We start from the raw sequence: 125,866 nt of genomic DNA on the forward strand, positions 1-125,866 counted from the left end.
TAAAACTATAATGAATTAAAATATTATAGTTATTATCCAGGAGATCCAATATCTGACTAACAGAAGTTCCAACATAAGAAGACAGAAACTAGCAAGGAGTAAATTATCAACTAACTAATATAAGAAAAATTTTTCAGAAATTAAGACAGGCTTTCCTAGATTCAATGAGCCCAACAATCACCAGCTCTCCCTACATCTCCAGAAAAAAGAATGGGTAGAGGGTGCTCACACCAAAGTGATTGAGTGAGTTTATCATGGAATTTTAATATCCTAGAGAATTAAAAAAAAAAAGACCTAAATGTTGAGAGCAGAAGAGAGAGGAAGAGTGAGAAAGGGGCGGGGAAAGTCACATATAAAGGATTTGGGATCAGAATGCCATTGAATTCCTCCATAACTAGAAGCGAAAAGACAGTAGAGTCATTAAAGCATTCCAGATCCTAAGTGGGGGATGATTTCCTACTTAGAATTCTATACCCAGCCAAACTACAAAGCAAATCATCAAACATACAAGGTATAGAAAAATTTGTCTCCTATGCTGCCTTTTTGCAACTTTCATTTTTGCTGAAAGATGTGTTTTGTCAACATTTGAGAGCAAAATGAGAAAGACAAAGACATGAGATCCAGAAAGCAGATCATATACAAGAATGAGGTAAAGAGAATTCCCTGGGTGAGAGTGAAACGAAGTCTCAGAATGACAGAGTGTGGTAGATCACTAGACCCATCGGGCCAGAGTGCAGGACAGAGAACTCCAGCAGGGATGCCTCCAAGTCAAAGAGAATGAAAGAATAGTTTGTTTGACTCATTTGACAATACAGAAAGGAGCTCTATGCTTCTGTTGGAAAGTTTGAGACTTCATTTTTAGACACATAGAAAATTAAACAAAGGGACTATAGATTCCAAAGTAAACTCAAGTCATGTAAAGAAGGACACTCACTACACTTTGAGAATATTAATAGAAATATTATTTATAGTCATTATAATATTAACACTGGATATTTAATTTAAAATAGAAAGGATGAAGGGAGCAGAAGTGTACGGGAATGTGAGTGGATGAAGTATAAGAGCGAAACCACACTCTTCAGTCAGTAGATAATGCCTATCTTAGAAATGAAACAATAGCACTATAAGCATATTATTTATAAATCTGGAGATAAATAACTGAGAAACAACTAAAGTAGTTGCTTTAGGGATGGAATAAGACTAAGAAGAGGATTTCTGTTTTTCATTATAAGCCTTCTAGTTCTATTAGACTTTTTATATTATATATATGTATTTCCTTAATGTGGGTCCTAATAAGTGTTTTGCATTTAGTAGGGGCTCAATGAACACTAGCTACTATTATCGAATTATAGATTTGATCTGGACAAATAGAAACATTGTGGCTTGCCTAAAGCTTCCTTCCCCTGAAACTGTCAGAAGCAGAACTAGGGCTTCTTCATTCAAAGCATTTTAAAAGGGCATCTGTGTCAGACCCAAGAATGAGGCAGTCCTGGTCCATGAGTGTCACTCTGTTCAGGGACTGGGAGGAAGAGCACGAGTGTACATAACTATTTCACAAAGCATACCCTGGCAAGTACCAGGTAACAAGCCTCCAAGAGTTATCAAGCCAGCCTCTAACCAGTATGTCCCTCTCACGTCCCATTCTCAATGCCAGAGCAGATCATAAATATTAAGGACTGTCTGCCGCAGATGCTAACTTTTAACATGTGGGCGTTTAGGCTCTCTGGAGGTAATATACGCAATTCATCACAGTTCCCTTTCCTTTCTTATTTTCAATTTCTAGAGAAAAGCCTGTATTCATATTTTTAAATTTACAATAGCAATCAACAGGCCCATCCGAGTAGCTTTGGTCACTGACTGCTTAGCTATATTTACTTCCTCCAGGTTTTTTATCAAGTTTGGCTCTCTTGAAGCATTACCAGCACGCCATCCTTCTGGTGCCTTGCTGGCTAAATGATGGTCAAACTGCTCCAAACAATCAGAGTTTGGTAAGAAGAGCCAGGGAGCCAATCTTCCGGCTTTTTTTTTTTTTTACTACCACGGGTGTCCTTAGCGGGGCTGCCAAGCTGAGCAAGTTCACGGAACTGCGGTACTGGAGGGCTGTAAAAGGGTCTTTCCTGAAAATAAAGTAACAAAAAATCAAGCTCAGCTGGATTCTGATTTAATAGTATCTGGCAAGTTAACTATATTATTTTTGAACACACAGACATAAATTTGATATGAATAATAAAACTGAAGTATAATACGGACAAAGGAAATATAAAATTCACCTAATCTTCAAAAGAAATTCTATACTTGAATAATTATGCTCTATTTATAAAACTAGAATAATTGAAAACAGGATTTTCAGTTGATTCATATAGCCTCTGAAATATTTATTATTGCAAGTCGAAAAGATCTGTCTGGGGTTTGTCACTGAAAATGTCTAAACTCGGTGTCCAGATGTTTATTTAAGTTGCTCCCACAGAGTTCTAATGTCAATACCAGGGGTTATCAGAGAGCATCGCTGTGTATCTTCCTTGACTAATATTCTCATTTCTTTTGCATCTTTGATGTTTTCTTTCATTAAAATTCCTGGCCCATATCCACAAAAATCTGCTGGGCTTGCATAAAAAATGAGTCTGCAGACCTGACATTTGATGATGCCCTGTGTGTTCACAAAGATAATATTTATCAGCAGCTATCACTTAGACATTACAACCAGCAGCATTGAGTCAATTTAAGAGAATAAAAAAGAATACAGAATCCAGATTTTAGAATGTCTTACTTGCAGATTCCAACTTCCTGCCTATTCTTTTCTCCTAATGTTATGTAAGGCAAAGTTAGAACCAGCAATGGGATTTTTCACCATAGTCCGTGTGCATTCTCTCCCCTCCCTCCCTCTCATGCACCCTGTCGTCTTTTGAAAACCTAAAGTAAAATGACTTTAAAATAAAGGAAACCAGACCCTCTGTCAAAATTCACTTCCTAAAGTTTCTGCAGAGTAAGACACCTGGGAGAACATTCTAAAGATAGATTGTATGATGTCCTTTTCCTTTGTGTGAAAGTGGCAAAAGACAACATGATTCCATGATTCTATTTTTCAGCTAACCAGATGGGGATTTTTTTCATCAGCTGCACAAAAGAAAACATGTACTAAAAGTTTCTCCTTTCTAAAACTAACTGAATTTTACCCAAATTGTTAAAGTACCTAAAACCCCCCAAAAAAGGGGGACATGAATAAATGAAATTTGCATGAATATTCAAAAGAGCCCAGTGCATCTGAAGGTTGGTCCAAGCTGTGATCAGACGGGGAGTTAAGACCAGCAAGGGGTCAACACTATTTATCCTCTGCTGTTCGCCATGTTCATTTAAAAGAATTAAATCTGTTTTGAACTCCAATATAAAGTGAAGAAAAAGTTTGCTACAGACGTGAAAAACCACTAATGATACTACACAGTATCTTCTGGAAACTGTGAACAGATTAATTGGAAGATGTAACCTACAGGAAAATCTCCACCTATGCTGTTTACTTGATTAAATCATAAAATTCACAGACTCATGTAATACAGTCAGAGAGGTTCCTAGCACAGAGTAGTCATTGAATAAATGTTTATCAGCTTTTCAATGAATATCTAGTCCAGCATTTCTACATTAATAGCTATCACATAAAACTGAATCTCCAGGCAAATACATTTGGGAAATACTGGGCTAAATAAAGTTAAGCAGGCTTTTTACTCCAGGACCTCTCAAACCTTTAAAAAGCTAAGGTGGTGCAGAATTATCATGGGAGAGTGGGTGAAAGGGGGCAGATATTATGCTGTATTTCCCAAACCCATCTGATCTCCAAATTCCATTTTTCTCAAGATTTCTGTTTTAAGGGACACATTTTGGAACACATTGACCAGGTTCTACTCCTTCATTTTAGATACTGGACAATTCAAATCTCAAGAAGTCAAGTGACTTGGCCAAGCACTCAATTTGTTAACAGCAAAGCAAGAATTCTGCCCCACCCCCTCAACCTGTCACCTCCCCTCCCACCCCCATCCCCACCACCCAATATATCTTGATTCCTAGCCTGATAGCCCAGGACTCTTCTCTTCAGAGAACTTTTGTTGCTCTCCTGCTAATAGATTTATTTGTACTTCAAGTCTAACCTAAAGGGAATACACTTTTAAACGCAACATTGGAGGTAATGCAGCATTACCTGGTGATGTGCCATGGTAATTCTAGCACTGTGTGGTCTCTATTGAGTATGGAAGATCAGTTACCTTTGTGGAGGTGAGCAGAGGCAAGTAGAATTCATGTTTCTATAGCACTCTTCCATTACACTTCCCCATTTTTAACTATTAGGGTTCCCCCCCTACACTGTTCATTTTAAGAGGTCAAGGAATTAGCTTTACAGTCTCTCACATGGCATGTTCATGTTGGCGAACATCCATGGAATGAATGAATGACCAAATGAACTAACCAACAAGCTGTGTCTTGCTTTTAAAGGATTTCTCAGCTCTTTGAAGGAAAGAATGACTAAACATCAACACCAGAAGATAGAAGACAAAATGATTTCTGTTTCCAAAGAAGATCCAGGCTGAGATAAAGGGGCTGGGCAGAGGAGCCCCAGCCGGCTAACCCCCCGGCCAACTCACAGGAGGGTATTTACTTTGGCGGTTTCCCAAAAAGAGTAACGAAAATAGAAACAATGTGGTCAGTTAGATAAAAGTTTGCAAATTGCTTCGTTTCTTATATTGTCCATACTTTTTACATCTAGAATTTAGTTGGGAGGGGAGACATAACTGGGATATGTATCTGAAGTTGACAGTAAGTAATTCCTTGGTAAATTACCTTGTTTGGAACAACTACTCTTGGAAGAAACGTTGAGTGCACGATTCAGATCGCGCCCTCCAGTGGTGAAAGCCCGCAGTGGCGCGTAGCCTATGGAAATTCCTGGATAGCCACTGTCCCTTCTTAGTCCCAGATTGTGCCAATATTAATTTTATTTCAGATTTTTGACTAGAAGAGGAAAGTTCTTTTAACATTAATAACTTGCACAGTGCCTCCATATATAAATTATTCTGGCAAGAAATGGCGTGGGTCAAATCTGAAGACCTCTTCTATCTGGGCTCTGGATGTGTCAAGCCAAAATTCTTGAAAAATAAAGGTGGTTAAAAGCAGTCAGGCCAGATGCAGTGGCTCAGGACCATCATCCCAGCACTTTGGGAGGCTGTGGTAGAAAGATCACTTGAGCCCAGGAGTTCAACACCAGCCTGCACAACAGAGCAACAACCTGTCTCTACCAAAAAAAAAAAAAAAAAAAAAAAAGCTGAGGCAGAAAGATTGCTTGAGCCCAGGACTTTCAGGATGCAGTGAGCTACGATCACACCATTGCACTCCAGTCTGGGCTGGGCCACAGAGCAGAAGACCCTGTCTCAAAAAAAAAAAAAAAGCATTTAAGAAATTTGTGCATCATCCCTACTAATCTCAATTAAGTGATCATTTTCTAAGGGTGAGCACATTTTTTTCCTTTCTTTTAAAGAATTAAGATAACATGAAGGGAAGAGAGACACACACACTCATGAACTCAACCCAGGTATGTGTTTCTGGGATCCAGAGAGGGGGCGGTTCCAAGAGAAGGAATGTGGCAGGACCTCCTGATGAAAAAACCCATCTGGGACTTGAGAAATCTGGATTCAATTCTTGGCTCCATCGCGAGCTCACCGCATAATTAAGGGGGCAGATCGGCTAATCTCTCTGTCCTTCACTTTGTCCTCTTTAAAATGATAGTATCTGGCCTCTCCCCTCTTCTTAGGAATGCCAAGTCAGCAGATGCTGGGACTGGAACGTGGGGCCGCAGAGGCCAATTAGCTGTAGGCTACAGGGAGCTGTGCCCAGCCCCTCCTGCCCCAGCCTGTCCCGCAAATTAATGTCTTTGGTCACACAGGGTCTGCCTGAGAGAGTGTGAATGAATTTCAGACAACTCACAGCTCTTCCCTTCAGATGATGAGGCAAAATAGCATTTCTTTTGTGCGGCACAAATTTTGTTTCATTGCATAAAATTACTATCGCCATCATGAAAAGAAGACATAATTAGGTACATGCAGAGAGGGGACCTATTACAGAAGAAGCATTTGCCCAAGAGTCAGGAAATCTGGGTTCTGTCCTGGTTGTGGCAGCTGGGTGACCTTGGACACATCCACTAATAATAAGTACTGTTTGCTGGGGGCTTACAATATGTTGGGCAACAGATGAATATGAACTCACATATTTGATGTGTCTGGCATGTATACAGTGAGTGCTCAGTAAATGTTCACTATTAGTATGATCATCTAATTTAATCTCCTAATAACCTTATGAGACAGGTCTTATTGTTATCCCCACTATGTAGATGGGAAAACTGAGGGTAAGGAAAGTGGCTGCTCTTATGTGCCACCCAGATCCCCTTCAGGACTAAAGAATCTAATCCCCCAGCTGCTGGGAGTGCTGCCAGAGAATGGCCCTCAGCTGTCAGTCCTCTTTGAGGATTGCTTCGGCTGAAGAAAGCTGGCTCACCGGAGGACACCCATCCTGCCGGCTGTCACTGCGCAGTCCACAGCCAGTGACAGATCATGCATGGTAGAAAAGCCTGGCTTCCTGTATTCATTTCGTTGGGCTGCCACAACAAATTACCACAAACTGGTTGATTTAAAACAATAGGCTGGGTGTGGTGGCTCACGACTGTAATCCCAGCACTTTGGGAGGCCGAGGTGGGTGGATCACAAGGTCAGGAGATCAAGACCATCCTGGCTAACACGGGGAAACGCCCTCTCTACTAAAAATACAAACAAAAAAAAAGAGCTGGGCATTGTGGCAGGCACCTGTAGTCCCAGTGATAGGTGACAATGTGCCAGCAGCCCTCGCTTGCTCTGGGCACCTTCTCGGCCTAGGCGTCCGCTCTGCCCATGCTTGAGGAGCCCTTCAGCCCACCACTGCACTGTGGGAGCCCCTCTCTGGGCTGGCCAAGGCCAGAGCCGACTCCCTCTGGCTCAGGGAGGAGTGGAGGGAGAGGCGCGGGCAGAAACCGGGGCTGCAGCTAGCTGCTCGAGGGCCAGGAGGCCAGCGCAAGTTCCGGGTGAGTGCAGGATCGGTGGGCCCAGCACTCTGAGCAGCCGGCTGATGCCGCTGGCTCCAGGTAGTGAGGGGCTTAGCACCCAGGCTGCAGAGGGTCCGCTGGGTTTCCCAGCACTGCAGGCCCGCCCGCGACGTGCTCAAATTCTCGCAGGACCTCGGGGCCTCCGCCACCTTCCCGTGGGGCAGGGCTGGGGACCTACAGTCCGTCATGCCCGAGCCCCCCTCCGGCCCACCATCAGGTCCCACGCGGCCTGAGCCTCCCGGAGGGGCACAGCCCGCTGCTCCGCTGGCACCTGGTCCCATCAACCACCCAAGGGCTGAGGAGTGTGGGGGCATGGGGTGGAACTGACGGGTACCTCTGCCCACAGGCCCTGCCCGAGATCCACTGGGCGAAGCCAGCTGGGTGGGGACTTGGAGAACTTTTCTGTCTAGCTGGAGGATTGTATATGCACCAATCAGCACTCTGTACCTAGCTAACCTGGTGGGGACTTGGAGAACTTTTATGTCTCGCTGAAGGATTGTAAATGCACCAGTCAGTGCTCTGTGTCTAGCTCAAGGTTTGTAAATGCACCAATCAGCACCCTGTCAAAATGGACCAATCAGCTCTCTGTGAAATGGACCAATCAACAGGATGTGGGTGGGGTCAGATAAGGCAATAAAAGCAGGCTGCCAGCCCCAGCAGTGTCGTTCCGCTCGGGTCCTCTTCCGTGATGTGGCTGGTGTGTTCTTTTGCTTTTTGCAATAAATCTTGTTCTTGCTGACTCCTTGGGTTCACACTACCTTCATGAACTGTAACACTCATTGCAAAGGTTTGCAGCTTCACTCCTGAAGCCAGCGAGATCAGGAACCCACCGGGAGGAATGAACAACTCCAGATGTAACCTCAGGCTGCTTTTAAGAGCTGTAACACTCATCTGAAAGTCTGCAGCTTCACTCCTGAAGCCAGTGAGACCACAAACCCACCAGAAGGAGGAAACTCTGAACACGTGTGAATATCAGAAGGAATAAACTCTGGACACACCATCTTTAAGAACTGTAACACTCACCTGGGTCCGCGGCTTCATTCTGGAAGTCAGTGAGACCACGAACGCACCAATTCCGGACACACCAGCTACGCGGGAGGCTGAGGCAGGAGAATGGTGTGAATCTGGGAGGCATGGCTTGCCGTGAGCCGAGATCACGCTGCTGCGCTCCAGCCTGGGCAGAGCAAGACTCAGTCTCACATAAATAAAACAGAAATGTGTTCCCTTGAAGTTGTGGTGACTAGAAGGCTGAAATCAAGGTGTCAGCAGGAACCCGGTTGGCTCCTTCCTGAGACTCTGACGGGAGGTCAGGTCCATGATTTTCTCCTAGGATTTGGCGGCTCCAGGCAATTCTTTGCGTTCTTTGGCGTGTATTACATACATCACTCCTATCTCTGCTCCTGTCCTTCCTGGGCTTCTCCCTTGCGTGTCTGAGTGTCCAATCTCTCCTTTCTCTTATGAGGACACCATTTATTGGATTTAGAGCTCACTCTTAAGTACAAGATAATGATCTTAACCTCCTTCATTTAATTATATTTGCAAACATCAGGTAAGGTCACATCCACAGGTACTGAGGGTTGGGACTAGGACGTACCTTTTTGGGGCCTATGTTCAGCCCACTACACCCCTGAGAGGGAAACAGAGCTGAAGGGCTTCCCAAGCTCCAGACCTCCCTGTGAAGTCGCCTGAGTCCTTTGTCGAGACCTCATCACAGCCCAGTGAGGCACCCCAGCTTCTCCCATGCCCAATTCTGCTGCTTTTGCTTCCCTTTCACAGGTGCTTCTTTCAGGAGCTCTGCCTGATAAGTGTCTTGCATACTAATATCCATCTCCTTGTCTGCCATCATCGCATACATTTCAAAATCCCCCTAAACTTCAATCTGTATACTTTTTGAACCCACATACTTTTTAAATTCTTCTGCATTCTAATTCAAGTCTGCATTATTCTGTAGGTACCTCTGGCCAGATATTACCAATTTCTCCATTTCCCAGATGTCCTGAATTTCCCTGCTTCCTTCCTTTGCAAATGCTGTGTCTACCCATCTCTCCATCATCCATCCATATCCTACCTCTGGTTCAAGACATGGTTCTGACCCCCTCTTTCATGGCGTCTTCCTGGCCCCATGCTTGCAAGTGACGCCTTTGGTGCTCTCTTTGTCCTGTGGTCCTGTCTACTTTGGATAAGGATGCTGTGTGCGTGTGGCAGCTCTAGGAAGTCTGTGAGGGCAGGATTTGAGTCCAGCATGAGTCTGCTGCACGTGAGGCCTGTCCTGTTCACCTGCCATGGTGCCTCCTAGGGCTGTGTTGCTTGTCCTTTTCTCTTCCTGCTCTGTGCTCTCCATGGGCACCTTTTTTAACGAGGAGTCTCAGCTGACTGCAACCTCTGCCTCCTGGGTTCAAGTGATTCTCCTGTCTCAGCATCGCAAGTAACTATGACTATAGGTGTGTGCCACCACACCCAGCTAATTTTGTGTATTTTTAGTAGAGATGGGGTTTCACCATGTTGGCCGGGCTGGTCTCAAACTCCTGACCTCAGGTGATCCACCCGCCTCGGCCTCCCAAAGTGCTGGGATTATAGGTGTGAGCCACTGTGCCCGGCCTCCCTGTGCATCTCATCGATGGGCTTCACCACCTTCTTTTATGAAGGAGCCTCATCCTTGGTCACCAGTCACCACCTTTCTCCCACAAGTCAGGCTTGCCTTGCTAGTGGCCCCCTAGACCTGCCTGCGAGATCTCCTGGAGGACCCCCACAGGTACACCAAAGCTGAGTGCCCACGTCATCCCCTCAGGCATATTCTTGTCCTATGAACTCCATTTCTTCCAAACTTAGGAACTCTAGCTTCCAGACTTAGGAACCGCAGTGTGACAGGACGACACTTATTACTAAAGGAATGTCCAGGTCTTCGTCTGTGAATGCTGTGGCTTCTGTGACATATGAATTGGGATCAGTCTTGAAGACCAAAGGGCAAAGCCGTGCCTCATCGAGGGGTTCTAGGTGGGCAACCTGACTCTTCTGTTCTCTCCCATAAAGCAGTGAATCCAAGTCGGGGGCAGGCGGGAAGATGTTAAGATGAAACCAGCCTCACGGGCTGGAAGCCGGAGGAGTAACAGTTGTTTATGTCAAGACTGTCTCATCCTTGCAACAAGCCTATGAAGGCGATACTATGATGATGATTCCCACCTTTCAGACAGGAGGTTTAGAGCAGTTAAGGAACTTGCTCAGCATCGCCCTGGGAGTAAGGGGTGGGTCTGAGCTGCTGGCACAGGCAGTTGCGCAAGTGCAGGGCTGGTGCTGCAGGTGAGGCAGTGGTGGCAGAAGGCACAGTCTAAGATCTGGAAAGGTGAGCTAGAGAGGGCTGTTTCTGTGCTTCTTGCCTTCTGTTTCCCCTGTTCTCCCTGATCATGAAGGAGAATATCTGTGAAAGTGCTGCTGTCAGGACCAAAGGAAGGGTCCACCCAGAGCCCAGTGTGAGGGCCTTGGTGACATGCACCAGGGTTCTTCCCCACCCCATCCTCGCCAGCCCTCTGTGAAAGCCAGGCACTAACTGCCTGGAATTCAAACAAACAGCACAACAGGAAAGGCTGCTCAGGAAATGAAAAAGGGTGCTTGACTTAGGCCCAGGCCTTAAGAGGGCATGACTTCGAGAAAGCCCCTGCCTCGTTGGCCCTGAATTTCCTTCTCTGGAGAATGCTGGGATAAAATACCTACCTCAGGGCAGGCATAAGAACCAAGAGAAACCACAGATGCAAAGTCATCCCCTTGACAACAAATTGCCAGGTACATGGGAGGGGGTTACTCCACATGGAAGCAAACAGGCCCTCAGGGACATGCAAATGTGGCCCTCCAAGCCTGCCCATCTTCCACTCCATCCGCTCATTGTCTCCTCTCATTTCATTCATTCACTCATTCATTCATTCATTCATTCAGTTATCAAAATGTTACTGAATGCTCACTATGTGTCTAGCACTATTCTAGCCTGGACATGTAGCAATAAACACATAAACATCCCTGCACTCATATTCTAAAGGGGGATCTTAGACAATAAACAAACAGAAAAACATGCAATTCTATGAAGACAAAGCAGTAGGGGGCTATGTTATATTCATTGTCATCCCTGATAAGGTGACATTTGAATCGATACTTGTAGGAAACCAGCCCCCCTGATATTTGGGGAGGGAATGTTCAAGGCAGCTGCATTTAAGAAATACATGTCATAAAACCATAGATCATGCCATACATAGTGATTCTTCTGATGAACGTGAGCAAGGTAAATTGAAAACCTTCTGGAAAGGACTCACCATTCTAGATGCCTTTAAGAATATTCATGATTCATGGGAAGAGGTCAGAATATCAACATTAACAGAAGTTTGGAAGGAGCTGTGCCAGCTGTGCACAAGCCCTTAGGCGGGAACACTCTTACCACGTTCTGGCAGTAGCAAGGAGGCCCATGTGGCTGGAGCCAAGTGATACTGTCAGAGGTGCTGGAAGCAGGGGCATGTGGAGTCTTGTAAGTTACCATAATGACTTTAGCTTTGATTCTGAGTCAGATGGGAGTCAGTGAAGGGCTCAGGGCAGAAAAATGACCTGATCTGACTTCTGGCTTTACAACACATGCTGGCTGCTGTGATGAGACCTCACTGTCATGTGGACAAGGGCTGGAACAGGGAGACCAGATCAGAAGCCCCTGCAATTGGTCCAGGCAACAGAGCATGGTAGTTCATTTGAACATCAAATTCCATTTTTCTCAGGATTTCTGTTTTAAGATACATATTTTGGGAGATACTGACTAGGTCCAATCATTTGTTTTAGAAAGTGAAACACTCAAATCCCAAGAAGTGAAGTGACTTGGCTAATACTAAAGCAAGAACTCTGCCACCATCTTCACCACCACCACCACTGCCACCACCACCCCATTCTATCCCCTGGTTCCTAATCCAAGAGCTTCCAACTCTCCTCAGAGCACTTTTGTTGCAGTTGAGTTCAGAGACAAGGTCTGAACTAGAGATAAAAGTTTGGGAGTCATTAAATATAAATGGTATTTAAAACCAAGAGGCCAGATGAGGTCACCCAAGGAGTGAGCATGGTAGAGAAGGACGAGAATCCTGAGGATTTCAATGTTTAGTGATTGTGAAGATGAGAAGGAATCTGCAAAGGAGACTAAGAGGAAGTGGCCATTGAGTACAGGCATGTCTTGGAGATAACATGGATTCAATTCCCGATATAAAGCAAATATCACAATAAGGCAAGTCACACAATTTGTTTCCCAGTGCATATAAAAGTTATCTTTACACTACACTGTAGTCTATTAACTCTGTAATAGCATTATGTCTAAAAATGTATATACCTTAATTTTTAAATACTTTATTGCTAAAAAGAACTAGCAATTATAATTTAGCCTTCAGTGAATTACAGTCTTTTTGCTGGTGGAGGGTCTTGCCTCAATGTTGATGGCTGCTGACTCATCAGGGTTATGATCGCTGAAGGGTGGGGTGACTGTGACAACTTCTTAAAACAACACAACAATGAAGATCACTACATCAATTGACTCTTCCTTTCACCAAAGATTTCCCTGTAGCATGTGACATTGTTTGACAGTATTTTACCCACAGAACTTCTTTCCAAATTGGGATCAATCTTCTAAAACCCTGCCACCTCTTAATCAACTAAGTTTATGAAATATTCTAAATCCTGCTGGGCATGGTGGCTCATACCTGTAAACCCAATACTATGAGAGGCCAAGGCCGGTGGATCACTTGAGTCCAGGAGTTCAAGACCAGACTGGGCAACATGGCAAAACCCCATCTCTACTAAATACAAGAAAATTAGCCAGGCATGGTGATGTGCACCTGTAATCCAAGCTACTCAGGGGATGCTGAGGTGGGAGGATTGCTTGAGCCTGGGAGGTCAAGGCTTCAGTGAGCTATGATCCTGTCACTGCACTCCAGCCTGTGTGACAGAGCGAGACCCCCCCCCTAAAAAAAATTTCTAAATCCTTTGTTGTCATTTCAACAATATTCACAGCATATGCACCAGGAGTAGATTCTATCTCAAAAAATCACTTTCTCTGTTCTGCCACAGCAAGCAACTCTTCATCATTTCAAGTTCTGAAATAATAGCAAATGAAAACAATTGCTTCATGAGATAGCAGCAATTCAGTACCATCTTCAGGCTCCACTTCTAACTCTAGAACTAGAATTACTTCTAATAGAATTAGTTCTTGCAATTTCCATCACATCTGCAGTTTATTCCTCCACTAAAGTCTTGAACCCCTCAAAGTCATGCATGAGAGTTGGAATCAACTTCTTCCAAACTCCCATTAATGTTGATTTTTGACCTCTTCCCATGAATCACGAATATTTTTAATGGCATCTACAATGGTGAGTCCTTTCCAGAAGATTTTCTATTTACTTTGCCTAAATTCATCAGAGGAATTACTACATGTGGCACTATCTATATAGCCTTATGACATGTATTTCTTAAATTGTAAGACTTGAAAGCAGAAATTACACCTTGATCCATGAGCTGCTGAATGAATGTTGTGTTAGCAGGCATGAAAACATTAATCTCTTTATACATCTCCATCAGAGCTCTTGAGTGACTAGGTGCATTGTCACTGAGCAGTAATAGTTTGAAAACAATCTTTTATTCTGAGTAGTGGGTCTTAACAGTATGATTAAAATATTCAGTAAACTATGTTGTAAACAGGTGTTCTAGCATCTAGGCTTTCTTTTTCCATTTATAGAACACAGGCAAAGTACAATTAGCATAATCCTTCAGAACCCTAGGATTTTCAGAATGGTAAATGAGCAATGGTTTCAACTTAAAGTCACCCTGCATTAACTCCTAGGGGGAACAAAGTCAGCCTGTCCTTTAAAGCTTGGAAGCCAGGCATTGACTTCACCTCTCTTGCTGTGGAAGTCCTAGATGGCATCTTCTTCCAATAGAAGGCTGTTTTGTCTACACTGAAAATCTGTTTAGTGTAGCCACCTTCATCAAAGACCTTAGCTAGATCTTGTGGATAACTAGCTACATCTTCTACACTGGCACTTGCTGCTTCACCTTGCACTTTTATATTAATGGAGATGGCTTCTTTCCTTAAACCTCATGAAGCAACCTCTCCTAGCTTCAAACTTTTCTTCTGCAGCTTCCTCACCTCTCTCAGCTTTCACAGAGTTGAAAAGAATTAGGGCCTTGCTCTGGATTAGGCTTTGGTTTAAGGAAATACTGTGGCTAGTTTGATCTTCTATCCAGACCACTAAAATTTTCTCCATATTAGCGGTAAGACTGTTTCACTTTCTTATCATTTATGTGTACACTGGAGTAGCACTTTTAATTTCCCATCAAGAAGTTTTCCTTTGCATTCACACTTTGGCTAACAGTTTTTTGCAAGGGGCCTAGTTTGGGCCTATCTAGCTTTCAACATGTCTTCCTCATTAAACTTAATCATTTCTTTTTTTTCCTTTTTTCTGAGATGGAGTCTCACTCTGTCATCCAGGCTGGAATGCAGTGATGGGATCTCGGCTCACGGCAACCTTTGCCTCCCAGGTTCAAGTGATTCTCCTGCCTCAGCCTCTCAAGTACCTGGGATTACAGGCACCCGACCACACCTGGCTAATTTTTGTATTTTTAGTACAGACGGGGTTTCACCATGTTGGCCAAGCCGGTCTCAAACTCCTGACCTCAGGTGATCTGCCCACCTCAGCCTCCCAAAGTGCTGGGATTATAGGTATGAGCCACCGTGCCTGGCCAGCTTAATCACTTCTAGCTTTTGATTTAAAGTGAGAGATGTGCAACTCTTCCCCTCACCTGAACACTTAAGAGGCCATTGTAGGGTTATTAATTGACCTAAATTCAGTATTGTTGTGTCTCAGGGAATAGGAAGACCAATGGAGAGGGAGAGAGTTGGGGGAATGGCCACTGAGCAGGGCAGTCAGAACATACACAAGTATTTATTTCTCAATTAAATTCACCATCTGATAGGGGAATGGTTCATGGCACCTCAAAACAATTACAAAGGTAACATCAAAGATCATGGAGAGACATAATAATAATGAAAACATTTGAAATATTGCAAGAATTACCAAAATGTGACAGTGTGACACAATACATGAAGTGAGCACATATTGTTGGAAGAACTGGTGCCAATATACTTGATTGACCAACCAGGGTTGCCACAAACCTTCAACTGGTTAAAAAAAAAAAAAAAATGCCTTATCTGAGAAGCATAATCAAGGGAAATAAAAATAAAATGAAGTATGCCTGTACCTCCCAGAAGTGGTTTTCCAGAAACCAGAAAAAAATAAAATAAAATAAAATGTTTCATGAAAGAGGGAGAGATCACCTATGTCAAAAACTGCTGAGGGATCAAGAAAAAGGACTGGAAATTGATTATTGAACTTAGCAGCATGAAGGTCACTGGTGACCTTGACAAAAGCTTTTTCAGGAGAATGTTTGGAGTAAATACTTAAAATTTAAGTGGATTTGAGAGAAAATGGGAAGGGAGGAGTTGACAGTGTGATAGACAACTCTTCCAAATTATGCTTTCTTGCTACCCTTTGGCTGTTCAGGGCACCTCCAGGCTGCTTCCTATTCCTTGTCCTTCTCCTCTTTCATTTTCCGTTTTCCCTCTTCTCTCCCACCATCCTCCACCCCCCAAAAAACTTGCCTGTTCCATTACCATTGCTTTAAGCCCTATCTTCCTTCATGAAAAAAATCATCTAATAAACTGATATTCACCGAGATATTGATAAGAGTTGATTGATGCCAATTAGTCAGCTATACTGTTCAGACCCCAAGACCCTTGTTACCCTTGGATGCTGATAAAAGACTAAGAGGTCTCAGAAGGACGGGTGAGAAGTTTCTGTAGGCTGACGGAAGTGGAACTACTGAAGACGGAAAGGAAGAGGTGTGAAAATGGGCACATTCGAAATAGACCAAGTCAGGAGTGAAAAGGGAAAAGGGGGTCATGCTTATAAATAATGGGCAGCACATTACCCTGGTTCAAGAAAATTATAGTACCGGACCCAGCTGCAATAGTTATGACTATCTTTAAAAACATCCATAATTTTAAAATTAGAAACTAGATTGCTGGCACTGCACTTTTTCAGTAATTTTATTAAAATGTGTTAATTATGAGATGACTCCATATTAATCAAAGAGCATTGGCCTAGGAAAGAAAAAAATTGGCCGTGTCAGAACCAGCTGCCCAACCATAGCAAGTCTCCATGCTTCTCTGTGCCTCGGTTTCTTCATTTATAGGGTTTGGAACAAATAACTAAGCTTCCTTCCTTCCCTAAAAACTGAAGATGTTAATTCAATATAAGATTTGTTTTCTGTTGCCAGTTACGGTGTTTCTAATGGTGCTTTATTTTTACCCCACTAAGAGTAACTAAAGGGGAGAAAAAATCTTCTTTATTGAAAATCTAAATAATTGACAGAAGATATGCTTTCATTTTTACAACACAATCACTAGAAAAGCTATTTAATTCAATACAAATATATGTGGTACTGATTAGGAAAACTGATATATTTACTAGCAATATTTTTGGACAAAATTTATAAGCACTGAGCTGAGTCTCCCTCTTTTAAGGAGTATTTCTGTATGCTCTAAATAAGGACTTGATTTACAACTCTCATTCTTTTGCCTTAATAATGTGAAATTTTTCCATATGAAGTTGGATCTCTCCTTAGCTCAATGTCCTAATTTCCCCTTGTCAAAATAGCTTTTTTAGGGAGTCCCTATTGTTCTCAGTTAATTTTAACACTAAATTAAAAGTTTCATATGGTGGTGATTTTAAAACATTTTACTTCATATGGCCAAAGGTACCTCCTAAACTACTTCAATCATAATTGTTACCATCGTTACAATAAGGTTTTCATATAGAATCTCTTTTAAACCTCAAAATGCTCTATAAAGACCACACTTTGAAATTTTGTTCTCTTAAAACATACCCCATACATTAGATAAGGGGTCACTGACCTCATCTTACAGACTTAATAGTCAAGAGAGTACATAACTTCCCACTGGATTCAAAGGAAATAGTGGTATTTAAATCCTAAATCTAATAATCTAATGCTATTCCAGTGGCTTACCCTCTTTTTTAAATTTTTTTGCCTTTTTTAAATTCCAAGTTTTCTAAAACCATCTGGGAAGTAATAGATCATATTTAATTGCTCAGGCTTTTATGCTGTACTTTCAGAATCGCGTCTGATTTGTGGTCTGGCTCTGGTTCAGTATTATCCAACACTAGGTTTATTTCATCAGCCCAGTATCAAAGCTTCCTCACTTTAGCCAGAAATTAAAATAATAGCTTTAAGAAACTCCTCCACCCCATCCCCCTTTAGCAAGCAGCTAGCCAATAATGTGATTTGCCATATTTTTTAAATGACTACATGCTCCCCATAAAAGCTAGATATATAATCCTTTTATTTATTTGGCACAGGCATTCCCAACTTTTTTTGCGCAAAGACAGAATTATTTTTGTCCTAACAACTTTACTTTTAGTGTTACAAACTGTGTCATTAAGCCTGGGAAGGCTAAACTGCCAGATAGACCTGGTCCTCTGAGTAAAGCCTATGACACTTTACTTTTCCTTGTATCTCTTCTCCTGAAAAGTTGTATGTAGCTGACCATCAAGGAAGGAGGAGTGAAGATTCCAGCCGTGACTGAAATGATCACACAGCCGTAAGATGATTAAAAACAAAACATTGCAAATAAAAAAAATCAGAAGAAAAAAGCTCTCTTGTAAAATGTCATGGAGACCTGACAAACACCCCAGAGTAATTTGAGCTCTTGTCGGGAGTTAGCACGTGTTAAAGCCTGAACGCAGCCTTGATTTGTGGTATTCACCTGCAAGGCCATGCAGTCAAGGGCCTAAAATCTTGAGTGCTGGGTTCTTTTCTTGGCTGGCTCTAAGTGACCTTGAGCAAATCACCTCAACCTCCCAGTTATAGGAAACTGAGATAATCCCACAAACTACCTTCCGCATTAGCTCACAGCCTGGCTCCACAGAAAATGCGATGTGGATTACAGACAGGTCCTGTGAAAATGAAGAATTGTCACTCCTATAGATGACTATTATATAATGAGATTAATCCTCATAATGTCTTCCACGACTCAGGTTAAGCCCCAAGCTTTAGCGCTTCCTTCCTTCTTTGCTAGACATAGTCGCTTGAAAATTGAAGGCAAGAGTTCACAACTACTGCATTCATTCCATTTTCCCAGTTTAAACCTAAATGTGACTTTTTTAAAAATTCTCTCTTCCGCTTTTCCTCAGTCAAAACTACACAATACATCAGGTATTCACATAAAACAGCATTTTGAATTTTCTATTCAACTCAAAGAAACTAAAAATAGTCATCAGCATAGAGAGTAAGTGTACTTTACTTTAATCAAGGGCAAAGGTCCAAATCCCCTATCTCCTAAATTTCAATATATAAATTGTTAGAAAAGTTAATGACAGAATATCAAACGTATTTTTGAAAATGAACGAGAAAGAATTTGCACTACCAAGGATTTTGTGTGTATGGAACATGACAAGCTGATTCTAAAATTTGTATGAAAAGGCAAAGGGCTAAAAATTCCCAAGGCACTTTGAAGAATAAGATGGTGGGTCTTGTTCCAGCCTTATCATTAAGCTATCATAAACAAGGCAATGGAATATTAGCACAAATGGGTTAATGGAACTGAAGAGCGAATCCAGAAGGTAACACAGACATATACAGATGCTTGATCTATGGCAGGAGAGCAAGGAGGAGCAGCTGGGAATGACCGTGTTTGCACTCCGTGCTAGCACCAGGGCTGTCCAGAAGGACCCCCCCCTCACACAGTCATGAATATCTTCCAGGTGGAATCAAAGACCTAACGTGAAAGGCAACATTATAAACCATCTTTTAACTATAAAGATTTTTAAAGATAAAAGATTATCTTCATGACTTCAGGACAGGACAAGTCCTTAAAACAAGCCACAAAAGGCACTAAACATAAAAGATAGATTTGCCATTAAAATTAAGAATTTATCAGTCATCAAGAAGAGAATAAGGGCTGGAATGTGGTGGATCACGCCTATAATCCCAGCACTTCAGGAGACTGAGGTGGATCACTTGAGCTCAGGAGTTTAAGACCAGCCTGAGCAATATAGTGAGACCCCATCTCTGGGGAAAAAAAAAAAAAAAAAAGAGAGAGAATGAAAAATAATCCCCCAAAAGGAGAAGACATTTCCAACAAATATAGCCAACCAAATACCAAATTTGATTGAATACCAAGGATTAGTATCCAGAATATATCCTACAAATCAATGAGAAAAGAAAACAGCTGACACAACACAATGGAAAAACAAAAAACTCGAATGGAGGCCAGTGTGGTGGCTCCTGCCTGTAACGTCAGCTACCCAGGAGGCTGAGGCAGAAGTATCCCTTGAGCCCAGGAGTTAGAGGTTACAGTCAGCTGAGATCATGCCACTGCACCCCAACCCAGCCTGGGCAACAGAACAACTCTCTCTTAAAAAAAAAAAAAAAAAGACTTGAATGGGCACTTTTCAAAAGAAGAAATCCAGTGCCCAATAAACGTAAGAAATGCTCATATACCATTTCTAATCAGGGAAAGGTAAAATAAAACCACAATGAGGTCGGGGGTGGTGGCACACACCTGTAATCTCAGCACTTTGGGAGGCGGAGGCAGGCAGATCATGAGGTTAGGAGATCAAGACCATCCTGGCTAACACAGTGAAACCCCGTCTCTACTAAAAATACAAAAAATTAGCTGGGCGTGGTGGCATGCGCCTATAGTCCCAGCTACTCGGGAGGCTGAAGCAGGAGAATCATTTGAACCCAGGAGGCGGAGGTTGCAGTGAGCCAAGATCACACCACTGAACTCCAGCCTGGGTGACAGAGCGAGACTCCATCTCAAAAGAGAGAAACACACACACACAATGAACGCCTACTATATAAACATCATATTGGCTAAAATTAAAATCCGGCAACACCAAGTGTTGATGAACAAGCACTCATACATCATGGAAGCAGAGGAGGGAATATAAAATTTTAAAGGTATGCATACCTTATAACTGAGCAATTCCACTCCTAGGTACACATTCGATGGAAACATGTTTATGTGCACAAAGATGCTCATTGAAGCATTACTTATAATAGACAAAAACTGAAATCTCAAAGTACTCATCAAAGTGGAATAGTGGTACTAATGAAATGGCACATTACACAGCAAATGAATGAAACACACCATGTGACATGAATCTTACATGCAATGTTGAAAGACACCAAACACAACATATAATATTATTCTATTTTTATGTAAGTCAAAAGTGAGCAAAACGTAAACCATATTGTTACACACATAACTGGTAAAATAATTCTTAAAAGGACAAAGGGAGAATTTAAGTCAGGATAGTTACCTCTGGGGGAAAGAGTGAGTGTCAAGAGGGGACAAAAGGAGATTTTGGAGTGCTGGCAGGACCTCCTCTGCATCTGGTTTGTGATTACACAGCTGTTGCTTTACCCATTAAACTCTGTTTTAAGTACTTATTTCTAGGTTATATTTCACAAAATTTAAAAGAACAAGGGAGAACCTGTACTTCCAAATATTAACACCAATTAAAGCGATAATTATTGACAGTGTGGAAAAAACCCAGAAGACCCAGAAATTGGCCTAAGATACAAAAGACATAATTTAATATTCTATAAAAATAGCATTACGAATCAGAGGGGAAATGGTGGTTTCAGATACTGAACCAATTGGTAAACTCTTTGAAATAAAATCAAATCCCTACCTTATATAACATACCCAAATACATTTGAGATGGATGAAAAATTTCCTTTTCACCCCAAACTTGTACTGATTTAGTTAATGTATATAAACAAAATTTAAATTCCTTTTAAAGACAGGTGTAGAAGTGAAATAAGAAAATACTAGAAGAAGATAAGGACATTTATCCATTCTTGGATTACAACAATAGTTTCAAGCACATATACAAAGGTAGACTCCTAAAGAAAACAACTTCTACACTAAAATATCACAAACTATGTTAAATGACAAGGCTAAAAAAAAGTTACAATATATGACAAAGGACACACATTCTTAAGAACTTATAAGCCAAGAAAAGAGCAAATTCACCAGGTAACAGAAAAAGTATGAATGAGCAATTCTCAAAAGAATGAATACAGAATAGCCCATGAACGTGAAAAAAAACACAACCTTCACTAAGTAATAAAAAAAAAATACCAATTTTAAATGTAGCCCTTTTCTGTAATTATTCAATTTCCAAAGATTTTAAGTAGTAATTTTCAATTCTGAGCGTTGGATATATTGCTAATGGGAATGTAAATGAACATGATCTCTGCAGTGAGTGATATATAAAGATTCTCGAAAACACATTCACCTAACAATTTCATTTCTAGAGCGGTCTCTTCTGGAAATAAGTCATTTTGTATAGATGTGATTATTTTAAGATGTTAATCACATCACTATTTACAGATTACATTATAATAAATAATCAAATTGCTGAATAGGAAATCAGTCTTAAAGTTATGGTATACCCATGAAATAAAATATCCTACAGCTATCTAAAAAGCAAGATACTTAATATGGGAAAATGTTGACAATACATAGAGCAGACCACAAAGCAATGTACATTATGATTGCATTTTTGAGAAAATAAATGTATAACTATGAATAGAAAAATAAGTAAAACCACAACATCAAAATGTTAACAGAGGTTATCTCCCTAGGTGGCAGGATTACAGGGAACTGTGTGTCCAGGCACATGAACTCTTCCATATCATCCAGCTTTCCACAAATAACATCAAATTTTATGCTGCAAAATCATTTACTATTAGCTTTAAGAACTAAAACTAATGAGACTCTTAGGTCAGTATACTTTTCACATTTGCTTGAGGTGGGTGAGGACTGAAAGCAATAACTACACCTGGAAGCAAATGTGAACAGTCTTTTTCAAAAGTAAAAGTATTTAATTAAGTCCCAGTAAAACATCACCATTAGCATTTGAAGTTGTTCTAATTAATATTTTATTCTTCAACACTTTTAAAGACTCCAATATATTAGACAAAGAATTTTTTGATAATGTAAGTTAATTTCTCTGGAGACAACCATATAATCCTCTAAAATGACATGAACATTTATATATGAGACTGAAGTTTCTGCAGTCTATATCTGCCTCTTTGGGGGAAAAAAAGTAAAGTACTGACAATTGTAACAACAATAACAAAAAAAATGCTTTCCTTACCAAACATTAATGTTCTGTACATGAACCTATCATCTGTGACAGCAAGGAACTCAAGCCAGGTGATGCACAAGCCTTCACCTAGCTCAGTTAGCCTGGACTTTTCCTGTACCAGATTTGCCTGAAGTAACATGAGGTTATTTAAAAAGACCTCCACCTAGGTTGCAGTGAGCCAAGATAGTGCCCCATTGCACTCCAGCCTGGGCGACAGAGCAAGACTCTTTAAAAAAAAAAAAAAAAAAAAAAAAACCAAACCAAACAAACAAACAAAAAAAAAAACTTCCACCTTCCAGCATCTACTCAAAAGGGAATTCCTTCCTAATCAGAAGAGAGAGAACATTCTTCCTAAGGGAAGACAGTAAAAGGAGAAGAGCATTTGTTAAGCATTCTCCATGCATGTCTTCCTAAGTATTTCACATCCAATGTCTCAATAACCCCATGCAAACATGCATACAATTCTTTAGACTGCTCCCTTCATTACCCAAAAGAGAAGGGAACTATGTCTTCCTAATTGATTTTGGGTGCCTGGAACTAAGTATTTCACTGAAAGACATGTAATAAATGCTATTTGATAGTTAAGAATAAGGAAAAAAGCGAAGTTCTCTCTTTTCATTTGGCTTAAAGAAAAAAAGTATGTTCTACTATATACTAAAATATCAGACCAATACACAATATATTGCAAAATTTTAATACCATGTGGTTAAACACAATATTCAAAAATTAAACTTTTCAAGCACATGAAAGTCATCTGAAAGACAAACTGGGATTTTTTTTAATAACTACCTTTGTGTAACTTTATAAAATTACTTCCCTCAACAATATCTGACACTGATCTTGATACTAGTTAGAAAGTCTGATGTAAGATGATGACACCTCAACGTCAGTGATTTAGGAGATTATCTTCAGAATTCATCAGAGGACCAATCGTCATCTTCATCCCTTACTTCTCGGTATCTCCCTGAAGACTCCCCTTCTGGATTATAACTCCGCATTTTAATATTCAGTCTTTCAGCTAATTTTTGCGCTGCGAGCTTTGCTTGCATCTCCTTTAAAACAAAGAGCAAAGCAAAAAGTTACACGTTCACATCTCTTCAATTTTTCAATGGGAAGTTATCTAGAATCAGCGATATGAGGGGTACTGACACCTCACCGAGTGCTCCCTTGGGCAATACAAGCCTGTTGGCTGTGCCCTATCAGACACAACTGGGTAATGCTTCTGACAGCCACCAGCCTGCTACAGTTGAAGTTACTGACCTCCATTAATATACAACATTGCGTTGAAATACATTCCTCTATATAAGAAACTGAGTAATCAGCTTAGCACAACAACAGTTATAAATGCAGATGCATTAAATATGTGGGCACATGTACATGTATACACGCTCACATAACAATGTGACCTATCAAATGTCAAAAATGACTAATATTGTCTAGATTTCTACAACTGACAGAACCTTCTTCCCTAATAAAAATCATGACTTCTAGACTTGGGAATTACATTTCAATGGCAAAATGAAAATTAAGAAATTAATACTAAAAAACTGACTATTCCTCTCCAAATAAAGTCCTACAGCAACTAGTATCTAATAAAAAGTCCAAGTAAATTTCAGACACTGGCAAAGTACTTAAAAACTGCTAAGGACTTCACCACCAACTCATGGTAGGTGGCAATGTCATTCCTAATTCCGTTCTTCCCTTTTCTCATGCTTTCTTGAGTTTCTTGATGTCTTCCTCTTCAAGCCATGAATATGGGTAAGTAAAAGTGGGAGCTATTACCTCTGCCAAGAAAACCAATTTAAAGATAAAGGGTTTAATTCAACCTAAAAATATCTTAGGATGGGCATTTAAGAGCCCAGAGACAATAAACACTTCCTCAATGCTACGGTCATAACTAGGCAGTAATTTTAATGCACTGAGAGAAAGAAATATGGGTTTTTTGAAAAAAAGCACCTTGAAAATGCCAATCCATGCCAAGGCTTTTATGAAAAGCCAAGGCAGATTAACAGCCTGTTTTGCTGGGGTTTTTTTGAGACAGGGTCTCACTCTGTCACCCAGACTGTACAGAGTGCAGTGGTGCAATTGCAGCTCACTGCAGCCTCGACCTCCTGGGCTCAAGCAATCCTCCCACCTCAGTCTCACGGGTAGCTGGGACCACAGTTGCGTGCCACAATGCCCGGCTAATTTTTTCGTAAAGATGGAGTCTAGCTATGTTGCCCAGGCTGGTCTCGAACTCCTGAACAGCCTGGTGTGATACTGGCTGGTACACTAGTACCTGACTAAAATCTAGCTAAGCAACACCTAGGAAGTGAGACAGGATACTGTTCTCCTGGAGGCTAAAATTGTTACTAAATACTTCTAAACTTTTCTATTCCCCTGTGGTGCTTCACACTTATTTTCTCCCATCCCATTACTCTGTATACAAACTCTCAACATACAAGTTTAAAGTTCAATGCAAAACACATGGAAACAAAGTGCTATGCAAAATTGATTAAGTTGCCAAAAGCAGATTTTTTCTCTTCACATAGGCCTGCGGATTATGCTCTGAAACAGTGTCTCACTGTCTGCTGGCTATACAACATTATCCTCCCACTCCTTCTATGCCCTCCCCTGTACTGCAGGAGATGGAAGCCTGGGAACTACATTTTCCTCATTCTCTAACAAGGGGTCTGGGTTACAGTCCACCACTCAGAAGCTGTCACATGGGTTTTACAAGGTGAAAGGGAGAGATGCGATGCTACTACTATCCTAACAGGAACAGGCAGGTACATGAGCTTCAAGACATGAAATTCTACAATAGTCTCCCCACATTTCCTGGCAAATCACCACTTTCATGTTGAAGGTAGCTGTGATCATCTCTAGCCATTTCCTGCAGTTCTAGCAACTTTATGACTCTGAAAACTAATGGCATAGGTCTCTGAAAACTAGTGGCATAGGTCTGAGCTCATGGAAGCACCTAATCCCCTCTATTCCATTCCTTCCTCCTTGAACCTGGAGTAAATTCTGGCTTATGTAAGAGGCACCAAACAAACAGACAAGAAAAAAAATAATACTCTAAATACCTCATAATTCTGTTTCTGTTGTTTCTGAAGTGCCAAAGATTCTTCTATGGAGAGCAGCTGCGTGGGCATATGGTGAAGCGGTAGAAGCCGAGCTGCTGTGATGTCATCAAGATGCTGCTTATCCCTGCGCCGCCGCTCTTCTGAGGAAATAGGAGACCCACTCTTCTGACAATGACTAGACGAATCATTTTGTCGAAAAGGTAACCTGATGAAAGGAAAACTTGTGCTATATAATCAGACTATTTTATTTGTACACATTTAAAACATTCACACAAATGACCTTTACCTCAGCAATTAACTCTCCTCCAAAGGTAATAGTAAGCAGTTTACCAGTATTTATTGCTCTAACAAACAGGGGTGTGTTTGTGTGCACACAGGCTCTTGCCTTTTCCTTCCTTATTCAAACCTTATATTTCATCTGGAGCTTTTTTTTTTTTTTTTTTTCATGTATTCATTCAAAGAACATTTGCAAAAGGGCTTATTGCCCAGTAGAAAGAAAGAAACATGTAAAGTTTCAGTGCAATATAATACCAGAGGTACTATGGCAGATATCTCAACAAGATACACTGGAACATTAGGAAATGGCCAGTTCTAGTGGGAGACAGGGAGGCTGTAAGCAAAGCTTCTAAAAAGCTTTGAACAGTCTTGGAATAACTGCTTACCATTTAAATAAGGAGAGAAGTGCATCCCAGCAAGGGGAGTGAGAGAAAGTACAGAAGGTAGAGAGACTCAGCTTTTCTGGCTCAGAAAAGACAGCCAGAAAGAAGGCTGGGAAGTAGGCTGGGCCCAGACTGCAATGAAGAGTTCTCCGTAACAAATTCAGATTTCCATCTTACAAATTTCACTCTGGCAGCATTGGAGACTGACTGGTAGTTAAGACTAGAGGTAGAAGAGGCCACAATTATAGCCCGAGAGAGATGACAGTCTTCACTTTGACAGAAGATGAAGAACAATTATAGAGATGAAGATCAAAGAAATAAGTAGGTCTTCATGGCTAGCAGATACAGAGATGAGAGAAATGGAAGATACCTTAGGGGAAGAAAACAAAGAACGTAGTGGTCCTATTAGGAAATATGGAAATTACCTTGGAAAGAAACAGAGGTTCCACTTTGTACGTGATTAAGCTGAGGTGCCTAGGAACACCCAAGTGGTCAAGTTTCATGGTTAATTGGCTATGCAAACCTAAAGTTCTGGGACGATCTGGGATAGAGGTGGACAGGGGTCAGCCTCCAGCATCCAGGTGATACATGAAACCAGAAGAGTATGCAGAAGGAAGAGCAGAAAGGACCCAAGGACACTAAATGACCCCACCTTCCAACCTCCAAGCCACTTCTCACATGGAACCCTCTAAATCCTTGTCTATGGCATAAGGACTCCTCAAAGCCCTGTCTTTCCTGTTCTCCTCTAACTATACAGAAGGCTCCCTGTCTCTTCAACTTCCTGAATTCTTGGTAGCCCTCATCACTATTCCCTTACCTCTCTCCCACTCCCAGCTAAATGACCGTAATACAGAACTGGGATTAATGTATTCTTTGTTGTATTTATTGACTAGATGATGGTTCTAGTTTCCTAAAATGTCATCCTGGCAGTGAAGAAAGACACCTCACTGTACACAAGAGATGACTTGATCACATTAATGCAGTATAATCCTGATTTTCTATACAGCAGAAATAAAATGTTTTGCGGTTAAAATGAATGCTGGGGTAGAGTTAAAGTCTAACAAAAAAGAAGCATGTGTTAGGCACTTTTCACTAGAGATTTTCTGTTTTTCAAAGAAAGGTAGTAGTAATTTAACTTTGCATTTGATGTTACATACTTGTAAATACAGTATAGGAAGGTACCTTTTGAGTTGAATGTTACATTTGCTGCAAGTAAATAGCAATTATTTTCAAAAAGGCTTTACTTTTCCTGAAATTTCAGAAACAAATTTATGGCAAGGAACTGATAAGGAGAGTTTTTGCCTATCCTGCCTCAATCTATTTTCAGTTTTTCAAACTCTCCTCAGCTTCCTTCCCCCTGAAACTGTTATTATGTAGCTTAACTCTTTTCCAAGGGTGTAAACCTTGCGTCCTCATCTAGCTCTGAAACTCCTTGAAGAACATGGTGTTGTATTACATTATACATGTATACATTACAGCCATGTTTTTAAACTTGAGGTATAACATCAAAAAGGCAAAGAAGTTTAAGAATCTTGACTTCACTGTGTCCCCACAACACCTGCTGCTTGCTTACATTTAGTGAGCATACAAATAATTTTTGCTGGAAAGCCGATCAGCTCCTGCAATTGCTTTACCCTTAGTTCACAGACTAATCAAAGAGAGTACACTTTGATAGTACACTAATCAGAGCTGTACACTAAAAAATAGTTCTGAAAAAAAGACGTCATAATAAATTCTCTCCAACTCTGTGTTTATTATGAAATATTGGCTAAGCATCCTGAAATTTAATATTCCCCCAAGTGCTATTCAAGACCCTGTCAATTACTCGGTTTCAAAACTAAATATTTTTCAACATGAACCTTCCACTCCAGCCAGGCTGGTCTCAGTGTTTCCACAATATGTTCTTTCCTAACTACAAGTAGTTCTCATACAAAGCCCATGGAACTTAGAGCATTCTCCTTATTTATGAGAAAAGGTCTTATTATAAGTTGCCCAAGCTGGTCTACAACTCCTGGACTCAAGCTGTCTTCCCACCTCAGCCTCCTGAGTAGCCTAGGACTACAGGCAAGCACCACGACACCCAGTTTCTCTTAACTTTTTGAGTTTAACAAATATCATGTTCCTGTTATAGGCCTGTTTCCGATGGTACTTACACATTGGTTTTAAATTTATGCAGCTGGGGCACTGGATTTTTGGCTCGCATTTCTAGCACTTCCATGTAATGAGGCTTCTTCTGAGTCCCACTAGAAAGGTCTGTCAAGTTCTTAGTACTTGCGTTTTCTTCTGACTGTTGTTCACCTTGGTCTGCAATGGTGATCCTCTGTAACCTGTCAATAAACAGGTTGTCAAAGCTGCTGGAAGTATCTTCTGCTTGACTTGAAACATGATGCTGCGGGTGATGCTGACTAGCTTCAGATGAAGACGGTACCCTGTCTCTGTTGCTGGAAGCTGGGCCCTTAATCACTGTGTACTCAACCTCTGGAGTCTCCCCATCACCTTCATGAGTAGGATGTCCAAGTCCCTGGTTTTGTGAGGTTGTTTTAGATGACTTGATATTATCTACAGAGGAACACCCAGGAACTAGTGATGAAGTATCAAGTATCGGGTCAGAATTCTGGGCCTTATCTGTACCCACATCAACTTCTGCAATTCCTTTTTGCCTTAGCTTACAGTCTAAACTAACAGGGTGAAACAGTTCACTTTTTCTTCTAACTTCTTCATGTTCTGCAACAGCAGCTTTCAGTTTGGCAACAGAGTCAAAGATCTTTTTACCTTTGTCGGGCAATTTGCAAATGAATTTTCTGTCAAATGGAAAAGAATACATATACATTACAGCCATGTTTTTAACTTGACATATAACATTAAAAAGGCAAAGCATTATCTTCAAAGAAAGAAAAGCTGATTTTTAAGTCAAATATCTGATTTCTAACTGCCCCAAAACAGGAATAAAAGAAATAAAACGGTCATTATCCAAACAGCACAAAAAAACAAGGGAATGCTGGAATAGGGAATATATGCCTCATTTGTCTCAGCAAATTAGAATTTCGGCAAAAGTATTTTAAGCATGTAATAATCACATAAGACATTCCAAGAACCAGCAGTCATTAAAGTGCAATCCCCACAATTTGGGGATGGGGTGGAGTGTGGGGATGGGCCTATTATTTTAAAACTACTTTCATAATAATACTAAGATGTTATTTCCCTCTCATTTTCTCACATGGGTACGGCGGAGTTTTCCAGTGGCTACATGACATATGATGACATCATTGTTCTAGAATAGAATGTGTGCTTGTGTATGCTTATGTTTTAAAGACTTCAGCTGTATTTCTCATTAGTAAATAAACTTCACTAGACAGAACACATAAAATAGCTCTTTGGGATGTCAAAAAATCTTAAAGTATAAAGGAGTCCTGAGACCAAAAAGTTAATTCACTGCTACAGATTAAAAACCTATTCTCACAAGGTAAAAACACCTGCCTTGATCCCAATCAATTATTTATTTGTCCCTTTTGCTAGATGACAGAGTTCCTTTTTTGATTCTCTTTTCTTTAATTATACAATAAATGGAGAGAAAAATCTTAGGTCCTTTGTTCTTTTTGACACTACATTCATTCCCACTATTTCAACTATTAACAACACTCTACAGCTGAAATTCCTATGTTTTCTATATTTTTCCAGAGTTCTCTCTTTCTTGAGCCTAATGACAACTTCTCCAGCTTTTAAGTGTTTGGTTTTCAATTAGTCAAATGTCTGTCCCGCTCTCCCCTCAACTCTGAACACCCTACGTAAAATCAACCACGGATCTATTCCTCTCCCTGAATATTCCTATTTTTGCTAGTGGTCTTCCATACAAATTGGAAAACTCAGCCATCTCTGTCAACTACATTTAAATGACTCTATGCTTAAAAGTTCTCCCAATCCCTTCCTAGTTCACTTTCTTACAACTGTCTCGTGGGGAGCCTCTCTGAAAATAGCCATCTACTGTCTCCCGCTTTTTATTCCTTCAAACCATCTTTTGCAACAAGCTGCTAAACAAAGCTGCCTAAAAAACAAAATCACTTTTATCACGTGGCTCCCTTGCTAAAATCCGTTAAATCAACCAGCTGAATGAGGGTGGAACTTTCCCGGCCTAATAAACCCCTCTTCATATCCCACTCTTCCCATTTCCTACGGTTCCTGTAAGCGTAGAATCCAGAGACGAAGCTGACAATTTGTTATGGGTTAGGGGTGCGGGCGACAAAAGGGTTTAGAATGAAGACTCTTGCTTCATGGAACTAACACAGTCCCCGGGTAAATAAAACCAACGAGGGGCTACTAACTGCCTGCAACAATAAGTAGCCGTTCAGTCCGAGCCATCCTCGCAGGCATACGTGCCTGGCCAGGAAGAGGCACGGCTCTGCGACAGCAAGCCCTCCGTCCACTCGCCCGTAGGACTGAGGCGAATGTGACTGAGGCAAGGTCACCTTCCAGGGAAGGAAACAGAGTGGGGGAGGGGAGGGGAGCGCCCAGGGAGCTCGAGCTGAAGGAGCCTGGCGGAGACTCCGCGGGACCCCAGCTTACTCGTTGCGCAAAAGTCTCTCCTGGCGCTTCAACATTTCCCGCAGCTCCACCAAACTCCGCTGCCCCAACTCCTCGGGAGCTTGGGGCTCGAAGCCGCGGGGCAGCGAGGACATTCTGCACAGGCTGAGGCTGGCGCGGCGGCGGGCACTCGGCTTCCTCGGCAGGCCCCGCTGCTAGCGCCGGATCCGCGGACTGCGGTGACTCCGGGGCTCGAGCGGGAGTCGCCATTTTCCCGGAAGAACGGGGTCTTCCTCGAGCCGAATCGAGCTTTATTGAAATGCCGGAAACAAACACGGACCGGGAGAAGGGGGCGTCCGGAGGAGCGCTAAAGGGCGGAAATTACGTCGGAGGACGCCGGCGCTTCGGCTTGGCGCCCTTTCCCCTCGTGTGAGCATTCGTCCGGTTGTCAGCTGTTCATAGGTTTATACAAAAAGTATTTGGCGCCAGCGTGACCTCACCAAGCACTATGTGTTAGTCAACAAATAGCCACGTCCTTCGTTATAGTTGGGGTTTACAGAGTTGGCGCGGGGGACGGAGGGACGGAGAATCAAATAATATAATAGTGACGTTGGGGTGGGCACCTGGGAAGGTATCTCTGAGAAGTGAAATACAAGTCGAAACCTGAAAGATGAGTTGGCCGTTAATAAGGTAGAGGAGAGTGCGGGACAGGATTTGGGAGACTCCGGCCTCTGTGTGGTGCCTCCTAGCTCAGCTTAGGGACGTCCTGAAATGTTAAAGTTGGAAGGTTCCTTAGAATCAGTGATTCTTTTCGGGGCTCATTGCATTTGGAGCAGGACTTCATTTGTGGCACTGCCTCAGGCATTGTTAAGACATTTGGTCTTTCTGGCTTCTGCCTTTTAGGTGCCATGGCACTCCCAAGTAATTGCAAAAATTCAAAATGTCTCCCCCAACATACATTTCCGAAGGCCCACAAGAGGTGATGAGGGAGTGGGAGCAGCTGTACAAACTGGTTGAGGACCTTTTATAATTTTCTACTTTGCCTGTAGAAAAACAGAGGCATGAAAACTGAAATAAATATTCCCAGGGCACAAAACCAGAAAGTGACAGCACCAGATTTCAAACCCAAAAGCCCAGCCGCTTTTCCAACACACCAATTTGAAAATTCCCTTCTTCACTTTAGGCCTATCTCCAAACGTGCAAAATTGTTGAAAAGACTTTTTTTTTTATTTTTTCCCCCAGCTGTTGAGCAGAAGGCAGTTTAGTAAGTATTGGACACAGCTTTTAGTTTCTTGTTATAGTTCACCTACCAGAGATGCATCCCAGTGGAAAGAGTAGGAAGACATGCAGTCACAGCACATATCACTTGGTAGGTTTGAACACCCCCATAACCTCCAAAACCACTGCCCTCCCCCAATTTTTTTATATAGGAAATTGAAGTTGTCTCAATCCTATGTAAGATGCTATGTTAACACAAGCAGCTCCGTCCCAAAGAGACAGAAGATCTAGGTAAACTCCAAAGCTATTCCAGGGAGCACAATTGCAACCATTTCTTTATCCCCCCAATCTAGTCCATTCAGATCAGATTCATTAATATATCAAAATAGGTTTTCTCTGTATAAGACTTGCTTTCAAGGACGTTAATAACCTGCTCCAGCATTGGCTGAATGAGAAATAGGTAAGCTCCTCGAGTCAGGTGGTTGTCTGTGGTGTCGACAAAAAAAAAAAAAAAAAAAAGACTCCATAAAATATTGAAGAGATGTATTCTGTGCCAAATATGAGTGACCATGGCCCGTCACACAGCCCTCAGGAGATGCCGAGAACACATGCCCAAGGCGGTCGGTGCACAGCTTGGTTTTATACATTTTAGGGAGACATGAGACATCAATCAAATGCATTTAAGATAAACATTGGCTTAATCCAGAAGGGCGAGACAACTCAAAGCAGAGCGGGTGTAGGGGAAGATGGGCTTCCAAGTTATAGGTAGATTTAAATTGTTTTCTGATTGGCAATTGATTTAAAGGAACATCTAGGTTACCTTAAGAAGTGGTGGAGACCGAAGTTTTATCATGTAGATGAAGCCTCCAGTTAGCAGGCTTCAGAGAAAGTAAGTTGTAAGTGTTTCTTATCAGACTTAAGGTATATGTTGATATTAAATGCTGTGCAGCTTTTCCTGGATTCTAAAAGAAAGAAGGGCATAATGAGGCATGTCTGACCTCCCCTTCCCATCATGGCCTAAGCCAGTCTTTTAGGTTAAATTTGGAGGACCCTGGACTAGAGGAGGAAGTTCATTCAGACGGTTGAGGGGGGGCCTTCAGATTTTATTTTTGGTTTACAGTGGTAAGCGCCCCACAAGCCTCCCTCGCCCCACCTCTGGACCCCAGCTGGAGGCCTTTATTTCCCCCACAGTAGTGAACTCCCCAGGTGCTGATTGTGGGCCACAGGTGTCCCCAAGGCAAGGATGCCTTTCTTTCAGGCCTCAGAATTTTGCCCCCTTCTGTTACCCTTTTTTGGAAGGCCGTCTCTCCTCCCCTTGCCAATTATAAGTCTTGGCTCAAGTCTCACCTCCTCCCTGAACTTTCCTAGGTTATTCCAAACTAAATTTCTCTTTCTTTTGAGCACAACTATAGGGCTTAAAGTTGGAACCTCACTGCATGAAGCATATTATACTTCTCTAATTGTGTTATGTATCAAGATTTCTTTTTCCTTTCCTAACAAAATTATAAAGTCCTTTCTGTGAGGGAGCTATAATTGTACATTTTCTTTCTCCCCTCAGAAACATAGCAGGTACTAATTGACACAATCTCCTTCTCTCATATTTTTTTCTCTACCTTTCCCTCATATTCCTCTTTATCTTAATGAAATGTTTCTTATATACAAATCTTAGACTTTTTACATAATTAATCATAATTACTGTGTAGATATTTTCAGTGCTTTGGGATAGAATCTTTTATATAGTATGGCTTAGGGCTTCAAGATATCATAATACAAATCTGAATTCCTACCAGCATCCAAGCACAAACTGTCTAATTTTGTCAGTAACCAAGAGGCATGGCAAGTGGAAAACATCACTCTACAACAGAAGCAGGTTACTTGCAGGCTATTCACACTTCAGAATGAAAATAGGCAAAGTATTCTTTTATAATTTATCAAACAAACAAAAAATAAGTGTCTAGGACACAAATTTTCACAGCAGTGTCTAGAGAAAAAGATATAAATAACAATGGAGAAATGAAGACTAAAGAGAGAAACAACGAATGCTACAGGTTATACCTGTTTGCAGCTGAACCAAACACTTGAAAGGAAATGGAGCCCACAAACCACAGACAGCTGATCTCTGCTAAAGAATTCCAGTTGCCTGTCAAAGAGCCCATCTGTTATAAAAATGAATCTGGGCAAGTGTTTTGGGGTTTTGTTTGTGTTTTTCAGTGCTCATTTAAAAAAAAAAACTGAATCACTTTTCCAGTGGTACTTGGATTAGTCTCCTGAATGTTGCTCTCAGAGTAAACTAATGAATTTGGCTGCATTTGAAAGGAAAGAAAATTCAAAACAGAATTAAAGGAAATTTTCATTAGTCACACGAGGTGCTGCCAAGATGACCTATAGACATCCCATTACCACGAAGCTACGCAAGGACATTGTTTGAACAAAAACAAGACCTAGGAAGGATTTCCACTTGTCCTTACCTAGTTGAAGATAAAAACTGATAAATCAATTGTAAAATTGATAAACATAAACCTTTAGAATTTACAGGCTGTTCTCCTCTGTTTTCTTGCATTGATTGTCATTGTTGGGGCATGAATGACCACAAAACTGGCCATGATATAGTTGGAGTTGACCAGAATGGCAGCAACAATATTTCCCATCCTAAATATTCTTCTTACTATGTGAGTTTAACACTCCTATCAAGAAATGGGGTTGGTCTTCTCTATCCTTGAATCTGGGCATGCTTATAACTAGAGCAAAAGTGATTTTTCTAGTCTAGATGACAAAAGGTGATGCAACTTCTACCTAGCTTTCTTAAAGTGCTTACTCTTGGAACTCAGTAAGCAAGCCATGAAGAAGCCTGCATTTGTGTAGATATTTTGGCTGTCATCCTAAGCTGAAGGTTCGGCCAACAGGTAGCATCAACCACCAGACATGTAAGTGAGCAAAACTTTGGATAATTTCAGCCCCATCTGTCCAGTTACTTCCAGCCTTCAAGACTTCCAAATTGAAGCCATAGACATTGTGGAGCAGAGACATCTTCACTATGCCCTTTCCAAATTTGGGGTGGTTTATTAAACAGCAGTAGCAACAGGAACTTTATCCAAGGTTAATCCCTTCAGCTATACTATGGATCCCATCTGTTCTTGCTTCTTTGGAGATCTCATTCATTTGTTCAGTAAGTAAATATTTATTAAGCATCTATCATAAGCGAAATACTATTCTAGGATTTGGTGCTGTAACGATGAATAAGGCAAAGAAATTTCCTGTTACATTGAAACTTTTATTCTATCAGCACTACGAGCCACATAGAGAACTAGTACAGAGTGATGTGATAAGGAGTGACTGGTAGACTACTCTGACTGGGTGACTGAGGTTGGGTTTTCTGAGGAGGTCACTTTTAAGCTGGGACTTGAATGACAGATGATCAACTGTGGGAAAATCTGATGGAAAAACATCCCAAGTAGAGAAGGAAGAGAAAATACTAAGACTGTAAAAGGAGAAGGAGCTCAGTATGTTCAAATAACAAAAAAAGGCAATGTGGAAGACTGGGGCTAAATCCAGCAGGGCTTTGTAGACCAGGATATGGAGTTTGGATTTTACCCTAAAAGAAATGGGAAGCCATACGTGGTAGACAGCCTCTAGGATGGCCCCCAGTGTCCCACTCCAATGTAATCCTCTCCCATGGAATGTTGACTGGACTTAACTGATTCACTTCTAAAAAATATGGTAGAAGTGATGGGTACCACTTCCCAGATTAGGGAATAAAAGATTTGAACAGACAATTTACCAGAGAAGATATGTAAGTGAAAAATAAGCACGTGAAAGAGGACCAGTGTTATTAGCCATTAGGAAAATGCAAATTTAAAATACATGGAGATGCTAGGCATGGTGGTTCATGCCTGTAATCCCAGCTACTCAGGAGGCTGAGGTGGGAGGATTGCTTCAGTCCAGAAGTTCAAGACCAGCCTGGGCAACATAGCAAGACTCCATATCCAAGAAAAAAAGAAATAATAAAATCACAATGAGATATTAGTACATGCCTACCAGAAAGACTGAAAAGGATGTAGTAAAGACTGTAAAGGATGTAGAGCAATTGGAACTTTGATACACTGCTAATGGGAATGCAAAATAGTACAACCACTTTGGAAACCAGTTTGGCAGTTTCTTAAAATATACCATTTGACCCAGCCATTCTTCTGCTAGGTTTTTACCTAAGAGAAACAGGTAAGTGAAACCATATATTAATACAAAGGCTTGCACGTAAGTGTCATTACAGCTTTATTTGTAATAGCCCAAAACTAGACACAATTCATTAGTAGGTAAGTGGATAAACATGTTGTAGTTTGTCCATATAATCGAATACTCTGGTACGTGCAACAACTCTGATGAATCTCAATTATACTGAGAAAGAGGCCAGGAAAAAAGTATGACTCCATTTATATATGGAGTCATACTTATATATGTAAGTAATATATAATATATATATATTATATACTTATATATGTAAGTAATTATAAGTAAGTAAGTCATACTTATATATGTATATATACATACTTATATATGGAGTCATACTCATACTGTATGACTCCATTTATATAAAATTGGAAAGTATACGAACTCATCTAAAGCAGATCAGTGATTATCTGATGTCGCAGGGTGGCAGGGAGAGGCTGGCAGGAAGGAAGACAAAGGGGCATGAGGAAACATTTGGGAGTGACAGGGATGCTCAGTACCTTAATTGTGGTGATGGTTATATGGGTGTATTCATCTGCTAAGTCAAAATTACTTATTCTAGAGGTAAAAAGAGAAAATTAAAAAAAAAAATCTTATTGCACGGTATACATTAAATATGTCAGGTGTATAGCATGTCAGTTATACTCCAATAAAGCAGTTAAAAGCTCCCCCAGCTTCCACCTGCCTTCTTTTTTCAGAGATACGCTTCCTAAAAGAATTGTCCACATTCTCTGACTCCATTTCTTCACCATCTTGCAAGCACCATGGATCCCTTCATTGCTGTCAGATTCAAGGAATGTGTCTTAGTCTTTCCCCTTCTCACAGCCTCTGACCCTGTTGAGCACTTTCTCCTTCTTAAAACTCTCTCTTACCATCAATTCCAAGGTACCAATCTCTCCAGGCTTTTAAGCACAGAAGTCTTTTGGGGTTTTGCTCTGGGACTAGAATTAGAGTCAGGGTAGAGGCCTTACCACCTGAATGTCTCAAAGTTTTCTCAGTCTCAACCTGTCCAAAACTGAATTTGCATTTCCCTCCTTCAACCCACTCTTCCTCTCTTAAATTCTGACTTACTTTTTTTCTCTTTTGAGACGAGTCTTGCTCTGTTGCACAGGCTGGAGTGCAGTGGTGTGATGTCGGCACACTGCAACCTCAGCCTTCTCGGCTCAAACAATCCTCCCACCTCAGCCTCCCTCCCAAGTAGCTGGGACTACAGGTGTGTGCCACCACACCTATCTAAATTTTTTTTTAATTTTTTTGTAAAGACAGGGTTTTGCCATGTTGCTGATGCTAGTCTTGAACTCTTGGGTTCAAGAGATCTGCCCGCCTTGGCCTCCCAAAGTGCTGAGATTGCAGGAATGAGCCACCATGGCCGGCCTTTTTTTCTTTAAGAAATTTAATTTTGCTTCCTTCACTTGGATTACTAATGTGGGAGACATTAGTGTCAATGTAGCAAAGACTGAAAGTGTTCAATTTCACACTTGTTGGGCCTCTCAGCGTGAGAGATGGCCCGACCCCCACATGTGGATTGCTGGAGAATGAGGGGGTGGGGGTGTCATGGGGCAATGCAGAAGCATGTCCAGCCTCTATGCCTAGACTTGGCCACAGTGACAGTGGGCCTAGTGGCGGGTATGCAGGCAGTGAAGTGATGATTAGTGGGGAGTTACTACCAAAAGGGAATTTAAAGGAGAGGATAGCCAGAGATTTGGACCAGATGAGGTCACTGGGAATAAAGATCACCAACAAGGGAGCATCATTCTTTTAGAAAAATGGAGACTTCATTGATGACCAGACTTTAGGGTTAGAGAGCTGACTGAGGAGGGGGGGAAGCTAGCTTTTGCTTTGCCCCTACTGTGTGCCTGGCCTTTTGATTACATTTTATTAATTTTATATAATTTTTGCAACAAATAGACCAATGGAACAGAATAGAGAACACCAAAATGGACCCATGCATATGTGGAAACTTGATTCAAGATTTAAGATTAGTGACGAACGAGTGAATTCTCATAAATGGTGCTAGAGAGATTGGTTGTATATATGGGAAAAAGTATTAATATTAATAGTTTCCTTCTTCCAATAGACATGAGGATTAATTCCAGAGGAATTAACAAACTACTATTGAAAACTGAAAAATAATGTTTACAGAAAAGCATTTTAATGATCACAAGTTTAGGAAGGATTTCTTTTTTTTTTTTTTTTTTTTTTTTTTGAGACGGAGTCTCGCTCTGTCACCCAGGCTGGAGTGCAGTGGCCGGATCTCAGCTCACTGCAAGCTCCGCCTCCCGGGTTCACGCCATTCTCCTGCCTCAGCCTCCCGAGTAGCTGGGACTACAGGCGCCTGCGACCTCGCCCGGCTAAGTTTTTGTATTTTTAGTAGAGACGAGGTTTCACTGTGTTAGCCAGGATGGTCTCGATCTCCTGACCTCGTGATCCGCCCGTCTCGGCCTCCCAAAGTGCTGGGATTACAGGCTTGAGCCACCGCGCCCGGCCAGGAAGGATTTCTTAAGACACATTTTACAAACTTTACAGGAAATAATTTGTAAATTAACTATATTAAGGCAAAAACTTTTGTAGTACAGAAGGGTAAAGGCTATTATACATATAAACAGCAAGCTGGCATCCAGAATACAAAAACTCATACTTTACAAAAACAATTCTTATACATCAATAAGCAAAACAAGTCAGCAGAAAAAAAAAGGAAAAATACAAATAGTTCACAGAAGAGGAAACTGGAAAAACTGGAAAACATGCTTTAAAAAAGGATCCTCAACTTCAGGGAAATGCAAAGTAAAAAAAATATTTAAAATTCCAAACTCTTTCTGATTGGAGAAGTAGGAGTGCATGTGTTACAGAGACTAAACTGGCAGAAACACTTAGGAAAGATATGCAGTCACATCTAGTAAACTGGAAGGCATGCCTACTCTGCAATCCAACACACAGCCTTTATGTACTAGCCTTCCTAAGGAAACTGTGTATGTACAAAAGAAGAGGTGTGTCAGAACATTCAATGCCACATTATTTATAGTGGTAGCAAAAATTGAAAACTACATCAATTAAAATGAAGGAACTAAATCTATAGATACCAACAAGGTTTAATCTCCAAAACCTAAGGTTAAGTGAAAAAAGCAAATTGCAGAACAATACCATTTGTTTTAAGATGAGTAACATGCAAATGAATACTGTATATTTCTTTTCTTTGTCAGATTTATTGATATAGTTTACATGTAGTAAAACCCCCCTTTTTAGTGTACAACTCTGCATTTTGACAAATGCATACAGTTCTGCGACGACCACCATAATCATGATATAGAACAGTTCTATCATCCCCCCAAAATGTAGTCAGCCTCTCCATTGAACCCCTACCCCTGGCAACTACTGGTTTGTCTTCTGTCCTAGAGTTTTGCCTTTTCCAGAATGTCATGTAAGTAGAACCATACAGTAGCCTTTTGAATCTGGCTTCTTTCACTTAGCATAATGGTTTTGAGATTCATCTATTGCCACTGCAGGTATCTGTAACCTGATCCTTTTTATTGCTAAGTAGTATTGTATTCTATGGGTGTAGTATTCCATTGTATAAGTTTGTTTATACATTTAACAATTGAAGGGTATTTTAGTTGCTTTAAGTTATTGCTGATTATAAATCAAGTCACTATAAACCTTGTGTATAGGTTTTTGCATGAACATAAGCTTCCATTTTACTTGGGAGTGGCATAACTAGGTCATTGGTAAATGAATATTTCTAAGAATCTACCAAATTGTTTACAAAGTGTCTGTACCATTTTGCACTCCACCAGCAATGTCTCAGGGTTCCAGTTGCTCAACATCTTCATTGACACTTCGTTTTTTTGTTCTTTCCTTTTTTTTTTTTTTTTTTTTTTTTTGAGGTGTAGCCTTGCTCTGTCACCCAGTCTAGAGTGCAGTGGCATGATCCTGGCTCACTGCAACCTCCGCCTCCCGGATTTAAGCGATTCTCCTGCCTCAGCCTTCCGAGTAGCTAGGACTACAGGCACGCACCACCACCCCTGGCTAATTTTTTTGTATTTTTAGTAGAGACAGGGTTTTGCCATGTTGGTCAGGCTGGTCTTGAACTCCTGGCCTCAAGGGATCTCCCCACCTCAGCCTCCCAAAGTCCTGGGATTACAGGTGTGAGCCACTGCGCCCAGCCTGTTTTTGGTTTTGTTATGTTTTGTTTAATTTTAGCCACCAGCCTTCTTGCTCAAGTGCTCAGGCTGGGCTATTTAAGAAAGATTACAGAACTTGCACCAAACATTTTTTATGGTATCAATCATGTTTGTAAAGGAATGTGGAGAACGTTTTCTCCGTGAACAAGTGATATGATCCATGAGAGTTGAGGGGAGTTGGCTGGAAGAGAAGAGAGAGGAACCAAGGGTCATAAATAAGTATGAAGCAAATTCTATTTTCTTTCATGGTTTATCTTGGAATCATGCATTTGAGAATGGAACACACTGATTTTTTTCTCTTTTTTGAGACAGGGTCTCCCTGTCACTCACCCAGGCTGAAGTGTAGTGGCACAATCATAGCTCACTGCAGTCTCAAACTCCTAGGCTCAAAGGTCACTCCTGCTTCAACCTCCCAAGTAGCTGGGACTACTGGTGCACACAACCATACCCAGCTGATTTGTATGTATGTGTGTGTAGAAAGATGGGGTCTGGCTATATTGCCCAGGGCTTGTCTGGAACTCCTGGGCTCATGTGATCCTCCCATCTTGGCCTCCCAAAGTTCTGAGATTACAGATGTAAGCCTCCATGCCCAGTCACATTCTGAATTTTTAAACAAACCAAAACAATGGTCATAGCTCATGAAAAATTACTTAGGAATGGTACACAGAGGACTTTATTGAACAATAATGACTGACATCTGTGTGTCATTTTACAAAACCATCCCTTCCAGCCAGTCCCCCAGACTGCTTTCTCACACTTTACAGGGGAGGAGACAAGAGCTAGGACCTCCTGACTTGTTTGCCTAGGGGCTACATTCACCACACTACCCCATGTATCCCTCAGTGCAGAGCTTCACAGAGAAATGACGGGAGCCTGGTTGGTGAGGGATGAGGAACCAAGGGAAGGAACAAGGAATTGGAATTGGGTATGAGAAAAACAGTGAAAAAAGGAAAGAGAAAGGAACTGGTAAAGACGGAGATGAAAAAGTGGAAGGGGCAATAAAAGGAATCACATTTCTCTGCAAAGAAATCAGAAATATAAAGCTCTAAACATAAGTCCTTAGGAATTCACAGATACATTTTTTGTTTCCCTTCCAGCTCTAAAATTCTATACTTCTACAAAATGCCACATTTCCCCTCTTTATATTTCACTGTGATCCCATGGCAACAAAAGATTTTCCTCCACTACCCAAGGGTTTAGGCTGTAAAGTGCCTGCACTCCACACTAAAAGTAAATTCTTGCATTAGTTACCCAAGTTGTTTGAAATGACGAACCAAATTTTCAGCTCATATCTCCCTTTTTATCAGCAAATAGTAATTTAAAGCCATTTGCCTGGGCTATGGTTCCCGGGTGACAGACTACGGCCTATTAAAATTAATCCTGACAGAAGATCCTTGCTGCTTTCTCCAACCCCATTTAGGCCATTGGTTTATGAACAGGATGAACAGACGGCCCATCCCAGAGGGCTTGAGGGAGGAAGCATGTTAAAATGGCTGCCTGCATCTTTGTTTGCTCAGCTGCCTGGAAAAACTAGGACTAAGGGAAATGGGATTAATCAAGGGGGCAGTTGCCCATGGGGAAAAAAAAAAAATACAAAGACTGTGGTGAGAAAATCTCAGCCAAGTAAGGTTCAAGTTGGAGGAAAAGAACCCTTTTCTCTTAATACTGTCACATGGCTAAAATGTTGTTTAGTGACAAATCTTCCATTTCAGGTCACCACTGTGTTTTATGATCTTGGTAGTGTGGGAAGACATAATTTTTAAAATTATTAAAAGTTTGGTACTCTGAAATTTCATGTAAGTTTACTTTTTAATAAGCAAATGTAATGAAGATTGCTGGTTAGATATGTGACCAACTGAATTGTGATTGAATAATAAAACTTGGTAAGATTTTTTAGTATGAAAAAACTCACAAACTGTGAAACCAAAATCCTTGAAGGAGCACATAATCTTTGACACAGACTATATAGACATTGTAGCTAAGCCCCCTCCTCTCAGTTTAAGACATAAAATCTTAAACAAGATTAAAAATACCTTCCCCTCTCTTTGACTTATTTTCCTTCCCTTTCACACATCGAGTGAAATTCCACCAATAAGAAGATTATATGGTGAACAAATATCTTCCTTTGAGAAGACAAATGATCTATTAGTAATTTACATGTGAGTATTAATTAGTTCTAAAAGGCTTCCTCATAACAGCCTAGTTAAGGTGGTGGCCTACACTCAAAGAGTGAAATTTGTTTAGAAGGGAAAGGGAGAAAATGGAGAGAATTTTGAGTAATGTGAGAAGAAGAACACACCAGAGAGACTATTACATCAGTGAGTTTAGGATAATAGGAAGACTCCAGAGTACTCATCTCCAGAATTTGGAGAGTATGTAGGGCAGGAAAGTAGGAGGATATCAAAGCTAAACTTTGCTTAGAATTGGTTCATATTCTATGCTGGAGGGCAGAGTGTCCTACACTTAAATGGGCCTCACTGAAGATTTTTCATAAAACATCCAGTATATCATATAAGTCTGGCTATAAAAATTATTTAACTCATAAAATATCAGATAAACTATGTTTATACTTCCTTTGTGATTGAGGAAAAATAGTCTGCACATATATTTATGAGAAAACAAAAAAGGAGTGAGGGAGGTAATTTGCAAAGTCACTACAGGATGAGATTTCATAAGATCCTTTCAGGTTTCAACCTGAAAGGAGGTAGTTGTCTTTTTAGTGGATGGAAAGAACCAGTTTCTGCTACAGTGTGAGCATACCATGGCTCTCACTCTTTGAAGTCTGAGGTACATCAGAGGCTATGAGATAAATAAACCAGTGATCAGCAGCAGGCTAGAGTTAGAGAAAACCAGCTAACCCCTCTCCTCTCACTAGACCTGGCCAGAGTCAATGTCTGGTCACCTTTCATTTCCATCTTACCTGAGAAAGAACACAGCTCTGAAAATCATCAGCAGCAGGGAGCTGGAGAGGAGTAAGGGATGTCCATGAAATACATAGAAGAATTATTCAGGAAAAAAAAATCCTCAGCAATTTTCTTCCTGAAAATTGGGAGGAGAGAATAGTCAATCATAGTGTATAGGGCAATAAAGGTAATCCAGATGAGAGAATGAAGGTGGTGGTAGGAAAATTTGTCAACCCTCAACAATGTTTTTATGGGTCAGGGTTTGTGGATCACTAACTTTGTGGCAAGTTAGTTAACTCTTCTGAACCTCAGCTTCCTCCTGCTTAAAACGAGAGTATTGAACCAAAGTCCAAGATACCTCTCAACACTTAAAAGTATATGATTCTAGTATGATGAATGTTATAATACATTCTCTGGCAACATCTGCATCTATTTAAGCTCATAAATGTTGAGAAGAAATATTTGGTATGCAGTCAAACCAGGAAGCAAGTAGCTCCCTTTAAATAAATGCTCACCCAACACTGCTGGAGCTCCAGGCTTATCAGCCTTTGCTGGACTCCCATAGTTGTGCATGTCTTGCAGCCCTGGATAATGTTTCCCATCACCTAGAATTCTTGGACTTCATTTAATTTTTATATCTAATGGATGACAGCTCTGAGTAACTTAAAATTGTTTATAAGGTTAAAAAAGTGAAGTTGTCAAAATAGTAGAAGACAAGCAAACTGTTATGAATGATGTGGAAGGGCATCACCTCAAGCAGACTGAAGAAAGTTAGTATGAAGGAATAAATATCCTCTTCATAATATACAGCAAGAAAAACATTAGATAATGTAAGTCAGGGGTGGCAAATTGTCGGTCTTTGGCCACATTCAAACTACAGATGGGTGTGTTTGGCAGCACAGTGTTTTTCAGACTTAGGAATTTGAGTGACTTTAGGATAGGCATGTTCTTATAGCCCAGGGAAGTATCCTCCCCTGCTCCCATCAGTTACTGGCCCCGTTATCCTACCCTTCTCACCTGCAGGCAAACTTCTTGGGTACCAGGGCGTTTGAATTTGGGCACGAGAGGCAAGTGTAAATAAAACACTTAACCTGACTCTTTTATTTTCTGAGGCTACAATTAATACCATGGAAACTTCCTAGATTACTGGTAGAAGATATATACTTGTTACAGGAAAGTGTTCTTTACCTCTGAATCTCAAAGTTTTTATAAGGCCTTCTGTGTTTTAAGAATCCTCGCAAAAAATAAGAACTTTTACATTTAAAGCAATTTTAAAAAGAATCCTCAAAAATGGTTCTCAGATAATTCACGGAATTAATGTTCCTCCAGATTATAAACTTCATCAAGATTACAACTTTTTTTTTAGAATCAAGTGTAAAAATTGAATTTTATTTTTATTTCTACCTTAGTACACCCTTCAATGAGGACTCAGTCCTTTTGGAGGAAATAATTCCTTTGTTTTATAGTCAGATGAATAGGTACTGTAGTCAAAGGATATAATCCTGTCATTGGGAACAATTCCTAAAGAATTGTTTGCAACCATCTCAAACAACATATAGGCATAGTTTTCGAAGCTTGATTAAACACTCTTACCTATTTTTAAAAAGCCATTTTAAAAAGATCAAATAAAATTATGAATCTTCATGATTATCATAGAAAAATTAGCATCTTTACAACTACATTTTATGCTCTAAATTTCATATTGGGGATTTTGTAACCAAAAAAAGGATCAACTTAAGACAGCCCTATTTGCCCTTCCCTTTAACACCCCAAAAATGTTTACATAAATTTGTGGGCACCACAAAGATATTTTATTTTAAGGTTGGGCTACAAAGTGATCAGTTAAATTTTTTTTTTTTTTTTCAGTCTGAGTGTGTTTTGTTTAGGAGGTAGCAAGTTAAGAGGAAAGGGGAGAATTAAAATATTTGCAAGATGTCATTAATCTCCAGCGAGAGCCTAGAGTTGTTTTTTTTCCCCCCACTTCATTTCAGAACTAATCCAGCTTTCTGTTATTTGGCTCAGAAAAGTCTTAAATCTGTAACAAGAGAGTAACTTCCTGTTCTCAAGAGTATGGCTGCCAAAGAAAACATTTACAAGAAAAGTCCCAGGGCCAAAAAATTGCCTACTAATTATTTCTCAACCCCCCTCCTACCCCTAAATCAGGAAGGTGAATCCTGTAAACGCTCTGTGTTAAAACTTGAAAAATTAAGAGAAAACCATCAAGAACTGTTTGCCATTTATTTATAATTGATTGCATTCAGATTATATCAAGTTTATGGCCCTTGGGCATAAATGAATGTTTCTTATGATATTTTGTTCGGAATCCCACAAAGCTTATACTATACCTTTTCTAAAATACGCTATGGAGGTTTTTCCCAGTACCTTTCCAGCTAAGGAAGAGCAGAGCAGTCACTGACATCCAGGAACCAGTCTAGTGCTCCCAACTTGGGCTGCAGTGTTGCTAGGAGCTGGCCTGACACAGCAAGGGCTTGATGTTATCCTTGGTGACCTGTTTATTCAATGCAGTCCCAAGGAAAATCCCAATAGCCCTTTTGTAGAACTTGACAGACTGTAAAATTCGTATAGAAATGCAAAGGACCTAGAATAGCCCAATCAACTTAGAAAAACATAATTAGAGAGCCTATGCTACCTGACTTTATGGCCAATGATAAAGCTATAGCAAACAAGACAGCATAGTATTAGTGTCAAGATAAGCAACTAGATCAATGTACCAGTATAGAGAGTATAGAAATAGATTTATGCATATATGACCAGTGGAAAATGGGTAGTCTTTTCAATAAATAGTGCTAAAACAATTAGATATCCTCATGCAAAAACAAAAAACAACTGTATTTTTCACACCATGTATTAGTTTTCTAATCCTGCCTAATGAATTACCCCAAGGTTTAGCAGCACTTGCCTTCTGGTCTCTTTGCTTCTGTTCTCTCTTTTTTAGAAACTCATCTTTAGTCTCCCTTTTAGGCCTTTCCTTCCCTGACGAAGTAAAATAAATTATTCTTAAATTCACATCTAAAGAAAAGGAGATACAGTTTATTTAACCGCCTGTTTATCCAGTGGCATTTACCCCCTCCTATTTGTCTTCTGCACAATCCCATTCACTAGCATTCATTAAGTCTCTATGTCCAATAAGAAGAAATCTTTGGGTTTGCAAATATTCTTGGTGCCAATACTGGTTTCCCAATAATTATTAGTAATAGTAGCAGGAGTCAATTATTGGCATGTCTCTGATGCACTGCTAGGAAATTTGTCAACGCTATTCCGTGATCTGTGCAGCAAGCCTGGGTGGGCGATGCAGTTCCATTTAATTCATTACAAATCTGCATCCTGGGCACAGAGCCTCAAAGTGCTGCAGTGACCTGACCAAGGAGGTATTGTGATTTAATGGCAGACCTGGGACTGACTCCAGGCCTCCCACCTGTGTTCTGAAATCAGACAGGTCTGGGTGGTTTCAGACAATTTTCACATATTTTTGAGTTTCAATTTCCTTATCCATGAAATGGTGGTAATAACATCTTCCAGGCAGGACTGTTATAAAGACTCAGTGTATGTGTGCTGCATCCAGCTCAGTAACTCCTGGTATCCTTTACTTCCCCCAAGCCGAGGCTTTTTTCTGGAATACTCCTCATTTGTAGATTTCTTCATGCTTATCAAGATTCACAATGGGTTCCCTCCAAATGACTAGTGTACCCTTTATGGGACACTGTCCCTGAGGAGTTTATGTCACTGGAGAGATAATAAATGGACACGAAGACTAGTTATGAGATGTAAGAATAAAGAAGGGGCTGAAAATAAGTTCCTCTGTGGTTCAGACATGGGAACTATCAGGAGGGCCTGGACTCGCTGGAAAAGATTTTGGAGAGAGCAAGGGTCTCGAGGCGCATGTCTTTGTCTTCCAAGCACCTGGCATGTGCTGGGTGAACTGAACTGGCCCTCTCAGTTTGGCTGTCAACAAGAGCACCATGGCCCAATGGGGCCTCAGCCAGGACCCATTCCTGTCACCCCCACTTCTTGCCCTGGTGACCACCCTAGAATTCCTGGAGCAGGCAGATGGCATTCACTGGGGAGAAGGTGGGTGCTCAGAGTGGACACATGGACCAGCTCAGGGTTCAGCCTTGGTTGGTGCACCCTCCAACCACTTCGCAGATGTTGATCTTCTGTCCCAGGCTATCCCTGAAATAGGGGGCATGCCCCACTCAGAGTCAAACCACATCTTAGGCATGTGGCCTGAGTGACAGACTCTTGATGCTGGCTCACTAAGCAGCAGGACTTCTCTGATTCCTGGATCCTGAGGGACACTTGCTCCTTCTGAGTTCATCCTGTTTCCTATGGGCTGCCCAGGCACTTTCTGGGCCTTAGGGAACCTCCAGGCCCACAGCTCACACCTGCATGTCCCTGAGTTCTGATATCCACAGGCAATATGCTGAAGGAAATTTGTTCACCACCTGTTTTGGGGGCAGGTCTCCCTAAAGAAAGCAATGTTATACACTCTGTTTCTCATTCCTCATGTTGGCAAAAGGGTCAGGAAGTCACATTCTCAGCCTGTTAGTGAGAATTTCAATGGATTCAAATTTCCATAGGCCATATCAGGCCATACGCACCAAAAGACTTAAAATGTGCATACCTTTTGACCAGACAATTCCTCTAGGAATTGATCTGGAGAAAATAATCAGGCAAGTGTGCAAAAACGTGTGCACAAGATGGTTCATCAGAGGACTGCTGAAGAAAAGTAAAGACAACATCCAAAATTCCAACACTAAGGGATGGGTCAAATAAATTATGGCACATCAAAAAATGGAATCCAATTACCTATAAGAAGCAATGGTGTAGATTATATATATAGTATATATATGCTTTTTGCTTACTTTATGTATATGTGTATATTTCTATATATAATACATATATATACTTTTTGCTTACTTTATATGTATGTATATATAAAGTAAGCAAACTTACTATATATAAAGTATATATATATAAAGTAAGAAAACTTACTATATATATAAACTATATAAAGTGTGTGTGTGTATATATATATTTTTATATATCAAGTAAGCAAAAAGTAACTACAAAAGTATGTAATGATAATAGGTAGCATCTATTAAGTGCTTATTATGTGCCAAGCACTATTCTAAGAACCATGCAGGCATTAACTCATTTACTCTTCACACCAACCCCATTAGGAAAGAACTCTCCCAGTTCCAATTTTACATCCCTCAGACAGGTTTGTGACTTACCCATGTGCACACCAGTGATTCAGCTCAGGTAGTTGACTCGAGTGTTCCCATGTTCTTAAAAATCACACGATTCTGCTTCTCAGTATAGGGTCCTATTTGTTTTAAAAACAAAGTAAGTGGGGTGTGTGTGTGTCTGTTTTAAAAGTCTGGAAGGACTGGAATGAAAATATTAAGTGGAAGCATTATTATAGGATGTTGTTTTTATTTTTTTAAAACCTTTACATACACTGCTGCTTTCCATTTCAGTGAGATAAATTTACTATGAAATGTTAGAGTTCATTCTCCCAATTTTACATAATACCCTGCTCATGAAGAGGTTGATGAATGTCAGTCCTTTAGATGGAAGGTTGAGGGGCACTAGAGTTAATGTTGACAAAGGATCTGGAAGGATTATCTCTTAGTTTCAGTTTCAGTCTGTACAATTTAGGAAATCTCTATAATAGTCTTCTTGAGTAGTTCAAATCATGTTTAGAATTTTCCATATGTTGAAGATATATTTTAAAATACAAAGGCCCAAGCTGTAGAATGGTCCGTGGAATTGTCGGCATCACACTACCTGACTTCAAACTATACTACAAGGCTACAGTAACCAAAACAGCATGGTACTGGTACCAAAACAGATATATAGACCAATGGAACAGAACAGAGCCCTTAGAAATAATACCACATATCTACAGCCATCTGATCTTTGACAAACCTGACAAAAACAAGAAATGGGGAAAGGATTCCCTATTTAATAAATGGTGCTGGGAAAATTGGTAGCCATAAGTAGAAAGCTGAAACTGGATCCTTTCCTTACTCCTTATACAAAAATTAATTCAAGATGGATTAGAGACTTAAATGTTAGACCTAAAACCATAAAAACCCTAGAAGAAAACCTAGGTAATACCATTCAGGACATAGGCATGGGCAAGGACTTCATGTCTAAAACACCAAAAGCAATGGCAACAAAAGCCAAAATTGACAAATGGGATCTCATTAAACTAAAGAGCTTCTCCACAGCAAAAGAAACTACCATCAGAGTAAATAGGCAACCTACAGAATGGGAGAAAATTTTTGCAATCTACTCATCTGACAAAGGGCTAATATCCAGAACCTATAAAGAACTCAATCCAATTTACAAGAAAAAAACAAACAATCCCATCAAAAAGTGGGCAAAGGATATGAACAGACACTTCTCAAAAGAAGGCATTCATACAGCCAACAGACACATGAAAAAATGCTCATCATCACTCACCATCAGAGAAATGCAAATCAAAACCACAATGAGATACCATCTCACACCAATTAGAATGGCAATCATTAAAAAATCAGGAAACAACAGGTGCTGGAAAGGATGTGGAGAAATAGGAACACTTTTACACTGTTGGTGGGACTGTAAACTAGTTCGACCATTGTGGAAAACAGTGTGGAGATTCCTCAAGGATCTAGAACTGGAAATACCATTTGACCCAGTCATCCCATTACTGGGTATATACCCAAAGGATTATAAGTCATGCTGCTATAAAGACACATGCACATGTATGTTTATTGCGGCACTATTCACAATAGCAAAGACTTGAAATCAACCCAAATGTCCATCCCTGACAGACTGGATTAAGAAAATGTGGCACATATACACCATGGAATACTATGCAGCTATAAAAAAGGATGAGTTCGTGTCCTTTATAGGAACATGGATGCAGCTGGAAACCATCATTCTCAGCAAACTATCTCAAGAACAGAAAGCCAAATATCGCATATTCTCACTCATAGGTGGGAATTGAACAATGAGATCACTTGGACACAGGAAGGGGAACATCACACACCGGGTCCTATTGTGGGGAGGGGGTAGTGGGGAGGGATAGCATTAGGTGATATACCTAATGTAAATGACGAGTTAATGGGTACAGCACACCAACATGGCACGTGTATACATATGTAACAAACCTGCACATTGTGCACATGTACCCTAGAACTTAAAGTATAATAATAAAAAATAAATAAATAAATAAAATTACGTTTTTCTTTTCCTTGCTTGTTGTAAGAGAGAGAGAAAGAAGTGAATGTGGAAGTGTTGGCAGAGTAGTTTTCATTTCTACCTTGGTCTCATTAAAATTGACATTTTTAAGTCACTGCATTTCACTTAGAAACTGCTTCCAGACCAGTTTCTCCAGGGGGATGGGCTTCCAGGACCCTCTGCCTCTCTCTGAGTCCAGCTTCCATATCTCCTGTCCTAAGGACAGCTTTTTCCCTAAGTGCTCCTCTTTGGTGGCTGCCATAGAGCATGGTTTTTTGCTGCTAGAATAGCTCCAGTGGTGAGACTCAACCAGCAGTCAGCAGTGCTCTAAAACCTCCAGAATGACAGCAATCACTGCCTACGTGCCTGGCAGTGCCCAGTCCCTATGTGGGAATGACCTCATGTGGCACTCACATCAGCCTATCAAGTAGGTGTGATGATCCCAGGTTTTTAAAGGATGAAACTAATATTCAGAGAGCTTTGATGACTCGCCCAAGGTCCCACAGACATTGTTTAAATACAAATTTGGCTCCCAAATGCACATTTTCCTCTTAGCATGGTTCTGACTCACAGTGATTTATCTAACTGAGTTGCTTTGCTTTCTTACTTTTTTATTTCTTTGGTTTTTTGGAAGTGGAGACAGTAAGGGGTGAGAGATTTGAGGAAAGGTTTAAAAGTAAAATCCATTTGTGTACTTTGTGATCATTAATGTATCTTGCTTTTTCCACATGGTGTATTAACTAAATTTCAGGAATTAAAAAGACAGAGAGGCCCCATGACACACAGACAATCTTATGGCTTACAGATGCTTCTGTGGATTGTACTGTCTGGAAGATCATGTGATCTGACTTTGACACTCATTCCAGAGCCTGATCTGCTCTCTGCCCCTTCTACATGGTCATGGATGAAACACAGAGACAACATTAGTAGAAAATATATGGTATTTATTAAACATATGTGACATAGGTTATAATATCAAAGTACAGCATGCATGAACAGATTATTCATTCGTTTAACAAAAACACCAATTGATACTGAAAACGTTTAATGATTAAATTTCCATGACATATAAAATTCTCTTTAAGTTAAAGTGAGAAAGAAAAAAAAATCACAAGTTGAATAAATACAGTGATTTCAGCTGGTCCAATGAAAGCATAAGGCACAAATTAAACCAAGGGACTAGCGCATCGGCATGAAGCTCGTCTGGCCCACACAAGTCTCTAACTGCGGCTCCCATGACCCTGCACAGATGCTTGGGACCAAGAGGAAAGAGCACCTGCAGCCTGGGAACCCTCCCTTCCAGGTTCAAGTTTGGCTGGGTGCCCATGCTCCTTGTGGACAGGCCTCTCTGTACCAGAGAAACGCTGCCTCTAATACTTTTATGGGTAATCAAGACCTTCATGCTCTATCAAACGATCCTGGCATGAATAACATGAAACTTCAAATTAATGTCCTTTTCCCTCCCAACCAAAGTCTAGCAAATAAAATACATTGTGAGGGAATCCTCCTGATAGGATTTCAGTATCTACAAAGAAAACAAATGATGGCACAGTACAGCAGGGTATGCCGGGTGGGTGTCTGAAACGTGACCTTGTATATCCCTCTCTTACCTGCCCACTCCACCTTCACTTTCCTTCCTGTCTTAGAAGTGGATCAGAGCCTCAGCGATTTCCATTTCGGCTTACACTGTGTATAGGGGAAACAAGAGTCACCCTTCCCAAAGGATTTCAAGCCACAGGGTTCCAGAGCCTTTGTCCACTTATAAAAAGTATGCGCCTCTGAGTGCCTAAGTCAGAGTTTTCTTCATGGTTAACTCCAGGACTCTTGTGTATGGGGTGTAGTTCCTAGAAGGCATCACGATTTCACGAGTCCTGCCTGTTTGACTGAGAAATGAGAAAAGGCAGGTCAGGAAAATGAAACAAACCCCCCTATGTGCTTCACATGTTAAGACAACTCTAGAAAATGGTGTTTACGCACATAAAAATAAAAAGACGATAATGCAGCTTAATATTTCATTTAAATATTACAAAGGGGCCCTGCAATGGACTTAATGTTTATGTTTTCCCAAATTCATATGTTGAAATCCTAACCCCTAAGGTGATGTATTAGGAGATGGGGTCTTTGGAAGGTGATTAGGTCATGAGGGTGGAGCCCTCATGAATGGGATTAGTGGCCTTATAAGAGAGGTCCCAGGACCAGCGTCATGACTCACACCTGTAATCCCAGCACTTTGGAAGGCTGAGGCAGGCAGATCACCTGAAGTTGGGAGTTCGTGACCAGCCTGACCAACATGGAGAAACCCCGTCTCTACTAAAAATACAAAATTAGCCAGGCGTGGTGGCGCATGCCTGTATCCCAGCTACTCAGGAGGTTGAGCAGGAGAATCGCTTGAACCCAGGAGGCAGAGGTTGTGATGAGCCGAGTTCATGCCATTGCACTCCAGCCTGGGCAACAAAAGCGAAACTCCGTCTCAAAAAAAAAAAAAAAAGAGGCCCCAGAAATATTCATCATCCCTTCTGCTATGTGAGGACATAGCAAGAAGACACTATCCATGAACCAGAAAGCAAGCCCTCGCCAGAAACTGGATCTGCTGGCACCTTGGTCTTAGATATCCCAGCCTTCAGAACTGTGAGAAATACATTTCTATTGCTTATAAGCTAACTAGTTTCTGGTACTTTCTTATGGCAGCCTGAACAGACTATGACAGGTTAAAAATAAAAAAGTTATTTTTAGCAACCTGTAAAGGTTGTACTAGGCATCCATGGTTCAGAAAAATATGAAACATGCATTCAAGGGACTTGTCACCTGGTGGGAAAGATATAACATAAAAAATTTTCATGTACTGTGTTAGCAACTATAACAGAGATGTAACAGCTGTGCTGGGCATTCTTCTTTTGCCATCCAACCCTACTCTCCCCCTTCTCCACCCTACTCTGTGGCCTGGAAAGGTGAGCATCAAGGGGTTCCCTTGCCCTTCAAATTCAGTTCCTGTTGGCCTACTGCAAGGTGGTAGCAGGGGATCAGGGAATGAGAGGACAAAGAGGTCAGGACATTTGTCCCTTCCCAGCCAGGCTGCAGGTTGGTAGTTGGCAGCATCCCTCTACCAGGGTCCCTAGCTATAGCTCCCCAACTTGTTCTCGTCCCCTGGCTTTCTCCCCTGCCTCCCCAGGCAAAGGCAAAAGACAGTGCCTTCCACTGTCACTAGCTCCAGAGCTTGCCACTGTCCCTTGTTTATTTCCCTTAATGTTGCCCAAACATCCACAACAGTCCCTTCATTTAACTCTCAAGCCTCCCTTCCCGCCATGACCTGAACAAAATAAGCATGAAGACATGATGGGAAAATTGAGGGCAGAACAATTTAGAACCACCAGGAAATTCACATCTGGAAATTCACACAGAGAAGGTGAATCTTGAAGGATGCCTAGCATTCACCAAGTGGGCAAAGCAGGGATGGTAACTCCAGGAAGAAGGGGCAGTATGTGCAAGGCAGAGGTGGGTGAGCACACAGTTTGCGGATGCGGAACTGCAAACCATGTGCTCCTTTGGAACGACTGGAACAAAGAGTTCACAATGCAGGAGAGTGGCAGAAGATGAGGCCTGCTGGAGAAGGGTCCCATGTCCCTGGCTAAGTAGTTCAGAAGGGGACAGGGAACTACAGCAGGTTTTTAAGGAGGGCCATGGTCTGCTCATATTTTTATTCTAGCGAGATTCCTCTGGTACTATCGAGGGTTGACTAGGGAAGGATTATTCTGAAGGCAGGTCAGTTAGAAAATTCTTGTTCTTCAGGAGGTGAAAGCTTGAATTCTGACAGAAGCACTGGATGGGAAGTGGCAGGGAGATTTTAGGGAGATATTTGGGAGTTACAGTTAACAGGATTGGGTGACTAAGACATCCCATTTCTTTTTCATCCTGGACACGTAACTACATTTCCCAGCTTCTCTTGCCATTAGGTGGGCCTTGTGACTAAACAGGCAGAAATGACTTCTACTACTTCCATGTTTAACCCATAAAAATCTTCTACGTAAATCCCCCACACTCTCTCTCTTCCCTTTTATATACAGCATACAGTTGGAGAATCCAGGAGGACTCCTAAGTGCAGGCAGGGTCGCTAGATGGAGGAATTCCTGCGTTCCTGAAAGACTGTGTGGAGTGAAACCTATACCAAACTGCCTTAAACTGTGACATAGGAAATTAATCTTTACTGTGCTAAGCCACCGAGACCTATGGGTTCTTTCACACAGCTACGTTCTTTATCCCAACCAACGCGATGAGAAAATGTGTACATGAAGCCTAGGAGTCGAATCCCTTTCCCCTAACTTCCCACATCCAGTCATTCACCCGGTGATAGAGGATGTATTAAAAGCATGGCAGGGGGTGTATTTTAAACTTTGCATGTCTCCCCCAAAGAGATTCTCCGTGTTCTCCACCCAATCCCCATACACACCTATTATGGAGGCTTCTCACACCTCCATAGCTTTTTTTTTTTTTTTTTTTTGAGACCAAATCTCTCTCTCTTGCCCAGGCTGGAGTGCAGTGGCATGATCTCAGCTCATTGCAACCTCTGCCTCCCAGGCTCAAGCAATTCTCCTGCCTCAGCTTCCCATGTAGCTGGGATGACAGGCGTGTGCCACCACCACCTGGATAATTTTTGTATTTTTAGTAGAGACGGAGTTTCACCATGTTGGCCAGGCTGGTCTTGAACTCCTGACCTCAAATGATCCTCCCAAAGTGCTGGGATTACAGGCATGGGCCAGCGCACCAAGCCTCTATAGCATCTTCCTGCACTTGTTGGTCTACACATTTGTGTCCACGGCTAGGTATAATTTCTGTAAGGGTGAAAGCCACATCTCCATCATCTCCATGAATCCAGCAGCTCACAGAAGCCAGCCACAGAGCTATTACCCCACATATGAATTACAAAGGAAACCAAAGGTTGGAAGAGTTTCAAGAAGTAAGGGGTCCCAGTGTCACCTGCCACAGAGAGCAATCCCTGGGACGTGGTGATCCAGGAGGCCCCAGAGACCTGACCAGGCAGTTTAGTGGAGTGCCAGGAGCAGAAGCCAGATGGCTATTTGTGCCAACTCCTGTGAAAATTCCACATAACAGAAACAGTCTCCAGTGACAATATCCTGAAAGCCCATAAAATGCAGAAATATTTATAAATGTGAACCTTCTAGGGTTCAAAAACAGGCTCTCATATCCCGATCTTTTAAAAAAGAAATGGGGTATTTTATTTTGTTGATCACTAGGAAACAACAGGATTTCAAGAACAGAAATAATCTCAAGCACAAAACTGAAACCCAACCATTTGCCTTAACACATTTAGGCTATTGTTAACCTTTTATTAATCAATAAAGGGGCAGTTCCCCTGGGGAAAACAATAGCAGAATCAGCAAATAAAGCTTTGACAAAAAGCTACTTTGTGTTCTGGTCTTTGCAACAGAAATACGAAAATATAAGCATTTTAAAGCACTCACTACGTGCTGAGCACTTATGACCATGGGGGATATTTTTCATCAAATTGCACCTATTATGACATAATTGATGAGTTTGCTGGAAACCAAGTTTCACTATAGGGCAGGAGAAAGAAAAGTCACTTTTCTTTTGGTTTTCGTTTTTTTCATTTTTCTTTGTAAATGAAAGCTAGATGACCGGGACTTGTTCTCAATGGCTTTCATTAACATATATCAAAGTTTTCAAACCAACCTTCTGAGTCTTAAATACACACATACACATGTGTGTGTGTGTGCGCGCGCGTGTGAAAACTCCTGAACCCACAGTGAGTCTCCTCTCACCCTTTCCCTTTCCCTCTCTCTTTATGAAGAGATCCTTTGTCACTAGAAATTTATGGAAAACAAAGATTAGATGAAGAAGGGGAAGCTTTTGAGGAGGAGAAAGTGAGGCAGAGAGATGGTACTGAGTAGGTTAGACAGTCTAGGGCAGACTGGCAGCAGGAGGAACGGGAAACAAAGAGGCAAGTCATGAAGGAAAGAACAGCACAGTATAAGTGAGTGAGTCAAGGAGCAAAATAATTCTCTGACTCAGAAGTGACTGCAATATACTGAGTTTAGGTGTCTGGGAAAGCAGCGGCTGCAGCCACAGAAATACGAAAATGCGGGGCACTTCCACTGGACATTCTATGCCTGTTACTTCACTTAATCCTCTCAACAAGCTTCCAAAGGGATTGCCACCGAAATCATCCTTTTCAAGATAAGAATCAAGGAGGGCAGGAATTTGCCAAAGCTGCAAATACAGCAGGAGGCAGACTCAGAACTCAAACCCAGGTCTAACTTCCAAGCCCGTATTCTTGCTCACTCCTAAGAGGAGTGACTTTGAAGAAAGAGATGGCACACTCGGCCATGCAACGGCAAGTATGAAGACCAAGTGGACACCAGCTGGGAGTGCCCAGAAGGCTGCGGGGAACAAGGACTTGTATTCAAGAGAAGGGTGCACACTTCCTGTGGCTCAGCCACAGAGAGGAGAGGTGAAGCTGTGAGACTGGATGCAATCTTTGCAGGAAGTACTGGAACCAAGATAGAGCCATGTGGACTACCACAGCGAGGGTATTGGAGGAGGAAAAGAAGCCATCAAAGAAGCTGGAGAAGGACAGACCACCGAGATAGCTGGAGAACCAGGAGAGAAAACTCCCGCAAGGGTAAGAAACAGGCTGAGGAATCCTTCCTTTCTTGTTAGCAAGGACTGTCGAATGCTACAGGGAGATGGCTCCATTCAACAAATATTAAGTGCCTAGTATGTGCCAAGCATTGCTCTAAGGAGGTCCCAGGGAGAATGCAATTAGTGAAATAGATGAAAATCCCTGCCTCATGGAGCTCATATTCTAGTGAGGAGAGAGAGAGAGAGAGGAAAAAAAAAAGAGGTAAAATATAAGCAGGAATCACTTCATCCAAGGCCTTTATTAAATAAATAAATGATGTGATAATACTGATCCCCTGCCTACATTCCTCACTTGGTATGTATCTTTCACTTATTCACCCAACAAATGTTTTTGAGTATCAACTAAATGCAATTTTTTTTTTTTTTTTGAGACAGAGTTTCACTCTTGTTGCCCATGATGGAATACAATGGTGCGATCTCAGCTCACCACAATCCCCATTTCTTGGGTTCAAGCGATTCTGCTGCCTCAGCTTCCTGAGTAGCTGGGATTACAGGCATGTGTCACCACACCTGTCTAATTTTTTATTTTTAGTAGAGATGGGGTTTCTCCATGTTGGTCAGGCTGGTCTCAAACTCCTGACCTCAGGTGATCTGCCCGCCTCAGCCTCCCAAAGTGCTGGGATTACAGACGTGAGCCACCGCACCTGGCAATTAAATGCAATTTTTTTTTTTCACACAAGACAAAAAAAAAAGTAGAGCAGCTCTAAAAATGCTACTAGCAGTAGCACAGCATGTAACACTTGCAGTTGTACAGATGACTGGGTAGGAGAGGCCATGCTATTCTATAATGAGACAAGTACCCCATGCCTGCAGCATGCAGGGCCACTCTCAGGTCTTAGCTGACAGAGACCTCATCAATCACTGGGCCTTCCAGAGTTTTACACAGTGTCTAGAGGGGGTGTCTAGAGAGTTTAACTGAAAAGTCTAATGCATACTGAAGCACTATATACTTGATCAGGCTATCAATCCATTTCATAAAATCAATAATTACCACCAATAAAAAGTTAATGAAATCATCTTAGCATACTCAAATTTATTTATATTTTATACAATGTTTTACATAGAAAATCAGAGTTTGGGTTTAGTTAATATTAATAGTAATAGCTATTAAGTGCTGAACTCTGGTCCAGTTACTATGCTAAAATGCTTTCATTTTTATTTTTATTTTTTTTAATTTATTTGAGACAGGGTCTCATTCTGTCATCCAGGCCCAGGCTGGAATGCAGTGGCGTGATCTCAGCTCACAGGAACCTCCACCTCCCGGGTTCAAACTATTCTCCTGTCTCAGCCTCCCTAGTAGCTGGGATTACAGGTGCACACCACCACACCCGGCTACTTTTTTGTATTTTAGTAGAGACAGGGTTTCACCAAGTTGCCCAGGCTGATCTTGAACTCCAGAGATCAGGCAAGCCACTGCCTCGGCCTCCCAAAGTGCTAGGATTACAGGTGTAAGCCACCATGCCCGGCCTATTTTTTATTTATTTATTTATTTATTGTAGCGATAAGGTCTTGCTATGTGGCTTAGGCTGGTCTTGAACTCCTAGCTTCAAAGGATCCTCCCACCTTGGCCTCCCCAAGTGCTGGGAACACAGGCGTGACCCACCATGCCCCGTCTCTAAATGCTTTATGTACACGTTTTCATTTAATCTTCAAAGCAACCCAATGAGGTTTGATATTGTCCTCTTCATTCTTATTTTAAAGATGAAAGAGTTGAGGCTTTAGAGAGATAAAGTAACTTGCCCAAGGCTGAGCTCAGCTAGCAGCTGGCTGGGCAGGGAACTGGACAGCCTGAGCCTCCCTGACTGTCCCACACTGATGAATTCCTTGTAGGAGAAGAACAGGGAGTAAGAACAAAACCCTTCTGCATAACTCTGGCTTAATTCAATGCTTGTACCGGTCTAAAATATTCTGGAGAAAAAAATCTTAAAAATATTCTGGACAATACCATGGAATATTTTATTAGTTAGATGCAAATTTGAAGTCCAAGTATGAACCAGGAATTTTGTTAGAACATACACACCACCATTTAGTAGCTCTCTGTTTATTACATACTTTCAAACTACTCATGTACTGCACCAAGACTCAAAAAGGCCTGGTTCTAATTCCAGCTATGTGGCTTCCAGTGAATCACTTGATCTCTCTGAGCCTTGATTCTGGTATCCATAAAACATGGGGATTAACTAGACCGGGAGTTCCAATTTGTTTCTGCCCATAGAGCTATTTATTCAAACAGAATCTTACTTGGAATCCAACACACAAAACAAACTAAAAGTTGACTTTCTCAGGTTGTTTTGGGGAGGAAGGAGGGTCCCACGGGCCAGCCCCTCACTAACCCTCCTCATCCCCCCGGGCATCCCGAGGCCTCTCCAGGAGCCCCAGCTCAGAGTAAGGCAGTTCCAAGAAGTACAGGTGGAAGGCCGCTGCCCTGCCCTGAGTTACCTAAAGATCCTGGGCTCCTCCCCACCCAGACTTGCCTGGCGCCTTTCACATAGTAGGCACTTAATAAATATTTGCGAGGAAACGAATGAAATATTATTCTGCCTTTTCGGAAACACGGATATGTAGTTTTCATTTCCTCTGCTGATTGACCTAGGTAGTTAAACTGCTAAGATGGATCCTGGGGGAAACCAAATGTTACATTTATGGAAAAGCTGCTTTTAGATACTGAAGTGGCTTCCAAGTTCACCATGGCCATAAGTTAAGGGTCTGTCAGCACTTCCATTATGAAAACCGCTTTGTGGTTTCATAACTTAGCCATAAAAGTTTGCTTCAGGCTATACTTGGGCATACAAATTGAAAAGCTTGTTTTAAGCCAAAATGTGGGAATTAGAAAACAAACAATTTATTGGTTTCAGACATAGTTTTGTACCCGTCTTAGCCAAACAAGATTTATTATGTGGGCAATTAGAGTGGACTAGGCCAGTTGGCTTTTGAAAAATACAAAAAGTGGGGAAATGGCCAAATTATTTATATTTCAAAAAGGCCTCTGAACACAATTGATCATTCTTTTTGGTTATATTTTCACCATGTACTTTGTACCACACGATGATGAGATCGAGACTCTAATATATATAGAGATATATGTATATGTATATAGATATAGATATTCAACATTTTCTGTTAATTATATCAGAATGATAAAAAATGCCTTTTTACGAGAAGGCAAGCAATGTAATTGAGGACATTGTCAAAGAAAGAACCTAATTCTGCTTTTGGTAAATTCTTTTAGAATGGCAAGTGATTCATTTTAATTAACAAAAATGATAATACCAGTAATAAATACAAATTAATAAAGTAAGGAAAGGAGGCCTTATTATGCAATGTTAGAGGTGCTGGAGATCTGAGAAATTACCTAGTCAAATCACTGACTTTACAAGTCGAGAAACTGAGGCCCCAGTGAAGAACCTGTCTGAAGGCATCCTGCTGCTGGCTGCTAGGACAAGAACCAGGTATTCCACACCCCAGCTTGGTGATCGGCCTGTCACTATTTTCCACCAGCTATAACCACTCAGGATTCCAGGATTCGACATTTTTCTAGACTATTATGTCCAGCAAAGCACACACAAGTGTCCCAGTCCACACAAGAATCCACCCTCCTGCACACAAGATACCAGGCATTTTGTGACCTTGATTACCTAAATCACAAGTCACATGTCATTAGCATCTTTGCTGTAAACTTGTTTTATGTCCTCTTTAGGCCGGGCACAGTTGTGAGCACCTAGAAATGGCAAGTTAGTTATCAGAGGCTGGTTACTGTGTTACAGGCTCTAATGTCACCAGGAAGAGATACAAGCGTGGAAGCAGCCTAACAAGGAACAGGTCAGTCTTTTAGCTCAGGAATGTAACTGAACAAACCAGGTTATAGTTATCGCGTATCTGCTGATGACTCAACCAGAGCAGGTATTTATGAACTGGATCCAGTGCTTGACAATACCCTGTTACAGTACTGAGGAATAGATGAATTTTGTTCAAGGTTTAGATCCTCCCTCTTGTATATCACTAAAGCACCTTCGATGCCCCTCTCACACTGTTATATATGTCTACCTACATACCTGTCTCTCCCTCCGGACTGTACTCTGGGGCAGGAACCAAATCTCGTTCCTCTCTGTGTCAAACTGTCTGACATAGGGAAGATACTAACAGCATTAGCTGAATGAATGAAGGAAGGAAGAAATGCATGCATTCACTGACAGGGCCCATGTCTCTCTAAATGGCTTCCCCAGGTCTCTCCTTTGCCTACCCCTCCACCCTGCACAATGCCCCTGTTCCTACAGAAACCAGTCAAGCCCCTCAGCAGCCACCACTTGGCTTTGCAGAAATATTTTTGATAGGAAGAATGCAATTCTGCTAAGAACGGCCCAGTAAAGTATTTTCTTCAGCCAAAGAGGAATCTGAATAAAAAAAAAAAAAAATCAGGAAATTCCTAAATACCTGGGTAGAAGATCACAGCCCACTCCAATCTCTCTAGTTTCCACTTCGGTCTTGGCCTGGGTTTCTAGTAAATAGTCCAACCTGCTTTGTAGTTCGTTATTCTGGAGACGAGAAAAAAGATATTTTCAGTAAGTCAAATATGTTCCCCCCCAAATATGTATAATACAATTTATATGTATTATCTGACTTTGCCCCATAACATGGGCAACTATCACAATGTATTTACAGAGCATCACTTACACAATAGGTGTTGAAGAAATAGATTGATTGAATCCATACAAATGGCTTTCTATGCATGTACAGACATCTGCATCCAATTTTACACAAATGAAAACAAAATATTGTAATCTATGTTATAATCTGCTTTTTCAGCCACCAATTTGTTGCAGCTATTTTTCTATCTTTATTAGCTTTCTTTTTGTGTCAACAAACTATTTTAATTCATTAATAGTATTCCATTGTATGGATACATTATTTATTTAACTAGTCCCTTATTGATGGGCATTTAGATATTTATCACGTTTTTGCCATTATAAATAAGGTGCAGCCCAACTTTTAACACCTCCTCATTAAACTATAAAATGAGCAAGTCTGTTAATTTAACAGTAGGAAATACCTCTATAACTTAATTAGTATTTCATAGGTGTGGAAAATTCAGAATCTCACACATATAAAGTAGAACAAGCTCCTTGGGATTAAAATGCACATTCTGAAAACTTTTTTTCCTTCAGGCCAGAGCCAAACATTACATAAGTTAAAGATTAGATGCTCAGCAATTGGAAATTTGCCTCATGGGGGAAATGAAGGACAAAGAAGCAAGAGATACAGAAATGAAAATAGACAAAGAAGTTGAAGATACTGAAATGAAAATAGATGAAGTGCTGGTGCCTGAAATCTAAAGGGCAAAAACACCAAAAGAAAAAAAAAAGTTCAGAAAGAAGTGAACAGTGGTTATCTCTGCGTATGAGATTTGGGGATGCTTTTTAAAAAGTCCTTCTATATATTTTTCATTAACGCTAGACTAAATGTTCAGGAAGCAGTGATCATATCTATCTTCCTGGTTGTATTCTCAAAGCATGGCATGCAGCAGATGCAAGATAAATATTTGCTGAATAAATAAATTTATAATTGATTTTACAATGAACATTTTATTTGCATAACTAGAAATGAAATCGTTTGCTCTTTTCTTAAGTTGGAGCTGAAGCTGAGGCACTATTCTAAGACATTAGATAACACAACGAAGTTTAAAAGTTCTATGGAGACAGAAGCTCATTTGTTTTGAAAGAAAGAATGTGGGTTATTCAGTAGCTCCTGCTCTGAAAGGTCGATACCAGCAGCAAAGTATCAGTTCTTGTGAAAATCCATGTTCTGTACAGTGTAAAGGTCAATGAATCCCTTCTGATAAATAAGAAATGGTGTAAAGGAAGAGAATGCTCTCCAGATTCCTTAGCAGATGACATGCTATGACAGATCAATAGGCTCTGAATCTATCACCTCATCCCCAGTATGGAAGAATGGTGCTGGCTTATTCCCAGAGAGTCATCGGCATTCATACACACACACACACACACACACACACACACACACACACACACACGCCCACGCAGAGAGAAAGCGAGAGAGAGAGCGCTTCCCCAACAATGTCTAAACTCTCTAATTTATAAGGAAAGAGAAAGGCAGAAGAGGCCTGCCTTTGCTGGATGCTCCAGTAACCCCATAGCCTTAACCCTTCTTAGTGTAAAGACTTTAATCGTGAGGATTTCACAGCATGCTGGGTCTAATACCTATAGGTAGGGGGCCTAAAAGACAAGGTTAACAAATATGCCGCAACTGATACACAGTGAATAGTGGACAAGTGACCCCAAATCCTTTGTTCTATTTCATGGGAACTCTGTGTGTGCATGACAGATACCCACAGAAATCAAAATAAAAAATGTATACCCATGAGAATATAATGCAATCAGTAGAAAAATTATTGTATATCTACTATATATCAGGTACTGAAATTAGCTGAGGGAAGAGTTAGAAGTTAAAGAAATATGGCATGATTTGCCACCTTTGAGGAGCTTGGTCTTGCGGGGATACAGATAACTCAGCAGCAAATAAGAGAACAATGTGCTAAGTAACATTATAGGGGGACCCAAAGAATATTAAGAGGGAACTCAGAGGGGACATCTGACTCAAAACGGGGACAGGGGTGGAGTTTCTGGAGTTAGGCAAGAGAAAGAGAGTAAGAAAAAGCAAAGGAGATGAGTATTCCAGAACTGTGGAAACACACAGGGTTGAGAAAAGGCACTTTATTGCATTACACAGGTGTGCAGAAGTTAGTTACGAAAGGCTACGTATGCCATTACAAGAAGTTAGAAACCAATCTTACAATCGCAAAGTCAGCACCAGAATTTCTTTTAATCACCTGGCTCCCAGGTGAAAGTTGGATTGGAGGAAAATAAGACAAAAGGCAGCAGAAAGGCCACTGCAACTATTCAGCTAAAGAGTGGGGGTTGCATTTGCAGTAGAAAGGAGTATGCACTCAACAAACTGATCCTGCTGCAAGTCACAGCTATACATTCTGAATAACAGATTAAAAACAACTAATGAGGTCTCTAGAGAAGTCAACAAAGACCGGCAAGTTTTGGAGATGAGGTGAAACTTGAAGCACGTGGCAAGTAGTCCTCCGTATTATTATTTTTCTTTTTGCTGGCAGCTTTGCCCTGACAGCAGCACAGTCATGGTGGTGGCAGTACAGATATAGTAAAATATTAACAGAAAGATCATCTTTCTGGTGGAAGAAACCAGGAGAAGGATGCCAGGGCTACTAACAGTAGGGGAGAAGGCAAAAGAGAAGAGTCAGAGTAGGGGGAAAACACTAAACTCTTGTATATAGACTCAGCTCAAGTCACTGGTAGACGACTGAACCATGCATGTCTGGAGAAAACTGAAAGAAGTTTGCAGCTAATGTTTAAAGAACTGAACTGAGATCTGCCATCACCATCACAGACAAGCAGGATGTAGTTGGGTCTGGCTAAATTCATTGCCTTTTACAACAAAAACCCAACAAAGCACTCACAATGTCCAGCTTATGATCCAAAATTATGTGACATATAAAGAGTCAGGAAAATATTACCCATTCCTAAGGGAAAAGAGAATCAACAGACACCAATCCTGATATAACTCCGATGTTGGAATTTTCAGACAAAGACTTTAATGCAGCCATCATAACAATGATCAGCGAGACAAAGAAAAATATGCTAACGATTAATGAAGTAGTAAAAAAAATCAATAGAAAATATAAAAAAAAGAACTAAATGAAAATTTTAGAACAGGAAAGTATAATACCTGAATTTTTTTTTTAAAGTCACCAGATTGACTTAAGACTGAAGATGATAAAGGAAAAAGTCAGTAAACTTCAAGATACATTAATAGAAATTACCCAATTGAAAGTAGATAAATAAAAGACTTTGGAGCACTGTGGAACTGTGAAGCAATTTGAAAAGCCTAACATATGGATTTTTTAATCAAAGAAAAAGAGAGGAAAATTAAAGCAGAAAAATCACTGTACAACATAATAGCTGAAAACTCCCCACATTCAGTGAAAGACATAAATTTACAAATTCAAGAAGCTCAGTAAACCCCCAAACAGGATAAATTCAGAGAGAAACACATTACAGTCAAACTTCTGAAAACCACAAACGAAGAAAAATCTTGAAAGCAACTTGTTACATACAGGGGCATCATCATTTGAATTACTACAGATATCTCATTAAAAACCATGGAAACCAGAAACAATGAGTACCAAGAGAAATAAACTGGCAACTTAGAGCTCTATATCTCTCAATAATGAAGGCAAAATAAAGACCTGCCTTTCAGAGAAGAAAAACTCAGAGAATGTTTTACCACCTGGCCTGCACTACACAAAATTCTAAATAAAAGGTCTTCAGGCTGAAGAGAGATGACATCAGAGAGAAAAATCAGACCTCCAGAAATAGAGTATATATGAAAGAATCTAGTTTCTCTTAATTTCTTTAAAGTGCATATGATCGTTAAAGCAAAAAATAATAATGTATCATGGTTTTATAATGTATGTAGATACAATACATATAAAAATTATAGCCACAGGCACAGCAGTAAATGAACCTATATCATTGCAAGATTTCTACATTTTACAAGAAATGGTACAATATTATCTCTAGGTGGACAGTGAACAGCTAATGATGTATACTGCAATACCCAGAGTAACCACCAACATATTAGAGAAAAGAGATATAGCAAAAATGCCAATGGATAAATTAAAATGTTATTTTAAAAAAACTGAAATAATCCAAAAGGCAAAAAGGAAGAACAAAACAAACAAGCAAGCAAAATAAGCAAAACAAACCAGAAGCAACAAACAGAAAACAAATAATGAAATGTAGATCTAAATCCAATCATATCAATATAATTAAATAATAGTAAACTACATACTCCAATTAAACGGCAAAGACTATAACAATGTATAAAAAAGCAAGTCCCAACTATTGTGTATAAGAGATGTACTTTAAATACAGAGATACAAATCAGTTGAAAGTAAATGACTGGAATAATATATATCATGTAAACAGTAAATATAACAGGGCAAAAATGGCTACATTAATATCAGTTAAAATAGAGATCAAGACAAAGAGTATTAACAAAGGTAGGGACCAACATTTCATATTGTAAAGATCAATTCATCATCAAGACATAACAAAAATGTGTATGTACCTAGTAACAGAGTTTCAAAGTACATAAAGTAAAAACTAACAAAGAAAGAAAGAGACAGTGTAAAAAACCATGGTAAGGGATTATAACACCTTTCTCTTGGCAATTATCCAAAATCCAAGAAAAATGTCAGTTATCTAAACAATATTATCAACCACCTAAACCCGATTGATATTTGTAGAACATACACAACAGCAAAATATATATTTTTTCACAAAAATTTAATTGAAAATATATGCTGGGCCATAAAATAAGTCCCAATAAATTAAAAGTTAAAACCATACAAGCTGTGTTCTCTGACTATAACAGTATTCAATTAGAAATAAAAATAAGATATCAACAAAAATTTCAACTATTTGGAAATCAAATAACGTGCTTCTAAATAATCCATAAATCAAAGAAAAATCTCAAGGGAAATTAGGAAATACTTCAAAATGAATGATAATAAAATTACAGTATATCAAAGCTCGTGGGATGCAGGTGAAGCAGAGATTAGAAGAACATTTATAGCTTTAAAGGTTTATATTAAAAAAGAAGAAAGGTCTAAAATCAATGACCTAAGTTCTACCTCAAGAAGCTAGAAAAAGAAAAGCAAAGTAATCCCAAAATAATTAGAAGGAAGTAAGTAATGAACATCAGGGCAAAAGTCAATAAAATAGAAAGCAGACACGCAATGGAGAAAATCACCAAAGCCAAAAGCTATTTTAATTATTTTTAAAAATCAACAAGAATTGATAACCCACTATTTGGCCAAAGAAGAGAAAGAGAAAGAGAGACAGAGACATAGAGTGCATAAGATAGGGAGATCAAGAGGGTACAAATAATCAATATCAGAAATTAAAGAGACATTAAAAGTAAAGAACTGGGCATCTGTGTAGAAAAAAAGGAGTATTAATACCTTTACTTCACACAAAACCCAAAGATCAACTTAAAATGGATCATCTAAATAAAAAAGTAAAAACTATAAAATTTTTAGGGGAAACCACAGGAGAAAATATTTGTGACCTTGTAGTAGGAGAATATTTCTTAGGACACAAAACACACAAATCATAACAGAAATAAATGGTTAATTTAAAACCAAAAATAAAAAATCTCTTCAACAGGGCCTGGCATGGTGCCTCAAGCCTATAATCCCAGCACTTTGGGAGCCCGAGGTGGGCAGATCACTTGAGCTCAGGAATTCAAGACCAGCCCAGGCAACGTGGTGAAACCCATCTCTATTATAAGTACAAAAATTAGCCAAGCGTCGTGGTGGCATGCACTTGTAGTCTCAGCTACTCAGGAGGCTGAGATGTAGGAGGATAGCTTAAGCCCAGGAGGTCGAGGCTGCATTGAGCCAAGACTGCACCACTGTACTCCAGCTTGGGTGACTGCACAAGACCCCATTGCAAAAAATATATATATATATGTATCTTCAGCTATCATTAAGAAAACAAAAAAGCAAGTCACAGGATGGGAGAAAATGTTCATAGTACATATATCTGACAAAGGACTCGAATCCAGAATATATAAAGAACTTTTCCAACTCAATAGTAAAAAAACTAAAAGCTCAATAAAATAATGAACTAAAGATTGGAACAAACACTTCGAAAGATGAAACTTACAAATGGCAAAAAGCATACGAAAAGATTCTCAAAAAGAAGAAAAGAAGCTCAGCATCACCAGTTGACAAGGAAATGCACATTAAAACCACAATGAGACAGCACTCTATATCCCCTAGCACGGCTCAGTTTATTTTCTTTTGTTTTTATTTTTATTTTGGGGGCTTTCAAAGCCAGAAAACCTGCTAGACAAATTCTAAAAGAGCTATAAAACTGAATGGCTACATTTAAAAGGTTGGCAATACTAGGTCTGGGTTAGGATATGGAGACACTGGTACACTCAAACTGTAGGAAATTAAACTACTACAACCCCTTTGAAAAACCGACGGTCTCTCAGAAAGTTAAACTTATGCCTCCTCTTCCAACCCAGCTATTCCACTACCAGGAATTTACCCAAGAGGAATTGAAACTATGTTCACATAATGAGTTGTACTGTAATGCTCACTTCTGCTTTATTCACAATAGCCCTGAGCTAGAAACAACTCAAAAGTATTTTGTCAGGTGAATGAATAAACTGTGATATATTCATACAACAGAATACCACTCTGCAACAAAAGGGAATGCATACAACTTAGATGCGTCTCAAATCATTATGCTGAGTGAAAGAAGCCCGACACCGAAGAGTGCATGCTATAGGATTCCATTTCTAGAAATGGAAATCATACAGTGGATTCCCACTAAATGGGAATCCATAGTGACCAAAAGTGATAAAAAGTGACTCGCCACCTCCAAAAAAAAAAAAAAAAAAAAAAATATCAGGAATTGCCTAGGGATGAATGGAAAGCTGGGTTGCAAAGTGAAACCAGAGAATCTTTGGTGGGGTTATAGAAATGCTCTATATCTTGATGGCAGTGGTTATTTCACGGGTATACACACTGTCAAAACTCAGTGGATTATACACTTAAACAGAAACAATTATTTATGTAAGTTAATAAATAATGGAAACTTATTTATGTAAGTTAATAAATAACTAAGTTGACAAGGTAAAAAATAAACGATGATGAAAGCCTGAACATGGGCAATAAGAGGAGAGTTAGAGAGTGTGGGGCAGATTTAAGAAATACTTTTAAAAATTAAATTAACGGACTTGATACAATAAAACAAGACTATCTGCTTCTTAGTCTTGCAGAATATGACTACAGTGGAACGACAAAGAATAGCCTCAGACTGTTGCCTGGACTGTGCTACAGAAAAGATTGCTTCTGGGACTGAGAAGCAAATTGCATGGTTTTCCTGCTTTCAAACACTACCCCCTTGTGTTTATATGTGTAACGGATACCAACCCGATGGCTTGGGAGGCGCATGTGCCCTCCGCGAAGGGAGAAAATGTGTAGCACTTCTGAACATTTTTTGGAAATTATGTTACGAATGTTTGGCAGTCACCTCCCCCACCATTTCCCTCAGGCCCAGGGGTGTGGGCAGCTCGGGGGCTGTAGCACATACATAGAATGTGTGTTCCATAAGATGCATGTGGGGAGCCCGGTGCCTGGTGCTGCCACTCCAACATTACACAGAAAAATTATTAATAGTTCCAAGAATGCACAACAGACACACTGAGAGGCTCAGGTGTTACACAGCACACATCAAATGCAGGATGGACAAAACCAAGACATTTGACTCCTTTCCTCTGACTTTTGAATTGAGCTGTAAGTGTAGGATTTCCAACAGAGAAAAGTGTAACGAAATCTGTTCAGAGTTTCAAAAAGCTTATGAAGATAAATGCTTGCAATGTTATTTTAAGAACATTTTCTATATTGGAAATGGAGAATATTTCTTCTTCTCTAGAAGTTGAGCTAATAAAAAAATTGTTTGGAAAAAAACAGAAAGAAAAAAGAATGGGCATATTTTTGTTATCAGGAAGATTTTCTTTTTCACCTTTAGTTTAGAATCAGAGGGCGCATTTGCAGGTTGGTGACAAAGGTATATTGCGGGATGCTGAGGTTTGGGGTATGACCGAGCCCATCACCCAGGTAATAAGCATAGCACCTGGTAAGTAGTTTTTCAGACCGTTTCCCCCTCCGTCTCTCCCGCTTCTAGTAATCCCCAGTGTTTATTGTTCCCATGTTTATGTCTACCAAACACCGCATGTTCTCACTTATCAGCGGGATCAAGAAGATTTTAAATTGGTTGATGAAAATGTAGTCTGACAGGGCCAGGCTAGAGCAAGCTTTTAGGAGCCTGCTGTGTCATTTGGGTTTGGGGCAGAGGGAGGAGGGAGTTCCAAATCTAATGAGTTTAAACACAGGTAAGCACAAATGATGAATCCAGGGACTAAAATGATCCATATTCTCTGTTTTAAAAGAAAAGAAGAAAGGTTCTAGAGTGTCAGCCGTGACCTAGGAAAGGGCCTGTCCTTTTCTCTGAGACCAGGATGAGGTAGAGGGTCTTCCCTTCACTGTTTGTCCAGGAGCCTAATGTGATTTCAACATTTCAACAAAGTTTTCAAACATTAAAAATGGTAATAATCTCAGAGTTGATCTTAGCCTTTTCCCTTTTTTAAAGATGAAGTACCTGAGCCCAGACTGTTGGTGGCATGATTTGCCCAAGGTCATGCACAGATAATGGCAGAATGTGAGTCAGAACCAAAGTCTCCAAAAGGCTGAGTAATTAAGAAAGAATTAACATTGGTACTGTGCCAAGCACAATTCTAAGTGTTTTGTATATATTATTTAATCATAAAAAATTTCTTTCAAGTGGGAGTGATTATCCCCATTTCACAAACGCTGAAACTGATGCTCAGAGGGGTAGAATTACCCGCCCAGAGTCACTCTGCTTGTAAGCAGAGGTGTCAGGGTAAAAACACAAAGCCCTTAGATATAACTGCAGAGTTATGTAATACTAATGGTGCACTAGTAAATTTTTGAAAATAAAATCCCTAGGTTAAAAAGCTCTGATTGTGACATATGTCAATTTCTGTGATGTAAAGACCTCCTCCATAGCTAATTTCAAGTGACCAACATGACATCCCCGAATGGAGACCTGAGAAGCGATGCATGCCTTCCACTTTAATTAACCGGTATGAAGCAGCTCCAGCACAGCGCTGGATATGCCGTGCAGTCCTGAACCCGTAGCTCAAGAAGGAGAACAGCTAAAATATTCTTGGGGAACAGCTAGGAACTGGACTGAGGACATGTGTAAGAACTAAGGCTCTTCAGTCTGAAACTAAGGGTTGCTTCTTTAAAACCAACAGCATTGTGGCTAAGAGAAGCACAGGCATGATCAATAAATCCCTAAATACTGCCGGGGCATGGAGCCAGAACAAATAATAGGAGCAATGACATCATACAAGACCATCAGCTTATGACACTCAAACTCTAAGACTTGATACGAATCCCAAACACCTATGAATTCTACAAATACTGGGGCCAACTGCTAAAAGAAGCTGCAATATTGCCAGCCTATAAGACTCATGTCCAGCCTCACCTTCCCGGGATGCACCTTTCTGGTTGCTGCAGACAAAGGACTTCTGGGCCCTATGGCGTGCTAGTAGGACCTGGCCTGTCCAAGCCCTGCTCTTCTTCACCTAAAGGTGAAATTCTCTTTTTTAAATTATCACACAGCTGAGTTTGATGCCAGTCTCCAACTTTGAGGATGAGCAAAAGAGAAAGAGTGATTCATTATGGGACATAGCTATCAATCTAAAATATTTATCAATGATAATGAAAGAGTCCCTGGGACCCAGGCAATTAAAGAAACAGTAACACATACAGCATTTGCCATGAGCCAGGTACTTCTCTAATCACTTAAGTATTAACACATTTAATCGTCATAACAACTCTATGGAGAGGAAGCCATTTCACAGAGAGTTCCTATTTATCAACAAGCCAACTGAGGCATAGGACAGTTAACTTGCTCAATATCACATCACTACTAAGTGGCAGAGCTGAGATTTGTACTCAGGTAGTATGAGTATGGAGTCTGCAATTGTGCCCTTAACAAACGTAGCTACTTATTAATAAGAAGGGGAGTTACCAGATTTATCTACCAAAACTTTTGTGGTTTCTTTTAGGAGGTATTAATTAGATATCTATTTAAAAGTTTTCTGTGTTATGTTAGAAAGAATAACAAAAGAACATGTAAGTTAGGTCACCCCAGGACTTCAGGGCCTGGAGAAGGACTGCTCAGCATCCGTACCGTAGAGCAATCAGGTGGAGAGTTGAGCAGCAACGTGTCAGCATTAGCGATCATTCACAATTAGCAAGGAACAGCGTCAGCAGAGTGTGTGTAAATTATCAACTAGTCTGAGAGTCAAAGAGGAAAACCAAGTATTTGAATGTCACCTCTGATCTCCTAGGAGAGGAGATCTCTACATGGCCCAGCTATGTATGATGAAATATTGATAAAGAATACATGTATTTTTAATAGTGCTAAAGACAGTGATAAGGAGTCCTGAGTTTGAGTCACCTTGGAAGAAGCCACTGAGGGTCCTGTGACCCAACCAAGAACCTATGTAACCCACATCCTCTAATCTTAGCAATTTGGAGAAGGCATCCTTTCTCTTTTGGATCTCAAAGATGATGGCACCTGTCTGGAAGGTGTCAAAATGATGTTACCCTCAGAAAATATTGAAAGAAGTAAAACAATGGCCTCAGGAAAGTTTAAAAAAAAAAAAAAAAAACAAGAACAGAAACAATGACAAAATAAATTAAAACCCATGATATTTAGTATTCTAAAATAGGTTTAAGTCTAAATGTATTATTAAATCCTGTCATTATGTAACTTATTTTGTATATATTGTCTGCTGTAAAGGTGGATGTCTGAAGTGGCCAAAAGCAATTAGCCATACTAAATTTGTATTAGAATTTAAATAGTTTCAGGGAATTTAATCAATCAAATTGATAATCATTATTGATATGCTCAAAAAAACTGGTTTTCAAAGTCTTGCTTATTAGATAGACATAGCTGACACTGCCACCCACCCCCCCAACATCCTCTGGGCATTCCTGTTTCCTAACAGGCCACTGGTGATTCTTTATGTGGGGGCTTCCTTTGACCACCAGAGTCCAACTGGCTCTGCCAAGGGCAGGCCGGAACTGCCACAACCCTCTGGAGTGGGCCTCAGCCAATGACTGATGGGAGTTAGTGGATAAATGCCCCAGCTTTCTGGTCTTCCAGTAAGGAAAGCTCAGGGTCACTTCCACACCATCTCCCAGAGATCCCCAGCAGGAATGAGCCTCAGCTGTCCCTAGGGCGACCTCCTTAATATGGCACCGCTATTGGCTCTCTTCCCTTCCCTGTCTCATTTCCCCATTCCCCTAGTGGGGCTTCCTGAGATCACCTCCCAGATAAACTATCTGGACTCCACATTTCAAGGTCTGGAGCAACCCAAACTAAGGTAAGAGATGAGTTTAATACACTGAGCATGAACAAACATAGCGATTTCTAAGACTACTCCCCATTTGCAATGTTCCCTTGGATATTTAAGAATCTACCAGTAGGAGAGCTTGCTTTAGCAGCACAGCCAGAGGTGGGCGTGGGGGACAGTCTTGGTGGACCTTCTGCCTCTCCTGTCAGCACGTCTTTCCTCTCTCCTGTGACTGCCCCCTCTTTGGACACATGGGCTTACATGGGCTTCCACTAGGGCCCTCATTTTCTGACTCTTACTGGGGAAGGTGTGCTTCCTCCCACAGGGAGCTGCAATTTCAGGAAGGAATCTCAGAAAGAGAAATGTTCATTCACAAGGCTGGCGCTGAGCCAATGACTGTGGACGGGAAGACAGGAGTGGAAATGGGGAAAACACCCATTTACTCAGCTTCAAAAGACAGAGACTCTTGGGCTTTGAATCTGGTACCAAGCCCCTGTGGGCCACGAGGGACTTCTGGTTATGACTGCTGTAAGGCAACCCCTCAAAAACAGAGTGAATGAAGGCGCAGCTCACTACCCACTCAAACATAGTAGTTCAGAGCTCAGGCTCTGGATCCAGGCTTACCCATCTCTATTGTAACTTTGGGCAGACTTCCTAATGTCCCCAAACCTCAGTTTCACTATCTATAAAAGGGGGAAAATATCATCTAACTCAGAGGGCATCCCTTTTAATAAAGAGAGAACAACAATAATACTTTTAAAATTATTGAGTGCTTAGTACATGCCAGGCACCTTCTATACATTCTCATTTCACAGTCACCCACACGTAGCACAGTTATGATCCCTCCTTTATAATGATAAGAAACTTCCCCCAAATCACCTAGCTGATAAGAAGCAGATCCAGGGTTCACACTTGGGTAAGCTGGATTCCACTCTTAACTTCTGTGTTATACAGAACATATCCAAAGTAACTAACAGTGTCCAACACACACCCGGGCTTAATCGAAGTTCTCTCTTCTCTTTTTTCTTACTTCATCATTGTCTGCCGGGCTCTCTCACTGGGGAAGGACTATAACGAGGAACACAGACAAGGACAGGTGCTTGGCAAACCAGCTTTTCACGAAGTCTCAAAAGGCAAAGGCTCAATGCCAAGCTCTTAATAAAGAACCTCTAGAGCAAATAGATTTTGACTTCTCCTTCTATTAATACCTAACCTTGTAAGGTTCTTCCAACCCCATAATTTTCTTCTCTGGAACCTTTACAAAATCCCCAAATGACTTTCAAAAAGCCAGAAAGTCAAGAATACTAAGCATCTGAAAGTTTCAGGTAAAATTAAATCCCCTCTAAAACATCTTCACTCGATGTGATAGGAGAGCACTGCATTTAGGAGTCTTTTAGCCTGGCTCTGACATTTATTAAGCTGGGCAACCTTCAGCAAAACCACCTGTCGTCTCTGTGCCTCTGTTTTCTCATTTATCAATACAGAGATAATAATCTTAGTCTTGCCTTTCTGAAAGTTGCAGAGAGAATCATGTGAGGAATGTACACGAACATATCTCACAAATTATAAAGCACTGGACAAATGTAGGGAATTATCAGTGCTAATCAACAGCTTATCAGGCTCGCTAGGATGATTCTTTAATAAGAAAAAGTAGAACTAAAAAGCAGAAGTGAGCAGCAACTGGAATGAGGAGAGTCTGACGGTAAAGGAAAAACAGCTGTCAGAACCTCATTTTCAAGGCTGGCACTTAACCCTCAATCAATTTTACAAGGCCGGGAAATAGCCATATTTTTAATTAAGTGTTGGTGGTAGGCTTAGCAACATAAAATTTAATGGTAGGGAAGACATCAACTTGCAAGAAACACAGATTCTTACCTCTCCTTCTAAGAAAGATATCTTTTCTAAAAGCTGCAGTATTAAGAGCTGTTTCTGTTGCAACTTTTTCTTTAATGATTCAATCTAGAAAGAAAGGGATGGAAAATTGTTAACCAAAAATATATAATTGTACAAGTACAAGTTTATCAACTGGAATAGATGCCTTTAGTTTTCATTTACTCTTATTTTTATTTCTATTTTTCCTCATTTCCAGTGGGGCTGGATGGTTTTCACTGAAACAGCCTCCGTGCTGATTCTCTGTGTTTCGCGGAACAGTATTAACACGAGACGCTCCAAGACAGGGGGATTTTGTGAACAGGCGAGGTTGGGGCAGCAGACATGATTCTGGAGTCACAGCTAATTAGCTTTGATTAATCCAACATTTCCACACTGATTTTACTGTGTAACCCTTTAAAACATCCAGTCGATCTTCCAGAGAATGTGCTTTGGGAAATATAGATACAACTCTCCAAAAAATGATTATTCAGCTTGAATTTATAGGGCAGCCTGCATTTCAAACATTTGGCTGTGTTATTCAATACATTCATATTTGTTCAACCAAGTGTCAAAAGTTGGTTTGAAAAAAGGATCATTAGAAGTCTCATTAAAAGTGTTGAAATTCAGAGGACCAAAGACTCATGTGGCCTAGAGTAAGCAAGAAAGGCTTCCTAAGAAGACCCATCTTGGCCGGGCGCGGTGGCTCAAGCCTGTAATCCCAGCACTTTGGGAGGCCGAGACGGGCGGATCACGAGGTCAGGAGATCGAGACCATCCTGGCTAACATGGTGAAACCCCGTCTCTATTAAGAAATACAAAAAACTAGCCGGGCGAGGTGGCGGGCGTCTGTAGTCCCAGCTACTCGGGAGGCTGAGGCCGGAGAATGGCGTGAACCCGGGAGGCGGAGCTTGCAGTGAGCTGAGATCCGGCCACCGCACTCCAGCCCGGGCGACAGAGCGAGACTCCGTCTAAAAAAAAAAAAAAAAAAAAAAAAAAAAAAAAGACCCATCTTTGTTTTTATAATATATTGTATCTTAGATCACTCTTTGCTTTCCAATCATGTCTCCCTAGAAAAACCGTAGCTTCCCTGAAGGCAGGAACCAGAGTACTCTGTACCAGGCCATGTTATGCATAATAATGGGAACAGTATGTAGGGTCATTAATAACACATTAACTTTCCAAAACTCTTGTATATTAAATTTTTGTGCTCACAGAATAATTTTTAAAAAGCACTCTCAGGCCAAGCACAGTAGTTCATTCCTATGATCCCAGCACTTTGGGAGGCCAAGAGAGGAGGATTGATTGAGCCTAGGTGTTCAAGACCAGCCTGGGCAACATAGTAAGACCCTGTCTCTACAAAAAATCAAAAAATTAGCTGGGTGTGGTGGTGTGTCCCTGTAGTCCCAGCTGCTTGGGAGGCTGAGGTGGGAGGATTGCTTGAGCCCAAGAGGTCAAGGTGGAAGTCAGCTATGATGGTGCCACTGTACCCTAGCCTGGGTGACAAAGTGAGACCCTGTATCAAAACAAAACAAATTTTAAAATCCTTCTCAGTGCAAAATGACAACAATCCTATGGAAGTGAATCTAGCAGTATGTAGAAAAAGTACATATGCATTAACCCTTTGACTCAGTAATTCCATTTTTAGGAATAGATCCCAAAGATACACCAGCCAAAATATGAAATGATATGAACAAAGGATTTTTGTTATTTTAGGAAACACAAAACAGAACTCCATCAATAAGTGACTGGTTATATAAACCATGGTATGATGGAGGTCTATGTAACCTTCCAAAAAATGCAGATCTCGAAAACACTGAAGAAGTGTATTTCAAGGTAGACAGTATACTCGCTTTGATGTAAAACAGGCGGGGACACATGAATGCATATTTATTTGCAAAAGAAACACGGCAAAAACAAAATAAACCCTAATTATTAATAAACAGTTACCAATAGGGAAAGGGAAGAACTTAGGTGAAGGAGAAAGAATAAGTTATTACATAGGTTTATGTAATAAACATAAGCCTAGTTACATAGGTTTAACTTTGAAAGCATTATTTTATAGATTCAAAAAATACAATGAAGCCAAAAAGAAAAAAGTGAACCCTAAAATCTGAGAACAAACTGAATTGAAGAAATGATGTGTATCACAAATTGGTAAGAAGTATTAATTCAAGTGTTGTTAGAATACAGTAATTTGACTCAATATTCTTAGTGGATTATCAAAGATAAATAGAGCTGCAAAGTAATCTCTCATTCACTGGGAAGACTGTTAGTAGTAACACTGAAGTTATTTTGAAACCATTTGATATATATTGTAGTATCATCATGTTTGGAACCAAGATTTTTACTGTAAGAGAAAGCAATACATGTATGAAATCAAAGAAGTAAACAAAGTTTTGTTCAATTTAAAATGACAGTATCAGTATGAATTCATAATTTTTATTTTCTTTTGTAAAATACGTATCCCTACTCTATCTACTGAGAAAACTTGGAAACAATAAGAACATAATATGTCCAGGTTGTGGTCTCTAAATAGCATTCCCCACTGAAAAAACACAGGACATCTTGGTGAAATGGCTCATTTCAGGGGACAAAAAATAAACTAGATGAACCTGAGATACCCTGTTACGCCTGAAAACAAGGACATGAGGTGTCTCCCGTTGGGCCAAGGATGGAACATTCTGAACATCAAAAATAATAATGAGTGTAATTGAGTAAAACACATGAAATATACAGATACCAAAGAACATAAGTATTATATTTCTTAAAAAAAAAAAAAAAAAAAAAAACAGTAACAGCTCACTGAACTCCAATGGATGTAAAAAAGGCATCAACTCCTTACTTGGAAAGCAGTTTGGAGGAAAAAATAAAGCATCTATCTTGCCTTCTTTGTTTAAAATGCATTTTGAGATTCTAAAAAGCCCTAGTTTATGAGGAAAAGTTTTACTTGACAGAATAATTCCAGTTAATCAATGGCCAAGGAACGACAGAATTAGAAAATCACAATTTTGCAATTTCTATGAAATAATGGCTTTAAGCATTCATCATCAGTAGATTAAACAGTGATGGTGAAAGCTGATGAAGAAACATTCAACCATGTTTTGGGTTGTCACCTCTTGGCTCCATTATCAGCCTTGGCATCACCCAAGGTGGAACCACCAGACATTCTACACCCCAGAAGTGATATACGATGAAACACACACATCACCCATGAAGTGTTCTTGCCTTTCCGAAAAGTTGAAACTTGATCTAATCAAGCTTCTAGAGCTAATAAGAACACAAAAAGTTGTATCCAGAATGTGAACATTTTTACAAGACAACTGACTCAGTCCTTAGGTAGGAATAAAACTAGTTGGGAGAGATGGGGGCAGCAATGCTCTAGCTTAAGAGACTTTAGAAACATAACTAAATATAAACACAATGTATGCTGATTGGAACAAAGCATCAGAAAAAAAGACACTTTGGAAAATGTTATTGCAGGTTGGTATTAAATAACAGCAAGGAATTATTAATTTCGTTAGGTGTGATGATGGTGTTATAATTATGTAAGAAAAAGTCCATATGTTCAGAGATGCATGGTGAAGTGTATAGGAAACATATGCAGAATGTCTGGGATTTGCTTTAAAATACTGCACAAGAGGGGAAAAAAGAGGAAGGAGTAGATAAAGCAAGTATGGCCAAATCTTGCTATTTGCTGAACCTGGGTAACGTAGAGGGCTCCATCAATTATTCTCTCTGTTCTGCGTGCATTTGGCATTTTCATTATCAAATATTTTAAATTTCACATGGTGTCAAAAAAAATGTAATCCTCTGACACGAAAAGTAAACCATACAAAGTAGAATAGAAACACCCATAAGAAAAAATGTCCAATGTTAATAATAATTAAAGACATTACCAATTAAAAACAGTAATGGGTTACCCTTGACTACCTATTAAATTTGCCCAAAACTATTGACTGAAGAAATGAGTGTTGGCAGGGCTGGGAGGGGCAGCTCCTCTCCTGTGTTGCAGGTGGCTTTGTGAATTAGTATGACCCTTCAGGCAATTTAGCAATAAATATTAAGAGCCATAAAGCTGTTCATACCCTTTGATCCACTAATCCCACTCCTGGGAATTTATCCTAAGGATATAATTCAAACATAGGAAAAAGCTCTATATATAAAGATGTTCTTGCTCCCATTATTTATAATAGAGAGAAAATGGAAATAACCTTAATGTCTAGCACTAAAGGAATGGGTAATAAATTACAAAATATCAATTTGATGGAGTATATTACACAAACACTAAAAACAAATACACTGCAAAATGGAAAGTTTACAAAAAGCCTCAAGGGATAGAAAAGCAAAAGTTTACAATGATGAAAGTAAAAGCTGGAACAGAAGTTGGATAAATGAAATACTTCTGGGGTTGTGGTAGGGTTAAAGTTTGTTTTGTGTAAACTTCCTTCCATTTTTGTAGAAATAATTTCCAAAAAATACTCTCATAGTGTGCCTTTTTCTTTCCTTTTTATGGTATTAAGATTGTTAACGTTGACTTTTAAAATCTTTAAATGAAAGGAACTAAAAGGTTCCAAGAAAGTCAGGGGTAATATTTAATCAAATGATGTAAAAGGTGATGTTAAATACACTTGTTTCACTGTCTCTGAAGAAATCAGAGTGGCTTATGAGGCAAGGAAAGCAAGAAAGGTGGTTTTAAAACAGATTAATGAGCAGCTCATAGTAAGATATTGAGAGGATCCTACTGGTCACTGTCCCCTAGATTGTAGTTTAAAAAATAAATCAATGGCAAATACATCACCTAGAGAGAATGCTGTAGGGAGAAGGTCTCTGGAATTCTCATGAGAGAGCAGAGGGCTGATGCTAGCCTGGAGAGACACCTGGTTCTGGGGAGAAGGAGCCGGACAGCAGTAGGATTTGAGGGTGCTGTAGCTTCTAACAAGGCTCATGGTTTTCAGCAATGGTCCTCCAAGAAGCAACTATGCTATTGCGCTAAATGAATGCTGTCTGTGCAGATTACCTTTTGTCCTGGAACATTTCTTACAGAAACATCTTTTCTAGTATGTTCTGTGATCTGAATTGACTTGTTCAGATAAGAGCATAAAGGATGCTACGGCTGGCAGAGTCAGTGCACTGCTGGCCCCAAGGGGTGCCAACCTTGAATCCTAACTTAGTCTCCCCAGTGGTCTGCCCTGAAGAACCTCCCATGCCTTTCCCAAGTGATGCACTCAGTTTCTAAAATAAGTAGACTCACATGCTCCTGGGTTTGATTGCCTCCTAGGAACATCTGACTCTCAAGCCTTTGGTTCTTTTTTCACAATCTTTAAGTCAAGTGGCTGGTATTATTTCTGACTACTAACTTCAAAGAACCTTGAAATATTGTCTTTTGTACCACCTAGCACATGAAAAACACTCAAAAGGTAGCTACTATTATGTGATTACTGATGTTTCTCCTTCCCTAGACTGTGAGCTTCCCAAGAGTAAAGACCTTGATCATCTTTATATTCTCAGATAACAAATGAATGAATCAACGAATCCATCCAGCTACTCCTAAACAATCCATCCCATAGACTTCAGGAGAAAAACTGTCTGGAACAGACACGTGGAGTCCCAGTTGGACCAAGATGATCTTGCTAAACACATGTCCCCAGAGCAACCCCCAAATCAGGAGTTACTCCAAAATCCAGGGTACCATATAGCTGGTATGCAAGAAATCCATTAGGCACCTTTGCTCTCACTTCTTGATGTATTACATGTTTAAGTTTGACCTTCAATTTACCCTTCACAAAGCTGCATTTAGTTCTAGCTGTCACCAGGTGGTGGTAAATGACGCAACTCACCAGGCTCCAATCAGGGCATTAAGAACTGAGACATTAGAAGCACTGATTTTCTGGACCTCACCTATTTGATTTATGCAACAACAGAATCTTGCAACAGCTAAATTTAAACATGAAATAGTAGCCCCCCCTTACAGAACAAGGGGAAAAACACATTTTCATAAAATCTGGGACCTTTTAACTGATATTAGTATAATTTTTTCTTTTTTGTTTTGATGAGTATGTTTCTTTGTAACTCAGACTGAATATGTGAATATGTGCCTTGCAGCCCGATCAATCATGCAGGATGTTAGTCTCTAAGAATACAGGCCAGTTTGATATCTAAGGAGGGAGGGGAAACAAAAGTTCTTTTAATTTCTTAAAACTGATCATGGCTTCTCCCCGCCCCATTAGCTACAATCGAGTTACCTGCATAGGTGGTTTGAGGTAAGTAATCATCCTTAACCATGGTCACATGCTGGAATCCCATGGAGGGAGCTTTTACAAAATACAGATGCTGTGGCACCAGAAATGCAGAATATCTCACTCTCTCAATTAAAAACCCCCTACATTTTTAATGTTCAGACTCACTAGCATGGCACGGGAGGCCCTTCCGCTGTGCTCCCTATTTTCCCACTTTCATTTCATGCCCGTACTGTCCCTACAATGAACCCTAAATTTCGGACACTCCATCGTCTCAGCCCTGCATGAACACACTACGGTCCTGCCTCTAGGACTTTGCACACACAGGCTGGTGTCTCCATTAGGAATGCCTCCCCACCCTCTATCCCCTTTTCCACCGGAAAAACTGCTGCTGTCACAATCCACCCACAGTCACCTCCCAGGCCAGTGCTTTCCAAGTCCTCCAGGCTGGCTTCGTGTCCCCCTCCTCTGTGATGGCTCAGCCTTTGAACCTACCCCTGTTAGGACACATCACAGTTACTGCCATCCTCGGTTGACTTCTTTCCCTTGTACAAGACCCCAAACCCACAGGGAACAAGTGTTTAGTGCATCAATTATCTCATATAAAAGATAACTTTTCTCAGGAGCTGAAATCACCCTTGCCAATCCACACATTTAAAGAAAAACTGCTTTAGAAACAGATTGCTATCTTAAAAAAAAAAAAAAAAAGTTCCCCAATATGTTTTAAAAGAGCTTATATGTCAACCAGACCAAAGTGAAATTGTACAAAAATGTAGTATGGTTCTGGTATGGATTCAGTGAGGAATCCACAGCTAGAAGTTGTGAGGCTTCTTAACTTCCTGGAATTTCTTTCCATGAGTAACATGGAGGACACAGTCCATTTCACATCAGAGGACAGAAATGAGATGGCTCTCGCATTGCAGTTATGTGAGTAGCACTCAATTGTGCAAGACTCATGAAACATAACTCAGGATTGAACTTGGGGACTGTGGAGATAAATGAATGAAGAAAACACAGCAGCAAATAAGTGTTAAATACCAGACAGCACTTGACATGGGCTGTTAATAAATTGTGCTTCGGGGTATTTTCTTTCACCAGCTGGCAAAGGATAACAAACACGAAAAATGCCTTATGTAAAACAGGACACACTCCAAACCAGAGCATATAAAAGGTGCACATCACTTTTATTTCGTACTGGGAGTGTCATGTGTACAATCAACTCCCCCTCCTGTCCGCTCTTACTGATAATAGGAGGAGGTTAAAACTGACGGCATACTTAAGAGTTTCCCGCTGAGACAAAGAAAAACCAGCCACGATGGTAACAGAAAATGTCACACCAAAACTTGATCAATCTCTCACAAATGAAAGGCTAGCCAAAAGAGGGGAACCATTAACATAATTAATTGGGAGTCCATTAGGCTGAGGTGGCTCCAGTGCCTTGGGTTCTAACCTAAGCAAACTGAAACCCAGCTCAGAGTGAATGGTCATGGCTTAGGAAGATGAAATTTAAAATTTAACCAATCAGGAAACACCAACTAACCTTTAAATAGGGAATTTTTTTTTTTTTTTAACACCGCGTCTCCCTCTGTAACCTAGGCTGTAGCATAGTGGTACAATCACAGCTCAATGCAACCTCAAACTCCTGGGCTCAACAGGTCCTCCCACCTCAGCCTCCCAAGTAGCTAGGATTACAGGCGTGATCAACCGTGCCTGGCTAATTTTTTAATTTCTTGTAGAGACAGGGTCTCGCTATGTTACTTAGGCTGTTCTGAAACCCCCAGCCTCAAGCAATCAATCCTCTTGCCTCAGCCTCCCAAAGTGCTGGGATTACAGGTGTGGCCTAAGTACAGACTTTCTGCTTTAACCAATCAAATATTTCCCTTGTCTTGTTTCCATAAACGCCTATAAAAGCTTTTCCCTCAAGCGCCCTAGGTGAAGCCCTCAATTGCTTGTGGCCTGGTGCTGCCTGCTCAAATAAACTCTTTAAAAACAGAAAATGAAAAACAAAACTGAAACGGTCACATTTAATCAAACTGCTTAAATCTTATAAGGAAAATGGAATTCAATATTTTAAATCCACATTAAGTTTATTTTATTTCAACATTTATTCGACATTATTGTTTATTTAAAATTTGTTTTATTTTGTTTTCATTGTAAATGAATGAAGTCTGAGTGAGCTCTAGAAAATTCCATCCCTGACCCAGTCAGTTCACCATTTCCCTGGATTTCTATGGAGAACTTCAAGCTATTTCCTTGTGAAATTTTCAGATTTTCAAATAATGTAATGGCATACATGTCCCCTGAAATAAACATTTTATATTATTTTATCTGAAATTTGTTTATGATGTTTTCATTTCATTTTCATTTCATTGTTTTCAAAATCAGAGTGTCGGGGCTGTATGTACTTGCACACATCGCAAAACTCAACCACAGGTTAACAGGTCACCACAGCTCCCCAACCACCATCCCCAACACCCCTGCTTTGTTATTCCTTCTCACGGGCCCTCATTTGTAGACATTCTGCTTAAAACAGCTTTAACAAAAGAATAATTCATTTTCACACTGAAAACTTTATCAAAGATGTATAACTGCCAATCAAAGCATCTAATCAAAATGAGATTACTAGGGCTGTGAATTCTAGGTCAAAATAGAGCAATATGATACTTTATTGTGAGTTCTTACAGCCTTTTCAAGGGAAATTTATGCCAATACATTATTTGAAAATTTGAAAATTTTACAAGGAAATACCTTGAAGATCCCCGTTATTGTTTTCGAAACCCCTAGAAATCCAGGGAAATGGTGAACTGACTGGGTCAGGGACAGAACCTTCTAGAGCTCACTCAGGCTTCAGCCGTTGTCTCCCTCTGCCTGCTCTTTTCCTGACAGTGCCGTGTCTTTAACCCAACTCTTGATCCCTCTATGATCTGGCAAACCATTGTTTCCATTTCCCTTAACAAAAGAGGAATTGTGTTTGATCTCCACACGCCCACTCTGAATGAGAATAATTGATATTTTACATTCTTCCTCTGAAAAAAGTGTTTTAGTTTTGCTCTAGCATTCCTTAATTCTATTTTGGAAGTCCTGTAACATTGTAATTTCATAGTTATTGTATTTTTAAAAGTGCATTCTCTTTGATAAAAGCCACCACAAAATGTAAGAATAAAAAGAATAAAGCTCAGCCTCTTTTTAACAAAAAAAAAATGCATAGAGAAATATGACAAGATCAGAATCTGCCCTGCACTAATGCAGCATGAAAGAAGAGTTTAATAAGGATGAAGAAAATGGTACATTATCTCATTTGGGGGGGAGTAAAGGAAATGAATTAAGGCCACAACAAAACGAAACTGAAAAATTGCTAAATGAAGCACTGAGTGGGGAAAATGAAAAATCAATGAAGGAATGGAGGGGAAAAGGTACATTTTTCATCTTCATGATGCTTGATTGGGTTTGTGGAAATTCATTTTCAATTAATGTGTCTTGTGGCATTCAGCCAGGCTAGATATGAACATGGCACATATTTTAATCAATTTTTTCCTATTAAGTTTGAAGTAATATATAATAATAGAACTATACCATTCAAAAGGATCGGTTGCAACTGGCTTCTGAGGTAAAATAATGTAATTTGGTTTGATTTCTATCTTATATTAAAGATAACCCAACTTCTCCTGAAGGAGAGGAGGAGCACTCTGGCTCCCCCGGATACCTAAATATGACTTGGCTATACAAATGTCAGGGAAGGACGGTTAAACTGCTTCCCAATCTGGGCACATTCTCTGAGAAGGAAGAAAGAAGGAGCGTGCAAGCTACAGGAACTTTGCTGGGTTAGCTCATGGTTCTCAGAAACAACCCCATGTGGTTATCCCCTCCAGACCAGGAAACTGAGGTTCCAAGACTTTCATCATTCATTCATTCCCTTCACAATCATCCAGATGCTTATATGGCTGAGATTAAGACCCAAGCAAGTGTCTGTGAGGGCAAGGCCCAGGCTGTCCTATTCACACCACACCCTGTTCAGAGGTTTGCTTGCTTCCATCCTCCCTGTGATGACAACCTATGCCTGCCAAGCTGTCCTGGAGAATTGGCAGGGCTGGGAAGAAGGTTGATATGTGACATGTCTGTCACAAAGGATCTGCTGGGGCCCTAATTCTTTAGGCTGTTCTTTTTTTCCCTCTATGATTCAAGAGGAGACTGGTGGAATGGAGATAGGGAAGAAGCTTATTTACCTCTGTGCTTTTCTTGACGAATTCAGTTTCAGAGACAAAACACCAAATCCTGAACAGGAGTGTCCAGGGAGAGAACTGTTTTAAAATCATGTAATACATATATACGGAAGCCCCTAGCTCCACATCTGGCACAAAGATGATGCTAAAAAATTGCATTTTGAAAGCTCTTCCTAAAGTTCAAGTGCATGGAAAGTGAACACTCTCCGGCACTAGCCAGGGCTCTCCTTGGAGCCTTCTTGCTGTCCTCCCTGCTCCTCACCCAGCACTCACTGGCCAGAGGCACCACTCTGGAGCTCAGATCTGATCAGGCAATGGGGAGCCATTGAGGAATTATGAGCAGAGTGATGAAGGACATCCTTCTTGGCTTGGTGCTAATAAACCATCACAATTGGTGTCGACCTATATTTCTAGCCTCTTCATTTCTCACTCCTTCATACCATCCAAACTAGATGAATGCTCTATGAACTCACCCTATACTTTCTGGTCTGCATGTTTTTGCTTTTATTTATTCTATATCTTGTCTGACATGTCCACCCATTCAATCCCTGCCTAGAAAAATCCAACCCATCCTACAAGGCCTGGTCAAACACTACCTCCTCCCTAAAGACTCCACCCACATCAGAATTAGTTTGTACTGGCAGGAACTGTGCTAAGCATTTAGCACACATCATATCAGTCAATCGTTATAACTACCTCTGGAGGAGGCAATGTTATGACCATTCCCATATTATTGATAAGGAAACTGAACCTTGGAGAGGATAATTTGCTCAAGATACAAAGCCTAGTCAGTAGCAGAGGCAGGATGCAAAAGCAGACTGAATTTACTCAAAGCCTATGAACTTAACCACTAAGTTTCCCAGCTTCTGTGTTCCCAGCACCTATGACATACTGCCTCAAGTTCTAATGAGTTTAAATGTCAGCCAGAAGGTTCTCTGAGAGCAGGAACTCATGTCCATTTTTGCACTCATGCTCATAAGAGGCTCTTCTTAAATGTGTACCAACTGTCCCATAAGCTCCCCATAAATTGTACCTGGCTTCTCCTCATCCTTATTCCCACTCTTAAGCCCAAGGAATGGGTTTCCTTCAGTCTTGAGCAGATGGGCAGGAAAACAGGATTGTTCAAAGACAATGGCACAGGGGAAACAACTCCAGCTTGATGAAAGTGACATGAAAAAAATCAGTATGGCAATGCTATTAGAGAAACAAGCTTTCTGTGAGCCAAAAATAAAAGGAGTCCTATTCATATGATACACAAAAATAAATTCTACATGGATCATTATTTATTTGTCCAACAAATATTTATTGAGCAGCTATCATTTGTCAGTGACTATCCCAGGTGTTAGAGATACAGCCACAAACAAAATAGATGCAAGTCCCTGCCCTCATGGGACTTACATTCTAGTGGAAAGAAACAGGCAACAGATAAAATACACATGCAAAACAGATAAATAAAATGCATGACATATTATTCGATGATAAGTGCTATGGAGAAAAACAGAGTAAGAAAGAAGATAGAGAGGATGGATGTGCAGGTGGTAACTGAAGACCTAAAGATGAACAATCAGACTTCAAAACTATTACAGAAACTATCTTTACATCAAACAAGACACACAACACAGCCAAAAAGATTAACTTTACTTCTGCCAACATTAAAAACTTATGTATTATAAAAGATACCAGAAACAAAAAACGTTGACTAGGAGAAGATAATGGCACCCAAATAATTTTTGATAAATGATGAATGTTGATAAGAGGTAGAGTTCCTACAAGTCAGCCAGAAAAAAGAAAAACAACCTAACATAAAAATGAGCAAATGATACGAACAACCATTTCATAAAAGAGGAAACTTGAATGGCCAATAAGCTTAAGAAAAGTTTCCCAACCTCACAAGTTTCAATGAGTAGCAATCAGGCTGGCGCAAATTAAGATGAAAACAATGAGATGCCATTTCCTAACTGGCCAAAATTATAGTCCACACAGTGCCAAGTGGTGGCGAGCATTTGGAAAATCTGCCCTCTCACATGTGACTGGTGGAAATGTATGGGCACTGTGGGCAGCGATTGGGCAATATCAAGAAAAGGTGAAATTGTGCCAATCCCACACCCTAGCAATGCCTCCTCTAAGTATATTTCCTAATTAGAGAAGCCTGGAGACATGTTGGTATTGTTTGTAAAAGAATAAAAATGTCTATCAATAGGATAAATAAGTTACAATATATTCAAACAAAAGGATATTAGCCATTGAAATGAATAATCTAGATCTATATGGAATAACGGCAAAAACAAAACGGAGAAATAAGTCACAAAATATGTACAATAAAATTTATTGTTAATATATAAATTAAAATGTATGTAAAATTTAAAACACAAACTAAGCCATATACTAATTTTATATATACATACACACAGTAAGATCATCAAGGCATGGCCCAGCTAGAGACCAAATTGCCTCTGAAATAGAAGAGAGGGTGAAAGAAGGAAAAGGAATAGAATCGGGGAGGGGTAAAAAGAGAACCTCTTCTTTATCTGTGATGTGTTCTTTTGTTTAAAAACAAAAATCAACCGGGCGCGGTGGCTCAAGCCTGTAATCCCAGCACTTTGGGAGGCGGAGGCGGGCGGATCACGAAGTCATGAGATCAAGACCATCCTGGCTAACACAGTGAAACCCCGTCTCTACTAAAAATACAAAAAGAAATTAGCCGGGCGTGGTGGCGGGCGCCTGTAGTCCCAGCTACTCCGGAGGCTGAGGCAGGAGAATGGCATGAACCAGGGAAGCCGAGCTTGCAGTGAGCTGAGATCCGGCCACTGCACTCCAGCCTGGGGGACAGAAAAAGCAAAAATCACCCGGGAGAAGAGGCAAAAGCCAGTAAACACCACACTTTGGGAGGCGGAGACGGGCGGATCACGAGGTCAGGAGATTGAGACCATCCTGGCTAACCCGATGAAACCCTGTCTCTACTAAAAAATACAAAAACCTAGCCGGGCGAGGTGGTGGGCGCCTGTAGTCCCAGCTACTAGGGAGGTGGAGCCAGGAGAATGGCATAAACCCGGGAAGCAGAGCTCGCAGTGAGCCGAGATCTGGCCACTGCACTCCAGCCTGGGCGACAGAGCGAGACTCCGTCTCAAAAAAAACAAAAAAATCAGGAACAAATGTGCCAAAATGGCAACATTTGTTAATCCTAGAAGAGGGTACATGGGTTTTTGTTTTTTATCATTCTCTACAACTTTTTGCAATTTAAAATTTTTTCCAATTAAAAAGTAACAAGAAAAAAAGAACAAAGGCTAGTTTTGGAGTCACAAATCTGGGTGTGAAGTGCAGCACCGTCATTATTTGCTGAGAGACTGCCAGCTACTTATTTTTTAAGACTCTAAGCCTCAGTTTCCCATGCTTAAAAAACTGGGCAAATAATACCTTCCAGAGACGATTGACATGGGAGTGTGACATCCATATGCATAGCCTTGGAATGAGAGAAGCATTCGTGACTGGTAGTGACCTGAAACATGAATTACTTAGCCTCACATAGTGTCTACGGCCAGAAACTGGGCACCAGGTGTCTGAGAAACAGTTCAAGGTCAATTAGAACAATTTCAATAAAGAGAACATAGGTTCAACAACATTTTCAAAGAAAATATCTTTTCCCTTGAAAAGACAATTTATACTGTGAATACAGTAACCAACACCTGTCATAAAGTAAACCTGTTTTTTTAATACATACAATACATACAGAAAAAAAGGCTGCCACAATTGTGCTCTGATACCTTCTAAAAATTGACATTTTAGATAAAGTGTCTAAGATTTTAAAATAAATAAGTCAATAATACCATGTTCAACACTAGAATTACAAACTATAACATTGTCATTTACGATAAATCATTCCTGCCTCAAACTTTTGAGTAGCACCTCCTTTGGGTGGGGTGTGAGTGGCCATGAGACAGAGCTGCAGCCTTGGAGTCCAAGGCTAAGGATCCAGTTAAGGGAGGAAAGCGGTGGCGGGGCAGGATTTGAGCATATGACTCAGGTTTGACAAGCAGTAAGTCAAGCTCACCCATATCACAGTACAGGCAGGAAAGAGGTGAATTAAGGGTCACACAGCAAAGGCAGACAAGAGCAGGTTGAGGTAGGTCCTGCGATGCAAGGAACCCAGATCTAAGAAGATCAACAATGAGCCTAGGACCCAGTGCCAGGGCCAAGTGCAGGAGGCGTGGAGGGCATCCACTTAGGAGGCACTCTCAGGCTATGCAGTACTCCAGGAACCTCACTCACTATCTGCTCCAGAATAAGGCCTGCCTGGCCTCCAGGTACTGTTCATAGCCCAAAAGAGAAAAGAAACTCTAAAAGCAGAAGAAAGCACACCACCCTGAAAGCGGGACTCACATGGGTGACCCATTTTCTCTAAAGGTCATTGCATTTTCTTAATTATTTCCTTTTTAAAAACTTGGTAATGAATCAATGCTGCTAGAACAAATGCCAGTGACTTAGAAAAACATTACAGCAATAAAGGTATCCCCCAAAAGCAGTGTGGGTAACAACACTAAGCTAACATCCAGATGAGATTCTCAAATCTGCCTCTGTCTCTCTAGTGGAAGTCTGAATACCCAGCATCGTATCTGGGGATCTGTGGCTAAACACAGCACCGTGCACAGGTGAACAATATTAACAGTTAATTACTAATGTGGAGAAGTGTTCATCTGCTTCTTTCCCATCCCCTCCCTCCTTGCTTACGCTGGGCAGAAGCATCTAAATGAAAGCAAAGGCAAATATTAGCAAGAAAGCATCTTCGTGCCTGCTTTGCCATGAAGGAGTGGTAGAGTGGAGAACTAGCCAACATCTGAGGGACACTGGGCCTCTGAACGCACTCACTCCACGAGCCCAGTCTCCCAGCTTATGTAGACTCATGCCACCCATTGCTATGACTGCAGCTACTACTGCTAGTTCTCAGCAAAACTGTCATGTTCTGATAAAACACCAATGCCTGCAGCAATCTCAAGAAAGACCTCTGTAAAAATAAAGCATACATGAAGGATGTTTCAGTTCAACATATTTCAGTCAAATAGATTTCTCTTTATCAGATACACTCATTTTCGTGAAGTTGGTTGCACCAATTCAGGCAAAATGCTGATGGTGATAGAAGCAAGCTAAACTCCTCTTAGAAGAGTCCTAAGATGAGTATTGATATCCATTCAGAAAGGACACCTTCAGGGCCACCTCCTATATACAAATAGAACCAAACCACATGGACACCTGGCTGCTTCTGTACTTTCTGGGGGGTGATCTGGTGGGAGCACTTCCTTCCCAGAGCACTAACATTCTTCAAGCTCTCTTCCCATCTCCTTAGCAGATGTCTTTGGCAGCTTTTCCGTAAGGATTCATCTTCCAAGCCTCCACCTGGAACTTTCTGAAAGGTTTTACAGTAGTCTTTTCCATTGCAGTTCCTTCTTCGATGTCTACTCAAGTTCCTAAAAATATTCTGTGGATCTGTGAGTTCTCTTGACTCTGCAGCTTGAAGCTGTACAAGTCAGGGTGACAGTATGTGGGTGTTTTCACAAACAAGAGCCCCACATGGTCAAATTTTCCTTTCAATAATACGTCCTTCCTGTTTTGTTCATTGGCTCATCATAGATAAATACCACCTCTTCCCAGCAGAGAGTGTACAAGTGTTCTTCTAATCACGAACAATAAAGGAATCGCTTCCAACCCAGAGCAGGCTACCAATTTATCATCTTCCAAAGAGCCGGAGACTAAATCTGGAGAAGAGTTCGTGCGACATGATCTGGAGACAGTTCAATTGAGTGGATTAGGTTTGTGGGCTCGGTGCTATGGCTCCTTTCCCCTACCCCCATCTGGCTAATTACAAATTATGAGAAGTACTTGAAATTCTCTAAACACACGGCATTCAGTAAGAGTGTGCTTTCATGTGTGGCACATTTCAGTATGCCACACAACAGTTTTAAATTAAATTGTGTGCCAGCAAATGACTGAACCACATAAAAATGGAAGATATTTGCGATGAAGAAAATTTACATTTTAAAAATTGCTTTTTGTATAAATAATTCTTGCCAAGAGACTGATGGCTAAGCTAGAAAACAGCACAGAGCACAAAAGAGCAGAGAGAAATATACCCAAAGATTGAATGTGGCCAACAAAACTCCCAAAGGGAAAGATGAAAGGCAGCCCTGTGCATTGGTCAGGAAATCAACATAGCTACTTTTGCTTTTAACTCACTGAACTTTAGGTATACACAGCAGGAACCCATTTACTGGTGGTAAAAATAACAGCCACTAATATTCATTATTTCTTATGATCCAATTAACATGCTGTGCATTTTATACATGTCATCTCATTGAACTCTTACAAAAAATTGGGTAGATACTATTATTAACCCTATTTTATAGACAAAGAAACTAATAACTTTATTAGTTATAAATAAATCAGGTTTGTCTGATGCTAAAGTCTATGCTTGTTGCTATTTTTCTAGGCCATCTTTCGTTGTATACACATAAAGGTCTCTAACTGCAGGTGCATGTGGATTTAGGGACTAGTAACGTAAAGCCTTGTTTGGCCAACTGGCTAGACAGCCAGATACTCAAAGCCTTAACTCTCTGAAGAGTTATTACTCATCTATTCTCCCTGATCCAGTTTGTTTCCCCCAAGGAACTGCTGCATTATGACTATAGCATCACTCTAAAAAATTCTAAGAGATGACCATTAAATACTTTCGAAATCATTCCTTAGGAACACAATAATAATCTGCTTTGCCTTGAACTTGAGAAGTGGTCATTGTTAATATAATTATTTGACCAAGATTTTTTTTCTTCTCTTTCTAAAGGGATACCATGTGGCCAAGTGTAACGTCTTCTGTATAGACAGAAGTGAATAATTTAAACTAGGGCGAGGCAGACATGTGCATACATGCTCAGTTGGAACAGGATCCATGAGAATCACTCTTAGTCTCTGTTCGTGGTAGTCCAGCTTTCAAGGACTTAGGTGGATTGGATTCTGTCCCTTTAAGTTTCTATTATCTGTTTAACAAGTGTACCTCATCCCACCTTAGAAACATCTCTCTAGATGGGTCTAAATAGCCTTTGGGAAGTTTGTATTATCTGGATACCACCAGGCCAGTACCGCTATTAAGATTAGGCTGTCAGGCCAGGTGTAGTGGCTCACGCCTGTAATCCCAACACTTTGAGAAGCCAAGATGGGAAGATTGCTAGACTCCAGGAGTTGGAAGACCAGCTGAACAACATAGCAAAACCCTGTCTCTATATGAAAAATAACAATAATAATACAAAAATTAGCTGGGCGCGGGTGCACATGCCTATAGTCCCACCTACTTGGGAGGTTGAGTTGGGAGGATCACTTGAGCCCAGGTGTTGGAGGCTGCAGAAAGGTATGACTGCACCACTGCACTCCAGCCTGAGCAATAGGGCGAGACTTTGTCTCTAAAACAAAATTAAAAATAAAAAAAGAGTGAGCTGTCACAGAATCCTCCCGGGACCAGGGGATGGCAAGAAGTGAACGTCCCCTGACAGTGCCCAAAGAGTCACAGACTTGGACCAGCTTTCTCACTTCTGTGCTCCTGGTCCCTGGTGACTGTCTCCCAGGCTTGCTTTCTGTTGAGCCCTTCCTATGCCAAGTTCACCAGCAGCTTCCCACCTCAGGCATAGGAGCTTCTGAGGGATGCTGGCTAAATGCACGAACATGAAACCCAGCAAGGAGAGCCAGGCCACTGCTCTGAGAATCCAGGACAGCAATTCTCAATCCTGGCTACATATTAGAATCACTTGTAGAGTTTTTAAAACGAAACAAAACCCAGTGCTCAGTCTGCCTCCATCCCATCTGCCAGGTTCAGGCATGTCTTAAAGCTCCCCAGGTGATTCCAGTGTGCAGCTTGGGTGGAGAAGCACTGAGAAAATCAATTCCTTGCACCTTTGCACTTATTAAACATCTCAATTATAGCAAAGTGGGGTAGAGTGCGATTGCTTTCAGCAAAAGAAGTCTAAAGAAAATGCCTCCTCTGCAAATGAGAAGAAACTCCCTTCAGACCCTGTTGGAAGAAACATTTCCTATATCACAAGTGGCAATAGGAAATCAAAAGAAAGACATGATAAAATGAAAGGATGCCTAATGGCTGTACTGGGAAATAGCTAAAAACAAAATCTCTTAAGAAATTACTGTTCATTCAGCTGAATAATATCCCTGCCCATTGGCAAAAATGTAAACCCACCCTCTTGGAAGGCAAATAATTTCTTTTTTCCTCCAGATCACTTTCCCCTTGGCAGGAGAGTTGCTTTGGTCGGCAGCAGGTGAGCCATGGTGACAGCAGGTAAAGAGAGTGTGAATGACTCTGTGGACTGAAGAAGTCACACTCCAAGTTGTGTGAGCAGAGGGGCATTGTGGGGACCTCAGGATGCTCTCTCACTTTTTACTCCTCTCAGCTCTCCCGGTGCCTTTCCTGGCAATCTAAAGAATGCAGCTAGATTCGAGACCAAAGACCAATCCCAAAAAGGCTTTTCAACAGGATAATAAAGCCCAAAGGCAAGACTACCCTGGAACTCGGGTGATACCAGTGGGTAAGATCCGTGCCAGCAGGGCCCATGCCTGCATGACTCCCCACTGTGTACCCAGCCCCAGCACGAAGCGGGGGCTAGTGGGTATCTGCTGAATGGATGACTGAATTAATTTCCCCTTGAGGGCTTTTTCTTTCCAATCCCTCGGCATTTCTCTGCATTTTCTGACTATAAGAGGCACACGTGGGGCTTTTTTTGCTTTGTTTTTTCATTTTTATCAAAGTCAGAATCAGCTGGCAGAACTGGTAATCGGGGAGATCCCCAAGCCCCTGACATCCATGACAGAAGGAGACTTAATTCAGTAGAAAGACCTAGCCTAGTGAGAGGTACTTGGCCCCACATTTTACAGAAGACGCTTTGCGTTGTCTCTTCTCAATGAACTTGACCCTGTAAGATATGTACTAATCCTTCATTTCAAAAGGGCTCACCCCCACCATGAGCCCTTCCTACATAGTACGAGTCCTACTGTCTCCCATCATAGAAATCAAGTCATTATTGAGCTAAAGATGACAAAACCTGGGCCAGCTACTTTTTATTATTTGTTATCTTATTATTTATTATTACTATGATACAAAGATACTCCACTGAGGTGAGAAGAAACATGTTGCTTAACATTTAAGGATTCCCAAGGATCTCAGTGGTAATACCTGGACATTTTGAGCTAAACAATAGAAGCCCATCATCTAAAAAAACTAAGTTTCCTCATGGACATTATGGTGAAAATGATACCAACAACGGATGAAAGCGAGACTCCCATCCATGGGGAAAGTGAGGCTATGATGAAGACGAGCTTCCAGACCCATGTGAGGGAAGAAAAAGGGTCGCTAACATCCACTACACTTAAAGGCTGCCTATATGCCCGGGGAGCCAGAGTTCACCGATGAAAACACAGTTCTCTTCTAGAGTCAGATTTCAAGATTAATTTCACAAGTGACCAATTCAGTAGTCTGGATTTTTCAAAATTTGCTCCAACTGAGCTGAAGTGATTTAGTTACGACTTTGCGGATTTTGCTCATCATGCAACATAATGATAAGGCTGAGCTCATAAAAACAGGCACAGCATAGTAAACAGTAGAGAATTCTTTGTATGATGAACACTTAACTGAAGTTACCAGACTTCCTCCACACAGTCTTTAAGGTTATATAGAACACAGAATTTGTGGAGGAACACTAGAGAACTTCTAAATCAGCTTCTTACTTTGTAAGGAATGTACTCATGATGAAGGGCTAAATGCCTTACCAGTGCAGCCAGGACTAGAAATATTTTCTTTGCTTTGAATGAAGAGCTGCATTTTGCCTCTTTGAAAGCGTCACCCAGTGGTTCCGGCCTGCCCTTCTTTCACAATACAAAACAAGAACATATTCCCTTATGTTTTCTAAGATGTGAATTCAGCTCTCATCCCACCTTGGGCATGTCTTCCCCAGTTCCCTGAATTACTCAGGTTCTCAACTCTTTTCCAACCTGGGCTTGCTCTTCTAAATGTGCTCATCTGTCCATCCCCCTTGACTATGTTTCTAACTTTTTAAAAAATATATTCACATAAACGGCTATAGCAATTGAGATTTTTTAAGCTATCCTTTTCTTATATAAGTTAATGTCGTATGCTGGGCAAACACAAACTTTCTAAATCAGGCAGTAAAAATTATTAGGAATAAAAAGTGTCTCTCTCTTTTTTTGTTCATGTTGGTGGTGGTGGCTAAACAGCCCCTACGGGGTGCTAATTCTGATGGCATCCTAAATTTTAGCTGGTGATTTCATTCCAATGACTGGGCCTTCCAGACCACAGACCACATCAAAGCTTACAGAAGCTTATCTGGAAGATATGAAATCACAGGTAGAAAAAAGCAAAGCATGGACAGTGATCTTTATATGCATCCCTATACACACACACGTTGGTATGTGTATGTACATCTCTATGTGTGTGTGTCCTCCTTCACTCCCTTCAAATTGGTATGTTTGTTATATTCTGGAAGTAGGTTAGGAAATGGAGAATTCTAAACTTCTTTGAAAGTGTCTTTTAAAAAAACAGGTGCCTCTGATTCGGTACAGCCTTAACCTCTTACAGGTAAGGGTTTAAATGAATCAGAAGCCAACCAGTATGAGGTTTTATTCAATAGTTCGCTAATGATTAGATACAAGAACGACACAGACACCCGCCTGTGGTGAGGTGGGAGAAATGTAGTACCCACAGTTAGAGACTCACATGGGGGAAAATAAGGGATGCCCTTGCCCCAGGCTTCGTGGGTGGGAAATTCGAAAGCAGAAAAACTATGCGCCAACAGCCAAGGCTCACTGAGATGCTAGTTGTGGCAAAGCGATGCTTTTCCTTGGAAAACACACTCCTGACATCTACCTAACGTTGACCATAGGGCAGGATCTCCCTCCCCCTTACTGTCACGGGCAGTGCTCCTGCCTGGATGCACAAAAGGATTGCAAAGGTGCGTGCATGGCTTCCTCTGCTATTCCACTGCTCCCCAGAAATTTGTGTGTGAACCAATATAAGATGTACATGATTCAACACAGTATAACTGCACTTCTCATTTACGGACAAACTTTTATCTAATGTGTATGTCTATCCTACACACAATAAAAAAAGATGTCCCTTCCCATCCTCATGATTCTCTGACCTTAACCCCACAACATTAATATCTCCAATATATTAGAGATTAATAAAATACATATATTTTTAATCTTCCATTTATCTGTCATGTACATGATTTATTAGAAGTAGATATGCTTTTAATTTTAATAATTCATTAATAAAACATAACTTTTTAAAGTAGTGCTTAATATAAAGAAAATGTTTTTTCATTTTTCTACTGCCAACTAAATATTTAATTAAATTGAAACCTTTTCTTTGCAAGTTAGAAAATTAGACTCAAGGGAATTCTTATAACCCTATTAGTACTAACTGCTCTTTTTCTATCAGATTTTTCCATCGGATTTTTCAGTTGAGCAAGAAGAAAACTACAATAATATGTGATTAGCTTTACACAGCACGGACTTTCTTCTTTGGAACATCACCACGAGAGAGGCAGATTACATTGACACAAGTTAAAAAAAAAATTGTTCCTCTTAGAGAAATACAAATGTTCAACTTACCCATTTTTTTCTATTTAGAAAAAAGAGAATAGTAAACTATGTCCATACAGTAAATGTATAGCTCGGTTTCCTGTTACAGAGACAGGAGAGAAAGGATGGTGGTAAAGGAAAAGGAAGAAGAAACAGCAGTGGGAGAAGAGAATGAGGAAGGAGGGAGAAAAAGGAGAGAAACAGACAAGGAAAGGGAATGAAAGACACACCCAGAAAAGGATAAAGGACAAGAATGGCAGCCGAGAGAGAGAGATGGATGGCTATGGAGGCAGTGCAGGGACCTGGGCTAAACTGACCCTTCCCATCACCCCCTTGGGTCCCCTGAGCTGTGGGTACTCACGCAGGCTATCGCTGTCCTTTGACAGTGGGTGAGTTTAGGAACTGCAATTTCCAGCTTTCTTAACTGTAACCTTTTGACCTGAGGAGACCCCTCTTTTAGGGGCATCATCACCAGTCCATGGGGGACATGTGGGGAAATCCCACTCCTGGCCTAGATGGCAGTGGCCCGAGCACCTCGGCTTGTGAGCCACAGGAAACGGAACGGCAAGGCAGACTTGTTCTGGGGATGCTTCCCCACCACAGGAAGCAATCCCAGGCCTGTGACCTTTTACAGATGCTTACCTCCTCAACCATCTGCTTGACTTTCTTCTGCTGGCAATGCACCATGTCATCTAGGTGTCTGATCCGCTCACGGAGGCTGGCTGATGCCTCCTCCAACTGCTGATACCTAACACAAATAGGAGAAAAAAGCAAATGAGTCCTAAACCAAAGCGGCAACAGCAGTAGCAACAGTCACAGCTTTAAAGAATATTGCCAAGAGGGCCAGGCACGGCGGCTCATGCCTGTAATCCCAACACTTCAAGAGGCCGAGGCAGGAGGATTGCTTGAGGCCAGGAGTTTGAGACCAGCCTGGGCAACATGCTGAGACCCTCATCTCCACAAAAAAATAAAAATAGAAAACATGTATCTTTTGAGGCAGGTTTGGTGAAAAAAAAAAAATGTAAACTTAAAAAAATTTAAAAATACTGCCAAGAACAAAAAATCAAACCCTAAGATCCATTCTTCTTACTTTGTGTGATGGCCACACAAAGTAGTGTGATTACCAACAAACTACCACACCCAAGGGGCACAGGATTATTTTTCAAGTTCCCATTTGCAAGTTTTATCCCATATAAAGACGATTATTTTCCAGGGACTGAGAGATAATTTTTTTTGCACCATTTACAGATATGAGAAGCTCTCTGTTTTGGGGTTAATAAAATATTGGAACATCCAGTAAATTACTTTGATGGGGGGACAGGGAAGAAGGGGTCCAGCAACACAATAAAATATCTGAAATCAATGGCAGAGTACCGAAAAGTCTGGAATCACAGTTGCTCTACATATCCTTTATTTTTGGCAAATGGGGGACAAGTTGAAAGACCTTCTCTACATCAAAACAGAGCAAGCCACATCACAAGACATTTCATACTTTTGTTTTACAATAGCACAAGTTATTCTCCAACATTGCTTGGACTCTTCAATTCTCTGGGGCCGCTGGGGCTGAGCACTGGAGGAACGGTCTGGTGGTCTATTTCCCGTGCCCCATCTCTGCCTCAGCACTATGTTAAAGACTAGCAAGCCTCATATAACTTTGAAAACTCTGAAATTGCAACTGAGGAAGGAAAAATGGGTATTTTTTCAGCACATACCATTTGGCAGGCAGCAAGTCCAACAATTCTCTTAACAATAGTAACCTAGTGAGATGGGCACCGTTAGCACCATCATACCCGTCTCCCCGCTTTAAAGATGAATTTCCATGCTGCACAAGCAAGACTCAAGGAGGTTAAGTCACTTGCCCGAAACACTCAAATCATCTCAACCTTGTTTTCCTTCACTAGAGACTCCTGAATGGCCTCTCTGTCTTTTGATTTCTAGAAGACACAGTGTACTATACCATGCTTTTCATGCAGAGCTTTATATAATCACAGCCAGAGGACAATGCAAGGTTTTACTAAGCAAAGTTTGGAAACAAAGGAAGATGTTTTAAAATTAGTTTCCAAAGCAAATGGTATTAGTCACAGTTGATGAGTTTTCTCATCAACAAGGTGTATCCTGTGGAGTTCAAGGCGATGGAGAACATTAATAGACTGAACTTCTGCACTTGTGAAAGTATTTGACATGTTCTACTACACTAACAACCAGCCATGGTCTGCAAGATGTGGCTGGAGGCTTCCAAAGAAACTTGCTCCATATTGGAAGCTATCAGCCCAATGTCACGTATGCTTAAGTCTGTAACAAGGGACAACCACACAAATGAAAATGCAAGGGTCAAATGAGGCTATAAAAACACAGCATGTCCACAGCCTAAATCCATTACAAGATGAAAGGCATTACGTCTTACCTTTCCTTGTCAGAATCAGTTAATTCCCCAGACATTTCTGTTTCATGTTCTAGGAGTTGAAGTTGCAGTTGATGACGTTCCTAAAACAAACAGAAACTGATACTTTAATCAATGGATCCCAAGTTCGACAGAGAATGTCTATTTAGCAATTCTAGCACTAGGGAGTCCAAGTTTATACGACACCCCTTGGGTTTCACACACCTGCTCAGCAAAGCCCAAACAAGGCTCAAAACTGCCAAGTCAGTTGTTGTGTATGTATAGATATATTTATGGGTCAGAGACAAACATCCCAAATAAAACCATTCACGATTTATTTTCTAAAAGTATTCCATCAGCCCAGGCTCAGTGAAAATTTATAGCTCCAAATAACGATAATCAATACTTCAAATTGGTGACTTGTCGTACTGTAAAATTCTTTATTATTTTCTGAATCGTCAAGAAAAGAGGCTCTGGAATTCTGGCAATATCCTATATTCTAACCTGTGGTGTTTACACAGGTGTATTCACTTGTAAAAATGTGTTGTGGTCAGAATAATGGCCCTCCAAAGATGTCCACGTCCTAATTCCTGAATCCTATGTGTTATCTGACATGGAGAAAGGAACTCTGCAGATGTGATTAAGTTAAGGATCTTAAAATGGGGAGATCCTGGGTTATCCAGTTGGGCCCTTCTAAGGAGGAGGCAGCAGGGTTGTAATCAGAGGGAAGGAGCCTGGAAGATGCTCTGCTACTGCCTCTGAAGCTGCAGGAGGGGGCCACAAGCTGAGGAGTACAGGTGGCCTCCAGAAGTTAGAGAAGGCAGGGAAGTGCACTCCCTTCTAGAGCTTCCAAAAGGAATCCAGCTCTGCCAACACCTGGATTTTAGGACTTCTGACCTCTAGGAATGTAACATAATACATTTGTGTCGTTTCAAGCCACTTACCTTGTGGAAATTTGCTATGGTAGCAATAGGAAACATACATGCACCATGCTGTGCACTTTGTACACTTTGCTATATCTATGTATATTTAGGAGTTTGCCCAAAAAAGGAGTCTGGAGTCATTTCTTTGGACAAAGCTGAAAAATGTTCATAAAGACATGGTGCCCGTCATAACTGAAATTGCACTAAAAATACATTACAGATGTTAGTGTAACAAATGTCCTTAAAATGGAAGTTTATCAAATCCCACTCACTAACTGGGAGATTATTTTACTTTAGGTCCTTCTCTGAGAACTAATGGTCCTCATCTTGATGTTCAGAAATTCTACCCTGCAAATTCTTACTAGTTACATAAATTCCAAACCTCCTTTCTACCAAATTATTAAACGCAAATCTTTGAAAATTTAACTGCCACAACTTTGAAGCTAAGCAGTGGTATACAAAGAGGTAGGCCAAAGGGGTGGGGAAACAGTCCACCTCAAGCAGGAAGAGTATATCACTGAAATATTTAAAATAACAAAGGTAGATCAACTTTGACTGGGGTTTTGTTACTGTTTTTACATCTCTACAGCAAATGCACATTCTTATGGCCTGACGTGAGCAGAACGTTCCTCCTGCCCCCATGTGGCTGGAAGTTTTACATTAGCCCTGAAATAACAGTGATAAAAGCTTTCACAAGTGAATGCCTCCCTCCAAAAAAAAAAAAAAAAAGCTGTCGTAAAGTAGAGCAAGGTCTAACTTACAGCGCACTTACAACATTCAGTTTTTTTTTTTAATTGAGGCACAACAAATCTTAAGTGTACACTGCACAATTATTTCTTACATTTGTAAACATCTGTGAAACCACTGCCCAGATTATCTGTTCCCCAGAAGGGTCCCTGGTAGAGAACACTCCTTAAAGGATTTTTACTGATCAGGAAAAAAAGGTGTTTGAAATACAATGCTCAACAAGAGAAACGGTAAACTAAGGTATATGGCAGAGAAGCCATTCAAAAGCACATGGTTTGTCCTTGAGCAAAATCCAAAACCGAGAGCAGGATACGTACCCTGCCACAGCCCTGCCTAGGGACATGCCGTTCACGTAGTGTGAGACAGGGATTTGGCCAGATTCCTGCTCTCAAAGATTTGTCCCTGGAAAGGAAACAGCGTAAATTGGCCTATCTAATCTCAGCTCAATAAATACAGCATTTCTCTAGCCTAAATGGAAAGGAAGATTTAGAGAAAGGACAATAAATTTCCAATCACTAAAGAAGCAGCCAACACCACTTGAGGAAGGTTTTGTGTTTCCTAAATGCTGGCAGGGAGGGCTGGCCTGACCAGCTTCCTGGCTCTACCCATTCACCCCACATGAGGGCTCCATGCGAAAATCAGTGGGGAAAGGCAAGAAACTTGCAGAACCTCAAGAGTACGATGAAGATAAGCATGAAATGGGTCCAGCTAAAAACAACCTGACTCTGAGGGTAGACGCTTAGGCAACCTTGTAACAAAGTAAAAATCATAGCCACAAATGATTGAACCCTTACTATATAAAAGGAACCACGCTTAGCACTTGGCGTGGATTTTTCTCATGCGTTGCTCACAAAAGCCGTAAGAGTAAGAAGTACCATTATCAGCATTTTACAGAAATGGAGACTGAGTTTGGAAAAATCAAGCAACCGCAAACAACTAGAAAGAGACACAAGATTCAAACCCCCAGGCTGTCTGATTCTAAAGCCTATGTTCGTAACCACTACCTGTGGCCTCTCTGTATGACAGCGTCTCCCCCAGACTACCCTGCTATGCTGCCTGCTCACCTTGCTTCTTTATGCTGCAGAAAAACCTGCCACCCAGAGAGAGAGCATCCGAGTTAACTGACATCTTCTGCTGTTGTAGGAGGACAGTAATGTGGGAAGAAGCTCACCCAAGTTCTAGAAAGCTCCCTTATTGTCCAATCTTCACCACTACCCACTCTGGTCAATATTAATGTTAGTCCTCACTAAGCCAATCATCTACTCTTCAATAAAAGATGGGATTCTGTTTTCCCAGGGGGTAAAAGTAAGCTTGTAATTGACTCTTTAGTTTGCCTGTCTCTCCCAAGTAAAAAGCTAAAGAGCTAAAAAGAAGCACCCAGTGAGCTCTGAAGCTCCAAAGTCCTGAACTTAATGCAGTTCCCATACTGGCGACACCTTGCCTTGTTAGAGAACAGTAGAGGGGCTTATGCTGCAAACACCATGAGGTCAGGCGACCTCTTCTCAGAATCACATGAAGCCTGACAGTGACCTTGCTCTTGCTGCCCCTCCTCTGCCTCCATCATCAGATTGGAGATTCTCCGCATCCCGAATGAGTCACAGGGTGCTAATAATGTCAGGGTCTTGGCGGGTCATTGCTCTCTGCAAGCTCTGGGAATGGCCGGGGAGCCATTCCCAGATACCAGCCACAGCCTCAGCCCTGAACTCCTGGGTCCAGAAGTCAGTTATCACCTGCTAAAGGTCACCCATCCTTTCTCTTCCTTCTCTTCCTTCCTTTTCTCTTTCCTTTCTCCCACCACTTCCTCCTTTTCCTCCACTTCCTGCTTAATTCCTGGCCTCCTCCCTTTCTCTAGACAGGCTTCATTATCCCAGCTGAACTCGCGCCTTCCTCAAGTCCCCCCACCCCACTCATCAGCCTGCTGACCATGCCTAGAGAAATGGGGCCTCCCCATTCCCTCAAGTCCCCAGCGTGTCCAGGAAAAGCCAACTCTTGAGACACACGCCCCAGAAACAACAGGGTTGCTGTGTTGATGTAACACCTAAATAGGGCTTGATAATTCAATGGATAAACTAAGTTCACGCCTGGGGCAACAGCAAAATGAGGCTGCTAAAATATTAATTTTTCTAAAGAATTTCACAAGTAAAATTTTTTACAAGCATCAAAATAGTTACCATGGGAAAAATTAGAACTTTTTTTTTTTGAGACAGAGTCTTGATCTGTCGCCCAGGCTGGAGTGCAGTAGTGCGATCTCAGCTCACTGCAACCTCCGCCCCTCCAGTTTTAAGCAATTCTCTGCCTCAGCCTCCAGAGTAGCTGGGATTACAGGCGCCTGCCGCCACACCTGGCTAATTTTTTTGTATTTTTTTAGTAGAGACGGGGTTTCACCATCTTGGCCAGGCTGGTCTTGAATTCCTGACCTCGTGATCCACCCACCTCGGCCTCCCAAAGTGCTGTGATTACAGGTGTGAGCCACCACGCCTGGCCGAAAAATTAGAACTTTGTTGGACTTTCTTATACTTTATTTTATAGCTTTTTCTTTTTCTTTTTTTTTTTTTTTTAAATCCGCAAATTTGGGAGGTGAGAGGAATCCATACCCAGGGCTTCTCGTATCTCAGATGGACCTGCAGGGAAAAGTTTGGCAAGTGGGGAATAGGCCCAACGCTGTGTCCTACCTTTTCCATGCGCTCAATCAGCCTGTCCAGCTCCCCGATCCTCTGGTCTTTCTCCTCTAGGCTGATCTCTGCCGCTTGCATCTTTTTATTGGCTTCTTCAATCGCTTTCAGAAAACTATTGGTTTCTTCCTGCAAAAGAAATATACTCTCCTAAGTACAGGCATGGAGTACCGAGGCTACTCATCAGAATCCAAGCAGCTCTGGCCTTCTAGATCATGATTTCTCTTTAAAACATGAGCTTGGAACCTGAAAGTGTCTCACAGATCATGAACTCAACCTCCTGGTTCTGGTTCTTACCTATGAATAAAGATATATCATGTGGCTGGTTAATAGGCCTCACTACTTTTTTCCCCCTTTTTTTACTTGAGTCTTTATGTCCAAAAGGTGTGAAAAAGGCCTATAAATGTTTAATAACATTGAGTAGGTACTCGGAATGTCATATTGGCCAGAAGTGTAAAGGGAATTAGAACCAGATCTGGAATTGAATGCAGAATTCCCAGATTCTTCTCCCATAATGCAACGCATCAGCTCATTACTAACAAGAAAACCCAGTGAATCATCAGAACATGTATTAAGCCTCTAAGGACACAGATGAGCCAGACATGGGGTCCCTGCCTTCAGGAACTTATAATCTCCTGGAAAAGCCAAGATGTGAGATAAGCAGCCCCACTCTAATGGCAGGTATAAAAGAATTCCACAGTAAAGGCAGAGAGAGAGAGAGTGAGCTTCCTAAGGACAGATAACACTTCTGGCTCCGTGACTGGGAGAGACTCCATGCATGGAGAGGGTGGCATTTAAGGCTTTTAGGGAGCTTAGGCAAGATCAAGGACAGTGAAGGAAGAAATTTCAGGTGGAGAGAAGCAAATGGAGGGAGGGAGGGAGGGCACAGCTGCAGGCAAGCTCAGGATCTGCTTAGATGCTGGCAAATTGTCAGATGAGCTAGAAAAAGGTGTGTATTTAGAGACAGAGACAAGGGGCTATTCTGAGCAGGGACGGGGATGAATACAGGCAGAGGGGAACAGGGGAGGGGAGTGAATGAGCCGATGAATAATTCCTTGATCCCTTACCCATGGCCAAGCCCACTAACCCACCTCTAAGAATAAACATTACTAAGTAAACATCACCACCAATAATGAACCAACAATTCCCGGTTAGTTTACATCGGCAGCGACAACACACGCACCAGAAGAGCCTCCTTCTCGGCACTGTGCTTCCTCTGTTCTTCCTGCAGCTTCTCTTCATACTGGCTGTACAGCTTCTTGGTCATCTCTCGCATCACCTCGGCATTGGCTTCTTGGGACGATTCCACCTACAAAGAGACTCATTTCAGAATGACAGCTTTGGCAGGGCCCAGAGGAGTTGGCGGCTTCCACTCTGTGCATTTCGTGTGGGGACTCACAGAGGCAGTGAGCCCATCCACTGAGTTCGACAGCGAGACGCAGCAAGACCTAACAGGGAAAGGGAGGAAGAGGGGTGAGCAGAGCCACAGAAAAATAAAAAGTGGCATTTCACATGAATTTTGGGGGCATGCTCAGGACAAAGGTATCCTCCACATGAGTGACTCTTTCAAAAGGTAGAAACTCTAAGCAATCTCATTAGTTGCATTGGCCAAGCCAGTTTCTAGGTAAGACCAGCTAAGCTCAAAGGAGAAATCTGAACTCACCCTTTCCACACCTTTGTGCTTTCCTAAATGTTGCTTTTGGAAACATTCCAGCCTAGCGTGGGGAACACTAAGCTGGCACTCCTGGTGCTGAAGCAGGCCTGGCTTAGGAAGTGAGAAAAAGTCAGTGGAGTTGCAGGTGGGCAGGGCTTAGGTTGGTAGTGGCTGGTGCCTCCCGTTTGCCAGGCCACGTCCTCACCCACAGACTTCCCGCCATTGATTTTATGCTGCAGAAGGTTTGCTGTCATCCCCTCCTTCCAGGTTATTGCCTATTGCAGACAGCTGAGTTTGCTGCATACGTAAACTCTGGAAAAGGGAGGCATTCTACAACCACAATAGGTGACATGATGTTTATTTCCAAGATGTGACAAGTCTCTCTTGATGCCCTTGACTTCTCCCTTCTCATCACTGGGCAAGTGTTGGCACCACGAAGTCCCAAAGTGGAAAATCCTGAACAGAGCTTTTCACCAGCTGAGAGAGACCCTGTGTGCTGTGTGCTCCATTTGCAGTGCATGCACAGCTCGCTGGAAGGGCTCTGTCCCTGGAGGCCCATTCACTCTGCCTCCAGGTCATGTAACATACCCTGAGTTCCTGAAGCTTTTTTTTCTTTTTTTTCAATTTGGGGAGTAAAATAGGAGGAGTGGGAAAAACCTTTTTAACTCCACTGTCAGGATGAAAACAAGCATCAGTCTCTACAACAGGCAACTGTGGGCTGGAGTGAAAGGCCTGGACTCCAGGGAAGCGGCCAGATTGCCAAGCAGCCTAATGATGTCCCCAGATGCCTGGTGACAGGCCACCTCTGGAACCAACAGGACTGAACAGGACACACACATAGAGTAGACACTCGATGAATATTTGTAGAATGAATGATTGAATAAATCCCCTCAGCTGAAAAAAAATACTTAAATCAGTAATTTCAGGCTTTTTTAGCAATATAAGCTCCCCCCCCACTCCCCACCCCCGCAAACTAACTCTTACTGAGAAAGGCAATATATGGAAAAGAAGAGCTGCCCTGTTAGTAGTGAACATAGAGAGAAGATGATCTGCCCCACGGCTGTGGCACACCAGGGGAACTGGCAGCAGATCCCGAGGGTGGCAATACAGAGACCAGGCGGCGCACCGGCAGCCCCTCCTCCCCACCCAGCCCACCCCTGTGAAGTGAACTAAATTACCAATAGTACCACCTTTCACTCCCTCACATATTCTACTTTGAGCAACAAACGATGTGGATACACTACGCATACTATAGCCTGAGTCTGCGCTGAGCAAAATTTTAAAACCACAGACTTACATACAAAGGAATTCGTCCAAGACATAATTTATTAAGTGCCCTCCAGAAGCCATTCACGGATCTGCTCCTGTCACTGGGTAGGAAGTCTATCCACGGTTTAAATTTGGGAGGGGCGCTAATGCCTCTAGGGCACTGGAAGTCCAGCTAAGGAACGCTCCCAGCCCAGAGGGCCAAATGGGGCACTCCCCCAGTGTCCCTAGTCACCCACCAGTTTTCTTCTTGAGAAGGGGTCACAGCCCAAGTACCAGCTAATTGTGTGTCCCTCAGCTCTTTATTGTCAAGCCAAACAGAAAGGCCTTGGGACCTCAATGAAAATCTAAACAGTGAAGGGAAAGATCTCCAAGGCTTCTGACGTCCCAGATCTGTGGGCATCCCAAGCGTCTTCTCAGTAACATAACAGCAGCACCATGGTGAGTGTCTAAATAGCCCTTGAGGCCACTGGAGGCCAAGAAAGGCATGCCCAGTGGGGGCATTTATGAAGCACCCCCAATCTGGGCCAAGCACGGTGGCTCACGCCTGTAATCCCAGCACTCTGGGAGGCCAAGGCAGGCGGATCACCTGAGGTCAGGAGTTTGAGACCAGCCTGGCCAACATGGTGAAACCCCTTCTCTACTAAAATACAAAAATTAGCTGGGCGTGGTGGCACACGCCTGTAATTCCAGCTACTTGGGAGGCTGAGGCACAAGAATTGCTTGAACCGGGGAGGCAGAGGTTGCAGTGAGCCATGATTGTGCCACTGTACTCCAGCCTGGGTAACAGAGCAAGACTCTGTCTCAAAAAAAAAAATCCAATGAAGAAGAGAATGGAAAAAGGAAATGGAAACGTTGAAGATGGGAAGAGAAAAGGGAGAAGAGGAGAAAGGTGCATAGAAAATAAATCTAGGCTTTTATACTCCACCTTCATTTTCAGCAGCTGGTTTTCAACTTGCGCTACCTCCAACTGCCTCTGCTTTTCCCTCAGCTTGTCCATGGATGCTTCATACGTCTGCTGCAGATTTCTGATTTGATCCTTAATGTTGCTGTTTTCCAAAGTCACATCCACAAGGGTTTTCTATGAGGATAAAAACAAAAACAAAACCAGATCCGGTGGCGTGAAAACACATGGGCTGCACCACGCACTGGGAAGTCCCCTTATCATTAACCACTGGGGTAGCTGTCCTAGGCTACAGCAGCTGCCAGTCTGGGACCCTGTGCTGTGAGGGACTGCGGGTCTCCCATGGTGGCCAAGAGGTCTGCCCCTGTAGCTTGGTGGGACTGAAAGCCTCTCCCATACCATCCCATAGCTGCTGCCAACACCACTCGCCACTGCTTAGGATGGATGGAAATGGACTAAAATGGAGCCCTTCCAAGGAAAAGTGTTATAATACATCATTTCACATGGGAAAAAAAACAGCCTTTGAAAACAGTATAGTACAATCCCATTTTGAAAACTATGTATAAGCATTGGTTCAAACACATGTTTATGCACTGGGGGGAAAAAGACTAGGAAGAAATCTGAATGATAGTTTTCACTATGTGATAGGGCTATGGATATCTATTTTCTTATTTATTTTTTCTGTATTTCCCAAATTGCCACAATGAAATCAGAAAACAAAATATGAGCTTTATAGAATAGAGACATCCCTCTTTTTTTTTCCTTTCTTGTTTGTTTTTGAGACAGAGTCTCACTCTGTCACCCAGACTGGAGTGCAGTGGCGTGATCTCCGTTCACTGCAACCTCCGCCTCCTAGGTTCAAGCAATTCTCCTGCCTCAGCCTCCTGAATAGCTGGGACTACAGGTGCCTGCCACCACACCTGGCTAATTTTTGTATTTTTAGTAGAGATGGGGTTTCATCATATTGGCCAGGCTGGTCTCGAACTCCTGACCTTGTGATCCACCTGACTCGGCCTCCCAAAGTGCTGGGATTACAGGCGTGAGCCACCACGCCCAGCCTCCTCTTTTTCTTAAAAGAGCTATCCCTTCTGTGCTTCTAGACTGCCTGCCAGGATAGTGACAACATGACTGAGAATACTCGCATACCTGCAAACGTTTCACCTTCCTGCCTTAGGCAGAGAGGGGTAGCAATAAAGAAGTACTAAGGAACAGAATTTGGTAATGCAGACAAGTGATTTTTGCTCCAGGCCACACTGAAGCAAGGATGTTTAAATCAATAGTGTTGGCCATGCGTGATGGCTTATGACCATAATCCCAGCACTTCGGGAGGCCGAGGTGGGAGTTCAAGACTGGGCAACTCCAAAAAAAAATTTAAAACCAGCTAGACATGGTTGTGTGTACCTGTAGCCCCAGCTACCCAGGAGGCTGAGGCATGAGGATCACTTGAGCCTAGGAGGTAGGGGCTGCAGTGAACTATGATCACACCACTGTACTCCAGCCTGGGCAACAGAGCAACACCCCATCTCTAAAAAAATAATAAAAAAAGAAAAAGAAAAAAAATCGTGTTGCTATTTACTGCTTTGGTTTCTACTTGGTTAACTCTCCTTAGAGATAAATGGCCTCCATAGAATCCCTGCCACTGGAAAGGCATCTTGTACTATGTCCCCAGTCATCTACAACTTCGCATTAGAAGATGTGAAATCCCTGGTGTTGGGCACTATTTCTAACACCTCTGTGCTCTTGTCTAGATGATCAGTCCCTGAAGCTTCCTCAATTCCTCAGCCTCTACTTTGGACAATATAAGCCTTTCGCTCCTAAACCTACTTGAATCGAGAAAAAGAATTTCTGAAGGAGGTGATTAGATACTAAAGGAAATACTGAAGCCATTTGGAAGCATGGAGTCACAGAACATTTGAGCTTCAAGGGGCTTTAGAAACCACCTAGGCCAGCTACCCACTCCCCCAGCCCCACTGGCTTCACAGATGCTACTCTTGTATCCATAAAAAAACCTACACTCTGGCCCAAGAGACCGGGATTCTTCTAATCCTGGCTCTGTCACTAGGTAGGCATCTTGCTCGTGTCATTTCTCTCTGTTGGCCTCAGTTTGTTTACTCATAAAACAAAGGGATTAGAGATCCTCTCAGTTCTTTCTAGCTCTGACATTCTATGGAATCAAACCAAGGGTCTGGCCTCCCTGTCAATAATAATGAAAGTGGGTAGAGTGGGCCAGTGGGAGAGGCTGGGATCTTGCATAAGGAAGAAGCCAGCTACCTTCAGACTTGGTTCACCAGGTACCCGAGTGGTCCTCAGCATCAGTGGGAGTACACCGTACATCAGCCCTCTTCCTCCAGCAGGTTGAGTTTCCTGCTGTGAGATGGCACCTCTTTCTCCTTCTCCTTCTCCTTCTCTTTCTCTCTCTCTGTCTGTCTGTCTCTCTGTCTCTTTGTCACTTTCTCTCAGCGGTTTTAGCTATAAGGCTCCTTTGGCTGTCCAGGACTAAGAGCCTGCACGATAACTAGGAATCAGTCAAGGTGCCTGGGTCATAGTCAAACAGCTGGCCTCTGGAGTAAATGCCAGAGTGTTGGCCAGATAGCAAAGCAGAAGAATTGCCAGAAAAGACTAGCAAATATATATATTTTTTTTTCTGGGAAGAAAAACCAGAGATGTAGTAAAAATACCAACTAAGTCTGAACTCAGGTGAGATAAAGCCCTTGCTGGTGGGCTGGGAATAAGACGGCATCCGACAGGGGAGGAAAGGGAGCCTTGGCAAGCCCCCTGACCACAGGAGGAAGGGAAAACAAAGGCTACTGAGCAAACCAGAACCAGTGGGGCTTGGCCTGAGGCCAGGGGAAAGCTGGCATACACTCAAGAGAGCCAGGAAAAGGGTGGGACTCAGAGGCCCCACCAGAAATGGGCATCCCAGACGAACCCAAACAGGAGGCCATCCAGACCCACTCCAGGACAGTGGCCAAGCCTTGATGTTGTCACTGCTGCCCATACCAACTGTTATCAGAGAATTAGGGGAAGTGGAGAATCCCAACATGAAAATTTGTTTATCTGATAAATTACTTATATAGAACCAGAAAGGATTTGAAATAGCTTTTGGAACTTCTGAGAGGAGGATAAAAAGATAAGAGCCAAATAAAGTTGGAGGAGAGGTAAAAACTATTGTTCATATATTTGGAAATGAAGACTAAGGGAAGCTATTTCAAACACACATAATGCTTTGTTTTGAACATTTTCAAGTTAATTTGCATGTTAGGGGATTTATAAGAGTAAAAATGGGAAGCACTTGAATGGTTGGCTCCTACTAAACCAAATCAGCCAAGAAAAGAATCCCTCAAAGTGAGATAACAACATGCATTTTCACAAATATAAGATACTGGGTCTTTCTCTTTCCCTGTCTGCTACAACAAGACGTGGAATATTCATGATTCTTTCTGATACAAAATAATTTCTAATTATAAAAAAGTGTTTACAAGCCTTTTTTATATTGCTTGCCATGAAAGAGTACAGATTGTCTTTGGTGAAGTCTGTGTTATTCTGTGATTAGGTGGTGCTTCTTGTGGCACTGGGGCTGGAGGAAGAGGGCTGATGTGCGGGGTTAGGTACTGATGCTGAGGAATACTCGGGTATCTGGTGGAGCAAGCGACATCTCTCACACTAAACTCAGGGTCTAAATTCCCTTTTCAGTGAGAGCAAAACCAAAGCCTTAAAGTCTCAGATTGGAAATGCTTCATTCAATTTCCTTCACTGTCTTCTGGACATAAGTCTTCACAGTGGTTCTGCTTAAAGAATTCTGAATGATGAGCTGAGGATGTTCTGTGACTTATTTTTCTACAAAGGCACAGGCCCCACTCTTGATTCAGCTAGGTTGCCCTGTCATAGCAGTAACCAGATGAGTACCTGCAGGCCAATGGAATCCGACGCCAAGGCTGAGTTCATGGCATTAAAACTATCCAGGGCAGATGACTGGGTTTGGATGTGATTCTCCAGATACTCCTGCTGGGCGTGGGAAACCTGGACAGATCAAGGAGACAGTCACACAAAATCAATCCCTACACGTTCATGACAATCTTCAGTTAGGCTGGAACTTTCTTCTGTTGAAGCCGCATCTACTTTAACAATATCTAAAGTAAAGCTTTAAATTAAAAGTCAATATCTGTATGACCCAGAGAGTAGAAGGGCAAGAATCATCTTCCTTTGGAGAGTGTTTACTCACAGACCCTCGCTGAGCCCTCTCAACAACACTGTGCAGGAGTCAGAACGTTGTCTTTTGCAAGGAAGAAAATAAGCAGAGAGGTTATGTGATTTGCTCATTGTCAAAAAGCTCAGAAGCGGCACTCCTAGAACTAGAACCCAGTTGAAATAACTTCTGCAGCCACCTTGCTGTTTGTAGTCACCATGGAGAGAATATGCTTTAGTCTCACTCAATTCTCAAGAGTTGTTTTTGTAATCCCAGCACTTTGGGAGGCCGAGGCAGTCGGATCACCTGAGGTCAAGAGTTCGGGACCAGCCTGGCCAATGTGGTGAAACTCCATCTCTACTAAAAATACAAAAATTAGAAAGGCGTGGTGGCGCACACTTGTAATCCCAGCTACGTGGAAGGCTGAGGCAGGAGAATCGCTTGAACCCTGGAGGCTGAGGTTGCAGTGAGCCAAGGTTGCAGTGAGCCAAGATGGCACCATTGCACTCCAGCCTGGGTGACAACAGCAAAACTCCATCTCATTTAAAAAACAAAACAAAAAAAAAGAGTTGTTTTGTTGCTGCTGTTGTTGCTGCTGTCTTTGTTGGGTGTGCGTGTTTAACATGTCTGAGTCAGAGGCCAGTCTTGACCTAGATATTGGCAAGAGGCTAGATATAGTTAGGACTGAGGGTAGAAGTCTCCAGGAAGGCCCCCCATGTGTCCTCTGGGAGCAGCAGGAAGCAGCCCTGGCCCAGCAGAGCAGGAGGTGCACCCTGGAGAGTGGAGACAGAATTGAAGCAGCAGACCAGGCCCAGGAGCACGTGGCAGCTTTGTGTTCAGCAGTGTGTTTCAACAGCAATCATTTAGCAACCTTAATCTGGCTGCAATATGTAGGATGGCTTGGAGAAGGAGGAGACCCGCAGGCAGAGAGACAGGGTTTCTGGGACAATTCTAGCATGAGAAAATGAGGGGGTTTAGGAGACGGTGATGGAAAGCAAGGAGCAGAGTCTTGTTTACGCATATATTGCAAATCCAATTCTTTGGCTTTGATGACAGTCATTGGTGTCCGACAGTCATGGCAGAATGACTTTCCATAAGCAGGTGAGAATTTCACAAATGCCCTCCCACATGCCAGTTGGAATGAGCTGGGTGGATAAATTTACATAGCCCCACTCCTATCATCAAGGTAGTAGGTGTTACTTAAGCACTTAATCTCACAGCCCAGTCATAAATTGAACTGTAATGCATGACTGTTGTAACTGCCCTTCTTCCCCACAGATACTAACTCTTATGGAAGGTATGTCGTATAGACAGGGACTTTTATCTCTGAGATTATTAATAACCAATTTTTTTAAATGTCCACAAGCATTAGCTTGGCTAAACTAGAGGAAGGTTATTTTTCTTAAATTTTTGAGTAGGTAATACACTCACACGGTGCAAACATTTAAAAAGTATAAAGTTACTTTTATATTTTTATAAAAAATTACCACCCTGCTCAGTTACCACCTGCCCATTCCTGCCTCCCAATTAGAAACAGTAGTTCATTACTTTCTGGATTATCCTTTTAGTAACTTTTTGTGCACACACAGAACAATCCTGATTATGTTTATCTTCTCTTCCTGTTTTATACAAATGGTAGCAAAATTTTCCTACATATTTTCTTGCATCTTGCTTTTATTCACCATCTACATCTCTCTCTGTATCTCCCCTTCAAGGGCTTACTTGCATTTTTTCTTTTTTCTTTTACAACTGCATATATTCTATTGTAGAGATACATAATTTATCTTACTTTCCCTTTTTTTTTTTTTTTTGAAACAGGGTCTTACTCTGTCACCCAGACTGGAGTGCAGTGGCACAATCTTGGCTCACTGCAAACTCTGCCTCCCAGGCTCAAGCAATTCTCCTGCCTCAGCCTACCGAGGAGCTAGGATTACTACCTGCACCACCATGCCCGGCTAATTTTTGCATTTTTGGTAGAGACAGGGTTTCACCATGTTGGCCAGGCTGGTCTCGAACTCCTGACCTCAAATGATCCACCTGCCTCGGCCTCCCAAAGTGCTGGGATCATAAGCATGAGCCAACGTGCCTGGCCACTTTCCCCTTCTTGATAGACATTTAGGTTTCCAATGATTTTACTATTACAAACAATGCTGCAATAAATAAGTCTATCCTTATGTCTTTCTTCATATGTGAGAGGAATAGAATTGCTGGGTCAAAGGATCTAAGCATCTGTAATTTTGATCGATAATGCTGAATTGTTCTCTATAAGAGTAATAGCGAATTGCATTTTCATCAGCAACCCGCTTGTTTGCCCATAGGCCTGTGAACAATGTCCTGCCCGCCTCTTGCATTTTGGCGGGTCTAATAGATAAAAATTATATCATGGGATGGTTTTAACCTGCATTAAATGACAGGGGAGGCAGAGCATCCTGTCATACACGTAAGAGCTCTCCATCTTTCCTTTAGTATAATTACCTGTTACAAATCTTTAGTCTATTTTTACGAGTTGTAGCCTTTTTCTTCTTGATTCGTGGGGGATCTTTAAATATTCAGAAAATGAGCCTATTATCTATGACATGAAGGACAAATAATTTTTCCCGGTCATTTGACTTTGACATTTTTACCATCAGGACTTTCTCATTTTAAAGTTGTCAAAGTTATCAGCCTTTCCTTTCACAGTTTTGGGATTTTATGTCATAATAAGAAAAGGCATTCCCTTACCCCAAGGGTATAAACGAATTCACACATATTTTTCTTCTAGCACTTTTGGGTTTTATTTTTCACATTTAAATCTTTGGTACATTTGGAATTTATCCAGGTATAAGACTTCCAACAGCACGTAAGTTTTCCTAATAGCGCACATTGACTAGTCCATTTTCCTTCCTTTTTTGAGATGCTACATTTATCACATATTGGGGTACATTTCTGGAGTATTTTTAACTGATGTTTGTCTATTTATGTGCCACTACGATACTGTTTCACTCTCTGAGGCTTTTTCACTTTCTTTTAACATTTAATAAGGCTACTCCCTCTCATTGCTCTTTTTTCTCATTATTTTTGCAACTCTTTTTATTTATTTTCTATATAAACCTTAGAATCACCTACTCCACTTATAAAAAAACAAAACCTGTTGGTCTTAGGCTGGAGTGCAGTGGCCGGATCTCAGCTCACTACAAGCTCCGCCTCCCGGGTTCACGCCATTCTCCTGCCTCAGCCTCCCAAGTAGCTGGGACTACAGGCACCCACCACCTCATCCAGCTAGTTTTTTTGTATTTTTTAGTAGAGACGCGGTTTCACCATGTTAGCCAGGATGGTCTCAATCTCCTGACCTCGTGATCCGCCTGTCTCGGCCTCCCAAAGTGCTGTGGTCTTTTTATTGGGTCACATCAAATTGGTACAGTAACGTGGACCTTATGATGCTGAGTCTTCCTTTCAAAGCACATGGTGTTTCTTTCCACTTATTATAGTTGACTCCTAGGTATGTAGTATTTTTCTGTTGATGATATTTTGGAAATTTTTTGTACATTGAAACCTGTTTGTATATATTAATTCTATATCCTCTGTGTGTGTGTGTGTGCGTGTATAAAATTTTATACCCTGCTACAAATAACGAATTCCTTATTTGTTCATAGTAGTTTTTCTTTCATCAGCTCATGCTCACTTGGGCTTTCCAGGTATACAGTCATATGGTTTGTAAACAGTGATAGTTTTCCATCTATCTGTGCCATTTTTAAACCTGTATGTTTATTTCTCTTGTTTGGCTAGTATGTCAAGAACAATGTTAAATAATAATAGTGATAGCTGGCTTCCTTGTTTTGCTCCTGACTTTGGTGGGAATGCTTTGAACATGAAGAAGATTATTCTTGCCACAAAAATGTCCCTTTAGGTAACACATTTCATTCTGTGATAAAAACTTCCTCAGTTTATTTAAAATATAATTCTATTGATAAACAAGACTAGATACTCTAATATCTTTAGACACTAGCAACTGAGAGACCACTCTGAGCTCTGCCATGCCTCCCTATCTCCAAGCAACTGAGATAATGACTTACTGAAAGTTCCTGGGTGAGCTGTCGAATCTTCTGCCTCATCTCACCATAGTCTCCATACATTCGCTTTCTCACTTTTTCCAAAGTGGCTCTCACCTGTAGCCCACAGAGATACTAGTTAGAGATCAAGCTATAACATTTTCATACAAGCTTTCCAAAACTTTTAAGAAACTCTAAAGAAAGAAGGAACCCACATAAAAATACTCTTAAGAACAAGACAGTCAGGAAATGAAGGGAGGTCACCCCCAACAATTAGTTAGAAACTAGATAGGAATTATCCAAATAATTTATATGTATAATTTTATATGTATATTTATATACATAATAAAATATATAGGCATGTATTAATATAGAATATATTAAAATATATGTTAATATGATATATTAATTACATATAATTCTAGATAATTACACATAAATATAATAATAAATATTAATTAGCCAAATGAACTCTGAAGAAAAAATAGTTTGTTGAAATTCACCTATCACCCTCAAATTACATTTGGGCAAGGTTTTGCCCTTTTCCCATCACGTATTTTTACAAGTAGAATGTGTTTTAACAGACTCATGGCTAAGAGGAGCAAAGAAACCAAAAAGCAACCTCTAATTTTCCCTCTCTCTGCTCTGACTGCCAAAGAGCAATTAAATATCTGGAATGGAAGGAAGTAAAATATGAACCCTGGAGAGCCCATAAATTGGAAAGTCAGTTCCTCAATAATCACCAATAATACACAAGGCAGTAAACATAACAAAAGTTCAAGTGATCCCCAAAACACTTGTTTACACAAACACTGTTCAAGTTTCTCTACAGTACTACTTTCAGAGGCCTAGCAGGACCTCAAAAACTTTAAAAACACAACAAAAGACCTTACAAACAGTCCCTGTCTCCTCTTTTCTTCTGGTGTCCCTAGGATGGGGGAAATACTCAGGAATCCTCAAAAAGGGCAGGAAGTCTCAAGGGAGTTTTCTCCAGCACACTCCAGAATTTCTCTTTTAGGAAGGGCCTAAAGGCAGCAGTTTGGTTAGAATGGAAGTATTTAGGACATAGTATTGGAAGGTTTAATTTTGAAGCACATTGTTTTAAATTAGACAGCATGTTTATTAGGGGTTACTGGATATTGGTGGAGATTTGGGGGAAAGGAGAGTCAAGACTCCAAGACTTCCGGATATGAATTCTAAAAATAGAGTCTACTTTCTTGCCATTAACTACAAACATTTTGGGAAAATGAGGTTAAAAGTACAACTTTTCATTCTAGGCAGGCAGAACGGCTTTCACGTGTGGCCCTGAGCTGGCTCTTGCGCTGCTCCCAGTGCTGAGTGGGTGGAATCTTGAGCTAAAGGCAAATACTGCAACGACCAGGCCAGGGATGATACCGAAGCCACCTGTGGCAGGAGGGACCTGAAAGTTAGTTTTAAGTTGCAGATCACAGTGGAGGGTAGTAATTCCAGGTCATGTGACTTTGGCACAAGTCATCCACGACTCAGGATTAGCCAACATCTCCTCCTGTCTTTGTCTTGGGCAATCTGGGACTCAGGACTCTGTTTAGAAGGTTATTAAGAGAGGAGCCATGCCTCTGGAGCATTTAAATGAGGAAGGTCTATATATTTCCTTGAGAAAAAAATACAAGAAAGTTAAAATGTCTGAGCTATTCTTAACAGGAAATTCAAGAATTGAATATTCTGAAAGGTTAAACATTATGTCTGGAGGCCAGGCACAGTGGCTTACACCTGTAATCCCAGCATTTTGGGAAGCTGAGGTGGGAGGTTCACTGGAGTCCAGGAGTTTGAGACCAGCCTGGGCATCATGGCAAAATCCCAACTCTACAAAAAATTATCTATGGGTAGTGGCACGCACCTGCAGTCCCAGCTGCTTGGGAAGCTGAGGCAAGAGGATCACTTGAGGCTGGGGAGGTAGAAGCTGCAGTAAGCTGTGATTGTGCCACTGCACTCCAGCCTGGATGACAGAGTGAGACCTTGTCTCAAAAATATATAATAAAATAAAGTTTTAAAATTATGTTTGAAAGCTGGGATAACTAGGAGTTTGAGGTTGGTGGCTGTCATACACATTATGTATATGCATGTTAATTTTTCTGGCTTTTCCTCATACTTTCTGCTAAGCATTTATTATTTTTTAAATTCAACAAATGTTCCTTTTAAAAACTCACACAAAAGCTAAGACATCGTGAGTCTGCATCTTATCTGAAAACCCACAAAATAAAATGGGGCTCACAGAGCTGTGTTTTTAACCTTAGGTATTAAAGCCCAGCTAACCCCCACAATCTCAGCCTGAGGACTGAAGTATGCACCGAGTAAAAGTGACTTGCTGGGCCAGACACAGAGCTGGAGCTCAAAGCAAGGACTGTGAGCTCACAGGCCTGGGTGACTCCCTGGCCCCACACTGCCTCTTACAAGCACTTTCTAAGCCACTGGTCTATAATGTGAGCCCATCAGTGTCAGAGCAGCCCATCTCCTCTTCCACACAAGCTGGGTGGTTTGGTCAAGAGGGGAATCAGTCAATCTAGGGGAACACAGGATGGAATGAAAAGAAATGGAGAGAGAAAAAGAGAGAGAGAGAGAGAGAGAGAGAAATACTCCAAAATGTTAACAGTTGCTCTGGTTGAATGGTGAGATTATGAGTGATTTTATTTTCTTCTTCATACATATTTGTATTTCCCAAATTTTCTCAAAAGAACATGTAATTTAAAAGATAGGAAATAAACTATTAAATACAAGGAAGTGAATGGCATTGATTGGCTTGGTTGGACAAAGTCTATTGTGGTTGACTTCCTAGCATTTGTTTCAACCCAACTGATTGGTCTGAATCAGCCACCGTCTTCCTATTCCTTTTGCCAGGGATGGATTTGGGACTGGTAAGTGTGATAAAGAAAAACCACTCAAGAGCCTCCAAACCCTACACGGAAGGAGGAAGCCATCTGCTCTCCTAAGTATACTTACCTAGTAACATCCATCCAGCAGAAGTTCAACCTTTCCTTCCTTGCAGATTTACATCTGTACTTTAACATTACCATTTCCAGAAACCAAACACAGAAACATTTCCAGCCAAAATGATAACATTAAGAATTCTTTCAAAATACCTTATTACATTCACTTCAATGCTTCCAACTCCATCCTCTTGCATGCTACAAAAAGAAAACAGATGGGGGCAAAAACTCTTAAATGGCTCACATCTTTGATGTAGTTCATCTCTTCCTTCAGTTGACTCGTGGACCACCCATACACCACCATTTCTTTCTGCTGATTTTGATCTGATCTTCGCACCACACCATAAACAACACCCTGAGGAAGTTTCCTGGTAGGTTCTCCATTGCTCAGGTCAAGATGCTAAAAGAAAGTAGGAAAAGAGAAAAAGAATAATGACTCTTTAAGCCTCATGCAAACAGTTGTCATAATGGGCCCACTGTGTATGATTATGCAAATTGTGCCCAGCACTCATTGCCTGGCAGTGGAGATGGAGGGAGCAAAAATCCCACCTGCTCTCTGTTCACCAAGTTGATTTGGCATAGGCTTGGGCTGCATGTATCCCGGAGGAACAGCACCCTTTGCTAATGTCTATAAGGGCCCGTCCACTCACCTAGGAGTAACTCCCACAAAGATACCAGATGGACTTGTGTTGTCCTAGTAACAAAAGCAAGCATTCGAAACCTCATGCTCTTAATAATGCTATCTTTCCCCTTTTCCCAGCTTCTCCATATGACTCCAACCTCATCATTAAATACATGGCCTACAACGCACAAGGTTGAGGCTGGCGGTCATCTAGCAGCCAAACTGTCCTCTGAGGGTAGGGCTGGTCCTGGGGCCAAGTTCTGAAAAAGGGGGTAGTGTTAGTACATAACCTGTTGTGATCATTCATGAAATATTTCTGAAAAGCCAGGAAGAGGTGGTGCGACTGCAGCCCAAAAGGATCCTCCCAGTCCTGTTGGCTGGTTCTTAATTCCTTCAGTTAAAGTTTTGGTCATTGTTGAAATGCAAATACCCTTGAGAAACAGTAACATGTCCAAGCCTTAACACGCTTTTATAGAATGAAGGCTTAGCAAGCAGGAAAGGGGTATATTAAGATTTGTTGAGCGCCTACTATAAGCTAGAAATATTCCTAAGCACATTTAATGTTTGCAACCACTCTGTGACACAGCAATTGTCCTTTCTGTACTTTCCACTTCATAGCTGGGAAAACTGAAGTTCAAAGAGGTTAGGCAACTTGCTTATAGACACACATCTACATTCAAGCCTGGCTCTGTGATTCTGTCTGACATTAAGCACCTCCCCATACCGCAAGTTATGTTTAGATGCAGGGGACAGAGTAGGGGTCTTCACAACACGGAAGGGAGAGAAGTAAGAAAAAATCCAAGATCAAGGACTGAGACTTCAGACAAACTGATCTTCTCTCAATTTTCCCTGGGGCGGACCCAGGTACCTCGACAATCCCACAGCACAGAAACCCAAATTCCATAAGGGTAATTCTGCTCTCCTGCTAACTTTTCAACTGCCTTTACACAGAGATTCTTGCCATGTACTTGGAAAAAAAACAAAAACAAAAAAAAAAAAACGCTTTTTTTTTTTGAGACAGAGTCTCACTCTGTCACCCAGGCTGGAGTGTAGTGGCGTGATCTTGGCTCACTGCAACCTCCACCTCCCAGGTTCAAGTGATTCTCCTGCCGCAGTCTTTCAAGTAGCTGGAATTACAAGTGTGTACCACCACACTAGCTAATTTTTGTATTTTGTTTGTTTGCTTTTGAGACAGAGTCTCACTCTGTTGCCAGGCTGGAGTGCAGTGGCGCAATCTCGGCTCACTGCAGCTTCCGCCTCCTGGGTTCAACCAATTCTCCTGCTTCAGCCTCCTGCGCAGCTGGGACTACAGGTGCACACCACCATGCCCAACTAATTTTTGTATTTTCAGTAGAGACGGGGTTTCACTATGTTGGCCAGGATGGTCTTGATCTCTTGCCCTTGTGATCCACCCATCTCAGCCCCCAGAGTGCTGGGATTACAGGCGTAAGCCACTGCACCCGGCTAATTTTTATACTTTTAGTAGAGACAAGGTTTCACCATCTTGACCAGATTGGTCTCAAATTCCTGATCTCAAGTGATCTGCCTGCTTTGGCCTCCCAAAGTGCTGGGATTACAAGCATGAGTCACCGCACCTGGCCCACAAAATATTTTTTAACACACAAAACTTTAGTCTGCATTTGGAAATCATTCACTGTGGCAGAACAGTAAGTACTTTATGATCCCATTCATTCAAAGTTTGCAAAATCAAAGAAAGGTCTAGAAAGCTACGTGATGATGATGAATCTTACAGGTCTCTAAGGAGGGAACCTCGGGTGGGGTGGGCGCGCTAGAGATCAGGATGGACTTTTGTCATTTTCTTTATACCTTTCTATCTTGCTTGTTCTTTGTTTTGTTTTGCTCCGTTTCAATGTAAGGTTTTTTAAAAGTAAGACAATACAACAACCATTGCTTCTCGCCCTTCTTCCCACACTTGGAAAGAGATGGATGCAAGGGGCTGTGATTCCTTGTACTTGCTTCTGGTAAACGCCTTCCCCCTGAGTCCCTTACAGCTGGGTCCCAAAAGCACTGATGCTACCCTGACATTTGTGCTTAAGTTTGGGTAACTGAGCTGTTAAATAGTTTGCAGCAGAGTCACAAGCTGGCATTGAGTTATCCCCAATTTACCGGACATATAACCAGGAAGAGGAAAAGCTCTAATGAAACTCCCCAAATACCAGGAAACAAAAGCAAGATCTTTCAGTCACAGACTCCACGTAGTTCCTCAAAAACAAGCCGATTACGACACAGAGCTTTGGTGAAACGCATTTCTGCAAAGCAAAGGCTTTCAGAGGTGAACTGGCTTGCAGGAAAACTCAGGTGGCTGGACACAGAGGATCCTGCCCCTGGCCTGGGCAGGGAGATGAGGCCGCCACGGAGCGGGGAAAACACAAGCAATGCCAGGAACACTGAGGTCTGTAGAACACTCCTGAGCGGCCCAGGTCTCAAAGTTGTACACACAGAAAGAGATCAAGATACACTGAGTGAAAAATCATAAATTTCAAATTTTCGTTTTTTAAGACTGTGTGTTTGTGTATGTAAAACTTCTAGAAAGATGGAATCCAGATCTCTAACGACAGTTTCCTCAGGAAAATGAGATTTCACTTTTTCCTTCATGTTCTTTTGTGGACTTTGAATGTTTTTTGGCAAAAAGAAAAAAGCATTATGTTTGAATTGATCATTTGTGTAAAGGTCAGGGTCTAAATAAAAGGGCCCCGGGAAGGGCACGGCCCCAGGACTCTACCCGCAGTGGAGATGGAGTCCTCTCCACGCCAGGGGAGGGGACTCCTGAGGCAGCCCAAGGAGCTGATGGGCCCTGACAGGAAAAGTGAAGAAGAACGTTACTGAAGAAAGAGGAGGGGGAAGACATTTGTTGTTAGGTGATTTTATTATATATAACATATAACATACATTGTAACATATATGTCATATAACATATTGTATATAACATATATTACATTATATACAACATATAATATTTCCTTTAATCCTCACAGTGACCCTACTGTGTAAATAGTATGACCTCTCTTCTTCCAGGGTAACAGCCTGCGAGTGCCTGCCTATGTCTTTCCAAATTGGAGCTCTTTTTTCACCACAGTGCTACAGTCAGGAGAGCATCTGGAACTCACGTCTCCATGTGGTATCCCAGGGTCTCCAGTCACAGGTAAGCCAAGAGCCTGCCTTCAGGTCTCAGGGCCATTTGGAAGAGGCAGGCCCAGGGTGGGGGGCTCTTTCCACTTCCCCCACCCATCCCCAACCCCACACCTGCCTCACTGTCTCCCTTCCGTTCCTTTAGGAACCAACCTCCTTCGTGTTTCAAGGTAATCACACGTGCTGTTCCCTCGATCTGCGCTGCCGGGCTGAAATGTCGCTTCCTCAAGAATCAAGAATACCTTCCCTCACCCTTCGGACCCCTGAGGTCTTCTCGGTCCACTCTCACAGCTCTTCCCCACGACACTTGCCACAGCTGCAGCCCAGCGACTGTTGGGATATGTCAGTATCCTTGTGTGGGGAAGGCCTGCTTCCCTATCAACTGAAATTCCAGCAAGTCCAGGGCCCAGTTTGTCTTCTTTTCCACCGTAATTCCCAGATCTAACAGTGACTGACATGCAATGGTCTCTCAATAACTATTTGCTGAATGAATAGGGAACTTTAGAAGTTGAGAGAGGTCTAAGAATTACTCAGGGTACATAAATATGGTCCAAATGAAGTGAATACCTGTTATTCTTCTTAGATGGAGGAATAGACAGTTGATGTTTACCCCAGTCACAACACGTATACCCAGAAAAGCTGCTAGGAGCAGAGATGTCTATCATTTTTATAAAATGTCAGCATGCTTTTGGTCAAAAACTGAACATAGGAAAAAAAGAAAAAAGCTGATATGCTGCGCAAGATGTTTGGGGCTAAATTTCTCTCCTCTTGTATCCTTTAAAATACCTCCCAATAAGAAAAGTATTACGTTTTAGGCAGAAGAGCATTATGATGATATTAAGAAACAGTCTCTTTTAGAGAAACATGCTGAGATACAGATGATGTATATTTATTTCCTTATACAGCATGGATGTAGATGAGGCAGGATTGGCCATGTATTGAGGTAGGTGGTGCTGGGGAAAGGGCCAGTGACTCATTACACGATCCAGTCTCATTTTGTATGTTTGAAACTCTCCAAAATTAAGTTTTTTAAAACCTCCTTATAGCCAGGCACGGTGGCTCATACTTATAATCCCAGCACTTTGGGAAGCCAAGGCAGGCAGATTGCTTGAGCCCAAGCATTTTGAGACCAGCTTGGGCAACATGGTAAAAATCTATCTCTGCAAAAAATGCAAAAATTAGCTGGATGTGGTGGTGTGGGCCTGTAGTCCCAGCTACTTGGGAGGCTAAGGTGGGAAGATTGCTTGAGCCCAGGAGGTTGAGGCTACAGTAAGCCATGATCACACCACTACACTCCAGCCTGGGCAACAGAGCAAGACCCTATCTCAAGAAAATTTAATTTAATTTAATTTAAAAATCAAAAGCCTCCTTATAATTCTACTTGGTATTAAAAAATCAAATTTTAAAAAATGTACTCTAGACCTATTAAAAGCCTCCTGGGCATGGAACAATACTAGATAAAATCTGCTTGAAAATAAAAGGCCTGGACGGACACGGTGGCTCATGCCTATAATGCCGGCACTTTGGGAGGCCGAGGTGGGTGGATCACGAAGTTAGGAGATCAAGACCATCCTGGCTAACACAGTGAAACCCCATCTCTACTAAAAATACAAAAAATTAGCCAGGTGTGGTGGCGGGCGTCTGTAGTCCCAGCTACTCTGGAGGCTGAGGCAGGAGAATGGCGTGAACCCGGGAGGCGGGCTTGCAGTGAGCTGAGATCACACCACTGCACTCCAGCCTGGGCAACAGAGCGAGACTCTGTCTCAAAAAACAAAAGAAAATAAAAGGCCAAATAAATGTGTAGAATAAAAAGAAAGTTATTACAAAGAAGGAAAATTGACTGAAAGGGCATTCCATACTCTCAACACATACACAAAATCTCTGGATTAAGCTGTTCCCCGTGAGTGTTCACAGCTTAAAATCTACCCACACTATGGCTGACCTCCCTAAAGATACATCTGGCAGCCAGTGCCTTAGAAAGAAAGAGTAGCCACAGAAAACTAACTCAGCCTAAATTCCTCTCGTAAGGGATTTACTGACCATCGAAGAGTCTGGGTTAACAAGGCCAACAATATTGTACAAATCTTAAATGAGAATATAGGATCCTACAATGCAACAAGCTCCACAAAGGCAGGGACTACATCTGTCTTATTCACTGCTCTATCTCTGGTACCCAGCATAAACAGATGCTTCATAAATACATTTTGAAGGGAAAAAGAAAGATGGAATATTTGGAGTATACTCATCCTTGACACTGAGGATTAATCTGTGCAAAACAAGAAAATCCCTTGGTCAATCAGGGTTCTTAGGGGAAATAAGAGCGGAAACACCGCTCAACGTACATCAAACTGACAATAGCAGACTAACACAGCCAGTCCCCCACCCCGCCCCACCAGCCAGGATGGGCAGCTGGTCACACATCCTGGCTGCCAGTATGAGTGAGAAGGGCCATAACGTGACTTGCGTGACTTCCAGACTGGAAGCCAAGTTATTTCCAAAACTTCTGACTTCAGACCTCTTTTCTCCAGCCAGAGGGCAGCAGCTAACCCAGGACTGCTGAGCACAGAGCCACTGGGTTCCCTGCCCATCTTGCAGGCAGAGGCTGGCACTTCAGGAATGTGCTCTGGCTTGTCCAACCTGTGTATCTATCTCAGCAAATTATTTGGCGCAGGTCATTACTCATACTTGACACTGTTCTGCTTTCTTGGACAAAAATAAACATCACCTCTGAGCCTGAAGGGCCTTTCCAGAGCCTGGGAAAGAAACAGGGAGAAATGGGCAGGCCCGTATTCTCAGAAAAACTGAAACCTTCGGCTTATCAAATACTTGACCAGGCACAGTGGTGTATGCTTGTAGTCCCAGCTACTTGAGAGGCTGAGACAGGAGGAATACTCGAGCCCAGGTGTTCAAGGCAATCATGTGCTATGATTGCACCTGGGAACAGCCACTGTGCTCCAGCCTGGATGACATAGTGAGACCCTGTTTCTAAAAAATAAAACTAATTTCGTTAATTCTGACAGTCTCAAAGACTGAATAGTGCTCACTTCCTAAGTAAACTCAGGAGAAAAGATCACTTTCAAAGCTTAAGATGAGAAGGAAAAGGAAAGCTTCTAGCCAAGCAGAAGTCCCAAAGAGAGTGGCATTTGTAATGACAGCACCCTGACAGGAGTGCTAGTGTACAGCTAGTGTACAGCTTCAATGCAGACTAGTGTGCAGCTAGTGTACAGCTTCAATGCAGACTAGTGTACAGCTAGTGTACAGCTTCGATGCAGACTAGTGT

General features: G+C 41.3%; 2 protein-coding genes and 1 pseudogene across 3 annotated transcripts; all 3 read right to left on the minus strand.

Annotated features, from left to right (window-relative positions):
- Nucleotides 1–20,393: 20,393 nt before the first annotated feature.
- On the minus strand, nt 20,394–31,067 carry LOC103885844 (RNA polymerase II subunit M). Its single transcript, XM_021940606.2, has 4 exons — nt 30,638–31,067; nt 28,231–28,878; nt 25,419–25,623; nt 20,394–23,405 (listed from the first exon to the last, which is right to left on the minus strand). Exons 1-4 carry the CDS (start codon nt 30,748–30,750, stop codon nt 23,262–23,264), a joined length of 1,110 nt encoding a protein of 369 aa, XP_021796298.1. The 5' UTR covers nt 30,751–31,067; the 3' UTR covers nt 20,394–23,261.
- Nucleotides 31,068–51,295: 20,228 nt separating this feature from the next.
- On the minus strand, nt 51,296–119,355 carry LOC116272711 (myocardial zonula adherens protein-like). 2 transcript variants are annotated; one of them, XM_031661475.1, is made up of 11 exons: nt 119,059–119,247; nt 115,876–115,968; nt 111,544–111,657; nt 107,662–107,814; nt 104,997–105,122; nt 103,814–103,942; nt 99,496–99,575; nt 97,734–97,839; nt 74,997–75,080; nt 61,479–61,579; nt 51,296–52,255 (listed from the first exon to the last, which is right to left on the minus strand). In XM_031661475.1, the coding sequence occupies exons 1-11, from the start codon at nt 119,116–119,118 to the stop codon at nt 52,159–52,161; spliced, it is 1,143 nt and encodes a 380-aa protein (XP_031517335.1). In that variant the 5' UTR covers nt 119,119–119,247; the 3' UTR covers nt 51,296–52,158. The 2 variants fall into 2 exon arrangements, with proteins under 2 accessions (XP_031517335.1, XP_031517336.1); XM_031661476.1 differs by lacking the exons at nt 51,296–52,255; nt 61,479–61,579; nt 74,997–75,080 and adding an exon at nt 88,529–91,221 and having other exon boundaries at nt 119,059–119,355.
- On the minus strand, nt 67,976–68,032 carry LOC116272712 (annotated as a pseudogene).
- Nucleotides 119,356–125,866: the final 6,511 nt, after the last annotated feature.

Source organism: Papio anubis, unplaced genomic scaffold (genome assembly GCF_008728515.1).
Source record: "Papio anubis isolate 15944 unplaced genomic scaffold, Panubis1.0 scaffold171, whole genome shotgun sequence".
Lineage (NCBI taxonomy): Eukaryota > Metazoa > Chordata > Mammalia > Primates > Cercopithecidae > Papio > Papio anubis.

Bases quoted from the DNA above. Each gene is read 5' to 3' on its own strand.
- LOC103885844 (XM_021940606.2), bottom strand. From the start codon at position 30,750: ATGTCCTCGCTGCCCCGCGGCTTCGAGCCCCAAGCTCCCGAGGAGTTG. The intron at 25,624-28,230 runs GTAAGTACCATC...TCCTTTCATCAG, and splicing joins CATAAATTTAAAACCAATGT to GTTACCTTTTCGACAAAATG. The intron at 23,406-25,418 runs GTATTTAGAGTA...TTTGTTTTAAAG, and splicing joins AACAGAAACAGAATTATGAG to GAGATGCAAGCAAAGCTCGC.
- LOC116272711 (XM_031661475.1), bottom strand. From the start codon at position 119,118: ATGGTGGTGTATGGGTGGTCCACGAGTCAACTGAAGGAAGAGATGAAC. The intron at 105,123-107,661 runs GTGGAGTATAAA...GTCTCTTTGTAG, and splicing joins ACCAGCTGCTGAAAATGAAG to GTGGAATCGTCCCAAGAAGC. The intron at 99,576-103,813 runs GTAGGACACAGC...TGTTTGTTTTAG, and splicing joins TGATTGAGCGCATGGAAAAG to GAACGTCATCAACTGCAACT.